A 144,179-nucleotide genomic window follows, 5' to 3' on the forward strand; every position below is an offset into this window, starting at 1 on the left:
ATGTTTATTATTATTATATTTGTATCACATGTTATATCCCCTATATAATTTTTTGAATCTCTATATCACTTATCATATTTTTCTTATATATTAATTGTGCTTTGTACTAACTTCCTGAAATAGACTAAACTTATTGAGAAGAGGGACTGTGTATTCAACACAGCACCATTAGAGAGTAGTTATTCAATACATGTTTACTGAATAAAGGAACAGATAAATAAATGGTATTAATTATAACTTCATGTTCACCAGAATATTAGTAATAGCATTGAGATTTTTTCCTAGTAGAGGATATTCTAGATGTATATCACAAAGAAATGCAGCACACATGCACACACACAAACACAATAAACACAATAAATAACACTATCCATGCCTTAGCCCTAATCACAGTAAAAATTACTCTCTATGATTGTAACTTCTTTGCTAAGCCTATGACATTTCTAAGCTTCTGTAAGATATTTTAAGTTATGTTTATAAGTAATATTATTCTATATTCAATGCCCAAACCTGCCATAAATTTAAGAATAGCAAGGGACTGAAGACTTAAGAAAACCAAGGATCATTCAATGACAGGAATAATTAAAACTTTTTTTTCTATGTTTAAACCCCTGCCTGAACTAAATTCTGTAGATAGTGCATATTCAGGGAGATGCCAGATAATTCAAGTGTAAACTTGTAGAAGCATCCTAAGAGAGGTGGAGTTTTCAAACAATAGTCCAGAAACAAAGTACATTGAGCATAATATGAATTGCTTGCACTCGTATCACTAATACCATTCTGACTCCCAAACTTGTCTGTCTTCAGGCATCTCAGATCAACTTTATGATACAAGGTATACATCTTTGGTTAAAGCTAGATATGTGGATTCATAAACATTTCACTGTCTTTAATATTGCTTTTTCAGCTATGGGGTCAGGTCTCTTGACTCCTTTTTTAATAGATGACACATTCTGTCTGAAGTTAAAACCACAATCTGTGACAGTGGGCAGAAGCTGTTAATATCTTGTATCCACTTCATGGAGACTAAATTTATATGTGATCTCAGCACAGTGTCCTCAACTACTGAGCTATCAAGAAACATGCAATAATGTCTATTCTACTGAGAATCTATTCCTTTTTCTTAATTAGAAATATTTGTCACCAGAGCAGTTCTTTGGTATACTTGGTTTTGCAATAACTCCTTAACTTCCTACCATATAGTTTACTTTCTACTTACAAGTACACTCTTCTTCCAGATATCTCTCCTCTGTCTGCCTTTCTCTCTCTCAATGACATAATCTGTCTTCCACCCAATGACTCAAGAATGTAATATGGTGTTATGTTAGACTAATGAATCTCTTCCTTATTTTTGGCATCTCAACTTTTCTTTGCAGCTTCATCATTCATAATTGTCCTGATATATCATGTCCTCTGTTCACACTAGATTACTTGGCATTTTTATATATTTTTAATGCTTTCCTATTTTTGCCTATGCTGTCTTTCTACTGGAAGCATACTTCAGTCCCCTTTTTTAATTTTGCCAACCTCTTTTATGACTTCTTCTGGGAAGCCTTCCCCAGGCTTTTAGGTAAAAGCAATTACTACTTTTATTCCCCATTATTCTCTTATTTATGTTATTCAAATTTTTAGTGAGATATAATTGAAAATTAAAACTGTATATATTTTAAGTATGCAATTTGATGCATTAATATGTCTATCTATAAAAACTGATAAACTATAAAACTATATAACTATAGTTATATGGTTTATATAACTATAAAAACTATTGATAAAACTCAAGCTAATTAACATATCCATCACCTCATATAGTTACCATTTTCTGTGTATGTGTGTAGAACACTTACGATATAACCTCTTTAGTGAATTTCAAGTATACAATGCAATATTGTTAAAAACAGTCACATTTTATATTAGATAGCCATAGATTTTTCATCTTTCATAACTAAAACTTTATATTCCTTATTTGATGTCTGCTCATTTTCTTCTTCCTCCAGTCCCTGAAAACCACGTCTATCCTCTGCCATTATGACTTCGACTATTTTAGATTCTACATATAAGTGAGATCATGTGGTAATTGTCTCTCTCTCTCTGGCACCCTTGTCAAAGATCAGTTGACTATCAATATGTGGATTGATTTCTGGGCTCTCTATTATGTTCCATTGGCCTGTAGTCTGACTTTTTGCAACTACCATACTCTTTTGGTTACTGTGGCTTTGAAACCAGGCAGTGTAATAACTCCAGCTTTTTCCTTCTTGCTCAATATTCTTTTGGCTATTTGGGGCTTTTGTGGTTTCATCTGAATTTTAAAATTCTCTATTTCTGTAAAGAATGTCATTACAATATTTGTAAGAAATTGCACTGAATCTTTGGATCACTTTGGGTAGTATGGACAGTTTAACAATATGGAGTCTCTCAGTCTTTAAACATGGGATGCCTTTCCATTTATCCGTGTCTTCTTTCTTTCATCAGTATACAGGTCTTCCATCTCTTAAGTTTATTCCTAAGTATTTTACTCCTTTTGTTGCTATTGTAATGAGGTTTTTTTCATTTTGTTTGTGTATAGATACATGACTGATTTTTTATGTTGATTTTGCATCCTGCAACTTTGCTGAATTTATTAGTTCAACAGTTTTTTTGTTGTTGTTGTTAAGTCTTTAAGGTTTTCTACATGTATGAGCCTGTCATCTGCAAACAGATATAAATTTTCTTCCTTTTCAATTTGAATTATTTTTACTTTCTTTTTCTTGTCTAATTGCTCTGGCTAGGACTTCTAGTACTATGTTGAAAAGAAGTTAAGAGTGTGGGCATCTGTCTTAAACGAAAAGTGTTTAGTTTTCCCCCATTCTTTATGATGTTAGTTTGGGCTTTTCATATATGGCCTTTATTGTGTTGAGGTGTTTCCAATATACTTGATACATACTTGAATTATTCAAGATAATCTGTTATGTTGGTCACATTTACAAGATATACACATGAATCTTTGCCTTTCCATTTCATAGTAAGTGATCAATACATTATTATCTCACCACTGTTATCGCCTTTTACAGTTATATGAGAACTATATAATTCTGTGTGTTTCCCTCTTTCATATTATAGGCATACCTCATTTTATTGGGCTTCACATTATTGTGCTTTGCAGATACTTTTTTTTTTTTTTTTTAATAAATTGATGGTTAGCGGCAACCTTGTGCAAGTCGTTGGTACCACTTTTCCAACAGTTTTACTCACTTCATGTTTCTGTATCACATTTTGGTAATTCTCACAATATTTCAAACCCTCCACCAGCTAATAAGCTGATGACTTGCTGAAGGCACAGATTATTACTAGCATTCTTAGCAATAAAGGATATTTAAATTAAGGTATGCACATTGTTTTTTCCAGATATAATGCTATTGCACACCTAATAGACTACAATATAGTACAAACATAACTTTTATATGCACTGAAAAACCAAAACAGAAATGTGTGACTCACTTTATTGCAGTGGTCTGGAACTAAATCTGCAATATCTCTGAGGTATGCCTGTGTATTCCAGGGTTCAAATCTTAATTATTTTTAAATTGACTTTCCAAGCTCATTCTATGTATCTAGTGTATTGTTCTTTTAATTATTTTATTTTCTAGGCTTAAAATGTTATTATAAATGTGTTATGACATAACATACAATTTCAAATACTGTCAGAACTATGCAAGTATAAATTATGAACAACAAAAATGAAAGGTCTATTATACTTGCTAGTTCAAAAAATAATTTCCTGAGCTTCAACCCCTGCCTTTATGTTCATAATTTTCAGATCTAAAATTTTATGACTCCAAAGACAAGTCTATCATTATAGTAGGTGTAAACTGAGATTCTTTTTTTTTTTTGTAGTAGTGTCGAGCATTTTATACTTAAAAAATAACCATTGCAGCACACCTGGTTATTCCTCTCTGTTCAGTTTTTTCATATAATATTTAACTTTATAATATACTATATGCATTATTTAGTATGTCTGTGGTCCACCTCTCATGATACTATCTAAGTTTTACAAGGGCCATGATATTTTTATTTTTTAAAATTATTCACTGATGTATATCAGGGGCCTAGAAAAACACCTGCCACACCATAGGACATCAGTAAAGTTTAGTTGAATGAATAAATGAACTGTCCCTTAACATGGTATCCCACCTCTTGTTAATCAATATTTTCTCATTATTCTTGTTCTTCTCAATTTGTATTCATAACCTAAACAATGACATTTAGGATTCTCACCTAACTATTCTCTTGGGAAATGTCTGTGACATTTCAATGACCTCCTAAATACTAGACAAAATGGGCACATTTCAACCACCATAATCTATTTTAGGCTATATTTGACACTCTTGCTCAGAACCTACTTCTTGAAAATTGCCACTATATTTTATGTCCATTGTTATATACTCTTTGTATTTCTTCTTCTGATTTTTTCTTTTGATTTCTTCCTGGGCTGTTCATATTCCATGGGCCTTATAAATATTGATGTTTATCTCTAGAGATTTACTGTTTTCAATCTTCATACTTTCCATGAGTAATCTAGCCCGTAATTATTTTATCAACCATTGTGCCTAACTCACAGTATCTATAGTTACAAAACAGATCTCTACACCAAGTTTCAGAATTACATAGCTAACTTCCTGCTGAATAACTCCTCCTGGGAAGGCCAATGTTATCTTAGGCTCTACAACACAAATAATTAAACACAGCTTAACAACTAAAACTATGCTTATCCTTCCTTCCCTACTAAATGGTACCACCAGCCATTCAGAAACCCCAACTAGAAATCTGGAAATGATCCTTGAATGTTTCTCCCTCTCAATCAATCAACAAATCTTACTGGTTGACCATATAATTATTTTCCTTTAATGTGACTAATTACCCATTTCTATCCACATCACTCTGGTTAAACCCCCAATCATCTGTTACCTAAGTGATTTTTTGACTATGAGATTTGGAGAAACAAGAAGTATAAAATGGCATACAGATTTTTATGTGCTTATCTTAGGTGACTTGGGTGACTGGAAAGATGGTGGTGTTACGATAGACCTGAACCCATTCTTCCAGTCCTCAAAACCGTTCTCTCTTAAATCCATCCACATCTCTCCCAAAGCAATATTCTGGAGTTGTCAATATAGAGGTGGTAGTTAAAACCATCAAATTATATGAAATCATTCAGAAAAAGAGCAAATAAAAGGGGAAGCAGTGGAAGACTACACATGTTAGCAGAAGGTGGTATTATGTGTTAGGCAGACATGTGATGAAAAGAAGTAGACACCAGATTATTAAGGGCCTTGTAAGGCCCTTATTCTGAAGACTTTGAAATATGCAAGTTCAATGACAGAACACTGAAAGGTTTAATGAATTCAGATAAATGAATGCCACATTAGTTTGGCTTTTCAAGTAGGTTACATTGACTGCAGTATAAACAATTCTTGCAGAAAAGCAAGACTAAAGGTAGAAAAAGCAGTTAGGAACTACAATAATCTTGGTGAGAGATGATGGTAAAATGGACCAAGCTAGCAGAAAGATGTCAACTCCATCACTGTGAGGGATGTATATTGCTTCTGGGGGAGTTCTTGTGAAATCACATGGAAATGATCTGCCAAGTTTCAGGTTCAGATCACATAGGACTGTTAATTCAAACAGTAGGGAAGTTCTCTGAACCCTAGGATAAAATGCTAAAGAGAAGTAGTTAATATCAAAATCAGAGATGTGGAATAAGTCTTCATATTGAAAGAGTGCTGAGGTAAAAAAGTTCTCAGATAATATACATGTTTTGATGCTGTTCTCTTGAAACATCCCACCCTCGCCTTCTCCCACAGAGTCCAAAAGTCTATTCTGTACATCTGTGTCTCTTTTTCTGTTTTGCATATAGGGTTATCGTTACCATCTTTCTAAATTCCATATATATGTGTTAGTATACTGTATTGGTCTTTATCTTTCTGGCTTACTTCACTCTGTGTAATAGGCTCCAGTTTCACCAGCCCAGGTTGGATGCATGAGACAAGTGCTTGGAGCTGGTGCACTGGGAAGACCCAGAGGGATCAGGTGGAGAGGGAGGTGGGAGGGGGGATCGGGATGGGGAATACATGTAAATCCATGGCTGATTCACGTCAATGTACGGCAAAAACCACTACAATATTGTAAAGTAATTAGCCTCCAACTAATAAAAAAAAGCATATCTTAAAAAACAACAACAAACTTCTCAGAGTTCAAGTATCAAATGAATGGGGGAACAAATCAGAAACCACACTTAAAGGCTTTGAGGATGCTGGTGTTTGAGGTTATAAGAGAACTTAATGAAGGACTTAATTTGGATCAGAGAAGGGGTGAAAAATTTAAGGGAAAAGGCATTTAAGGAGAAACTTAAAAATGCAATTGGAATTAGGGGAACAGAATGGGGGAACAGTATTCCAGGTTGATGGAGCAGCATTGCAAAGACCCTGATGTTGGAAGGATTTTGGTATTTTCAAGAAATTGAAAGGAGACCACTATCTTGATTAGAAACCTGGGAAGAGTGATAGAAGATAAAATTGAAAAGCAGAAGCCAGTACACATAACCCTTACTGATAATTATTTAAAAAAATAATTTCCTTAGAGTAATGGAAACTTATGAGTGACTCAATCAGATTTACATTTAAAGATATCACCCTGACTGCAGTTCAGAGAATGAATTGTAGTGGAGCAAAGACAGAAGTCAGAATATTTGTCACAGTGTATCACAGTGGTGCAAAGGAAAGATGTTGTTGTCTTACAGAAGGATCATGGCAGTGTGAATGGAGAAAAACAGTCAAAATTGAAATACACATATTTGAAATAATACCCAAGATGAGTGTTTGGGTCACATGGAATAAAACCATTATGGTTTGGGAAAACAATAGATTAGAGATATCCAAGGCGAAGCCTCTATTATCACTAGAACAGGAAAACGGGAAGATGAATTTTATTTTTTAGAATTTTATCAGCTGAATTTTGAAATATGCAGATACTGAAATATCTGTACGATGTTTAAATAGAGATGTTCACAAATCCTTTAAATACTTTACCCCACACTTAATTCAGAGAACTAAGATAGCAACAAAATTTTGACACAATAGGAGTAGATGAGATCACATACATTTTTGGTAGGGTGAAACAGAAAGTCCAAGACAGAACTCGAGAGTTCAAATACCAGGTGGAGGGAAACAATTCATTAAAAAATTAAAAGGAATGTTGGTGTCACTCACAAAGAAATCATTTTTATTAAATAAATAAAGCCCCATAGAGGAAACAGGCCAAAAATAAATCTCAAGTAGCCGTTGATAAGTATCCTGTGACCCTCACTGCAGTTGAGTTTGTGCTATAGCAATGTATGTGTTTTCTTAAGTACACTTAGGTTCAGAATTCCCGTAGTGAGGAGACAGCTTATATTTTCATCTTTGTCAGTTCTTTTCAGAATGCATTGTAGGTGCTCGCTAAAACTATTATTGACTTAAAATTATTAGCAGAGCTAGAAAATAATAAAGGTGTATGTTACCTTATTTTGTACTTCTCCAACCATTATGAAAGGCAGGATAAAAATGGAAAATAGAATAAAAAGTCAGGTGTTCACAGCAATTATTCAATCCAGCTGGAAAAATCAGTTAAGCTATTTGTTACCATTACTTTAGGGTTTAAATTAATAGTTTTTTTTTTTCCTCTCCCTCCACAGTGACGATTACTCTGTTATCTATTTAAAACAGCCATAGTAGGGAAGAAAGTAAGACAGAAGGAAGAAACAGAGAAAAGATGAAGGGAGGGAGAAAGAAATTTTACAATTTGGAATTGTATTTGGAGATTATCTTATTTATTTTTACTTTAAAACAAAGTTACTTCTGTTGTGGATATTAGCAACTAAAAATATATGAATTATATATTATTAATATAGTTATATAATTATATTTATCTTATAAATCATATATAAACACATCTTATATAAATATATATCAACAGTTTGACAGAAAAGCTGCAGTCTGAAAACTTGAAAAAATATAGCTAGTTCATCTACAATTGACCTTAGGTAATCAATATTCTCAGTAGGTAGACAAATAGAAAGTTTATGTCACTGTGATTTGCCAGCGTGATAAGGAGCAACACCTCCCATATTTTCTAGGACACAAGATATATATTTTGCTTGCTAATATACCAATGTGGATATTAAGTGAAGGTATCAATGTTACAGATTAAACTGGTCCTTAAAATGAGACTAAAATTTGTGCTAGAAGATGGTGAATAAAATATTTGTATACACATACAAGGAGTAATTTAGGCAAACTATAGTATACAATTTACAGTAGAGTTGTCCCCCTTACCCAGAGGGACTCTCATAATCTGCCTGAATATCATCTGACTCATTCCTTTAAACCCCTGAAATTATATGGGGCCTAACAAAGCAAGAGGAAGGCAGATAGTAGTAAAATAATAGTACCATTGGCTCCTTTAGCTAGGGTTATCTCATCAAATTAGCTACTTGAAAACGAGCAGCTTTAAGTAGAGCATCAGTTTGACAGTACTGTCTGTAGGACATATGTCATATGTTCTCAATATCCAGACAATGGAATATTATTCAGCACTTAAATGAGCTATTGCTTCTTAGTTGCTCAGTTATGTCTGATTCTTTGTGACCCCATGGACTATCTGTTGCCTGCCAGGCTCTCCTGTCCATGGGATCTTCCAGGCAAGAATACTAGAGTGGGTAGCCGCTTCCTTCTCCAGGGGATCTTCCCAACCCAGGGACCGAACCTACGTCTCCTGCTTGGCAGGAGGATTCTTTGTCACTAAGCCAACTGGGAAGCCCATAAATTTCTCAGGACCCAGGCAGCTGAGCATATTAGCCTTAGACAAAAGAAAACGACGCCTCCCTTTAAAAATACACAAGCTGACAGCTTGAGGAAAATTTACTCTTAAGGTGAATATGTGTGCTATTAGCAAAATTCTTCCCATTCTGGCATTTTGGAAGAATCCTAGCCTCAAGGCTGGCACCATACTTACTTTAAAATGAAACATGTCAATAGATAAGCCTTGCCCACATACACAGATTTCCAAGTCAGGCTTCATAACTACAGGGAGACCTTACAGGAAATTTATCTATGTGGAAACAGAACTACCTAGAAGAAATAGACAAACTGCCTGTTCCCATATGTAAATAAAAACCCAGAGGTATGAAGAAAATCAATAGCATGAAAGGCAAAGAACAGAAAACAAACACAACTATTAACCCCAGGGGAAAAAAAAAAGTTTTTAAAGACATATTTTAAGAAACAAGAAATTAAACTGACAAACACAACTCTAGAGCCATCTAATTTGCGTTTTCAGAGGGACCTGTGAAGCAATTTCATTGATTAAAAATCAATAAAAAAGGAAATGTCACAGTACAAAAAATTGGAAAAAATCATAAAGTATCATTTCCAAAATTAGAAATATGTAGAAGTTTAGATGATAGAGTTAAATATCTCAAAAAAGAGAGAGGGCAAGCCAATAGACTGAAGAAAGCTACTGAAATAAGAAAAAGTTTTAAGTATGTAATTTAAAGATACCATAGTAATCAAGAACTGTACTTGTCAAGTATATCTCAATTATCCTAGGAAATTTTTTTTTTAATTTTTTTATTAGTTGGAGGCTAATTACTTCACAACATTTCAGTGGGTTTTGTCATACATTGATATGAATCAGCCATAGATTTACACTTATTCCCCATCCCGATCCCCCCTCCCATCTCCCTCTCCACCCGATTCCTCTGGGTCTTCCCAGTGCACCAGGCCGGAGCACTTGTCTCATGCATCCCACCTGGGCTGGTGCACTTGTCTCATGCATCCCACCTGGGCTGGTGATCTGTTTCACCATAGATAGTATACATGCTGTTCTTTTGAAACATCCCACCCTCACATTCTCCCACAGAGTTCAAAAGTCTGTTCTGTATTTCTGTGTCTCTTTTTCTGTTTTGCATATAGGGTTATCGTTACCATCTTTCTAAATTCCATATATATGTGTTAGTATGCTGTAATGTTCTTTATCTTTCTGGCTTACTTCACTCTGTATAAGGGGCTCCAGTTTCATCCATCTCATTAGGACTGGTTCAAATGAATTCTTTTTGACGGCTGAGTAAAATTCCATGGTGTATATGTACCACAGCTTCCTTATCCATTCATCTGCTGATGGGCATCTAGGTTGCTTCCATGTCCTGGCTATTATAAACAGTGCTGCGATGAACATTGGGGTGCACGTGTCTCTTTCAGATCTGGTTTCCTCAGTGTGTATGCCCAGAAGTGGGATTGCTGGGTCATATGGCAGTTCTATTTCCAGTTTTTTAAGGAATCTCCACACTGTTTTCCATAGTGGCTGTACTAGTTTGCATTCCCACCAACAGTGTAAGAGGGTTCCCTTTTCTCCACAGCCTCTCCAGCATTTATTGCTTGTAGACTTTTGGATAGCAGCCATCCAGACTGGTGTGTAATGGTACCTCATTGTGGTTTTGATTTGCATTTCTCTAATAATGAGTGATGTTGAGCACCTTTTCATGTGTTTGTTAGCCATCTGTATGTCTTCTTTGGAGAAATGTCTGTTTAGTTCTCTGGCCCATTTTTTGATTGGGTCATTTATTTTTCTGGAATTGAGCTGCAGGAGTTGCTTGTATATTTTTGAGATTAATCCTTTGTCTGTTTCTTCATTTGCTATTATTTTCTCCCAATCTGACGGCTGTCTTTTCACCTTACTTATAGTTTCTTTTATAGTGCAAAAGCTTTTAAGTTTCATTAGATCCCATTTGTTTAGTTTTGCTTTTATTTCCAATATTCTGGGAGGTGGGTCATAGAGGATCTTGCTGTGATTTATGTCGGAGAGTGTTTTGCCTATGTTCTCCTCTAGGAGTTTTATAGTTTCTGGTCTTACATTTAGATCTTTAATCCATTTTGAGTTTATTTTTGTGTATGGTGTTAGAAAGTGTTCTAGTTTCATTCTTTTGCAAGTGGTTGACCAGTTTTCCCAGCACCACTTGTTAAAGAGGTTGTCTTTTTTCCATTGTATATCCTTGCCTCCTTTGTCAAAGATAAGGTGTCCATAGGTTCGTGGATTTATCTCTGGGCTTTCTATTCTGTTCCATTGGTCTATATTTCTGAAAAATATGGAACGCTTCACGAATTTGCGTGTCATCCTTGCGCAGGGGCCATGCTAATCTTCTCTGTATCGTTCCAATTTTAGTATATGTGCTGCCGAAGCGAGCACCCTAGGAAATTTTTTTAAAAGATTACCATTAGAGAGATTAAGTGGAAGGGTGTAAGAGTGACATAAAATCTTGGTTTTCAATAAGGAAATTTAATGGATAATGTATTTAATCAAGAAGGCAATGAGCAATATGTGTTATTTCAAATTAAGTCTGAAAAACTAATAAAAATGGTAATTGTTAAAAATGGTTACCTTAGAATACTACTCAATAATTTAAAAAAAAAATGCACTGTTGACACCTGAAGCAACACAGGTGAACTTCAATGCATTTAAAAAGCAAGGCTCAAAAGAATATATACTGCCTGGTGTATGTTTCCCATTAATTTCTGGAAAATACAAACCAATAGTGAAAGAAACAGAGCAGTCGTTGCTAGTGTGTACTAGAGTTTCTGGAAATAAAACTGACTGCAAAGGTACAGGAAGGAACTTTTTAATGTAATAGACATCATCTGGGTCTCAGTTTGCTAGTGATTACACAACTGTATAGATTTGTCAAGACTCATCAAATTTCAACTCTAAAAAAGGATAGAATTTACTAGAAAAATTTTATATCATGAGAAAGCTGACTGGAAAACCAATAAATAAAAATTGTCACCTCTGGGAAGTGGAACTGGGGATATGGAGCAGTGGAGAATGGAACAATTGTAATTTGTTAAATGATCTTGTATGTTATTTAATATTTTAATCATGTATAAATAGTGCTTAAAAAATTAAAATAAGAATGCAAACAAAAACGGAAGACAATGGGTAAAATATATGTGGATAGAAAGGAAACATGTATAAACACCACCTGAAAAGACTGTGCTTATGCTGTTACACTTAGTTACTCAAAATATCTTTTTAAAAGTTTAGTCATGGGTAAAGGAATTTATTTTACTAAATATTTCAAAAACTTGTGAATAGTCAAAGCAATACATGATTTTAATTTTGATAACGTGTATTATGAGGTGGTATACTTTTTATTATAAACTATAATGCTTCATTTGATAAAATGTTTCTGTACTTTTGGTTGATCTTTACTGTCTAGTTGTGAAACTACCTGGTCAGTTGGCACCTAATAAAAATCTAGGACCTCTGACAATGGCATTATGAAAGGAAAGAGAGAAATAGAGAAATTCAAAATATATACTCAGAAAACAGCATCCTATTGTTTGTAGTTGTCTTTCCCATACGGACAAGAATGAGGTCTTTCTCATCACCTTATCACCAGTATCCAAGCTGAGTACATGGCACATAATCAGTGTTTCATAAATATATGTGAAATTAATGAACTGTAAGAAAAGAGTACAATTTATTCACTCAATATGAATTTATGTGTCAAGTATTACACTGGGGGAATTGTGACAGAAACTTGTACAGAAGTCCTTGTTCCTACCCACAGGGAACTCACAATCTTAGAAAAGCATCAAACACCAAATATTATGTGATGAGATGTTGCAGTTGAGACATTCACAATGACTTTGGAAGATATGAAGAGTATTTACAAATTTTGCCTGTAAGAATTGGGAAAAGCTTCAAAAAGAGGCCATATTTAGCTGAAGATTTTAATAAGTTACGACTGATAGTAGAAACTAAAGGGGTTCCTTTTAGAGAGACAAACATGTGCAAAGGCTAAGTAATGTGAAACAGCACATTACATGTCAGGAAAAGCAAGTTTTGTGCAAGGGCATATACAGAGAAGAGAAATGGGAATCCACTGCTGGAAAAATAGGTTTGGAGCAATTATGACCAGAAAATTTTATCCTGGAGTTACTGATGAGCCAGAGGAGGACTATATGCGGGGAAGTGTTACTTTGACAGCAGGATAAAAGGAGACACAAGAGGCTCAGAGTCTAGGGAGAGAAATCAGTCAACAGGTGATTGTTAATTGTCCAGGCTGCAAACATGCATAAAGTAAGAGCCATTATAATATTTTGGATTTTATAAAAGGAAAACTTTGATTGACATAAACATAAACATTTTTAGAGGGAAGTTAATGGCTTTTATTTTTATTGAAGTATAGTAGATTTACACTGTTGTGTTAGATTTAGGTGTACAGCAAAGTGACTCTCTTATACATATATTTTTAGGTTCTCTTCCCTTATAGATTATTATAAATACTGAGTATAATTCCCTGTGCTATATAGCAGGTCCTTGTTGTTATCTATTTTATATATAGTAGAGTGCATATGTTAAATGTTAATCCCAAACCTCAAAGGATAAACTTTTAGGTAAAAATGTTCTTATATTTATGAAACAGCATTCATTCTTTCACTGGTTTGACTGATGCAAAATTATTTAGCTTCTCTTTTAAAAAGCTACAGAGAGAAAATAAGCTAAAATGCTTTGTGTATTTGTTTACAGTTAAACATTTGACTATGGTGTAAGAAAAATTATTCAATTCTGAAAAATATTTCTAAACATATTGTAAATTATGTGCAGATAATTCAAACTTCTGCTTTCATTGACATATACATTCATAAAACTTATCTTAGAATTAGAGCAAAACTTTTACAGCTCCCAGGGTATAGCATTTACCTCAGCAGTTGTTTTGATATTGCATTTATCTCATGTTCCATTGGCCTTCCATCTGTTCTGATTTTACAAGAAAGCTGCAAGAGTGTTGGCAACAATTTTTCCCCTATTCTTTGGCAAGAGACTAATTTCCTTAAAGTGGAAGAATGGTTTTAATGTGGCAAAGATTATTTAATTAAAACACAGACTATAAAAATGCTAAGCTTCTATTGCTTCACTTTTTTAAAAAATATTTAATTGGAGGCTAATTACTTTACAATATTATGGTGGTTTTTGCCATACATCGACATTGCCTCACTTCTTAAAATATAATACTTTAAAATCTTCTTGCACCTGCAGTCATTATTTTTAGCTATCTGAAAGCAATGCATGCTAAGTTGTTTCAGTTATGCCTGATTCTTTGCGACCCTAGGGACTGTAGCCCACCAGGCTCCTCCTGTCCATGGGATTCTGCAGGCAAGAACTGGAGTGGGTTGCCATTGCCTCCTCCAGTGGATCTTCCTTACTCAGGGGTCGAACTTGCAGCTCCTGCATTGCAGGCAGATACTTTACTGCTAGAGCCACCAGGGAAGCAAGAACCGTGTCAATGAACATCCATAACCCAGCACCTTTTTACTTCCTAGGCTCTAAATTAAGAAATCTCTAGGGCGTTTCAAGCAACAAGATAATGATTAATGTATAGCAATAGTAATATTCTTGGTTAAAACATTATATAGCCAAGCTCCCTTAAATTATTTCCAAATAATTTAAACAATTATAATGCAGTGAGTGAGTGAAACAGACTTCTCACTTACTGTGAGTCCCCTTATAATCTCAAGTGATTCATAGTCATTTGTCAAAAAAAAAAAAAGTTTTGTCAAGATGTGTTCACATGAAGACAGAAACACCTGTCTCACTGGTTAACACTTGGCACCCATTTATTCATTTAATTGTTTCAACAGACATTTCTTGAATGCTTAATATTTACTAGGATTTGGGATTACACACATGAGAAAGACACACCTCCTCTGGTCTCAGATATGGTGGAAGAGACATGTGAAAACCTTATAGTTTGTATTATATATAGATATGAGTATAATATGTTACAAGAACTCAGAGGAAGGATCAAGGATATTTCACTGAGAAAATCCATTAAACTTTACTGAAGTCACATTTTAGGTGCTTCTTAAAGCATAAAAAGTATTTAATAGGCATATGGAAGGATAAAGGATAACATTTCAGTTATTCAGAATGAATTTTTAAAAGCTTGAAGATGTAAAAGAACATAGTGCATTCTGGGATTTCAAAATAATGGAGTACAATAGCAATGTGCCATGTATGAAGGATAGTGCTGACAGATTGAGCCAAAAAGATGGGAGAGACCAAACTGCCAACACTCCAAGGTACCATACTAAAGGGTTTAAATTTTAATATGTATGTGGCAAGTGTCACTGAAGGTTTCTGCAGGTGACTGATATTAACATACTTGTGTTTTGAAAGGCTATTTAGGATGACCATATACAGGTGGAGAACATGAGGATGTAGGTAAGATTATGAGACACGATTAGAAGGGTTTTGGAGGGAACATGTTGAATAGAGATTGATGAAGATTTATAGTCCTGGAGTTTACAATAAAAGTGAGACCTAAGTAGAATATAGGTGAAAATTGAAATAATGAAAATTGAAGTAATGAGACCCTCTCTGAAGTCAATCAGAGAGGAGCAGGAGAGGACTTTGACGAATAGTATCAGCATGTAAAAAGGCAGGAGATAAAAAAGGATCCAAAGTAGTGAATAATTTTGAGTCAGTGTACTCATAGATACAGAAATAGAACTAAAATAAAATGGTTCTGTAGAAAACCAAGAGAGATGTACATGAAAATGGCAACCATGGCAAATGTTAAATATGTGTCAAGTAAAATAAAGTACAATAAAGAACTGTTGGATTAGACAAGTGGGAAGTCATTGATTGACTTCAGAGTAAGCATTTTCAAGAACTGAAGATCCAAACTAATTTTGAGTGGGATGAAAAATAATCAGTAGGTTAAAAACTAGAGACAAGACTCGAGAAGTTTGTTTTTTTAAGAAGTTTGTATGACTGAAATATATCAGTAAGTTAAAGAGAAACAAAGTTGAAAGGTTTCTTCTCTTTTTCCTCCTCCTGCTTCTCCTCCTCTTTCACCTGCCTATTCTTTTTTTAAAATATATATTTTATTGAAGTCTAGTTGACTTACAATGTCTCAGGTACACAGCAAGGTGATTCAGTTATACAAACACACATGTATTACTTTTGAAATTATTTTCCATCATAGGTTATTACAAGCTATTGACTATAGTTCCCTATGCCATACAGCAAACCTTTGTTGTTTGTTACGTATCTATTTTTAAATTAGAAATCTAGCATTCTAATCATACTAAGTCGAATAAGTGGAATCAAAATGTCATAACTTTGGCAAAAATTCTAGGTTTCCTAAAAATATATATAGATATGTATATATATTTATACAAAACCTTTTCTCCTACACTTGATAAAGGCTTGAGAAAACATAAAAAAAAAAGAGATGGCGAAATCGGAGAACATAAACTAAATAAAATGGGAGCACTGAATATGAAATAGAAAAACGGAAACAAACTAGATAAAAGATCACCATATAGTACAGCTGTTTTTCAACATGACTGCTCATTGGAAACATATTTGGAGCTCTGGAGAAAAAAAGCAATTCTTGAGCATTTGTATTTTTCAAAAAATTCAAGATAATTCTGATATGCATCTGGATTTTAAAAAGTGATTACAGGTGTTTCTATTAGATCCTAGTTTTGGTGATGATAGAGTTCTATCATTTTTCTGTTGACCAATCATAATACAATGATATTAAGTAACAGTTACATAATCACAACAGTAAAAGATATCAGTTTTCACAATCAACAGCCAAACAAAAAATAAAAGTACAATTGCAAGCCATAGTGGGAATATGGTTAACTTAACAATATAAAATAATTACATACAATGTGGGGGGGTTAAGTAGAGTGATGTAGTAAGTGCAAGTGCATACATGCACGTTTTCACCCACCCAGTCTGTCTATGTCTTTTGGTTGGTGTATTTAATCCATTTACATTTAAGGTAATTATCAATATGCATGATCCTATTACCATTATCTTAATTGTTTTGGGTTTATTTTCTGTAGGTCTTTTCCTTCTCTTATGTTTCCTGCCTAGAGAAGATCCTTTAGTATTTGTTATAAAGCTGGTTTGGTGGTGCTGAATTCTCTTAACTTTTGCTTGTCTGGAAAGCTTTTGATTTCTCCATCAAATCTGAAGGAGAATATTGCTGGGTAGAATAATCTTGGTTGTAGATTCTTCCCATTCATCACTTTAAATATATCATGCCATTCCCTTCTGACGTGTAGAGTTTCTGTTGAGAAATCAGCTGATAGCCTGATGGAAGTCCCTTGTATGTTATGTGTCATTTTTCCCTTGTTACTTTTAATATTTTACCTGTCCTTAATTTCTGTCAGTTTGATTACTTTGTGTTTTGGTGTGTTCCTCCTTGGGTTTATCCTTCCTGGGATACTCTGTGTTTCCGGGACTTGGTTGACTATTTCCTTTCCCATGTTCAGAAATTCTTCAGCTATTATCTCTTCGAATATTTTTTCAGGTCCTTTCTCTCTCTCTCCTCCTTCTTAGACCTCTATAATGCAAATGTTGGTACATTTAATGTTGTCCCAGAGGTCTCTTAGGCTGTTTTCATTTCTTTTCATTCTTTTTCTATATTATGTTCTGTGGCAGTGATTTCTACCATTTTGTCCTCTGGGTTATTTACCAATTCTCTGCCTGTTATTCTGCTATTGATTTCTTTTAGTGTATTAGTCATTTGTTTGTTCTTTAGCTCTTCTAGGTGTTTGGTAAACATTTTTTTTTTTTTTTGCATCTTTACAGTCTTTGACTCCATTCTTTTCCCGAGATCCTGGGTCATCTTCACTATCATTATTCTGAAGTCTTTTTCTGGAAGTTTGCCTATCTCCACTTCATTTAGTTGTTTTTCTGGGATTTTATCTTGTCCATTCATCTGGGACATGTGAAAGTTGCTCAGTTCTGTCCAACTCTGTGCAAACCCATGGACTATACCATCCATGGAATTCTCTAGGACAGAATACTTGAGTAGGTAGCCTTTCCCTTCTCCAGGGGATCTTCCCAACCCAGGAATTGAACCCAGGTCTCCCACACTGTGGGCAGGTGCTTTCCCAGCTGAGCCAAAAGGGACATAACTTTCTTTTTCATCATGATCACCTTTCCGTAATATGGTTTTTGTTTTAGCTGCTGTGAGACTGTGCTTCTTCTTGCTTCTTCTATCTTCCCTCTGATGGATGAGGCTAAGAGGCTTGTGTAAGCTTCATGATGGGAGGGACTGGCAATGGGAAAAACTGTGTCTTGCTCTCATGGGCAGGGCCTTGCTCAGTAAAGCTTTAATCCAATTATCTGCTGATGAATGGGGTTGCACTTCTTCCCTGGTAGTTGTTTGGCCTGAGGAGACCCAGCCCTGGGGTCTAAAGGGCTCTATGGTAGGGTTAATGGCAAACTCCAAGAGGGTTTACACCAAACGGGACTTTCCAGTGCCCCCTTCCCTGCCCCCTTCCCTGCCCACACCTGACCCATGCCTCCACAGGAGGTCCTCCAACACTGGCAGACAGTTTTTGTCCAGTCTCCTGTGGGGTCACCGCTCCTCTCCTCTGGGTCTTGGTACATGCAAAATTTTTGGTTGTGCCCTGGAGTCTCTCTTTCCCTCAGTCCTCTGGAAGTCCTATGATCAAATTCCGCTGGCCCTCAAGGCCAGATTGCCAGGGGATTCCCTGACCCTTTTGTCAGATCCCCAGGCTGGGAAGCCTGATATGGGTTTCAGAACCTTCACAATAGTGCCAAGAACTTGTTTTGGTATTGATCTCCAGTCTGTGGGCCACTCACCTGGCAAGTATGGGATTTGATGTGATTGTGCCTCTCCTACTGTCTTACTGTGGCTTCTTCTTTGTCTTTGGACATGTGGTATCTTTTTCTGGTGGGTTTCAGCATCCACCTGTCAATGACTATTCAAGAGGTAGTTGCAATTTTGTTGCTCTCACAGGGGGAGATGAGTGCTTGTCCCTCTACTCGGCCATCTTGAACCCTCTTTTAATATTTTAATGGAAAAAAATAGGCATAGTTATAGACTGAAGGGAAGGTGCAACTTTAGGGATACTGAAGATACGGGTACTGGAGGGAAAACCCATAACTGATGGCTCAAGGTAAGAGAAAAAACAGGATAGACATTGCTATTACTATGACTTAACACATAAGCACCCAGGTTCAGGAAACTAGAATACCGGGGTTTTTATTTTGGTTCACCATTGAATATTTCTGTGAATTCAAAAACCTGTTAAATGTTTTAAGTCTTACAGAATGGGGAACACATGTACACCCATGGTGGATTCATGTCAATGTATGATAAAACTACAACAAAATTGTAAAGTAGTTACTCTCCAATTAAAATAAATGAATTTATTTAAAAAATTAAATAAATAAAATGGAAACAATAACTACACCACAGGACCATTATGAGGAGAAAATGAAAAAAATGGAACCAAAAAATCCCATGAAACACGTCCTGGTGCTCAGTAAACATTTTACTATTAACATTAATATTCAGCTATTAGATATATATTTTTACAAAGGAGACACGTAACCCACTTATGTAAAATAAAAAGAAAGAAAAGAATGATTAAAGGGATAGATAAATTTGTAGGTAGTCAAGGATGATGTAAAAATTATTTTATCTCTAAAGAAGCTCATATGCTGTAGATATACTATGCACATTTCCATAAGAATGAGGAACCTGAAAAAGAAAAACTGTTCAGTCACTCCGTCATGTCTAAATCTTTGCGACCTGAATGACCATAGCCCACTGGGCATCTGTGTTATAGAATTCCAGGCAAGAATACTGGAGTGGGCAGACATTCCCTTCTGCAGGGGATCTTCCCGACCCAGGGAACTTACCTGGGTCTTCCATGTTACAGAAAGATTCTAAATCATCTGAGACATGCAAGGACAAATAAATTATCTCAGTCATCATCTAAATTTTGATCAAATATTTAGGTCCTCAACAAAATATTGTAGGGCTGGGTACTGGGCAGAGTGCAGACATTGGCACATCGGGCCCAGGATGCAGAGTTGGTGATGACTGATGGCAAGTCTGATGCACAGCTGGGTAGGGTAGAGAGTAGGGGGCAGTAGTCAAGGCTGGTGGGAGGAGGAGGCGGCAACAGCAGTGAATCTCTTATCAACGGGGCCAAAGCAGGACCTGAAGCCTCAATTCCAGGAGGGTGAGAGAAGGAAGTGCTTGTGTGAGCTGCTGCTTTATGAAACGAAGTAGCTACAAGTTACCATCAAAGGTAAAGTGCCATACTTCATACATTACAGTGCTTGGAATGGGGTCCAGAAAGCAGACTCCTCAAGCACCTGGATATCAATCTGCAGAAGCAAGGAGAACTTCAAAGAGCCAGTCAGCAGGGGCATGCAGATGCCAAGATGCATACAAGGGGCAGCCCCTGGCAAAAAGCCTAGTGCAATGCAGCAGATAAACAATGAAGTGAAAACAAAAACGAACCAACTTACAAGGCACCTGGAACTGGAGGTGGTGGCAGCCCCCTTGAGACACCTCAGCTTTGTCCCCAGAGAAGGTCTCGAGTAGATCCTGTTGAAATCAAGGAAATGTTCATGAGCACGGTTGCTGTCAAAGTCACGATCCCCAAATGACTCTAACGGTGGCTTGGTGATGACTGGAACTTAATTACCTGGCCCAAACAAGCTCTTTCATCTTCTTAGCAAAAAGAATGTGCATTCCGTTCTAGTGCGTGTGTTCCACGTCACGTCAGTCTCCTGAGACTCTTTGCCTCCCCTCGGACTATAGCCCACCAAGTTCCTCTCTCCGTGGGAATCTCCAGGCAAGATCCTGGAGTGGGTTATCATACCCTTCTCCAGGGGATCTTCCTGACCAGGGATCGAAACCATGTCTCCTGTAGCTCCTGTAGCACTGAGGTCAGATTCTTTACAGTCTGAGAGAAGGCCAAATTAATCATCTAGGTCATCTTCTTGCCTCAGATTAAATATTTAGCTCCTCAAAAAAGACTTGAGGTCCGAGTGCTGGGCAGTCTGGGGATGCCAACACATCAGGCCCAAGATGCAGAGCTGGCGATAAATGATGGGAAGTCTGAAGCACAGCTGGGTGGGGTAGCGACTAGTGGGCAGTATTCAGGGCTGGTGGGGAGAGGAGGCGGCAACGAAAGCGAATCGTTGATCAAGGGTGCTGAAGCAGGACCCAAACCCACAATTCAGGAGGGTGAGAGAGGGCCGTGCTTGTGTGAGCTGCTTCCTTATGAAATGAAGTAGCCACAAGTTGCAACTGAAGATAAACAAGTGCCTTACTTCATACATTACAGTGCTTGGACTGGATTCCAAAAAGCAGAGTCCTCCAGCATGTGGATACCAATCTGCAAACAAGAAGAACTTCAAAGAGGCAGTCAGCAGGAGCATGCAGAGGGGAACATGCATGCGAGGGGCGGCCCCAGGAAAGAAGCCTGGTGCAATGCAACAGAGAAGCACAGAAATGAAAATGAAAAAGAAGAAACTTGGAACTCCCCTGGAACTGGAGATGGCGTCTGCCCCCGTGAGTCACCACAGCCTCCTCCCCAGAGAAGGTCTCGGGTAGATCCTACTGTTGAAAACGAGGAAACAGTCATGAGCAGGATTGCCGTCAAAGTCACGATACCTGACCAACACAAACGGTGGCGAGGTGATGACTAGAACTTAATCACCCGGCCCAAACAAGCTCTCTAATCTTCCTGTGAAGAAGAATGTGGATTCCGTGCTAGTGCGTGTCTTCCAGATAGCGACAGTCTCATGCGACTCTTGCTTCCCCAAGGACTGTAGCCCACCAGCCTGCACTGTCCCTGGAATTATCCAGGCATGAACACGGGGGTGGGTTACCATGCCTTTCTACAGGGGATCTTCCTGACCTAGGGATCGAACCCGTGTCTCCTGTAGCTCCTGTAGCACTGCGGTCAGATTTTTTATGGTCTGAGACATGGAAGGCCAAATTAATCGTCTCGGTCAACTTCTTGCCTGCGGAAAATATTTAGCTCCTCAAAAAAGCAATGAGGTCCAGTTGCTGGGCCGTCTGCGGAGGCAGGTGCATTGGGAACAGGACTTAGAGTTGGCGATGCCTGAGGGCAAGTCTGACGCACAGCTGGGTGGGGTAGAGAGTTCGTGGCAGTAGTCAGGGCTGGCAGGAGGAGGCGGCAGTGGCAGAAGCCAATCTCTCATCCACAGCACCGAAGCAGGACCCGAAGCCTAAATTCCAAGAGGGTGAGACAGTGCCGTGCTTGTGGAGCTCCTACCTTAGGAAACGAAGTAGCTAGAAGTTGCCATCGAAGATAAGCAAGTGCCATGCTTAATACATTACAGTGCTTGGACTGGATTCCAGAAAGAAAAGTCCTGAATCATGTGGATGCCAATCTGTAAAGCAAGCACTTCAAACAGCCAGTCAGCAACGGCATGCAGAGTGAAAGACGCATGCGAGGCGAAGCCCCTGGCAAGAATCCTGGTGCAATGCAACAGAGAAACATTGAAGTGAACACGAAAAAGAGCAAACTTAGAACTCCCCTGGAAGTGGAGATGGTGGCTGCCCCCGTGAGTCACCTCAGCCTCCTCCCAAGAGACGGTCTCGGGTAGATCCAACCATTGAACACGAGGACACAGTCATGAGCAGGATTGCCGTCAAAGTCATGATCCCCGACAACTCAAACGGTGGCTAGGTGATGACTAAAACTTAATTACCCGGCCCAAACAAGCTCTCTCATCTTCCTGTCAAGAAGAATGTGGATTCCGTGCTAGTGCATGTCTTCCAGATCGCGACAGTCTCATGCGACTCTTGCTTCCCAATGGACTTTAGCCCATCAGCCTGCACTATCTCTGGAATTATCCAGGCATGAACCCAGGAGTAGGTTCCCATGTCATTCTCCAGTGGATCTTCCTGACCTAGCGATCAAACCCGTGTGTCCAGTAGCTCCTGAAGCACTGCGGTCAGATTTTTTATGGTCTGAGTCTTGGAAGGCCAAATTAATCGTCTCGGTCACCTTCTTGTCTCCAGTTAAATATTTAGCTCCTCAAAAAAGCACTGAACAGGCATTTCTCCAAAGAAGACATACAGATGGCTAACAAACACATGAAAAGATGCTCAACATCACTCATTATCAGAGAAATGCAAATCAAAACCACAATGAGGTACCATTACACACCAGTCAGCATGGCTGCTATCCAAAAGTGTACAAGCAATAAATGCTGGAGAGGGTGTGGAGGAAAGGGAACCCTCTTACACTGTTAGTGGGAATGCAAACTAGTACAGCCGCTATGGAAAACAGTGTGGAGATTTCTTAAAAAACTTGTAATAGAACTGCCATATGACCCAGCAATCCCACTTCTGGGCATACACACTGAGGAAACCAGATCTGAAAGAGACACGTGCACCCCAATGTTCATCACAGCACAGTTTATAATAGCCAGGACATGGAAGCAACCTAGATGCCCATCAGCAGATGAATGGATAAGGAAGCTGTGGTACATATACACCATGGAATATTACTCAGCCGTTAAAAAGAATTCATTTGAATCAGTCCTAATGAGATGGATGAAACTGGAGCCCATTATACAGAGTGAAGTAAGCCAGAAAGATAAAGAACATTACAGCATACTAACACATATATATGGAATTTAGAAAGATGGTAACGATAACCCTATATGCAAAACGGAAGAAGAGACACTGAAATACAGAACAGACTTTTGAACTCTGTGGGAGAATGTGAGGGTGGTATATTTCAAAAGAACAGCGTGTATACTATCTATGGTGAAACAGATCACCAGCCCAGGTGGGATGCATGAGACAAGTGCTCGGGCCTGGTGCACTGGGAAGACTCAGAGGAATTGCGTGGAGAGGGAGGTGGGAGGGGGGATCCGGATGGGGAATACGTGTAAATCAATGGCTGATTCATATCAATGTATGACAAAAATAAATAAATAAATAAAAATTTAAAAAAAAAAAAAAGCACTGAAGTCCGGTTGCTGGGCCGTCTGCGGACGCAGATACATGGCACCAGGACACAGAATTGGCGATGCCTGAGGGCAAGTCTGACGCACAACTGGGTGGGGTAGAGAGTTGATGGCAGTAGTCAGGGCTGGTGGGAGAAGGCGGCAGTGGAAGTAGCCAATCTCTCAACCACAGCAACAAATCAGGACCCGAAGCCTCAATTCCAGGAGGGTGAGACAGTGCCTTGCTTGTAGAGCTCTTTCTTTAGGAAACAAAGTAGCTAGTAGCTGTCATCAAAGATAAGCAACTGCCATACTTCATTCATTACAGTGCTTGGACTGGATTCCAGAAAGCAGAGTCCTCAAGCATGTAGATACCAATCAGCAAAGCAAGAAGAACTTCAAAGAGCTGGTCAGCAGAGGCATGCACAGGGGAAGACGCATGCGAGGGGCGGACCCTGGCAAGAAGCCTGGTGCAATGCAACAGGGAAACACTGAAGTGAAAACAAAGAAGAGCAAACGTTGAACTCTCCTGGAACTGGGGATGGTGGCTGCCCCCATGAGTCACCTCAGCCTCCTCCGAAGAGATGGTCTCTGGGAGATCCAACAATTGAAAAAGTGGACACAGTCATGAGCAGGATTGCCGTCAAAGTCACGGTCCCCGACAACTCAAACCGTGGCTAGGTGATGATTAAATTTAATTTCCCGGCCCAAACAAGCTCTCTCATCTTCCTGTCAAGTAGAATGTGGATTCCGAGCAAGTGCGTGTCTTCCAGATCGCGACAGTCTCATGCGACTCTTGCTTCCCCGTCGACTGTAGCCCACCAGCCTGCACTGTCCCTGGAATTATCCAGGCATGAACCCGGGAGTGGGTTACCATGTCATTCTCCAGCGGATCTTCCTGACCTAGGGATCAAACCTGTGTGTCCAGTAGCTCCTGAAGCACTGCGGTCAGATTTTTTATGGTCTGAGTCTTGGAAGGCCAAATTAATCATCTCGGTCACCTTCTTGCCTCCAGTTAAATATTTAGCTCCTCAAAAAAGCACTGAAGTCCGGTTGTTGGGCCATCTGCGGACGCTGGTACATGTCAACAGGACATAGAGTTGGCGATGCCTGAGGCAAGTCTGATGCAGAGCTGGGTGGGGTAGAGAGTTGGTGGCAGTAGTCAGGGCTGGAGGGAGGCGGCGGCAGTGGCAGTAGCCAATCTCTCATCCACAGCATCAAAGCAGGACACGAAGGCTCAATTCCAAGAGGGTGAGACTGTGCCGTGCTTGTGGAGCTCCTACTTAGGAAACGAAGTAGCTAGAAGTTGCCATCGAAGATAAGAAAGAGCCTCAATTCGTACATTACAGTGCGTGACTGGATTCCAGAAAGCAGAGTCCTGAATCATGTGGATGCCAATCTGCAAAGCAAGTAATTCAAACACCCAGTCAGTATCGGCATGCAGAGGGGAAGACGCATGCGAGGCGAAGCCCCTGGCAAGAATCCTGGTGCAATGCAACAGAGAAACATTGAAGTGAACACGAAAAAGAGCAAACTTAGAACTCCCCTGGAAGTGGAGATGGTGGCTGGCCCCGTGATTCACCTCAGCCTCCTGCCAAGAGACAGTCTCGGGTAGATACAACTATTGAAAACGACGACACAGTCATGAGCAGGATTTGCAGTCAAAGTCACGATCCCCGAAAACTCAAACGGTGGCTAGGTGATGACTAAAACTTGATTTCCCGGCCCAAACAAGCTCTCTCATCTTCCTGTCAAGAAGAATGTGGATTCCGTGCTAGTGCGTGTCTTCCAAATCGCGACAGTCTCATGCGACTTTTGCTTCCCCATGGACTCTAGCCCATCAGCCTGCACTGTCCCTGGAATTATCCAGGAATGAACCCGGGAGTGGGTTACCATGTCATTCTCCAGCGGATCTTCCTGACCTAGGGATCAAACCCGTGTCTCCAGTAGCTCCTGAAGCAGTGCAGTCAGATTTTTTATGGTCTGAGTCTTGGAAGGCCAAATTAATCGTCTCGGTCACCTTCTTGTCTCCAGTTAAATATTTAGCTCCTCAAAAAAGCACTGAATAGACATTTCTCCAAAGAAGACATACAGATGGCTAACAAACACATGAAAAGATGCTCAACATCTCTCATTATTAGAGAAATGCAAATCAAAACCACAATGAGGTACCATTACACGCCAGTCAGCATGGCTGCTATCCAAAAGTGTACAAGCAATAAATGCTGGAGAGGGTGTGGAGGAAAGGGAACCCTCTTACACTGTTGGTGGGAATGCAAACTAGTACAGCCGCTATGGAAAACAGTGTGGAGATTTCTTAAAAAACTTGTAATAGAACTGCCATATGACCCAGCAATCCCACTTCTGGGTATACACACTGAGGAAACCAGATCTGAAAGAGACACGTGCACCCCAATGTTCATCGCAGCACTGTTTATAATAGCCAGGACATGGAAGCAACCTAGATGCCCATCAGCAGATGAATGGATAAGGAAGCTGTGGTACATATACACCATGGAATATTACTCAGCTGTTAAAAAGAATTCATTTGAATCAGTCCTAATGAGATGGATGAAACTGGAGCCCATTATACAGAGTGAAGTAAGCCAGAAAGATAAAGAACATTACAGCATACTAACACATATATATGGAATTTAGAAAGATGGTAATGATAACCCTATATGCAAAACGGAAGAAGAGACACTGAAATACAGAACAGACTTTTGAACTCTGTGGGAGAATGTGAGGGTGGGATATTTCAAAAGAACATCATGTATACTATCTATGGTGAAACAGATCACCAGCCCAGGTGGGATGCATGAGACAAGTGCTTGGGCCTGGTGCACTGGGAAGACCCAGAGGAATCGGGTGGAGAGGGAGGTGGGAGGGGGGATCCGGATGGGGAATACGTGTAAATCAATGGCTGATTCATATCAATGTATGACAAAAAAAAATAAATAAATAAAAATTAAAAAAAAAAAAAGGCACTGAAGTCCGGTTGCTGGGCCGTCTGCGGACGCAGGTACATGGCACCAGGACACAGAATTGGCTATGCCTGAGGGCAAGTCTGACGCACAGCTGGGTGGGGTAGAGGGTTGGTGGCAGTAGTCAGGGCTGGAGGGAGGAGGCGGCAATGGAAGTAGCCAATCTCTCATCCACAGCAACAAATCAGGACCCGAAGCCTCAATTCCAGGAGGGTGAGGCAGTACCTTGCTTGTAGAGCTCTTTCTTTAGTAAACAAAGTAGCTACTAGCTGTCATCAAAGATAAGCAACTGCCATACTTCATTCATTACAGTGCTTGGACTGGATTCCAGAAAGCAGAGTCCTCAAGCATGTAGATACCAATCAGTAAAGCAAGAAGAACTTCAAAGAGCTAGTCAGCAGAGGCATGCACAGGGGAAGACGCATGGGAGGGGCGGCCCCTGGCAAGAAGCCTGGTGCAATGCAACAGGGAAACACTGAAGTGAAAATGAAAAAGTTCAAACTTAGAACTCCCCTGGAACTGGAGATGGTGGCTGCCCCCATGAGTCACCTCAGCCTCCTCCGAAGAGATCGTCTCCGGGAGATCCAACTATTGAAAAAGTGGACACAGTCATGAGCAGGATTGCCGTCAAAGTCACGGTCCCCAACAACTCAAACCGTGGCTAGGTGATGACTAAAACTTAATTGCCCGGCCCAAACAAGCTCTCTCATCTTCCTGTCAGGAAGAATGTGGATTCCGTGCTACTGCGTGTCTTCCAGATCGCGACAGTCTCATGCGACTCTTGTTTCCCCAAGGACTGTAGCCCACCAGCCTGCACTGTCCCTTGAATTATCCAGGCATGAACCCGGGAGTGGGATACCATGTCATTCTCCAGCGGATCTTCCTGACCTAGGGATCAAACCCGTGTGTCCAGTAGCTCCTGACGCAGTGCGGTCAGATTTTTTATGGTCTGAGTCTTGGAAGGCCAAATTAATCATCTCGTTCACCTTCTTGTCTCCAGTTAAATATTTAGCTCCTCAAAAAAGCTCTGAAGACCGGTTGTTGGGCCATCTGAAGACACAGGTACATGGCAACAGGACATAGAGTTGGCGATGCCTGAGGAAAGTCTGATGCAGAGCTGGGTTGGGTAGAGAGTTGGTGGCAGTAGTCAGGGCTGGAGGGAGGCGGCGGCAGTGGCAGTAGCCAATCTCTCATCCACAGCAACAAAGCAGGACGCGAGGCCTCAATTCCAAGAGGGTGAGACAGTGTCATGCTTATGGAGCTCCTACTTTAGGAAATGAAGTAGCTAACAGTTGCCATCGAAGATAAGCAAGCGCCATACTTCATACATTACAGTGCTTGGACTCGATTCCAGAAAGCAGAGTCCTGAATCATGTCGATGCCAATCTGCAAAGCAAGCACTTCAAATAGCCAGTCAGCAGCGGCAGGCAGAGGGGAAGACGCATGCGAGGGGCGGCCCCTGGCAAGAAGCCTGGTGCAATGCAACAGGGAAACACTGAAGTGAAAACGAAGAAGAGCAAACGTAGAACTCACCTGGAACTGGAGATGGTGGCTGCCCCCATGAGTCACCTCAGCCTCCTCCGAAGAGACGGTCTCCGGGAGATCCAACTATTGAAAAAGTGGACACAGTCATGAGCAACATTGCCGTCAAAGTCACAGTCCCCGACAACTCAAACGGTGGCTAGGTGATGACTAAAACTTAATTACCCGGCCCAAACAAGCTCTCTCATCTTCCTGTCAGGAAGAATGTGGATTCCGTGCTACTGCGTGTCTTCCAGATCGCGACAGTCTCATGCGACTCTTGCTTCCCCAAGGACTGTAGCCCACCAGCCTGCACTGTCCCTGGAATTATCCAGGCATGAACCCGAGCGTGGAATACCATGTCATTCTCCAGCGGATCTTCCTGACCTAGGGATCAAACCTTTGTGTCCAGGCGCTCCTGAAGCACTGCGGTCAGATTTTTTATGGTCTGAGTCTTGGAAGGCCAAATTAATCGTCTCGGTCACCTTCTTGCCTCCAGTTAAATATTTAGCTCCTCAAAAAAGCACTGAAGTCCGGTTCCTGGGCCGTCTTTGACGCAGGTACATGTCACCAGGACATACAGTTGGCGATGCCTGAGGGCAAATCTGACGCACAGCTGGGTGGGGTAGAGAGTTGGTGGCAGTATTCAGGGCTGGAGGGAGGAGGCGGCAGTGGCAGTAGCCAATCTCTCATCCACAGTAACAAAGCAGAACCCGAAGCCTCAATTCCAGGTGGGTGAGACAGTGCCGTGCTCGTGGAGCTCCTACTTAAGGAAATGAAGTAGCTAGAAGTTGCCAGCGAAGATAAGCAAGTGACATGCTTCGTACATTACAGCGCTTGGACAGGATTCCAGAAAGCAGAGTCCTGAATCATGTGGATGCCAATCTGCAAAGCAAGCCCTTCAAACAGCCAGTCAGCAACGGAATGCAGAGGGGAAGACGCATGCGAGGCGAAGCCCCTGGCAGGAATCCTGGTGCAATGCAACAGAGAAACATTGAAGTGAACACGAAAAAGAGCAAACTTAGAACTCCCCTGAAAGTGGAGATGGTGGCCGCCCCCGTGAGTCACCTTAGCCTCCTCCCAAGAGACGGTCTTGGGTAGATCCAACTATTGAAAACGAGGACACAGTCATGAGAAGGATTGCCGTCAAAGTCACAATCACCGACAACTCAAACGGTGACTAGGTGATGACTAAAACTTGATTTCCCGGCCCAAACAAGCTCTCTCATCTTCCTGTCAAGAAGAATGTGGATTCCGAGCAAGTGCGTGTCTTCCAGATCGCGACAGTCTCATGCGACTCTTGCTTCCCCATCGACTGTAGCCCACCAGTCTGCACTGTCCCTGGAATTATCCAGGCATGAACCCAGCAGTGGGTTACCATGTCATTCTCCAGCGGATCTTCCTGACCTAGGGATCAAATCCGTGTGTCCAGTAGCTCCTGAAGCAGTGCGGTCAGATTTTTTATGGTCTGAGTCTTGGAAGGCCAAATTAATCATCTCGGTCACCTTCTTGCCTCCAGTTAAATATTTAGCTCCTCAAAAAAGCACTGAGGTCCGGTTGCTGGGCCGTCTGCGGACGCAGGTACATGGGACCAGGACATAGAGTTGGCGATTCCTGAGGCAAGTCTGATGCAGAGCTGGGTGGGGTAGAGAGTTGGTGGCAGTAGTCAGGGCTGGAGGGAGGAGGCGTCAGTGGCAGTAGCCAATCTCTCATCCATATCATCAAAGCAGGACACGAACGCTCAATTCCAAGAGGGTGAGACTGTGCCGTGCTTGTGGAGCTCCTACTTGAGGAAACGAAGTAGCTAGAAGTTGCCATCGAAGATAAGCAAGTGCCTCGCTTCGTACATTACAGTGCGTTACTGGATTCCAGAAAGCAGAGTCCTGAATCATGTTGATGCCAATCTGCAAAACAAGTAATTCAAACAGCCCGTCCGTATCGGCATGCAGAGGGGAAGACGCATGCGAGGCGAAGCCCCTAGCAAGAATCCTGGTGCAATGCAACAGAGAAACATTGAAGTGAACATGAAAAAGAGCAAACTTAGAACTCCCCTGGAAGTGGAGACGGTGGCTGGCCCCATGCGTCACCTCAGCCTCCTCCCAAGAGACGGTCTCGGGTAGATTCAACTATTGAAAACGAGGACACAGTCATGAGCAGGATTTGCAGTCAAAGTCACGATCCCTGACAACTCAAACGGTGGCTAGGTGATGACTAAAACTTAATTTCCCGGCCCAAACAAGTTCTCTCATCTTCCTGTCAAGAAGAATGTTGATTCCTTGCTAGTGCGTGTCTTCCAGATCGCGACAGTCTCATGCGACTCTTGCTTCCCCATCGACTGTAGCCCACCAGTCTGCACTGTCCCTTGAATTATCCAGGCATGAACCCGGGAGTGGGTTACGATGTCATTCTCCAGCGGATCTTCCTGACCTAGGGATCAAACCCGTGTGTCCAGTAGCTCCTGAAGCAGTGCGGTCAGATTTTTTATGGTCTGAGTCTTGGAAGGCCAAATTAATTGTCTCGGTCACCTTCTTGTCTCCAGTTAAATATTTAGCTCCTCAAAAAAGCATTGAGGTCCGGTTGCTGGGCCGTCTGCGGACGCAGGTCCATGGCACCAGCACATAGAGTTGGCGATGCCTGAGGCAAGTCTGATGCAGAGCTGGGTGGGGTAGAGAGTTGGTGGCAGTATTCAGGGCTGGAGGGAGGAGGCGGCAGTGGCATTAGCCAATCTCTCATCCACAGCATCAAAGCAGGACACGAAGGCTCAATTCCAAGAGGGTGAGACTGTGCCGTGCTTGTGGAGCTCCTACTTTAGGAAACGAAGTAGCTAGAACTTGCCATCGAAGATAAGCAAGTGCCTCGCTTCGTACATTACAGTGCGTTACTGGATTCCAGAAAGCAGAGTCCTGAATCATGTTGATGCCAATCTGCAAAGCAAGTAATTCAAACAGCCAGTCAGTATCGGCATGCAGAGGGGAAGACGCATGCGAGGCGCAGCCCCTGGCAAGAATCCTCCTGCAATGCAACAGAGAAACATTGAAGTGAACACGAAAAAGAGCAAACTTAGAACTCCCCTGGAAGTGGAGATGGTGGCCGCCCCCGTGTCACCTTAGCCTCCTCCCAAGAGATGGTCTTGGGTAGCTCCAACTATTGAAAACGAGGACACAGTCATGAGCAGGATTGCCGTCAAAGTCCCGATCCCCAACAACTCAAACGGTGGCTAGGTGATGACTAAAACTTAATTACCCGGCCCAAACAAGCTCTCTCATCTTCCTGTCAGGAAGAATGTGGATTCCGTGCTACTGCGTGTCTTCTAGATCGCGACAGTCTCATGCGACTCTTGCTTCCACAAGGACTGTAGCCCACCAGCCTGCACTGTCCCTGGAATTATCCAGGCATGAACCCGGGAGTGGGATACCATGTCATTCTCCAGAGGATCTTCCTGACCTAGGGATCAAACCTGTGTGTCCAGTAGCTCCTGAGGCACTGCGGTCAGAATTTTTATGGTCTGAGTCTTGGAAGGCCAAATTAATCGTCTCGTCACCTTCTTGCCTTCAGTTAAATATTTAGCTCCTCAAAAAAGCATTGAAGTCTGGTTGCTGGGCCGTCTGCGGACGCAGGTACATGTCACCAGGACATAGGTTTGGCGATGCCTGAGGGCAAGTCTGACGCACAGCTGGGTGGGGTAGAGAGTTGGTGGCAGTATTCAGGGTTGGAGGGAGGAGGCGGCAGTGGCATTAGCCAATCTCTCATCCACAGCATCAAAGCACGACACGAAGGCTCAATTTCAAGAGGGTGAGACAGTGCGGTGCTTGTAGAGCTCCTACTTTAGGAAACGAAGTAGCTAGAAGTTGCCATCGAAGATAAGCAAGTGCCATGCTTCGTACATTACAGTGCTTGGACTGGATTCCAGAAAGCAGAGTCCTGAATCATGTGGAGGCCAATCTGCAAAGCAAGCACTTCAAACAGCCAGTCAGCAACGGCATGCAGAGGGGAAGACGCATGCGAGGGGAAGCCCCTGGCAAGAATCCTGGTGCAATGCAACAGAGAAACATTGAAGTGAACACGAAAAAGAGCAAACTTAGAACTCCCCTGGAAATGGAGATGGTGGCTGCCCCCGTGAGTCACCTCAGCCTCCTCCCAAGAGACGGTCTCGGGTAGATCCAACCATTGAACACGAGGAAACAGTCATGAGCAGGATTGCCGTCAAAGTCATGATCCCCGACAACTCAAACGGTGGCTAGGTGATGACTAAAACTTAATTTCCCGGCCCAAACAAGCTCTTTCATCTTCCTGTCAAGAAGAATTTGGATTCCGTGCTAGTGCGTGTCTTCCAGATCGCGATAGTTTCATGCGACTCTTGCTTCCCCATCGACTGTAGCCCACCAGTCTGTACTGTCCCTTGAATTATCCAGGCATGAACCCAGGAGTGGGTTACCATGTCATTCTCCAGCGGATCTTCCTAACCTAGGGATCACACCCGTGTGTCCAGTAGCTCCTGAAGCAGTGCGGTCAGATTTTTTATGGTCTGAGTCTTGGAAGGCGAAATTAATCGTCTCGGTCACCTTCTTGTCTCCAGTTAAATATTCAGCTCCTCAAAAAGGCACTGAACAGGCATTTCTCCAAAGAAGACATATAGATGCCTAACAATCACATGAAAAGATGCTCAACATCTCTCATTATTAGAGAAATGCAAATCAAAACCACAATGAGGTACCATTACACGCCAGTCAGGATGGGTGCTATCCAAAAGTCTACAAGCAATAAATGCTGGAGAGGGTGTGGAGAAAAGGGAACCCTCTTACACTGTTGGTGGGAATGCAAACTAGTACAGCCACTATGGAAAACAGTGTGGAGATTTCTTAAAAAACTGGAAATAGAACTGCCATATGACCCAGCAATCCCACTTCTGGGCATACACACTGAGGAAACCAGATCTGAAAGAGACACATGCACCCCAATGTTCATCGCAGCACTGTTTATAATAGCCAGGACATGGAAGCAACCTAGATGCCCATCAGCAGATGAATGGATAAGGAAGCTGTGGTACATATACACCATGGAATATTACTCAGCTGTTAAAAAGAATTCATTTGAATCAGTCCTAATGAGATGGATGAAACTGGAGCCCCTTATACAGACTGAAGTAAGCCAGAAAGATAAAGAACATTACAGCATACTAACACATATATATGGAATTTAGAAAGATGGTAACGATAACCCTATATGCAAAACAGAAAAAGAGACACAGAAATACAGAACAGACTTTTGAACTCTGTGGGAGAATGTGAGGGTGGGATATTTCAAAAGAACAGCATGTATACTATCTATGGTGAAACAGATCACCAGCCCAGGTGGGATGCATGAGACAAGTGCTCGGGCCTGGTGCACTGAGAAGACTCAGAGGAATCAGGTGGAGAGGGAGGTGGGAGGGAGGATCGGGATGGGGAATACGTGTAAATCTATGGCTGATTCATAACAATGTATGACAAAAAAAAATAAATAAATAAATAAAAATTTAAAAAAAAAAGCACTGACGTCCGGTTGCTGGGCCGTCTGCGGACGCAGGTACATGGCACCAGGACACAGAGTTGGCGATGCCTGAGGGCAAGTCTGACGCACAACTGGGTGGGGTAGAGAGTTGATGGCAGTAGTCAGGGCTGGTGGGAGAAGGCGGCAGTGGAAGTAGCCAATCTCTCAACCACAGCATCAAAGCAGGACTCAAAGCCTCAATTCCAGGAGGGTGAGACAGTGCCTTGCTTGTAGAGCTCCTTCTTTAGGAAACAAAGTAGCTAGTAGCTGTCATCAAAGATAAGCAACTGCCATACTTCATTCATTACAGTGCTTGGACTGGATTCCAGAAAGCAGAGTCCTCAAGCATGTAGATACCAATCAGCAAAGCAAGAAGAACTTCAAAGAGCCAGTCAGCAGAGGCATGCACAGGGGAAGACACATGCGAAGGGCGGCCCCTGGCAAGAAGCCTGGTGCAATGCAACAGAGAAACATTGAAGTGAAAATGAAAAAGTTCAAACTTAGAACTCCCCTGGAACTGGAGATGGTGGCTGCCCCCGTGAGTCACCACAGCCTCCTCCCCAGAGAAGGTCTCGGGAAGATCCTATTGTTGAAAATGAGGAAACAGTCATGAGCAGGATTGACATCAAAGTCACGATACCCGAACAACACAAACGGTGGCTAGGTGATGACTAGAACTTTATTACCAGGCACAAACAAGCTCTCTCATCTTCCTGTGAAGAAGAATGTGCATTCCATGCTAGTGCGTGTCTTCCAGATCGCGACAGTCTCATGCGACTCTTGCCTCCCCATGGGCTGTAGCCCACCAGCGTGCACTGTCCATGGAATTATCCATGCATGAATCCAGGAGTGGGTTACCATGCCTTTCTCCAGGGGATCTTCCTGACCTAGAGGTCGAACCCTTGTCTCCTGTACTTCCTGTAGCACTGCAGCCAGATTTTTTATGGTCTGAGTCTTAGAAGGCCTAATTAATCATCTTGGTCATCTTCTTATCTCCGGTTAAATATTGAGCTCCTCAAAAAAGCATTGAGGTTCGGTTGCTGGGCCGTCTACGGATGCAGGTGCATTGGGACCAGGACGGAGAGTTGGCGATGCCTGAGGGCAAGTCTGACGCACAGCTGGGTGGGGTAGAGAGTTGGTGGCAGGATTCAGGGCCGGAGGGAGGATGCGGCAGTGACAGTAGCCAATCTCTCATCCACCGCAACAAAGCAGAACCCGAAGCCTCAATTCCAAGAGGGTGAGACAGTGCCGAGCTTGTGGACCTCCTACTTTAGGAAACGAAGTAGCTAGAAGTTGCCATCGAAGATAAGCAAGCGCCATACCTCATACATTACAGTGCTTGGACTCGATTCCAGAAAACAGAGTCCTGAATCATGTGGATGCAAATCTGCAACGCAAGCACTTCAAACAGCCAGTCAGCAACGGCATGCAGAGGGGAAGACGCATGCGAGGCGAAGCCCCTGGCAAGAATCCTGGTGCAATGCAACAGAGAAACATTGAAGTGAACACGAAAAAGGGCAAACTTAGAACTCCCCTGAAAGTGGAGATGGTGGCTGCCCCCGTGAGTCACCACAGCCTCCTCCCCAGAGAAGGTCTCGGGAAGATCCTATTGTTGAAAACGAGGAAACAGTCATGAGCAGGATTGACCTCAAAGTCAAGATACCCGAACAACACAAACGGTGGCTAGGTGATGACTAGAACATTATTACCCGGCACAAACAAGCTCTTTCATCTTCCTGTCAAGAAGAATGTGGATTCCGTGCTAGTGTGGGTCTTCCAGATCGCGACAGTCTCATGCGACTCTTGCTTCCCCAGCCACTGTAGCCCACCAGCCTGCACTGTCCCTGGAATTATCCAGGCATGAACCCGGGAGTGGGTTACCATGTCATTCTCCAGCGGATCTTCCTGACCTAGGGATCAAACCTGTGTGTCCAGTAGCTCCTGAAGCAGTGCGGTCAGATTTTTTATGGTCTGAGTCTTGGAAGGCCAAATTAATCATCTCGGTCACCTTCTTGACTCCAGTTAAATATTTAGCTCCTCAAAAAAGCTCTGAAGTCCGGTTGTTGGGCCACCTGTGGACGCAGGTACATGGCAACAGGACATAGAGTTGGCGATGCCTGAGGCAAGACTGATGCAGAGCTGGGTGGGGTAGAGAGTTGGTGGCAGTAGTCAGGGCTGGAGGGAGGCGGCGGCAGTGGCAGTAGCCAATCTCTCATCCACAGCAACAAAGCAGGACCCGAGGCCTCAATTCCAAGAGGGTGAGACAGTGCCGTGCTTGTGGAGTTCCTACTTTAGGAAACGAAGTAGCTAGCAGTTGCCATCGAAGATAAGCAAGCGCCATACTTCATACATTACAGTGCTTGGACTCGATTCCAGAAAACAGAGTCCTCAAGCATGTGGATGCCAATCTGCAAAGCAAGCACTTCAAATAGCCAGTCAGCAGCGGCAGGCAGAGGGGAAGACGCATGCGAGGGGCGGCCCCTGGCAAGAAGCCTGGTGCAATGCAACAGGGAAACACTGAAGTGAAAACGAAGAAGAGCAAACGTAGAACTCCCCTGGAACTGGAGATGGTGGCTGCCCCCATGAGTCACCTCAGCCTCCTCCGAAGAGACGGTCTCCGGGAGATCCAACTATTGAAAAAGTGGACATAGTCATGAGCAGGATTGCCGTCAAAGTCCCGGTCCTCGACAACTCAAACCGTGGCTAGGTGATGACTAAAACTTAATTACCCGGCCCAAACAAGCTCTCTCATCTTCCTGTCAGGAAGAATGTGGATTCCGTGCTACTGCGTGTCTTCCAGATCGCGACAGTCTCATGCGACTCTTGCTTCCCCAAGGACTGTAGCCCACCAGCCTGCACTGTCCCTGGAATTATCCAGGCATGAACCCGGGAGTGGGATACCATGTCATTCTCCAGCGGATCTTCCTGACCTAGGGATCAAACCTGTGTGTCCAGTAGCACCTGAAGCACTGCGGTCAGATTTTTTATGGTCTGAGTCTTGGAAGGCCAAATTAATCGTCTCGGTCACCTTCTGGCCTCCAGTTAAATATTTAGCTCCTCAAAAAAGCACTGAAGTCTGGTTGCTGGGCCGTCTGCGGACGCAGGTACATGTCACCAGGACATAGATTTGGCGATGCCTGAGGGGAAGTCTGACGCACAGCTGGGTGGGGTAGAGAGTTGGTGGCAGTAGTCAGGGATGGAGGGAGGAGGCGGCAGTGGCATTAGCCAATCTCTCATCCACAGGATCAAAGCAGGACACGAAGGCTCAATTCCAAGAGGGTGAGACTGTGCCGTGCTTGTGGAGCTCCTACTTTAGGAAACGAAGTAGCTAGAAGTTGCCATCGAAGATAAGCAAGTGCCTCGCTTCGAACATTAAAGTGCGTTATTGGATTCCAGAAAGCAGAGTCCTGAATCATGTGGATGCCAATCTGCAAAGCAAGAAATTCAAACAGCCAGTCAGTATCGGCATGCAGAGGGGAAGACGCATGCGAGGCGAAGCCCCTGGCAAGAATCCTGGTGCAATGCAACAGAGAAACATTGAAGTGAACACGAAAAAGAGCAAAGTTAGAACTCCCCTGCAAGTGGAGATGGTGGCTGCCCCCGTGAGTCACCTCAGCCTCCTCCCAAGAGATGGTCTCGCATAGATCCTACTGTTGAAAACGAGGACACACTCATGAGCAGGATTGCCGTCAAAGTCACGATCCCCAACAACTCAAACCATGGCTAGGTGATGACTAAAACTTAATTGCCCGGCCCAAACAAGCTCTCTCATCTTCCTGTCAAGAAGAATGTGGATTCCGAGCAAGTGCGTGTCTTCCAGATCGCGACAGTCTCATGCGACTCTTGCTTCCCCATGGACTCTAGCCCACCAGCCTGCACTGTCCCTGGAATTGTCCAGGCATGAACCCGGGAGTGGGTTCCCATGTCATTCTCCAGCGGATCTTCCTGACCTAGGGATCAAACCTGTGTGTCCAGTAGCTCCTGAAGCAGTGCGGTCAGAGTTTTTATGGTCTGAGCCTTGGAAGGCCAAATTAATCGCCTCGGTCACCTTCTTGCATCCAGTTAAATATTTCGTTCCTCAAAAAAGCATTGAGTTCCCATTGCTGGGCCGTCTGTAGACGCAGGTACATGGCACCAGGACATAGAGTTGGCGATGCCTGAGGGCAAGTCTGACGCAAGCTGGGTGGGGTAGAGAGTTGGTGGCAGTAGTCAGGGCTGGTGGGAGGAGGCGGCAGTGGCAGTAGCCAATCTCTCATCCACAGCATCGAAGCAGGATACGAAGCCTCAATTCCAGGAGCGTGAGAAAGTGCCGTGCTTGTGGAGCTCCTTCTTTAAGAATCGAAGTAGCCAGAAGTTGCCATCGAAGATAAGCAAGTGCCATACTTCATACATTACAGTGCTTGGACTCGATTCCAGAAAGCAGAGTCATCAAGCATGTGGATACCAATTTGCAGAAGCAGAGAGAACTTCAAAGAGCCAGTCAGCAGAGGCATGCAGAGGGGGAGATGCATGCAAGGGGTGGCCCCTGGCAAGAAGCCTGGTGCAATGCAACAGAGAAACATTGAAGTGAACACGAAAAAGAGCAAACTTAGAACTCCCCTGGAAGTGGAGATGGTGGCTGCCCCCGTGAGTCACCTCAGCCTCCTCCCAAGAGATGGTCTCGCGTAGATCCTACTGTTGAAAACGAGGACACACTCATGAGCAGGATTGCCGTCAAAGTCACGATCCCCGACAACTCAAACCGTGGCTAGGTGATGACTAAAACTAAATTACCCAGCCCAAACAAGCTCTCTCATCTTCCTGTCAAGAAGAATGTGGATTCCGAGGAAGTGCGTGTCTTCCAGATCGCGACAGTCTCATGCGACTCTTGCTTCCCCATGGACTCTAGCCCACCAGCCTGCACTGTTCCTGGAATTGTCCAGGCATGAACCCGGGAGGGGGTTACCATGTCATTCTCCAGCGGATCTTCCTCACCTAGGGATCAAACCTGTGTGTACAGTAGCTCCTGAAGCACTGCGGTCAGATTTTTTATGGTCTGAGTCTTGGAAGGCCAAATTAATCATCTCGGTCACCTTCTTGCCTCCAGTTAAATATTTAGCTCCTCAAAAAAGCACTGAAGTCCGGTTCCCGGGCCATCTTGGACGCAGGTACATGTCACCAGGACATACAGTTGGCGATGCCTGAGGGCAAGTCTGACGCACAGCTGGGTGGGGTAGAGAGTTGGTGGCAGTATTTAGGGCTGGAGGGAGGAGGCGGCAGTGGCAGTAGCCAATCTCTCATCCTCAGCAACAAAGCAGAACCCGAAGCCTCAATTCCAGGTGGGTGAGACAGTGCCGTGCTCGTGGAGCTCCTACATTAGGAATCGAAGTAGCTAAAAGTTGCCATCGAAGATAAGCCAGTGCCATGCTTCGTACATTACAGTGCTTGGACTGGATTCCAGAAAGCAGAGTCCTGAATCATGTGGATGCCAATCTGCAAAGCAAGCACTTCAAACAGCCAGTCAGCAACGGCATGCAGAGGGGAAGACGCATGCGAGGCGAAGACCCTGGCAAGAATCCTGGTGCAATGCAACAGAGAAACATTGAAGTGAACATGAAAAAGAGCAAACTTAGAACTCCCTTGGAAGTGGAGATGGTGGCTGCCCCCGTGAGTCACCTCAGCCTCCTCCCAAGAGATGGTCTCGGGTAGATCCAACTATTGAAAACGAGGACACAGTCATGAGCAGGATTTGCAGTCAAAGTCTCGATCCCCGACAACTCAAACGGTGGCTAGGTGATGACTAAAACTTAATTGCCCGGCCCAAACAAGCTCTCTCATCTTCCTGTCAAGAAGACTGTGGATTCCGTGCTAGTGCGTGTCTTCCAGATCGCGACAGTCTCATGGGACTCTTGCTTCCCCATCGACTGTAGCCCACCAGTCTCCACTGTCCCTTGAATTATCCAGGCATGAACACAGGAGTGGGTTACCATGTCATTCTCCAGCGGATCTTCCTGACCTAGGGATCAAACCTGTGTGTCCAGTAGCTCCTGAAGCAGTGCGGTCAGATTTTTTATGGTCTGAGTCTTGGAAGGCCAAATTAATCGTCTCGGTCACCTTCTGGCCTCCAGTTAAATATTTAGCTCCTCAAAAAAGCATTGAGGTCCGGTTGCTGGGCCGGCTGCAGACGCAGGTACATGGCACCAGGACATAGAGTTGGCGATGCCTGAGGGCAAGTCTGACGCAAGCTGGGTGGGGTAGAGAGTTGGTGGCAGTAGTCAGGGCTCGTGGGAGGAGGCGGCAGTGGCAGTAGCCAATCTCTCATCCACAGCATCGAAGCAGGATACGAAGCCTCAATTCCAGGAGCGTGAGAAAGTGCCGTGCTTGTGGAGCTCCTTCTTTAAGAAACGAAGTAGCCAGAAGTTGCCATCGAAGATAAGCAAGTGCCATACTTCATACATTACAGTGCTTGGACTCGATTCCAGAAAGCAGAGTCCTCAAGCATATGGATACCAATTTGCAGAAGCAGAGAGAACTTCAAAGAGCCAGTCAGCAGAGGCATGCAGAGGGGGAGATGCATGCAAGGGGTGGCCCCTGGCAAGAAGCCTGGTGCAATGCAACAGAGAAACATTGAAGTGAACACAAAAAAGAGCAAAGTTAGAACTCCCCTGGAAGTGGAGATGGTGGCTGCCCCCGTGAGTCACCTCAGCCTCCTCCCAAGAGATGGTCTCGCATAGATCCTACTGTTGAAAACGAGGACACACTCATGAGCAGGATTGCCGTCAAAGTCACGATCCCCGACAACTCAAACGGTGGCTAGGTGATGACTAAAACTTAATTGCCCGGCCCAAACAAGCTCTCTCATCTTCCTGTCAAGAAGAATGTGGATTCCGAGCAAGAGCGTGTCTTCCAGATCGCGACAGTCTCATGCGACTCTTGCTTCCCCAAGGACTGTAGCCCACCAGCCTGCACTGTCCCTGGAATTATCCAGGCATGAACCCGGGAGTGGGATACCATGTCATTCTCCAGCGGATCTTCCTGACCTAGGGATCAAACCTGTGTGTCCAGTAGCTCCTGAAGCACTGCGGTCAGATTTTTCATGGTCTGAGTCTTAGAAGGCCAAATTAATCGTCTCAGTCACCTTCTTGCCTCCAGTTAAATATTGAGCTCCTCAAAAAAGCACTGAAGTCCGGTTCCCGGGCCATCTTGGATGCAGGTACATGTCACCAGGACATACAGTTGGCGATGCCTGAGGGCAAGTCTGACGCACAGCTGGGTGGGGTAGAGAGTTGGTGGCAGTATTCAGGGCTGGAGGGAGGAGGCGGCAGTGGCAGTAGCCAATCTCTCATCCTCAGCAACAAAGCAGAACCCGAAGCCTCAATTCCAGGTGGGTGAGACAGTGCCGTGCTCGTGGAGCTCCTACTTTAGGAAACAAAGTAGCTAGAAGTTGCCATCGAAGATGAGCCAGTGCCATGCTTCGTACATTACAGTGCTTGGACTGGATTCCAGAAAGCAGAGTCCTGAATCATGTGGATGCCAATCTGCAAAGCAAGCACTTCAAACAGCCAGTCAGCAACGGCATGCAGAGGGGAAGACGCATGCGAGGCGAAGACCCTGGCAAGAATCCTGGTGCAATGCAACAGAGAAACATTGAAGTGAACATGAAAAAGAGCAAAGTTAGAACTCCCCTGGAAGTGGAGATGGTGGCTGCCCCCGTGAGTCACCTCAGCCTCCTCCCAAGAGACGGTCTCGGGTAGATCCAACCATTGAACACGAGGACACAGTCATGAGCAGGATTGCCGTCAAAGTCATGATCCCCGACAACTCAAACGGTGGCTAGGTGATGACTAAAACTTAATTACCCGGCCCAAACAAGCTCTCTCATCTTCCTATCAAGAAGAATGTGGATTCCGTGCTAGTGCGTGTCTTCCAGATCGCGACAGTCTCATGCGACTCTTGCTTCCCCATGGACTCTAGCCCACCAGCCTGCACTGTCCCTGGAATTATCCAGGCATGAACCCGGGAGTGGGTTCCCATGTCATTCTCCAGTGGATCTTCCTGACCTAGCGATCAAACCCGTGTGTCCAGTAGCTCCTGAAGCACTGCGGTCAGATTTTTTATGGTCTGAGTCTTGGAAGGCCAAATTAATCGTCTCGGTCACCTTCTTTTCTCCAGTTAAATATTTAGCTCCTCAAAAAGGCACTGAACAGGCATTTCTCCAAAGAAGACATACAGATGCCTAACAATCACATGAAAAGATGCTCAACATCTCTCATTATTAGAGAAATGCAAATCAAAACCACAATGAGGTACCATTACACGCCAGTCAGGATGGCTGCTATCCAAAAGTCTACAAGCAATAAATGCTGGAGAGGGTGTGGAGAAAAGGGAACCCTCTTACACTGTTGGTGGGAATGCAAACTAGTACAGCCGCTATGGAAAACAGTGTGGAGATTTCTTAAAAAACTGGAAATAGAACTGCCATATGATCCAGCAATCCCACTTCTGGGCATACACACTGAGGAAACCAGATCTGAAAGAGACACATGCACCCCAATGTTCATCGCAGCACTGTTTATAATAGCCAGGACATGGAAGCAACCTAGATGCCCATCAGCAGATGAATGGATAAGGAAGCTGTGGTACATATACACCATGGAATATTACTCAGCCGTTAAAAAGAATTCATTTGAATCAGTCCTAATGAGATGGATGAAACTGGAGGCCCTTATACAGACTGAAGTAAGCCAGAAAGATAAAGAACATTACAGCATACTAACACATATATATGGAATTTAGAAAGATCGTAATGATAACCCTATATGCAAAACAGAAAAAGAGACACAGAAATACAGAACAGACTTTTGAACTCTGTGGGAGAATGTGAGGGTGGGATATTTCAAAAGAACAGCATGTATACTATCTATGGTGAAACAGATCACCAGCCCAGGTGGGATGCATGAGACAAGTGCTCGGGCCTGGTGCACTGGGAAGACCCAGAGGAATCAGGTGGAGAGGGAGGTGGGAGGGGGGATCGGGATGGGGAATACATTGAAATCTATGGCTCATTCATATCAATGTATGATAGAAAAAGTTAAATAAATAAAAATTAAAAAAAAAAAAAAAGCACTGAAGTCCGGTTGCTGGGCCGTCTGCGGACGCAGGTACATGGCACCAGGACATAGAGTTGGCGATGCCTGAGGGCAAGTCTGATGCACAGCTGGGTGGGGTAGAGAGTTGGTGGCAGTAGTCAGGGCTGGAGGGAGGAGGCGGCAGTGACAGTAGCCAATCTCTCATCCACAGTAACAAATCAGGACCCGAAGCCTCAATTCCAGGAGGGTGAGACAGTGCCATGCTTGAGGAGCTCCTACTTTAGGAAATGAAGTAGCTAGAAATTGCCATCGAAGATAAGCAAGTGCCATGCTTCATACATTACAGCGCTTTACTGGATTCCAGAAAGCAGAGTCCTGAATCCTGTGGATGCCAATCTACAAAGCAAGCACTTAAAACAGCCAGTCAGCAGAGGCATGCAGAGTGGAAGACGCATGAGAGGGGCGGCCCCTGGCAAGAATCCTGGTGCAATGCAACAGAGAAACATTGAAGTGAACATGAAAAAGAGCAAACTTAGAACTCCCCTGGAAGTGGAGATGGTGGCTCGCCCCGTGAGTCACCTCAGCCTCCTCCCAAGAGATGGTCTCGGGTAGATCCAACTATTGAAAACGAGGACACAGTCATGAGCAGGATTTGCAGTCAAAGTCTCCATCCCCGACAACTCAAACGGTGGCTAGGTGATGACTAAAACTTAATTTCCCGGCCCAAACAAGCTCTCTCATCTTCCTGTCAAGAAGAATTTGGATTCCGTGCTAGTGCGTGTCTTCCAGATCGCGACAGTTTCATGCGACTCTTGCTTCCCCATCGACTGTAGCCCACCAGTCTGTACTGTCCCTTGAATTATCCAGGCATGAACCCAGGAGTGGGTTACCATGTCATTCTCCAGCGGATCTTCCTGACCTAGGTATCAAACCCCTGTGTCCAGTAGCTCCTGAAGCAGTGCGGTCAGATTTTTTATGGTCTGAGTCTTGGAAGGCCAAATTAATCGTCTCGGTCAACTTCTTGCCTCCAGTTAAATATTTAGCTCCTCAAAAAAGCTCTGAAGTCCGGTTGTTGGGCCATCTGCGGAAGCATGTACATGGCAACAGGACATAGATTTGGCGATGCCTGAGGCAAGACTGATGCAGAGCTGGGTGGGGTAGAGAGTTGGTGGCACTAGTCAGGGCTGGAGGGAGGAGGCGGCAGGGGCAGTAGCCAATCTCTCATCCACAGCAACAAAGCAGGACCCGAGGCCTCAATTCCAAGAGGGTGAGACAGTGCCGTGCTTGTGGAGCTCCTACTTTAGGAAACGAAGTAGCTAGCAGTTGCCATCGAAGATAAGCAAGCGCCATACTTCATACATTACAGTGCTTGGACTCGATTCCAGAAAGCAGAGTCCTGAATCATGTCGATGCCAATCTGCAAAGCAAGCACTTCAAATAGCCAGTCAGCAGCGGCAGGCAGAGGGGAAGACGCATGCGAGGGGCGGCCCCTGGCAAGAAGCCTGGTGCAATGCAACAGGGAAACACTGAAGTGAAAACGAAGAAGAGCAAACGTAGAACTCCCCTGGAACTGGAGATGGTGGCTGCCCCCATGAGTCACCTCAGCCTCCTCCGAAGAGACGGTCTCCGGGAGATCCAACTATTGAAAAAGTGGACACAGTCATGAGCAACATTGCCGTCAAAGTCACAGTCCCCGACAACTCAAACCGTGGCTAGGTGATGACTAAAACTTAATTACCCGGCCCAAACAAGCTCTCTCATCTTCCTGTCAGGAAGAATGTGGATTCCGTGCTACTGCGTGTCTTCCAGATCGCGACAGTCTCATGCGACTCTTGCTTCCCCATCGACTGTAGCCCACCAGCCTGCACTGTCCCTGGAATTATCCAGGCATGAACCCGTGAGTGGGATACCATGTCATTCTCCAGCAGATCTTCCTGACCTAGGGATCAAACCTGTGTGTCCAGTAGCACCTGAAGCACTGCGGTCAGATTTTTTATGGTCTGAGTCTTGGAAGGCCAAATTAATCGTCTCGGTCACATTCATGCCTCCAGTTAAATATTTAGCTCCTCAAAAAAGCATTGAAGTCTGGTTGCTGGGTCGTCTGCGGACGCAGGTACATGTCACCAGGACATAGATTTGGCGATGCCTGAGGGCAAGTCTGACGCACAGCTGGGTGGGGTAGAGAGTTGGTGGCAGTAGTCAGGGCTGGAGGGAGGAGGCGGCAGTGGCAGTAGCCAATCTCTCATCCACAGCATCAAAGCAGGACTCGAAGGCTCAATTCCAAGAGGGGGAGACTGTGCCGTGCTTGTGGAGCTCCTACTTTAGGAAACGAAGTAGCTAGCAGTTGCCATCGAAGATAAGCAAGTGCCTCGCTTCGTACATTACAGTGCTTGGACTGGATTCCAGAAAGCAGAGTCCTGAATCATGTGGATGCCAATCTGCAAAGCAAGCACTTCAAACAGCCAGTCAGCAACGGCATGCAGAGGGGAAGACGCATGCGAGGCGAAGCCCCTGGCAAGAATCCTGGTGCAATGCAACAGAGAAACATTGAAGTGAACACGAAAAAGAGCAAACTTAGAACTCCCCTGAAAGTGGAGATGGTGGCTGCCCCCGTGAGTCACCTCAGCCTCCTCCCAAGAGACGGTCTCGGGTACATCCAACCATTGAACACGAGGACACAGTCATGAGCAGGATTGCCGTCAAAGTCATGATCCCCGACAACTCAAACGGTGGCTAGGTGATGACTAAAAATTACCCGGCCCAAACAAGCTCTCTCATCTTCCTATCAAGAAGAATGTGGATTCCGTGCTAGTGCGTGTCTTCCAGATCGGGACAGTCTCATGCGACTCTTGCTTCCCCATGGACTCTAGCCCACCAGCCTGCACTGTCCCTGGAATTATCCAGGCATGAACCCGGGAGTGGGTTACCATGTCATTCTCCAGGGGATCTTCCTGACCTAGCGATCAAACCCGTGTGTCCAGTAGCTCCTGAAGCACTGCGGTCAGATTTTTTATGGTCTGAGTCTTGGAAGGCCAAATTAATCGTCTCGGTCACCTTCTTGTCTCCAGTTAAATATTTAGCTCCTCAAAAAGGCACTGAACAGGCATTTCTCCAAAGAAGACATACAGATGCCTAACAATCACATGAAAAGATGCTCAACATCTCTCATTATTAGAGAAATGCAAATCAAAACCACAATGAGGTACCATTACACGCCAGTCAGGATGGCTGCTATCCAAAAGTCTACAAGCAATAAATGCTGGAGAGGGTGTGGAGAAAAGGGAACCCTCTTACACTGTTGGTGGCAATGCAAACTAGTACAGCCGCTATGGAAAACAGTGTGGAGATTTCTTAAAAAACTGGAAATAGAACTGCCATATGACCCAGCAATCCCACTTCTGGGCATACACACTGAGGAAACCAGATCTGAAAGAGACACATGCACCCCAATGTTCATCGCAGCACTGTTTATAATAGCCAGGACATGGAAGCAACCTAGATGCCCATCAGCAGATGAATGGATAAGGAAGCTGTGGTACATATACACCATGGAATATTACTCAGCCGTTAAAAAGAATTCATTTGAATCAGTCCTAATGAGATGGATGAAACTGCAGGCCCTTATACAGACTGAAGTAAGCCAGAAAGATAAAGAACATTACAGCATACTAACACATATATATGGAATTTAGAAAGATGGTAACGATAACCCTATATGCAAAACAGAAAAAGAGACACAGAAATACAGAACAGACTTTTGAACTCTGTGGGAGAATGTGAGGGTGGGATATTTCAAAAGAACAGCATGTATATTATCTATGGTGAAAGAGATCACCAGCCCAGATGGGATGCATGAGACAAGTGCTCGGGCCTGGTGCACTGGGAAGACCCAGAGGAATCAGGTGGAGAGGGAGGTGGGAGGGGGGATCGGGATGGGGAATACATTGAAATCTATGGCTGATTCATATCAATGTATGATAGAAAAAGTTAAATAAATAAAAATTTAAAAAAAAAAAAAAGCACTGAAGTCCGGTTGCTGGGCCGCCTGCGGACGCAGGTACATGGCACCAGGACATAGAGTTGGCGATGCCTGAGGGCAAGTCTGATGCACAGCTGGGTGGGGTAGAGAGTTGGTGGCAGTAGTCAGGGCTGGAGGGAGGAGGCGGCAGTGGCAGTAGCCAATCTCTCATCCACAGTAACAAATCAGGACCCGAAGCCTCAATTCCAGGAGGGTGAGACAGTGCCATGCTTGAGGAGCTCCTACTTTAGGAAATGAAGTAGCTAGAACTTGCCATCGAAGATAAGCAAGTGCCATGCTTCATACATTACAGCGCTTTACTGGATTCCAGAAAGCAGAGTCCTGAATCCTGTGGATGCCAATCTACAAAGCAAGCACTTAAAACAGCCAGTCAGCAGAGGCATGCAGAGTGGAAGACGCATGAGAGGGGCGGCCCCTGGCAAGAAGCCTGGTGCAATGCAACAGAGAAACATTGAAGTGAACATGAAAAAGAGCAAACTTAGAACTCCCCTGGAAGTGGAGATGGTGGCTCGCCCCGTGAGTCACCTCAGCCTCCTCCCAAGAGATGGTCTCGGGTAGATCCAACTATTGAAAACGAGGACACAGTCATGAGCAGGATTTGCAGTCAAAGTCTCCATCCCCGACAACTCAAACGGTGGCTAGGTGATGACTAAAACTTAATTGCCCGGCCCAAACAAGCTCTCTCATCTTCCTGTCAAGAAGAATTTGGATTCGGTGCTAGTGCGTGTCTTCCAGATCGCGACAGTTTCATGCGACTCTTGCTTCCCCATCGACTGTAGCCCACCAGTCTGTACTGTCCCTTGAATTATCCAGGCATGAACCCAGGAGTGGGTTACCATGTCATTCTCCAGCGGATCTTCCTGACCTAGGTATCAAACCCCTGTGTCCAGTAGCTCCTGAAGCAGTGCGGTCAGATTTTTTATGGTCTGAGTCTTGGAAGGCCAAATTAATCGTCTCGGTCAACTTCTTGCCTCCAGTTAAATATTTAGCTCCTCAAAAAAGCTCTGAAGTCCGGTTGTTGGGCCATCTGCGGAAGCATGTACATGGCAACAGGACATAGAGTTGGCGATGCCTGAGGCAAGACTGATGCAGAGCTGGGTGGGGTAGAGAGTTGGTGGCACTAGTCAGGGCTGGAGGGAGGAGGCGGCAGTGGCAGTAGCCAATTTCTCATCCACAGCAACAAAGCAGGACCCGAGGCCTCAATTCCAAGAGGGTGAGACAGTGCCGTGCTTGTGGAGCTCCTACTTTAGGAAACGAAGTAGCTAGCAGTTGCCATCGAAGATAAGCAAGCGCCATACTTCATACATTACAGTGCTTGGACTCGATTCCAGAAAGCAGAGTCCTGAATCATGTGGATGCCAATCTGCAAAGCAAGCACTTCAAATAGCCAGTCAGCAGCGGCAGGCAGAGGGGAAGACGCATGCGAGGGGCGGCCCCTGGCAAGAAGCCTGGTGCAATGCAACAGGGAAACACTGAAGTGAAAACGAAGAAGAGCAAACGTAGAACTCCCCTGGAACTGGAGATGGTGGCTGCCCCCATGAGTCACCTCAGCCTCCTCCGAAGAGACGGTCTCCGGGAGATCCAACTATTGAAAAAGTGGACACAGTCATGAGCAACATTGCCGTCAAAGTCACAGTCCCCGACAACTCAAACCGTGGCTAGGTGATGACTAAAACTTAATTACCCGGCCCAAACAAGCTCTCTCATCTTCCTGTCAGGAAGAATGTGGATTCCGTGCTACTGCGTGTCTTCCAGATCGCGACAGTCTCATGCGACTCTTGCTTCCCCATGGACTCTAGCCCACCAGCCTGCACTGTCCCTGGAATTATCCAGGCATGAACCCGGGAGTGGGATACCATGTCATTCTCCAGTGGATCTTCCTGACCTAGGGCTCAAACCCGTGTGTCCAGTAGCTCCTGAAGCACTGCGGTCAGATTTTTTATGGTCTGAGTCTTGGAAGGCCAAATTAATCGTCTCGGTCACCTTCTTGTCTCCAGTTAAATATTTAGCTCCTCAAAAAGGCACTGAACAGGCATTTCTCCAAAGAAGACATACAGATGCCTAACAATCACATGAAAAGATGCTCAACATCTCTCATTATTAGAGAAATGCAAATCAAAACCACAATGAGGTACCATTACACGCCAGTCAGGATGGCTGCTATCCAAAAGTCTACAAGCAATAAATGCTGGAGAGGGTGTGGAGAAAAGGGAACCCTCTTACACTGTTGGTGGCAATGCAAACTAGTACAGCCGCTATGGAAAACAGTGTGGAGATTTCTTAAAAAACTGGAAATAGAACTGCCATATGACCCAGCAATCCCACTTCTGGGCATACACACTGAGGAAACCAGATCTGAAAGAGACACGTGCACCCCAATGTTCATCGCAGCACTGTTTATAATAGCCAGGACATGGAAGCAACCTAGATGCCCATCAGCAGATGAATGGATAAGGAAGCTGTGGTACATATACACCATGGAATATTACTCAGCCCTTAAAAAGAATTCATTTGAATCAGTCCTAATGAGATGGATGAAACTGGAGCCCCTTATACAGACTGAAGTAAGCCAGAAAGATAAAGAACATTACAGCATACTAACACATATATATGGAATTTAGAAAGATCGTAATGATAACCCTATATGCAAAACAGAAAAAGAGACACAGAAATACAGAACAGACTTTTGAACTCTGTGGGAGAATGTGAGGGTGGGATATTTCAAAAGAACAGCATGTATACTATCTATGGTGAAACAGATGACCAGCCCAGGTGGGATGCATGAGACAAGTGCTCGGGCCTGGTGCACTGGGAAGACTCAGAGGAATCGGGTGGAGAGGGAGGTGGGAGGGAGGATCGGGATGGGGAATACGTGTAAATCTATGGCTGATTCATAACAATGTATGACCAAAAAAAATAAATAAATAAAAATTAAGAAAAAAAAAGCACTGAAGTCCGGTTGCTGGGCCGTCTGCGGACGCAGGTACATGGCACCAGGACACAGAGTTGTCGATGCCTGAGGGCAAGTCTGACCCACAACTGGGTGGGGTAGAGAGTTGATGGCAGTAGTCAGGGCTGGTGGGAGAAGGCGGCAGTGGAAGTAGCCAATCTCTCAACCACAGCATCAAAGCAGGACTCAAAGCCTCAATTCCAGGAGGGTGAGACAGTGCCTTGCTTGTAGAGCTCCTTCTTTAGGAAACAAACTAGCTAGTAGCTGTCATCAAAGATAAGCAACTGCCATACTTCATTCATTACAGTGCTTGGACTGGATTCCAGAAAGCAGAGTCCTCAAGCATGTAGATACCAATCAGCAAAGCAAGAAGAACTTCAAAGAGCCAGTCAGCAGAGGCATGCACAGGGGAAGACACATGCGAAGGGCGGCCCCTGGCAAGAAGCCTGGTGCAATGCAACAGAGAAACATTGAAGTGAAAATGAAAAAGTTCAAACTTAGAACTCCCCTGGAACTGGAGATGGTGGCTGCCCCCGTGAGTCACCACAGCCTCCTCCCCAGAGAAGGTCTCGGGAAGATCCTATTGTTGAAAACGAGGAAACAGTCATGAGCAGGATTGACATCAAAGTCACGATACCCGAACAACACAAACGGTGGCTAGGTGATGACTAGAACTTTATTACCAGGCACAAACAAGCTCTCTCATCTTCCTGTGAAGAAGAATGTGCATTCCATGCTAGTGCATGTCTTCCAGATCGCGACAGTCTCATGCGACTCTTGCCTCCCCATGGGCTGTAGCCCACCAGCGTGCACTGTCCATGGAATTATCCATGCATGAATCCAGGAGTGGGTTACCATGCCTTTCTCCAGGGGATCTTCCTGACCTAGAGGTCGAACCCTTGTCTCCTGTGCTTCCTGTAGCACTGCGGCCAGATTTTTTATGGTCTGAGTCTTAGAAGGCCTAATTAATCATCTTGGTCATCTTCTTATCTCCGGTTAAATATTGAGCTCCTCAAAAAAGCATTGAGGTTCGGTTGCTGGGCCGTCTACGGATGCAGGTGCATTGGGACCAGGACGGAGAGTTGGCGATGCCTGAGGGCAAGTCTGACGCACAGCTGGGTGGGGTAGAGAGTTGGTGGCAGGATTCAGGGCCGGAGGGAGGATGCGGCAGTGACAGTAGCCAATCTCTCATCCACCGCAACAAAGCAGAACCCGAAGCCTCAATTCCAAGAGGGTGAGACAGTGCCGAGCTTGTGGACCTCCTACTTTAGGAAACGAAGTAGCTAGAAGTTGCCATCGAAGATAAGCAAGCGCCATACCTCATACATTACAGTGCTTGGACTCGATTCCAGAAAACAGAGTCCTGAATCATGTGGATGCAAATCTGCAACGCAAGCACTTCAAACAGCCAGTCAGCAACGGCATGCAGAGGGGAAGACGCATGCGAGGCGAAGCCCCTGGCAAGAATCCTGGAGCAATGCAACAGAGAAACATTGAAGTGAACACGAAAAAGGGCAAACTTAGAACTCCCCTGAAAGTGGAGATGGTGGCTGCCCCCGTGAGTCACCACAGCCTCCTCCCCAGAGAAGGTCTCGGGAAGATCCTATTGTTGAAAACGAGGAAACAGTCATGAGCAGGATTGACCTCAAAGTCAAGATACCCGAACAACACAAACGGTGGCTAGGTGATGACTAGAACTTTATTACCCGGCACAAACAAGCACTTTCATCTTCCTGTCAAGAAGAATGTGGATTCCGTGCTAGTGTGGGTCTTCCAGATCGCGACAGTCTCATGCGACTCTTGCTTCCCCAGCCACTGTAGCCCACCAGCCTGCACTGTCCCTGGAATTATCCAGGCATGAACCCGGGAGTGGGATACCATGTCATTCTCCAGCGGATCTTCCTGACCTAGGGATCAAACCTGTGTGTCCAGTAGCTCCTGAAGCACTGCGGTCAGATTTTTCATGGTCTGAGTCTTGGAAGGCCAAATTAATCGTCTCAGTCACCTTCTTGCCTCCAGTTAAATATTGAGCTCCTCAAAAAAGCACTGAAGTCCGGTTCCCGGGCCATCTTGGATGCAGGTACATGTCACCAGGACATACAGTTGGCGATGCCTGAGGGCAAGTCTGACGCACAGCTGGGTGGGGTAGAGAGTTGGTGGCAGTATTCAGGGCTGGAGGGAGGAGGCGGCAGTGGCAGTAGCCAATCTCTCATCCTCAGCAACAAAGCAGAACCCGAAGCCTCAATTCCAGGTGGGTGAGACAGTGCCGTGCTCGTGGAGCTCCTACATTAGGAATCGAAGTAGCTAGCAGTTGCCATCGAAGATAAGCAAGTGCCTCGCTTCGTACATTACAGTGCTTGGACTGGATTCCAGAAAGCAGAGTCCTGAATCATGTGGATGCCAATCTGCAAAGCAAGCACTTCAAACAGCCAGTCAGCAACGGCATGCAGAGGGGAAGACGCATGCGAGGCGAAGACCCTGGCAAGAATCCTGGTGCAATGCAACAGAGAAACATTGAAGTGAACACGAAAAAGAGCAAACTTAGAACTCCCCTGAAAGTGGAGATGGTGGCTGCCCCCGTGAGTCACCTCAGCCTCCTCCCAAGAGACGGTCTCGGGTAGATCCAACCATTGAACACGAGGACACAGTCATGAGCAGGATTGCCGTCAAAGTCATGATCCCCGACAACTCAAACGGTGGCTAGGTGACGACTAAAACTTAATTACCCGGCCCAAACAAGCTCTCTCATCTTCCTGTCAAGGAGAATGTGGATTCCGTGCTAGTGCATGTCTTCCAGATTGCGACAGTCTCATGCGACTCTTGCTTCCCCATGGACTCTAGCCCATCAGCCTGCACTGTCCCTGGAATTATCCAGGCATGAACCCGGGAGTGGGTTACCATGTCATTCTCCAGTGGATCTTCCTGACCTAGCGATCAAACCCGTGTGTCCAGTAGCTCCTGAAGCACTGCGGTCAGATTTTTTATGGTCTGAGTCTTGGAAGGCCAAATTAATCGTCTCGGTCACCTTCTTGTCTCCAGTTAAATATTTAGCTCCTCAAAAAGGCACTGAACAGGCATTTCTCCAAAGAAGACATACAGATGCCTAACAATCACATGAAAAGATGCTCAACATCTCTCATTATTAGAGAAATGCAAATCAAAACCACAATGAGGTACCATTACACGCCAGTCAGGATGGCTGCTATCCAAAAGTCTACAAGCAATAAATGCTGGAGAGGGTGTGGAGAAAAGGGAACCCTCTTACACTGTTGGTGGCAATGCAAACTAGTACAGCCGCTATGGAAAACAGTGTGGAGATTTCTTAAAAAACTGGAAATAGAACTGCCATATGACCCAGCAATCCCACTTCTGGGCATACACACTGAGGAAACCAGATCTGAAAGAGACACATGCACCCCAATGTTCATCGCAGCACTGTTTATAATAGCCAGGACATGGAAGCAACCTAGATGCCCATCAGCAGATGAATGGATAAGGAAGCTGTGGTACATATACACCATGGAATATTACTCAGCCGTTAAAAAGAATTCATTTGAATCAGTCCTAATGAGATGGATGAAACTGGAGCCCCTTATACAGACTGAAGTAAGCCAGAAAGATAAAGAACATTACAGCATACTAACACATATATATGGAATTTAGAAAGATCGTAATGATAACCCTATATGCAAAACAGAAAAAGAGACACAGAAATACAGAACAGACTTTTGAACTCTGTGGGAGAATGTGAGGGTGGGATATTTCAAAAGAACAGCATGTATATTATCTATGGTGAAACAGATCACCAGCCCAGGTGGGATGCATGAGACAAGTGCTCGGGCCTGGTGCACTGGGAAGACCCAGAGGAATCGGGTGGAGAGGGAGGTGGGAGGGGGGATCGGGATGGGGAATACATTGAAATCTATGGCTGATTCATATCAATGTATGATAGAAAAAGTTAAATAAATAAAAATTAAAAAAAAAAAAAAGCACTGAAGTCCGGTTGCTGGGCCGTCTGCGGACGCAGGTACATGGCACCAGGACATAGAGTTGGCGATGCCTGAGGGCAAGTCTGACGCACAGCTGGGTGGGGTAGAGAGTTGGTGGCAGTAGTCAGGGCTGGAGGGAGGAGGCGGCAGTGGCAGTAGCCAATCTCTCATCCACAGCATCAAAGCAGGACACGAAGGCTCAATTCCAAGAGGGTGAGACTGTGCCGTGCTTGTGGAGCTCCTACTTTAGGAAACGAAGTAGCTAGAAGTTGCCATCGAAGATAAGCAAGTGCCTCGCTTCGTACATTAAAGTGCGTTATTGGATTCCAGAAAGCAGAGTCCTGAATCATGTGGATGCCAATCTGCAAAGCAAGTAATTCAAACAGCCAGTCAGTATCGGCATGCAGAGGGGAAGACGCATGCAAGGCGAAGCCCCTGGCAAGAATCCTGGTGCAATGCAACAGAGAAACATTGAAGTGAACATGAAAAAGAGCAAACTTAGAACTCCCTTGGAAGTGGAGATGGTGGCTGCCCCCGTGAGTCACCTCAGCCTCCTCCCAAGAGATGGTCTCGGGTAGATCCAACTATTGAAAACGAGGACACAGTCATGAGCAGGATTTGCAGTCAAAGTCTCGATCCCCGACAACACAAACGGTGGCTAGGTGATGACTAAAACTTAATTTCCCGGCCCAAACAAGCTCTCTCATCTTCCTGTCAAGAAGACTGTGGATTCCGTGCTAGTGCGTGTCTTCCAGATCGCGACAGTCTCATGGGACTCTTGCTTCCCCATCGACTGTAGCCCACCAGTCTCCACTGTCCCTTGAATTATCCAGGCATGAACACAGGAGTGGGTTACCATGTCATTCTCCAGCGGATCTTCCTGACCTAGGGATCAAACCTGTGTGTCCAGTAGCTCCTGAAGCACTGCGGTCAGATTTTTTATGGTCTGAGTCTTGGAAGGCCAAATTAATCGTCTCGGTCACCTTCTGGCCTCCAGTTAAATATTTAGCTCCTCAAAAAAGCATTGAGGTCCGGTTGCTGGGCCGGCTGCAGACCCAAGTACATGGCACCAGGACATAGAGTTGGCGATGCCTGAGGGCAAGTCTGACGCAAGCTGGGTGGGGTAGAGAGTTGGTGGCAGTAGTCAGGGCTGGTGGGAGGAGGCGGCAGTGGCAGTAGCCAATCTCTCATCCACAGCATCGAAGCAGGATACGAAGCCTCAATTCCAGGAGCGTGAGAAAGTGCCGTGCTTGTGGAGCTCCTTCTTTAAGAAACGAAGTAGCCAGAAGTTGCCATCGAAGATAAGCAAGTGCCATACTTCATACATTACAGTGCTTGGACTCGATTCCAGAAAGCAGAGTCCTCAAGCATATGGATACCAATTTGCAGAAGCAGAGAGAACTTCAAAGAGCCAGTCAGCAGAGGCAAGCAGAGGGGGAGATGCATGCAAGGGGTGGCCCCTGGCAAGAAGCCTGGTGCAATGCAACAGAGAAACATTGAAGTGAACACAAAAAAGAGCAAACTTAGAACTCCCCTGGAAGTGGAGATGGTGGCTGCCCCCGTGAGTCACCTCAGCCTCCTCCCAAGAGATGGTCTCGCATAGATCCTACTGTTGAAAACGAGGACACACTCATGAGCAGGATTGCCGTCAAAGTCACGATCCCCGACAACTCAAACGGTGGCTAGGTGATGACTAAAACTTAATTGCCCGGCCCAAACAAGCTCTCTCATCTTCCTGTCAAGAAGAATGTGGATTCCGAGCAAGAGCGTGTCTTCCAGATCGCGACAGTCTCATGCGACTCTTGCTTCCCCAAGGCCTGTAGCCCACCAGCCTGCACTGTCCCTGGAATTATCCAGGCATGAACCCGGGAGTGGGATACCATGTCATTCTCCAGCGGATCTTCCTGACCTAGGGATCAAACCTGTGTGTCCAGTAGCTCCTGAAGCACTGCGGTCAGATTTTTCATGGTCTGAGTCTTGGAAGGCCAAATTAATCGTCTCGGTCACCTTCTTGCCTCCAGTTAAATATTTAGCTCCTCAAAAAAGCACTGAAGTCCGGTTCCCGGGCCATCTTGGACGCAGGTACATGTCACCAGGACATACAGTTGGCGATGCCTGAGGGCAAGTCTGACGCACAGCTGGGTGGGGTAGAGAGTTGGTGGCAGTATTCAGGGCTGGAGGGAGGAGGCGGCAGTGGCAGTAGCCAATCTCTCATCCTCAGCAACAAAGCAGAACCCGAAGCCTCAATTCCAGGTGGGTGAGACAGTGCCGTGCTCGTGGAGCTCCTACATTAGGAATCGAAGTAGCTAAAAGTTGCCATCGAAGATAAGCCAGTGCCATGCTTCGTACATTACAGTGCTTGGACTGGATTCCAGAAAGCAGAGTCCTGAATCATGTGGATGCCAATCTGCAAAGCAAGCACTTCAAACAGCCAGTCAGCAACGGCATGCAGAGGGGAAGACGCATGCGAGGCGAAGACCCTGGCAAGAATCCTGGTGCAATGCAACAGAGAAACATTGAAGTGAACACGAAAAAGAGCAAACTTAGAACTCCCCTGAAAGTGGAGATGGTGGCTGCCCCCGTGAGTCACCTCAGCCTCCTCCCAAGAGACGGTCTCGGGTAGATCCAACTATTGAAAACGAGGACACAGTCATGAGCAGGATTTGCAGTCAAAGTCTCGATCCCCGACAACTCAAACGGTGGCTAGGTGATGACTAAAACTTAATTGCCCGGCCCAAACAAGCTCTCTCATCTTCCTGTCAAGAAGAATGTGGATTCCGTGCTAGTGCGTGTCTTCCAGATCGCGACAGTCTCATGGGACTCTTGCTTCCCCATCGACTGTAGCCCACCAGTCTCCACTGTCCCTTGAATTATCCAGGCATGAACACAGGAGTGGGTTACCATGTCATTCTCCAGCGGATCTTCCTGACCTAGGGATCAAACCTGTGTGTCCAGTAGCTCCTGAAGCAGTGCGGTCAGATTTTTTATGGTCTGAGTCTTGGAAGGCCAAATTAATCGTCTCGGTCACCTTCTGGCCTCCAGTTAAATATTTAGCTCCTCAAAAAAGCATTGAGGTCCGGTTGCTGGGCCGGCTGCAGACGCAGGTACATGGCACCAGGACATAGAGTTGGCGATGCCTGAGGGCAAGTCTGACGCAAGCTGGGTGGGGTAGAGAGTTGGTGGCAGTAGTCAGGGCTCGTGGGAGGAGGCGGCAGTGGCAGTAGCCAATCTCTCATCCACAGCATCGAAGCAGGATACGAAGCCTCAATTCCAGGAGCGTGAGAAAGTGCCGTGCTTGTGGAGCTCCTTCTTTAAGAAACGAAGTAGCCAGAAGTTGCCATCGAAGATAAGCAAGTGCCATACTTCATACATTACAGTGCTTGGACTCGATTCCAGAAAGCAGAGTCCTCAAGCATATGGATACCAATTTGCAGAAGCAGAGAGAACTTCAAAGAGCCAGTCAGCAGAGGCATGCAGAGGGGGAGATGCATGCAAGGGGTGGCCCCTGGCAAGAAGCCTGGTGCAATGCAACAGAGAAACATTGAAGTGAACACAAAAAAGAGCAAAGTTAGAACTCCCCTGGAAGTGGAGATGGTGGCTGCCCCCGTGAGTCACCTCAGCCTCCTCCCAAGAGATGGTCTCGCATAGATCCTACTGTTGAAAACGAGGACACACTCATGAGCAGGATTGCCGTCAAAGTCACGATCCCCGACAACTCAAACGGTGGCTAGGTGATGACTAAAACTTAATTGCCCGGCCCAAACAAGCTCTCTCATCTTCCTGTCAAGAAGAATGTGGATTCCGAGCAAGTGCGTGTCTTCCAGATCGCGACAGTCTCATGCGACTCTTGCTTCCCCAAGGACTGTAGCCCACCAGCCTGCACTGTCCCTGGAATTATCCAGGCATGAACCCGGGAGTGGGATACCATGTCATTCTCCAGCGGATCTTCCTGACCTAGGGATCAAACCTGTGTGTCCAGTAGCTCCTGAAGCACTGCGGTCAGATTTTTCATGGTCTGAGTCTTGGAAGGCCAAATTAATCGTCTCAGTCACCTTCTTGCCTCCAGTTAAATATTGAGCTCCTCAAAAAAGCACTGAAGTCCGGTTCCCGGGCCATCTTGGATGCAGGTACATGTCACCAGGACATACAGTTGGCGATGCCTGAGGGCAAGTCTGACGCACAGCTGGGTGGGGTAGAGAGTTGGTGGCAGTATTCAGGGCTGGAGGGAGGAGGCGGCAGTGGCAGTAGCCAATCTCTCATCCTCAGCAACAAAGCAGAACCCGAAGCCTCAATTCCAGGTGGGTGAGACAGTGCCGTGCTCGTGGAGCTCCTACATTAGGAATCGAAGTAGCTAAAAGTTGCCATCAAAGATAAGCCAGTGCCATGCTTCGTACATTACAGTGCTTGGACTGGATTCCAGAAAGCAGAGTCCTGAATCATGTGGATGCCAATCTGCAAAGCAAGCACTTCAAACAGCCAGTCAGCAACGGCATGCAGAGGGGAAGACGCATGCGAGGCGAAGACCCTGGCAAGAATCCTGGTGCAATGCAACAGAGAAACATTGAAGTGAACACGAAAAAGAGCAAACTTAGAACTCCCCTGAAAGTGGAGATGGTGGCTGCCCCCGTGAGTCACCTCAGCCTCCTCCCAAGAGACGGTCTCGGGTAGATCCAACCATTGAACACGAGGACACAGTCATGAGCAGGATTGCCGTCAAAGTCATGATCCCCGACAACTCAAACGGTGGCTAGGTGACGACTAAAACTTAATTACCCGGCCCAAACAAGCTCTCTCATCTTCCTGTCAAGGAGAATGTGGATTCCGTGCTAGTGCATGTCTTCCAGATTGCGACAGTCTCATGCGACTCTTGCTTCCCCATGGACTCTAGCCCATCAGCCTGCACTGTCCCTGGAATTATCCAGGCATGAACCCGGGAGTGGGTTACCATGTCATTCTCCAGTGGATCTTCCTGACCTAGCGATCAAACCCGTGTGTCCAGTAGCTCCTGAAGCACTGCGGTCAGATTTTTTATGGTCTGAGTCTTGGAAGGCCAAATTAATCGTCTCGGTCACCTTCTTGTCTCCAGTTAAATATTTAGCTCCTCAAAAAGGCACTGAACAGGCATTTCTCCAAAGAAGACATACAGATGCCTAACAATCACATGAAAAGATGCTCAACATCTCTCATTATTAGAGAAATGCAAATCAAAACCACAATGAGGTACCATTACACGCCAGTCAGGATGGCTGCTATCCAAAAGTCTACAAGCAATAAATGCTGGAGAGGGTGTGGAGAAAAGGGAACCCTCTTACACTGTTGGTGGCAATGCAAACTAGTACAGCCGCTATGGAAAACAGTGTGGAGATTTCTTAAAAAACTGGAAATAGAACTGCCATATGACCCAGCAATCCCACTTCTGGGCATACACACTGAGGAAACCAGATCTGAAAGAGACACATGCACCCCAATGTTCATCGCAGCACTGTTTATAATAGCCAGGACATGGAAGCAACCTAGATGCCCATCAGCAGATGAATGGATAAGGAAGCTGTGGTACATATACACCATGGAATATTACTCAGCCGTTAAAAAGAATTCATTTGAATCAGTCCTAATGAGATGGATGAAACTGGAGCCCCTTATACAGACTGAAGTAAGCCAGAAAGATAAAGAACATTACAGCATACTAACACATATATATGGAATTTAGAAAGATCGTAATGATAACCCTATATGCAAAACAGAAAAAGAGACACAGAAATACAGAACAGACTTTTGAACTCTGTGGGAGAATGTGAGGGTGGGATATTTCAAAAGAACAGCATGTATATTATCTATGGTGAAACAGATCACCAGCCCAGGTGGGATGCATGAGACAAGTGCTCGGGCCTGGTGCACTGGGAAGACCCAGAGGAATCGGGTGGAGAGGGAGGTGGGAGGGGGGATCGGGATGGGGAATACATTGAAATCTATGGCTGATTCATATCAATGTATGATAGAAAAAGTTAAATAAATAAAAATTAAAAAAAAAAAAAAGCACTGAAGTCCGGTTGCTGGGCCGTCTGCGGACGCAGGTACATGGCACCAGGACATAGAGTTGGCGATGCCTGAGGGCAAGTCTGACGCACAGCTGGGTGGGGTAGAGAGTTGGTGGCAGTAGTCAGGGCTGGAGGGAGGAGGCGGCAGTGGCAGTAGCCAATCTCTCATCCACAGCATCAAAGCAGGACACGAAGGCTCAATTCCAAGAGGGTGAGACTGTGCCGTGCTTGTGGAGCTCCTACTTTAGGAAACGAAGTAGCTAGAAGTTGCCATCGAAGATAAGCAAGTGCCTCGCTTCGTACATTAAAGTGCGTTATTGGATTCCAGAAAGCAGAGTCCTGAATCATGTGGATGCCAATCTGCAAAGCAAGTAATTCAAACAGCCAGTCAGTATCGGCATGCAGAGGGGAAGACGCATGCAAGGCGAAGCCCCTGGCAAGAATCCTGGTGCAATGCAACAGAGAAACATTGAAGTGAACATGAAAAAGAGCAAACTTAGAACTCCCCTGGAAGTGGAGATGGTGGCTGCCCCCGTGAGTCACCTCAGCCTCCTCCCAAGAGATGGTCTCGGGTAGATCCAACTATTGAAAACGAGGACACAGTCATGAGCAGGATTTGCAGTCAAAGTCTCGATCCCCGACAACACAAACGGTGGCTAGGTGATGACTAAAACTTAATTGCCCGGCCCAAACAAGCTCTCTCATCTTCCTGTCAAGAAGACTGTGGATTCCGTGCTAGTGCGTGTCTTCCAGATCGCGACAGTCTCATGGGACTCTTGCTTCCCCATCGACTGTAGCCCACCAGTCTCCACTGTCCCTTGAATTATCCAGGCATGAACACAGGAGTGGGTTACCATGTCATTCTCCAGCGGATCTTCCTGACCTAGGGATCAAACCTGTGTGTCCAGTAGCTCCTGAAGCAGTGCGGTCAGATTTTTTATGGTCTGAGTCTTGGAAGGCCAAATTAATTGTCTCGGTCATCTTCTGGCCTCCAGTTAAATATTTAGCTCCTCAAAAAAGCATTGAGGTCCGGTTGCTGGGCCGGCTGCAGACCCAAGTACATGGCACCAGGACATAGAGTTGGCGATGCCTGAGGGCAAGTCTGACGCAAGCTGGGTGGGGTAGAGAGTTGGTGGCAGTAGTCAGGGCTGGTGGGAGGAGGCGGCAGTGGCAGTAGCCAATCTCTCATCCACAGCATCGAAGCAGGATACGAAGCCTCAATTCCAGGAGCGTGAGAAAGTGCCGTGCTTGTGGAGCTCCTTCTTTAAGAAACGAAGTAGCCAGAAGTTGCCATCGAAGATAAGCAAGTGCCATACTTCATACATTACAGTGCTTGGACTCGATTCCAGAAAGCAGAGTCCTCAAGCATATGGATACCAATTTGCAGAAGCAGAGAGAACTTCAAAGAGCCAGTCAGCAGAGGCATGCAGAGGGGGAGATGCATGCAAGGGGTGGCCCCTGGCAAGAAGACTGGTGCAATGCAACAGAGAAACATTGAAGTGAACACAAAAAAGAGCAAACTTAGAACTCCCCTGGAAGTGGAGATGGTGGCTGCCCCCGTGAGTCACCTCAGCCTCCTCCCAAGAGATGGTCTCGCATAGATCCTACTGTTGAAAACGAGGACACACTCATGAGCAGGATTGCCGTCAAAGTCACGATCCCCGACAACTCAAACGGTGGCTAGGTGATGACTAAAACTTAATTGCCCGGCCCAAACAAGCTCTCTCATCTTCCTGTCAAGAAGAATGTGGATTCCGAGCAAGAGCGTGTCTTCCAGATCGCGACAGTCTCATGCGACTCTTGCTTCCCCAAGGCCTGTAGCCCACCAGCCTGCACTGTCCCTGGAATTATCCAGGCATGAACCCGGGAGTGGGATACCATGTCATTCTCCAGCGGATCTTCCTGACCTAGGGATCAAACCTGTGTGTCCAGTAGCTCCTGAAGCACTGCGGTCAGATTTTTCATGGTCTGAGTCTTGGAAGGCCAAATTAATTGTCTCGGTCACCTTCTTGCCTCCAGTTAAATATTTAGCTCCTCAAAAAAGCACTGAAGTCCGGTGCCCGGGCCATCTTGGACGCAGGTACATGTCACCAGGACATACAGTTGGCGATGCCTGAGGGCAAGTCTGACGCACAGCTGGGTGGGGTAGAGAGTTGGTGGCAGTATTCAGGGCTGGAGGGAGGAGGCGGCAGTGGCAGTAGCCAATCTCTCATCCTCAGCAACAAAGCAGAACCCGAAGCCTCAATTCCAGGTGGGTGAGACAGTGCCGTGCTCGTGGAGCTCCTACATTAGGAATCGAAGTAGCTAAAAGTTGCCATCGAAGATAAGCCAGTGCCATGCTTCGTACATTACAGTGCTTGGACTGGATTCCAGAAAGCAGAGTCCTGAATCATGTGGATGCCAATCTGCAAAGCAAGCACTTCAAACAGCCAGTCAGCAACGGCATGCAGAGGGGAAGACGCATGCGAGGCGAAGACCCTGGCAAGAATCCTGGTGCAATGCAACAGAGAAACATTGAAGTGAACACGAAAAAGAGCAAACTTAGAACTCCCCTGAAAGTGGAGATGGTGGCTGCCCCCGTGAGTCACCTCAGCCTCCTCCCAAGAGACGGTCTCGGGTAGATCCAACCATTGAACACGAGGACACAGTCATGAGCAGGATTGCCGTCAAAGTCATGATCCCCGACAACTCAAACGGTGGCTAGGTGATGACTAAAACTTAATTACCCGGCCCAAACAAGCTCTCTCATCTTCCTGTCAAGGAGAATGTGGATTCCGTGCTAGTGCATGTCTTCCAGATCGCGACAGTCTCATGCGACTCTTGCTTCCCCATGGACTCTAGCCCATCAGCCTGCACTGTCCCTGGAATTATCCAGGCATGAACCCGGGAGTGGGTTACCATGTCATTCTCCAGTGGATCTTCCTGACCTAGCGATCAAACCCGTGTGTCCAGTAGCTCCTGAAGCACTGCGGTCAGATTTTTTATGGTCTGAGTCTTGGAAGGCCAAATTAATCGTCTCGGTCACCTTCTTGTCTCCAGTTAAATATTTAGCTCCTCAAAAAGGCACTGAACAGGCATTTCTCCAAAGAAGACATACAGATGCCTAACAATCACATGAAAAGATGCTCAACATCTCTCATTATTAGAGAAATGCAAATCAAAACCACAATGAGGTACCATTACACGCCAGTCAGGATGGCTGCTATCCAAAAGTCTACAAGCAATAAATGCTGGAGAGGGTGTGGAGAAAAGGGAACCCTCTTACACTGTTGGTGGCAATGCAAACTAGTACAGCCGCTATGGAAAACAGTGTGGAGATTTCTTAAAAAACTGGAAATAGAACTGCCATATGACCCAGCAATCCCACTTCTGGGCATACACACTGAGGAAACCAGATCTGAAAGAGACACATGCACCCCAATGTTCATCGCAGCACTGTTTATAATAGCCAGGACATGGAAGCAACCTAGATGCCCATCAGCAGATGAATGGATAAGGAAGCTGTGGTACATATACACCATGGAATATTACTCAGCCGTTAAAAAGAATTCATTTGAATCAGTCCTAATGAGATGGATGAAACTGGAGCCCCTTATACAGACTGAAGTAAGCCAGAAAGATAAAGAACATTACAGCATACTAACACATATATATGGAATTTAGAAAGATCGTAATGATAACCCTATATGCAAAACAGAAAAAGAGACACAGAAATACAGAACAGACTTTTGAACTCTGTGGGAGAATGTGAGGGTGGGATATTTCAAAAGAACAGCATGTATATTATCTATGGTGAAACAGATCACCAGCCCAGGTGGGATGCATGAGACAAGTGCTCGGGCCTGGTGCACTGGGAAGACCCAGAGGAATCGGGTGGAGAGGGAGGTGGGAGGGGGGATCGGGATGGGGAATACATTGAAATCTATGGCTGATTCATATCAATGTATGATAGAAAAAGTTAAATAAATAAAAATTTAAAAAAAAAAAAGCACTGAAGTCCGGTTGCTGGGCCGTCTGCGGACGCAGGTACATGGCACCAGGACATAGAGTTGGCGATGCCTGAGGGCAAGTCTGACGCACAGCTGGGTGGGGTAGAGAGTTGGTGGCAGTAGTCAGGGCTGGAGGGAGGAGGCGGCAGTGGCAGTAGCCAATCTCTCATCCACAGCATCAAAGCAGGACACGAAGGCTCAATTCCAAGAGGGTGAGACTGTGCCGTGCTTGTGGAGCTCCTACTTTAGGAAACGAAGTAGCTAGAAGTTGCCATCGAAGATAAGCAAGTGCCTCGCTTCGTACATTAAAGTGCGTTATTGGATTCCAGAAAGCAGAGTCCTGAATCATGTGGATGCCAATCTGCAAAGCAAGTAATTCAAACAGCCAGTCAGTATCGGCATGCAGAGGGGAAGACGCATGCAAGGCGAAGCCCCTGGCAAGAATCCTGGTGCAATGCAACAGAGAAACATTGAAGTGAACATGAAAAAGAGCAAACTTAGAACTCCCTTGGAAGTGGAGATGGTGGCTGCCCCCGTGAGTCACCTCAGCCTCCTCCCAAGAGATGGTCTCGGGTAGATCCAACTATTGAAAACGAGGACACAGTCATGAGCAGGATTTGCAGTCAAAGTCTCGATCCCCGACAACACAAACGGTGGCTAGGTGATGACTAAAACTTAATTGCCCGGCCCAAACAAGCTCTCTCATCTTCCTGTCAAGAAGACTGTGGATTCCGCGCTAGTGCGTGTCTTCCAGATCGCGACAGTCTCATGGGACTCTTGCTTCCCCATCGACTGTAGCCCACCAGTCTCCACTGTCCCTTGAATTATCCAGGCATGAACACAGGAGTGGGTTACCATGTCATTCTCCAGCGGATCTTCCTGACCTAGGGATCAAACCTGTGTGTCCAGTAGCTCCTGAAGCACTGCGGTCAGATTTTTTATGGTCTGAGTCTTGGAAGGCCAAATTAATCGTCTCGGTCACCTTCTGGCCTCCAGTTAAATATTTAGCTCCTCAAAAAAGCATTGAGGTCCGGTTGCTGGGCTGGCTGCAGACGCAGGTACATGGCACCAGGACATAGAGTTGCCGATGCCTGAGGGCAAGTCTGACGCAAGCTGGGTGGGGTAGAGAGTTGGTGGCAGTAGTCAGGGCTGGTGGGAGGAGGCGGCAGTGGCAGTAGCCAGTCTCTCATCCACAGCATCAAAGCAGGATACGAAGCCTCAATTCCAGGAGCGTGAGAAAGTGCCGTGCTTGTGGAGCTCCTTCTTTAAGAAACGAAGTAGCCAGAAGTTGCCATCGAAGATAAGCAAGTGCCATACTTCATACATTACAGTGCTTGGACTCGATTCCAGAAAGCAGAGTCCTCAAGCATATGGATACCAATTTGCAGAAGCAGAGAGAACTTCAAAGAGCCAGTCAGCAGAGGCATGCAGAGGGGGAGATGCATGCAAGGGGTGGCCCCTGGCAAGAAGCCTGGTGCAATGCAACAGAGAAACATTGAAGTGAACACAAAAAAGAGCAAACTTAGAACTCCCCTGGAAGTGGAGATGGTGGCTGCCCCCGTGAGTCACCTCAGCCTCCTCCCAAGAGATGGTCTCGCATAGATCCTACTGTTGAAAACGAGGACACACTCATGAGCAGGATTGCCGTCAAAGTCACGATCCCCGACAACTCAAACGGTGGCTAGGTGATGACTAAAACTTAATTGCCCGGCCCAAACAAGCTCTCTCATCTTCCTGTCAAGAAGAATGTGGATTCCGAGCAAGAGCGTGTCTTCCAGATCGCGACAGTCTCATGCGACTCTTGCTTCCCCAAGGACTGTAGCCCACCAGCCTGCACTGTCCCTGGAATTATCCAGGCATGAACCCGGGAGTGGGTTACCATGTCATTCTCCAGCGGATCTTCCTGACCTAGGGATCAAACCTGTGTGTCCAGTAGCTCCTGAAGCACTGCGGTCAGATTTTTCATGGTCTGAGTCTTGGAAGGCCAAATTAATCGTCTCGGTCACCTTCTTGCCTCCAGTTAAATATTTAGCTCCTCAAAAAAGCACTGAAGTCCGGTTCCCGGGCCATCTTGGACGCAGGTACATGTCACCAGGACATAGAGTTGGCGATGCCTGAGGGCAAGTCTGACGCACAGCTGGGTGGGGTAGAGAGTTGGTGGCAGTATTCAGGGCTGGAGGGAGGAAGCGGCAGTGGCAGTAGCCAATCTCTCATCCTCAGCAACAAAGCAGAACCCGAAGCCTCAATTCCAGGTGGGTGAGACAGTGCCTTGCTCGTGGAGCTCCTACATTAGGAATTGAAGCAGCTAAAAGTTGCCATCGAAGATAAGCCAGTGCCATGCTTCGTACATTACAGTGCTTGGACTGGATTCCAGAAAGCAGAGTCCTGAATCATGTGGATGCCAATCTGCAAAGCAAGCACTTCAAACAGCCAGTCAGCAACGGCATGCAGAGGGGAAGACGCATGCGAGGCGAAGACCCTGGCAAGAATCCTGGTGCAATGCAACAGAGAAACATTGAAGTGAACACGAAAAAGAGCAAACTTAGAACTCCCCTGAAAGTGGAGATGGTGGCTGCCCCCGTGAGTCACCTCAGCCTCCTCCCAAGAGACGGTCTCGCGTAGATCCAACCATTGAACACGAGGACACAGTCATGAGCAGGATTGCCGTCAAAGTCATGATCCCCGACAACTCAAACGGTGGCTAGGTGATGACTAAAACTTAATTACCCGGCCCAAACAAGCTCTCTCATCTTCCTGTCAAGGAGAATGTGGATTCCGTGCTAGTGCATGTCTTCCAGATCGCGACAGTCTCATGCGACTCTTGCTTCCCCATGGACTCTAGCCCATCAGCCTGCACTGTCCCTGGAATTATCCAGGCATGAACCTGGGAGTGGGTTACCATGTCATTCTCCAGTGGATCTTCCTGACCTAGCGATCAAACCCGTGTGTCCAGTAGCTCCTGAAGCACTGCGGTCAGATTTTTTATGGTCTGAGTCTTGGAAGGCCAAATTAATCGTCTCGGTCACCTTCTTGTCTCCAGTTAAATATTTAGCTCCTCAAAAAGGCACTGAACAGGCATTTCTCCAAAGAAGACATACAGATGCCTAACAATCACATGAAAAGATGCTCAACATCTCTCATTATTAGAGAAATGCAAATCAAAACCACAATGAGGTACCATTACACGCCAGTCAGGATGGCTGCTATCCAAAAGTCTACAAGCAATAAATGCTGGAGAGGGTGTGGAGAAAAGGGAACCCTCTTACACTGTTGGTGGCAATGCAAACTAGTACAGCCGCTATGGAAAACAGTGTGGAGATTTCTTAAAAAACTGGAAATAGAACTGCCATATGACCCAGCAATCCCACTTCTGGGCATACACACTGAGGAAACCAGATCTGAAAGAGACACATGCACCCCAATGTTCATCGCAGCACTGTTTATAATAGCCAGGACATGGAAGCAACCTAGATGCCCATCAGCAGATGAATGGATAAGGAAGCTGTGGTACATATACACCATGGAATATTACTCAGCCGTTAAAAAGAATTCATTTGAATCAGTCCTAATGAGATGGATGAAACTGGAGCCCCTTATACAGACTGAAGTAAGCCAGAAAGATAAAGAACATTACAGCATACTAACACATATATATGGAATTTAGAAAGATCGTAATGATAACCCTATATGCAAAACAGAAAAAGAGACACAGAAATACAGAACAGACTTTTGAACTCTGTGGGAGAATGTGAGGGTGGGATATTTCAAAAGAACAGCATGTATATTATCTATGGTGAAACAGATCACCAGCCCAGGTGGGATGCATGAGACAAGTGCTCGGGCCTGGTGCACTGGGAAGACCCAGAGGAATCGGGTGGAGAGGGAGGTGGGAGGGGGGATCGGGATGGGGAATACATTGAAATCTATGGCTGATTCATATCAATGTATGATAGAAAAAGTTAAATAAATAAAAATTAAAAAAAAAAAAAGCACTGAAGTCCGGTTGCTGGGCCGTCTGCGGACGCAGGTACATGGCACCAGGACATAGAGTTGGCGATGCCTGAGGGCAAGTCTGACGCACAGCTGGGTGGGGTAGAGAGTTGGTGGCAGTAGTCAGGGCTGGAGGGAGGAGGCGGCAGTGGCAGTAGCCAATCTCTCATCCACAGCATCAAAGCAGGACACGAAGGCTCAATTCCAAGAGGGTGAGACTGTGCCGTGCTTGTGGAGCTCCTACTTTAGGAAACGAAGTAGCTAGAAGTTGCCATCGAAGATAAGCAAGTGCCTCGCTTCGTACATTAAAGTGCGTTATTGGATTCCAGAAAGCAGAGTCCTGAATCATGTGGATGCCAATCTGCAAAGCAAGTAATTCAAACAGCCAGTCAGTATCGGCATGCAGAGGGGAAGACGCATGCAAGGCGAAGCCCCTGGCAAGAATCCTGGTGCAATGCAACAGAGAAACATTGAAGTGAACATGAAAAAGAGCAAACTTAGAACTCCCTTGGAAGTGGAGATGGTGGCTGCCCCCGTGAGTCACCTCAGCCTCCTCCCAAGAGATGGTCTCGGGTAGATCCAACTACTGAAAACGAGGACACAGTCATGAGCAGGATTTGCAGTCAAAGTCTCGATCCCCGACAACACAAACGGTGGCTAGGTGATGACTAAAACTTAATTGCCCGGCCCAAACAAGCTCTCTCATCTTCCTGTCAAGAAGACTGTGGATTCCGCGCTAGTGCGTGTCTTCCAGATCGCGACAGTCTCATGGGACTCTTGCTTCCCCATCGACTGTAGCCCACCAGTCTCCACTGTCCCTTGAATTATCCAGGCATGAACACAGGAGTGGGTTACCATGTCATTCTCCAGCGGATCTTCCTGACCTAGGGATCAAACCTGTGTGTCCAGTAGCTCCTGAAGCAGTGCGGTCAGATTTTTTATGGTCTGAGTCTTGGAAGGCCAAATTAATCGTCTCGGTCACCTTCTGGCCTCCAGTTAAATATTTAGCTCCTCAAAAAAGCATTGAGGTCCGGTTGCTGGGCTGGCTGCAGACGCAGGTACATGGCACCAGGACATAGAGTTGGCGATGCCTGAGGGCAAGTCTGACGCAAGCTGGGTGGGGTAGAGAGTTGGTGGCAGTAGTCAGGGCTGGTGGGAGGAGGCGGCAGTGGCAGTAGCCAGTCTCTCATCCACAGCATCAAAGCAGGATACGAAGCCTCAATTCCAGGAGCGTGAGAAAGTGCCGTGCTTGTGGAGCTCCTTCTTTAAGAAACGAAGTAGCCAGAAGTTGCCATCGAAGATAAGCAAGTGCCATACTTCATACATTACAGTGCTTGGACTCGATTCCAGAAAGCAGAGTCCTCAAGCATATGGATACCAATTTGCAGAAGCAGAGAGAACTTCAAAGAGCCAGTCAGCAGAGGCATGCAGAGGGGGAGATGCATGCAAGGGGTGGCCCCTGGCAAGAAGCCTGGTGCAATGCAACAGAGAAACATTGAAGTGAACACAAAAAAGAGCAAACTTAGAACTCCCCTGGAAGTGGAGATGGTGGCTGCCCCCGTGAGTCACCTCAGCCTCCTCCCAAGAGATGGTCTCGCATAGATCCTACTGTTGAAAACGAGGACACACTCATGAGCAGGATTGCCGTCAAAGTCACGATCCCCGACAACTCAAACGGTGGCTAGGTGATGACTAAAACTTAATTGCCCGGCCCAAACAAGCTCTCTCATCTTCCTGTCAAGAAGAATGTGGATTCCGAGCAAGAGCGTGTCTTCCAGATCGCGACAGTCTCATGCGACTCTTGCTTCCCCAAGGACTGTAGCCCACCAGCCTGCACTGTCCCTGGAATTATCCAGGCATGAACCCGGGAGTGGGTTACCATGTCATTCTCCAGCGGATCTTCCTGACCTAGGGATCAAACCTGTGTGTCCAGTAGCTCCTGAAGCACTGCGGTCAGATTTTTCATGGTCTGAGTCTTGGAAGGCCAAATTAATCGTCTCGGTCACCTTCTTGCCTCCAGTTAAATATTTAGCTCCTCAAAAAAGCACTGAAGTCCGGTTCCCGGGCCATCTTGGACGCAGGTACATGTCACCAGGACATACAGTTGGCGATGCCTGAGGGCAAGTCTGACGCACAGCTGGATGGGGTAGAGAGTTGGTGGCAGTATTCAGGGCTGGAGGGAGGAGGCGGCAGTGGCAGTAGCCAATCTCTCATCCTCAGCAACAAAGCAGAACCCGAAGCCTCAATTCCAGGTGGGTGAGACAGTGCCGTGCTCGTGGAGCTCCTACATTAGGAATTGAAGCAGCTAAAAGTTGCCATCGAAGATAAGCCAGTGCCATGCTTCGTACATTACAGTGCTTGGACTGGATTCCAGAAAGCAGAGTCCTGAATCATGTGGATGCCAATCTGCAAAGCAAGCACTTCAAACAGCCAGTCAGCAACGGCATGCAGAGGGGAAGACGCATGCGAGGCGAAGACCCTGGCAAGAATCCTGGTGCAATGCAACAGAGAAACATTGAAGTGAACACGAAAAAGAGCAAACTTAGAACTCCCCTGAAAGTGGAGATGGTGGCTGCCCCCGTGAGTCACCTCAGCCTCCTCCCAAGAGACGGTCTCGGGTAGATCCAACCATTGAACACGAGGACACAGTCATGAGCAGGATTGCCGTCAAAGTCATGATCCCCGACAACTCAAACGGTGGCTAGGTGATGACTAAAACTTAATTACCCGGCCCAAACAAGCTCTCTCATCTTCCTGTCAAGGAGAATGTGGATTCCGTGCTAGTGCATGTCTTCCAGATCGCGACAGTCTCATGCGACTCTTGCTTCCCCATGGACTCTAGCCCATCAGCCTGCACTGTCCCTGGAATTATCCAGGCATGAACCCGGGAGTGGGTTACCATGTCATTCTCCAGTGGATCTTCCTGACCTAGCGATCAAACCCGTGTGTCCAGTAGCTCCTGAAGCACTGCGGTCAGATTTTTTATGGTCTGAGTCTTGGAAGGCCAAATTAATCGTCTCGGTCACCTTCTTGTCTCCAGTTAAATATTTAGCTCCTCAAAAAGGCACTGAACAGGCATTTCTCCAAAGAAGACATATAGATGCCTAACAATCACATGAAAAGATGCTCAACATCTCTCATTATTAGAGAAATGCAAATCAAAACCACAATGAGGTACCATTACACGCCAGTCAGGATGGCTGCTATCCAAAAGTCTACAAGCAATAAATGCTGGAGAGGGTGTGGAGAAAAGGGAACCCTCTTACACTGTTGGTGGCAATGCAAACTAGTACAGCCGCTATGGAAAACAGTGTGGAGATTTCTTAAAAAACTGGAAATAGAACTGCCATATGACCCAGCAATCCCACTTCTGGGCATACACACTGAGGAAACCAGATCTGAAAGAGACACATGCACCCCAATGTTCATCGCAGCACTGTTTATAATAGCCAGGACATGGACGCAACCTAGATGCCCATCAGCAGATGAATGGATAAGGAAGCTGTGGTACATATACACCATGGAATATTACTCAGCCGTTAAAAAGAATTCATTTGAATCAGTCCTAATGAGATGGATGAAACTGGAGCCCCTTATACAGACTGAAGTAAGCCAGAAAGATAAAGAACATTACAGCATACTAACACATATATATGGAATTTAGAAAGATCGTAATGATAACCCTATATGCAAAACAGAAAAAGAGACACAGAAATACAGAACAGACTTTTGAACTCTGTGGGAGAATGTGAGGGTGGGATATTTCAAAAGAACAGCATGTATATTATCTATGGTGAAACAGATCACCAGCCCAGGTGGGATGCATGAGACAAGTGCTCGGGCCTGGTGCACTGGGAAGACCCAGAGGAATCGGGTGGAGAGGGAGGTGGGAGGGGGGATCGGGATGGGGAATACATTGAAATCTATGGCTGATTCATATCAATGTATGATAGAAAAAGTTAAATAAATAAAAATTAAAAAAAAAAAAAAAGCACTGAAGTCCGGTTGCTGGGCCGTCTGCGGACGCAGGTACATGGCACCAGGACATAGAGTTGGCGATGCCTGAGGGCAAGTCTGACGCACAGCTGGGTGGGGTAGAGAGTTGGTGGCAGTAGTCAGGGCTGGAGGGAGGAGGCGGCAGTGGCAGTAGCCAATCTCTCATCCACAGCATCAAAGCAGGACACGAAGGCTCAATTCCAAGAGGGTGAGACTGTGCCGTGCTTGTGGAGCTCCTACTTTAGGAAACGAAGTAGCTAGAAGTTGCCATCGAAGATAAGCAAGTGCCTCGCTTCGTACATTAAAGTGCGTTATTGGATTCCAGAAAGCAGAGTCCTGAATCATGTGGATGCCAATCTGCAAAGCAAGTAATTCAAACAGCCAGTCAGTATCGGCATGCAGAGGGGAAGACGCATGCAAGGCGAAGCCCCTGGCAAGAATCCTGGTGCAATGCAACAGAGAAACATTGAAGTGAACATGAAAAAGAGCAAACTTAGAACTCCCTTGGAAGTGGAGATGGTGGCTGCCCCCGTGAGTCACCTCAGCCTCCTCCCAAGAGATGGTCTCGGGTAGATCCAACTACTGAAAACGAGGACACAGTCATGAGCAGGATTTGCAGTCAAAGTCTCGATCCCCGACAACACAAACGGTGGCTAGGTGATGACTAAAACTTAATTGCCCGGCCCAAACAAGCTCTCTCATCTTCCTGTCAAGAAGACTGTGGATTCCGCGCTAGTGCGTGTCTTCCAGATCGCGACAGTCTCATGGGACTCTTGCTTCCCCATCGACTGTAGCCCACCAGTCTCCACTGTCCCTTGAATTATCCAGGCATGAACACAGGAGTGGGTTACCATGTCATTCTCCAGCGGATCTTCCTGACCTAGGGATCAAACCTGTGTGTCCAGTAGCTCCTGAAGCAGTGCGGTCAGATTTTTTATGGTCTGAGTCTTGGAAGGCCAAATTAATCGTCTCGGTCACCTTCTGGCCTCCAGTTAAATATTTAGCTCCTCAAAAAAGCATTGAGGTCCGGTTGCTGGGCTGGCTGCAGACGCAGGTACATGGCACCAGGACATAGAGTTGGCGATGCCTGAGGGCAAGTCTGACGCAAGCTGGGTGGGGTAGAGAGTTGGTGGCAGTAGTCAGGGCTGGTGGGAGGAGGCGGCAGTGGCAGTAGCCAGTCTCTCATCCACAGCATCAAAGCAGGATACGAAGCCTCAATTCCAGGAGCGTGAGAAAGTGCCGTGCTTGTGGAGCTCCTTCTTTAAGAAACGAAGTAGCCAGAAGTTGCCATCGAAGATAAGCAAGTGCCATACTTCATACATTACAGTGCTTGGACTCGATTCCAGAAAGCAGAGTCCTCAAGCATATGGATACCAATTTGCAGAAGCAGAGAGAACTTCAAAGAGCCAGTCAGCAGAGGCATGCAGAGGGGGAGATGCATGCAAGGGGTGGCCCCTGGCAAGAAGCCTGGTGCAATGCAACAGAGAAACATTGAAGTGAACACAAAAAAGAGCAAACTTAGAACTCCCCTGGAAGTGGAGATGGTGGCTGCCCCCGTGAGTCACCTCAGCCTCCTCCCAAGAGATGGTCTCGCATAGATCCTACTGTTGAAAACGAGGACACACTCATGAGCAGGATTGCCGTCAAAGTCACGATCCCCGACAACTCAAACGGTGGCTAGGTGATGACTAAAACTTAATTGCCCGGCCCAAACAAGCTCTCTCATCTTCCTGTCAAGAAGAATGTGGATTCCGAGCAAGAGCGTGTCTTCCAGATCGCGACAGTCTCATGCGACTCTTGCTTCCCCAAGGACTGTAGCCCACCAGCCTGCACTGTCCCTGGAATTATCCAGGCATGAACCCGGGAGTGGGTTACCATGTCATTCTCCAGCGGATCTTCCTGACCTAGGGATCAAACCTGTGTGTCCAGTAGCTCCTGAAGCACTGCGGTCAGATTTTTCATGGTCTGAGTCTTGGAAGGCCAAATTAATCGTCTCGGTCACCTTCTTGCCTCCAGTTAAATATTTAGCTCCTCAAAAAAGCACTGAAGTCCGGTTCCCGGGCCATCTTGGACGCAGGTACATGTCACCAGGACATACAGTTGGCGATGCCTGAGGGCAAGTCTGACGCACAGCTGGATGGGGTAGAGAGTTGGTGGCAGTATTCAGGGCTGGAGGGAGGAGGCGGCAGTGGCAGTAGCCAATCTCTCATCCTCAGCAACAAAGCAGAACCCGAAGCCTCAATTCCAGGTGGGTGAGACAGTGCCGTGCTCGTGGAGCTCCTACATTAGGAATTGAAGCAGCTAAAAGTTGCCATCGAAGATAAGCCAGTGCCATGCTTCGTACATTACAGTGCTTGGACTGGATTCCAGAAAGCAGAGTCCTGAATCATGTGGATGCCAATCTGCAAAGCAAGCACTTCAAACAGCCAGTCAGCAACGGCATGCAGAGGGGAAGACGCATGCGAGGCGAAGACCCTGGCAAGAATCCTGGTGCAATGCAACAGAGAAACATTGAAGTGAACACGAAAAAGAGCAAACTTAGAACTCCCCTGAAAGTGGAGATGGTGGCTGCCCCCGTGAGTCACCTCAGCCTCCTCCCAAGAGACGGTCTCGGGTAGATCCAACCATTGAACACGAGGACACAGTCATGAGCAGGATTGCCGTCAAAGTCATGATCCCCGACAACTCAAACGGTGGCTAGGTGATGACTAAAACTTAATTACCCGGCCCAAACAAGCTCTCTCATCTTCCTGTCAAGGAGAATGTGGATTCCGTGCTAGTGCATGTCTTCCAGATCGCGACAGTCTCATGCGACTCTTGCTTCCCCATGGACTCTAGCCCATCAGCCTGCACTGTCCCTGGAATTATCCAGGCATGAACCCGGGAGTGGGTTACCATGTCATTCTCCAGTGGATCTTCCTGACCTAGCGATCAAACCCGTGTGTCCAGTAGCTCCTGAAGCACTGCGGTCAGATTTTTTATGGTCTGAGTCTTGGAAGGCCAAATTAATCGTCTCGGTCACCTTCTTGTCTCCAGTTAAATATTTAGCTCCTCAAAAAGGCACTGAACAGGCATTTCTCCAAAGAAGACATATAGATGCCTAACAATCACATGAAAAGATGCTCAACATCTCTCATTATTAGAGAAATGCAAATCAAAACCACAATGAGGTACCATTACACGCCAGTCAGGATGGCTGCTATCCAAAAGTCTACAAGCAATAAATGCTGGAGAGGGTGTGGAGAAAAGGGAACCCTCTTACACTGTTGGTGGCAATGCAAACTAGTACAGCCGCTATGGAAAACAGTGTGGAGATTTCTTAAAAAACTGGAAATAGAACTGCCATATGACCCAGCAATCCCACTTCTGGGCATACACACTGAGGAAACCAGATCTGAAAGAGACACATGCACCCCAATGTTCATCGCAGCACTGTTTATAATAGCCAGGACATGGACGCAACCTAGATGCCCATCAGCAGATGAATGGATAAGGAAGCTGTGGTACATATACACCATGGAATATTACTCAGCCGTTAAAAAGAATTCATTTGAATCAGTCCTAATGAGATGGATGAAACTGGAGCCCCTTATACAGACTGAAGTAAGCCAGAAAGATAAAGAACATTACAGCATACTAACACATATATATGGAATTTAGAAAGATCGTAATGATAACCCTATATGCAAAACAGAAAAAGAGACACAGAAATACAGAACAGACTTTTGAACTCTGTGGGAGAATGTGAGGGTGGGATATTTCAAAAGAACAGCATGTATATTATCTATGGTGAAACAGATCACCAGCCCAGGTGGGATGCATGAGACAAGTGCTCGGGCCTGGTGCACTGGGAAGACCCAGAGGAATCGGGTGGAGAGGGAGGTGGGAGGGGGGATCGGGATGGGGAATACATTGAAATCTATGGCTGATTCATATCAATGTATGATAGAAAAAGTTAAATAAATAAAAATTAAAAAAAAAAAAAAAGCACTGAAGTCCGGTTGCTGGGCCGTCTGCGGACGCAGGTACATGGCACCAGGACATAGAGTTGGCGATGCCTGAGGGCAAGTCTGACGCACAGCTGGGTGGGGTAGAGAGTTGGTGGCAGTAGTCAGGGCTGGAGGGAGGAGGCGGCAGTGGCAGTAGCCAATCTCTCATCCACAGCATCAAAGCAGGACACGAAGGCTCAATTCCAAGAGGGTGAGACTGTGCCGTGCTTGTGGAGCTCCTACTTTAGGAAACGAAGTAGCTAGAAGTTGCCATCGAAGATAAGCAAGTGCCTCGCTTCGTACATTAAAGTGCGTTATTGGATTCCAGAAAGCAGAGTCCTGAATCATGTGGATGCCAATCTGCAAAGCAAGTAATTCAAACAGCCAGTCAGTATCGGCATGCAGAGGGGAAGACGCATGCAAGGCGAAGCCCCTGGCAAGAATCCTGGTGCAATGCAACAGAGAAACATTGAAGTGAACATGAAAAAGAGCAAACTTAGAACTCCCTTGGAAGTGGAGATGGTGGCTGCCCCCGTGAGTCACCTCAGCCTCCTCCCAAGAGATGGTCTCGGGTAGATCCAACTACTGAAAACGAGGACACAGTCATGAGCAGGATTTGCAGTCAAAGTCTCGATCCCCGACAACACAAACGGTGGCTAGGTGATGACTAAAACTTAATTGCCCGGCCCAAACAAGCTCTCTCATCTTCCTGTCAAGAAGACTGTGGATTCCGCGCTAGAGCGTGTCTTCCAGATCGCGACAGTCTCATGGGACTCTTGCTTCCCCATCGACTGTAGCCCACCAGTCTCCACTGTCCCTTGAATTATCCAGGCATGAACACAGGAGTGGGTTACCATGTCATTCTCCAGCGGATCTTCCTGACCTAGGGATCAAACCTGTGTGTCCAGTAGCTCCTGAAGCAGTGCGGTCAGATTTTTTATGGTCTGAGTCTTGGAAGGCCAAATTAATCGTCTCGGTCACCTTCTGGCCTCCAGTTAAATATTTAGCTCCTCAAAAAAGCATTGAGGTCCGGTTGCTGGGCTGGCTGCAGACGCAGGTACATGGCACCAGGACATAGAGTTGGCGATGCCTGAGGGCAAGTCTGACGCAAGCTGGGTGGGGTAGAGAGTTGGTGGCAGTAGTCAGGGCTGGTGGGAGGAGGCGGCAGTGGCAGTAGCCAGTCTCTCATCCACAGCATCAAAGCAGGATACGAAGCCTCAATTCCAGGAGCGTGAGAAAGTGCCGTGCTTGTGGAGCTCCTTCTTTAAGAAACGAAGTAGCCAGAAGTTGCCATCGAAGATAAGCAAGTGCCATACTTCATACATTACAGTGCTTGGACTCGATTCCAGAAAGCAGAGTCCTCAAGCATATGGATACCAATTTGCAGAAGCAGAGAGAACTTCAAAGAGCCAGTCAGCAGAGGCATGCAGAGGGGGAGATGCATGCAAGGGGTGGCCCCTGGCAAGAAGCCTGGTGCAATGCAACAGAGAAACATTGAAGTGAACACAAAAAAGAGCAAACTTAGAACTCCCCTGGAAGTGGAGATGGTGGCTGCCCCCGTGAGTCACCTCAGCCTCCTCCCAAGAGATGGTCTCGCATAGATCCTACTGTTGAAAACGAGGACACACTCATGAGCAGGATTGCCGTCAAAGTCACGATCCCCGACAACTCAAACGGTGGCTAGGTGATGACTAAAACTTAATTGCCCGGCCCAAACAAGCTCTCTCATCTTCCTGTCAAGAAGAATGTGGATTCCGAGCAAGAGCGTGTCTTCCAGATCGCGACAGTCTCATGCGACTCTTGCTTCCCCAAGGACTGTAGCCCACCAGCCTGCACTGTCCCTGGAATTATCCAGGCATGAACCCGGGAGTGGGTTACCATGTCATTCTCCAGCGGATCTTCCTGACCTAGGGATCAAACCTGTGTGTCCAGTAGCTCCTGAAGCACTGCGGTCAGATTTTTCATGGTCTGAGTCTTGGAAGGCCAAATTAATCGTCTCGGTCACCTTCTTGCCTCCAGTTAAATATTTATCTCCTCAAAAAAGCACTGAAGTCCGGTTCCCGGGCCATCTTCGACGCAGGTACATGTCACCAGGACATACAGTTGGCGATGCCTGAGGGCAAGTCTGACGCACAGCTGGATGGGGTAGAGAGTTGGTGGCAGTATTCAGGGCTGGAGGGAGGAGGCGGCAGTGGCAGTAGCCAATCTCTCATCCTCAGCAACAAAGCAGAACCCGAAGCCTCAATTCCAGGTGGGTGAGACAGTGCCGTGCTCGTGGAGCTCCTACATTAGGAAACAAAGTAGCTAGAAGTTGCCATCGAAGATAAGCCAGTGCCATGCTTCGTACATTACAGTGCTTGGACTGGATTCCAGAAAGCAGAGTCCTGAATCATGTGGATGCCAATCTGCAAAGCAAGCACTTCAAACAGCCAGTCAGCAACGGCATGCAGAGGGGAAGACGCATGCGAGGCGAAGACCCTGGCAAGAATCCTGGTGCAATGCAACAGAGAAACATTGAAGTGAACACGAAAAAGAGCAAACTTAGAACTCCCCTGAAAGTGGAGATGGTGGCTGCCCCCGTGAGTCACCTCAGCCTCCTCCCAAGAGACGGTCTCGGGTAGATCCAACCATTGAACACGAGGACACAGTCATGAGTAGGATTGCCGTCAAAGTCATGATCCCCGACAACTCAAACGGTGGCTAGGTGATGACTAAAACTTAATTACCCGGCCCAAACAAGCTCTCTCATCTTCCTGTCAAGGAGAATGTGGATTCCGTGCTAGTGCATGTCTTCCAGATTGCGACAGTCTCATGCGACTCTTGCTTCCCCATGGACTCTAGCCCATCAGCCTGCACTGTCCCTGGAATTATCCAGGCATGAACCCGGGAGTGGGTTACCATGTCATTCTCCAGTGGATCTTCCTGACCTAGCGATCAAACCCGTGTGTCCAGTAGCTCCTGAAGCACTGCGGTCAGATTTTTTATGGTCTGAGTCTTGGAAGGCCAAATTAATCGTCTCGGTCACCTTCTTGTCTCCAGTTAAATATTTAGCTCCTCAAAAAGGCACTGAACAGGCATTTCTCCAAAGAAGACATATAGATGCCTAACAATCACATGAAAAGATGCTCAACATCTCTCATTATTAGAGAAATGCAAATCAAAACCACAATGAGGTACCATTACACGCCAGTCAGGATGGCTGCTATCCAAAAGTCTACAAGCAATAAATGCTGGAGAGGGTGTGGAGAAAAGGGAACCCTCTTACACTGTTGGTGGCAATGCAAACTAGTACAGCCGCTATGGAAAACAGTGTGGAGATTTCTTAAAAAACTGGAAATAGAACTGCCATATGACCCAGCAATCCCACTTCTGGGCATACACACTGAGGAAACCAGATCTGAAAGAGACACATGCACCCCAATGTTCATCGCAGCACTGTTTATAATAGCCAGGACATGGACGCAACCTAGATGCCCATCAGCAGATGAATGGATAAGGAAGCTGTGGTACATATACACCATGGAATATTACTCAGCCGTTAAAAAGAATTCATTTGAATCAGTCCTAATGAGATGGATGAAACTGGAGCCCCTTATACAGACTGAAGTAAGCCAGAAAGATAAAGAACATTACAGCATACTAACACATATATATGGAATTTAGAAAGATCGTAATGATAACCCTATATGCAAAACAGAAAAAGAGACACAGAAATACAGAACAGACTTTTGAACTCTGTGGGAGAATGTGAGGGTGGGATATTTCAAAAGAACAGCATGTATATTATCTATGGTGAAACAGATCACCAGCCCAGGTGGGATGCATGAGACAAGTGCTCGGGCCTGGTGCACTGGGAAGACCCAGAGGAATCGGGTGGAGAGGGAGGTGGGAGGGGGGATCGGGATGGGGAATACATTGAAATCTATGGCTGATTCATATCAATGTATGATAGAAAAAGTTAAATAAATAAAAATTAAAAAAAAAAAAAAAAGCACTGAAGTCCGGTTGCTGGGCCGTCTGCGGACGCAGGTACATGGCACCAGGACATAGAGTTGGCGATGCCTGAGGGCAAGTCTGACGCACAGCTGGGTGGGGTAGAGAGTTGGTGGCAGTAGTCAGGGCTGGAGGGAGGAGGCGGCAGTGGCAGTAGCCAATCTCTCATCCACAGCATCAAAGCAGGACACGAAGGCTCAATTCCAAGAGGGTGAGACTGTGCCGTGCTTGTGGAGCTCCTACTTTAGGAAACGAAGTAGCTAGAAGTTGCCATCGAAGATAAGCAAGTGCCTCGCTTCGTACATTAAAGTGCGTTATTGGATTCCAGAAAGCAGAGTCCTGAATCATGTGGATGCCAATCTGCAAAGCAAGTAATTCAAACAGCCAGTCAGTATCGGCATGCAGAGGGGAAGACGCATGCAAGGCGAAGCCCCTGGCAAGAATCCTGGTGCAATGCAACAGAGAAACATTGAAGTGAACATGAAAAAGAGCAAACTTAGAACTCCCTTGGAAGTGGAGATGGTGGCTGCCCCCGTGAGTCACCTCAGCCTCCTCCCAAGAGATGGTCTCGGGTAGATCCAACTACTGAAAACGAGGACACAGTCATGAGCAGGATTTGCAGTCAAAGTCTCGATCCCCGACAACACAAACGGTGGCTAGGTGATGACTAAAACTTAATTGCCCGGCCCAAACAAGCTCTCTCATCTTCCTGTCAAGAAGACTGTGGATTCCGCGCTAGTGCGTGTCTTCCAGATCGCGACAGTCTCATGGGACTCTTGCTTCCCCATCGACTGTAGCCCACCAGTCTCCACTGTCCCTTGAATTATCCAGGCATGAACACAGGAGTGGGTTACCATGTCATTCTCCAGCGGATCTTCCTGACCTAGGGATCAAACCTGTGTGTCCAGTAGCTCCTGAAGCAGTGCGGTCAGATTTTTTATGGTCTGAGTCTTGGAAGGCCAAATTAATCGTCACGGTCACCTTCTGGCCTCCAGTTAAATATTTAGCTCCTCAAAAAAGCATTGAGGTCCGGTTGCTGGGCCGGCTGCAGACGCAGGTACATGGCACCAGGACATAGAGTTGGCGATGCCTGAGGGCAAGTCTGACGCAAGCTGGGTGGGGTAGAGAGTTGGTGGCAGTAGTCAGGGCTGGTGGGAGGAGGCGGCAGTGGCAGTAGCCAGTCTCTCATCCACAGCATCAAAGCAGGATACGAAGCCTCAATTCCAGGAGCGTGAGAAAGTGCCGTGCTTGTGGAGCTCCTTCTTTAAGAAACGAAGTAGCCAGAAGTTGCCATCGAAGATAAGCAAGTGCCATACTTCATACATTACAGTGCTTGGACTCGATTCCAGAAAGCAGAGTCCTCAAGCATATGGATACCAATTTGCAGAAGCAGAGAGAACTTCAAAGAGCCAGTCAGCAGAGCCATGCAGAGGGGGAGATGCATGCAAGGGGTGGCCCCTGGCAAGAAGCCTGGTGCAATGCAACAGAGAAACATTGAAGTGAACACAAAAAAGAGCAAACTTAGAACTCCCCTGGAAGTGGAGATGGTGGCTGCCCCCGTGAGTCACCTCAGCCTCCTCCCAAGAGATGGTCTCGCATAGATCCTACTGTTGAAAACGAGGACACACTCATGAGCAGGATTGCCGTCAAAGTCACGATCCCCGACAACTCAAACGGTGGCTAGGTGATGACTAAAACTTAATTGCCCGGCCCAAACAAGCTCTCTCATCTTCCTGTCAAGAAGAATGTGGATTCCGAGCAAGAGCATGTCTTCCAGATCGCGACAGTCTCATGCGACTCTTGCTTCCCCAAGGACTGTAGCCCACCAGCCTGCACTGTCCCTGGAATTATCCAGGCATGAACCCGGGAGTGGGTTCCCATGTCATTCTCCAGCGGATCTTCCTGACCTAGGGATCAAACCTGTGTGTCCAGTAGCTCCTGAAGCACTGCGGTCAGATTTTTCATGGTCTGAGTCTTGGAAGGCCAAATTAATCGTCTCGGTCACCTTCTTGCCTCCAGTTAAATATTTAGCTCCTCAAAAAAGCACTGAAGTCCGGTTCCCGGGCCATCTTGGACGCAGGTACATGTCACCAGGACATACAGTTGGCGATGCCTGAGGGCAAGTCTGACGCACAGCTGGGTGGGGTAGAGAGTTGGTGGCAGTATTCAGGGCTGGAGGGAGGAGGCGGCAGTGGCAGTAGCCAATCTCTCATCCTCAGCAACAAAGCAGAACCCGAAGCCTCAATTCCAGGTGGGTGAGACAGTGCCGTGCTCGTGGAGCTGCTACGTTAGGAATCGAAGTAGCTAAAAGTTGCCATCGAAGATAAGCCAGTGCCATGCTTCGTACATTACAGTGCTTGGACTGGATTCCAGAAAGCAGAGTCCTGAATCATGTGGATGCCAATCTGCAAAGCAAGCACTTCAAACAGCCAGTCAGCAACGGCATGCAGAGGGGAAGACGCATGCGAGGCGAAGACCCTGGCAAGAATCCTGGTGCAATGCAACAGAGAAACATTGAAGTGAACACGAAAAAGGGCAAACTTAGAACTCCCCTGAAAGTGGAGATGGTGGCTGCCCCCGTGAGTCACCTCAGCCTCCTCCCAAGAGACGGTCTCGCGTAGATCCAACCATTGAACACGAGGACACAGTCATGAGCAGGATTGCCGTCAAAGTCATGATCCCCGACAACTCAAACGGTGGCTAGGTGATGACTAAAACTTAATTACCCGGCCCAAACAAGCTCTCTCATCTTCCTGTCAAGGAGAATGTGGATTCCGTGCTAGTGCATGTCTTCCAGATCGCGACAGTCTCATGCGACTCTTGCTTCCCCATGGACTCTAGCCCATCAGCCTGCACTGTCCCTGGAATTATCCAGGCATGAACCCGGGAGTGGGTTACCATGTCATTCTCCAGTGGATCGTCCTGACCTAGCGATCAAACCCGTGTGTCCAGTAGCTCCTGAAGCACTGCGGTCAGATTTTTTATGGTCTGAGTCTTGGAAGGCCAAATTAATCGTCTCGGTCACCTTCTTGTCTCCAGTTAAATATTTAGCTCCTCAAAAAGGCACTGAACAGGCATTTCTCCAAAGAAGACATACAGATGCCTAACAATCACATGAAAAGATGCTCAACATCTCTCATTATTAGAGAAATGCAAATCAAAACCACAATGAGGTACCATTACACGCCAGTCAGGATGGCTGCTATCCAAAAGTCTACAAGCAATAAATGCTGGAGAGGGTGTGGAGAAAAGGGAACCCTCTTACACTGTTGGTGGCAATGCAAACTAGTACAGCCGCTATGGAAAACAGTGTGGAGATTTCTTAAAAAACTGGAAATAGAACTGCCATATGACCCAGCAATCCCACTTCTGGGCATACACACTGAGGAAACCAGATCTGAAAGAGACACATGCACCCCAATGTTCATCGCAGCACTGTTTATAATAGCCAGGACATGGAAGCAACCTAGATGCCCATCAGCAGATGAATGGATAAGGAAGCTGTGGTACATATACACCATGGAATATTACTCAGCCGTTAAAAAGAATTCATTTGAATCAGTCCTAATGAGATGGATGAAACTGGAGCCCCTTATACAGACTGAAGTAAGCCAGAAAGATAAAGAACATTACAGCATACTAACACATATATATGGAATTTAGAAAGATCGTAATGATAACCCTATATGCAAAACAGAAAAAGAGACACAGAAATACAGAACAGACTTTTGAACTCTGTGGGAGAATGTGAGGGTGGGATATTTCAAAAGAACAGCATGTATATTATCTATGGTGAAACAGATCACCAGCCCAGGTGGGATGCATGAGACAAGTGCTCGGGCCTGGTGCACTGGGAAGACCCAGAGGAATCGGGTGGAGAGGGAGGTGGGAGGGGGGATCGGGATGGGGAATACATTGAAATCTATGGCTGATTCATATCAATGTATGATAGAAAAAGTTAAATAAATAAAAATTAAAAAAAAAAAAAAGCACTGAAGTCCGGTTGCTGGGCCGTCTGCGGACGCAGGTACATGGCACCAGGACATAGAGTTGGCGATGCCTGAGGGCAAGTCTGACGCACAGCTGGGTGGGGTAGAGAGTTGGTGGCAGTAGTCAGGGCTGGAGGGAGGAGGCGGCAGTGGCAGTAGCCAATCTCTCATCCACAGCATCAAAGCAGGACACGAAGGCTCAATTCCAAGAGGGTGAGACTGTGCCGTGCTTGTGGAGCTCCTACTTTAGGAAACGAAGTAGCTAGAAGTTGCCATCGAAGATAAGCAAGTGCCTCGCTTCGTACATTAAAGTGCGTTATTGGATTCCAGAAAGCAGAGTCCTGAATCATGTGGATGCCAATCTGCAAAGCAAGTAATTCAAACAGCCAGTCAGTATCGGCATGCAGAGGGGAAGACGCATGCAAGGCGAAGCCCCTGGCAAGAATCCTGGTGCAATGCAACAGAGAAACATTGAAGTGAACATGAAAAAGAGCAAACTTAGAACTCCCTTGGAAGTGGAGATGGTGGCTGCCCCCGTGAGTCACCTCAGCCTCCTCCCAAGAGATGGTCTCGGGTAGATCCAACTATTGAAAACGAGGACACAGTCATGAGCAGGATTTGCAGTCAAAGTCTCGATCCCCGACAACTCAAACGGTGGCTAGGTGATGACTAAAACTTAATTTCCCGGCCCAAACAAGCTCTCTCATCTTCCTGTCAAGAAGACTGTGGATTCCGTGCTAGTGCGTGTCTTCCAGATCGCGACAGTCTCATGGGACTCTTGCTTCCCCATCGACTGTAGCCCACCAGTCTCCACTGTCCCTTGAATTATCCAGGCATGAACACAGGAGTGGGTTACCATGTCATTCTCCAGCGGATCTTCCTGACCTAGGGATCAAACCTGTGTGTCCAGTAGCTCCTGAAGCAGTGCGGTCAGATTTTTTATGGTCTGAGTCTTGGAAGGCCAAATTAATCGTCTCGGTCACCTTCTGGCCTCCAGTTAAATATTTAGCTCCTCAAAAAAGCATTGAGGTCCGGTTGCTGGGCCGGCTGCAGACGCAGGTACATGGCACCAGGACATAGAGTTGGCGATGCCTGAGGGCAAGTCTGACGCAAGCTGGGTGGGGTAGAGAGTTGGTGGCAGTAGTCAGGGCTGGTGGGAGGAGGCGGCAGTGGCAGTAGCCAATCTCTCATCCACAGCATCGAAGCAGGATACGAAGCCTCAATTCCAGGAGCGTGAGAAAGTGCCGTGCTTGTGGAGCTCCTTCTTTAAGAAACGAAGTAGCCAGAAGTTGCCATCGAAGATAAGCAAGTGCCATACTTCATACATTACAGTGCTTGGACTCGATTCCAGAAAGCAGAGTCCTCAAGCATATGGATACCAATTTGCAGAAGCAGAGAGAACTTCAAAGAGCCAGTCAGCAGAGGCAAGCAGAGGGGGAGATGCATGCAAGGGGTGGCCCCTGGCAAGAAGCCTGGTGCAATGCAACAGAGAAACATTGAAGTGAACACAAAAAAGAGCAAACTTAGAACTCCCCTGGAAATGGAGATGGTGGCTGCCCCCGTGAGTCACCTCAGCCTCCTCCCAAGAGATGGTCTCGCATAGATCCTACTGTTGAAAACGAGGACACACTCATGAGCAGGATTGCCGTCAAAGTCACGATCCCCGACAACTCAAACGGTGGCTAGGTGATGACTAAAACTTAATTGCCCGGCCCAAACAAGCTCTCTCATCTTCCTGTCAAGAAGAATGTGGATTCCGAGCAAGAGCGTGTCTTCCAGATCGCGACAGTCTCATGCGACTCTTGCTTCCCCAAGGACTGTAGCCCACCAGCCTGCACTGTCCCTGGAATTATCCAGGCATGAACCCGGGAGTGGGATACCATGTCATTCTCCAGCGGATCTTCCTGACCTAGGGATCAAACCTGTGTGTCCAGTAGCTCCTGAAGCACTGCGGTCAGATTTTTCATGGTCTGAGTCGTGGAAGGCCAAATTAATCGTCTCGGTCACCTTCTTGCCTCCAGTTAAATATTTAGCTCCTCAAAAAAGCACTGAAGTCCGGTTCCCGGGCCATCTTGGACGCAGGTACATGTCACCAGGACATACAGTTGGCGATGCCTGAAGGCAAGTCTGAGGCACAGCTGGGTGGGGTAGAGAGTTGGTGGCAGTATTCAGGGCTGGAGGGAGGAGGCGGCAGTGGCAGTAGCCAATCTCTCATCCTCAGCAACAAAGCAGAACCCGAAGCCTCAATTCCAGGTGGGTGAGACAGTGCCGTGCTCGTGGAGCTGCTACGTTAGGAATCGAAGTAGCTAAAAGTTGCCATCGAAGATAAGCCAGTGCCATGCTTCGTACATTACAGTGCTTGGACTGGATTCCAGAAAGCAGAGTCCTGAATCATGTGGATGCCAATCTGCAAAGCAAGCACTTCAAACAGCCAGTCAGCAACGGCATGCAGAGGGGAAGACGCATGCGAGGCGAAGACCCTGGCAAGAATCCTGGTGCAATGCAACAGAGAAACATTGAAGTGAACACGAAAAAGAGCAAACTTAGAACTCCCCTGAAAGTGGAGATGGTGGCTGCCCCCGTGAGTCACCTCAGCCTCCTCCGAAGAGACGGTCTCGCGTAGATCCAACCATTGAACACGAGGACACAGTCATGAGCAGGATTGCCGTCAAAGTCATGATCCCCGACAACTCAAACGGTGGCTAGGTGATGACTAAAACTTAATTACCCGGCCCAAACAAGCTCTCTCATCTTCCTGTCAAGGAGAATGTGGATTCCGTGCTAGTGCATGTCTTCCAGATCGCGACAGTCTCATGCGACTCTTGCTTCCCCATGGACTCTAGCCCATCAGCCTGCACTGCCCCTGGAATTATCCAGGCATGAACCCGGGAGTGGGTTACCATGTCATTCTCCAGTGGATCTTCCTGACCTAGCGATCAAACCCGTGTGTCCAGTAGCTCCTGAAGCACTGCGGTCAGATTTTTCATGGTCTGAGTCTTGGAAGGCCAAATTAATCGTCTCGGTCACCTTCTTGCCTCCAGTTAAATATTTAGCTCCTCAAAAATGCACTGAAGTCCGGTTCCCGGGCCATCTTGGACGCAGGTACATGTCACCAGGACATACAGTTGGCGATGCCTGAGGGCAAGTCTGTCGCAAGCTGGGTGGAGTAGAGAGTTGGTGGCAGTATTCAGGGCTGGAGGGAGGAGGCGGCAGTGGCAGTAGCCAATCTCTCATCCTCAGCAACAAAGCAGAACCCGAAGCCTCAATTCCAGGTGGGTGAGACAGTGCCGTGCTCGTGGAGCTCCTACATTAGGAATCGAAGTAGCTAAAAGTTGCCATCGAAGATAAGCCAGTGCCATGCTTCGTACATTACAGTGCTTGGACTGGATTCCAGAAAGCAGAGTCCTGAATCATGTGGATGCCAATCTGCAAAGCAAGTAATTCAAACAGCCAGTCAGTATCGGCATGCAGAGGGGAAGACGCATGCAAGGCGAAGCCCCTGGCAAGAATCCTGGTGCAATGCAACAGAGAAACATTGAAGTGAACATGATAAAGAGCAAACTTAGAACTCCCTTGGAAGTGGAGATGGTGGCTGCCCCCGTGAGTCACCTCAGCCTCCTCCCAAGAGATGGTCTCGGGTAGATCCAACTATTGAAAACGAGGACACAGTCATGAGCAGGATTTGCAGTCAAAGTCTCGATCCCCGACAACTCAAACGGTGGCTAGGTGATGACTAAAACTTAATTTCCCGGCCCAAACAAGCTCTCTCATCTTCCTGTCAAGAAGACTGTGGATTCCGTGCTAGTGCGTGTCTTCCAGATCGCGACAGTCTCATGGGACTCTTGCTTCCCCATCGACTGTAGCCCACCAGTCTCCACTGTCCCTTGAATTATCCAGGCATGAACACAGGAGTGGGTTACCATGTCATTCTCCAGCGGATCTTCCTGACCTAGGGATCAAACCTGTGTGTCCAGTAGCTCCTGAAGCAGTGCGGTCAGATTTTTTATGGTCTGAGTCTTGGAAGGCCAAATTAATCGTCTCGGTCACCTTCTGGCCTCCAGTTAAATATTTAGCTCCTCAAAAAAGCATTGAGGTCCGATTGCTGGGCCGGCTGCAGACGCAAGTACATGGCACCAGGACATAGAGTTGGCGATGCCTGAGGGCAAGTCTGACGCAAGCTGGGTGGGGTAGAGAGTTGGTGGCAGTATTCAGGGCTGGAGGGAGGAGGCGGCAGTGGCAGTAGCCAATCTCTCATCCACAGCATCGAAGCAGGATACGAAGCCTCAATTCCAGGAGCATGAGAAAGTGCCGTGCTTGTGGAGCTCCTCCTTTAAGAAACGAAGTAGCCAGAAGTTGCCATCGAAGATAAGCAAGTGCCATACTTCATACATTACAGTGCTTGGACTCGATTCCAGAAAGCAGAGTCCTCAAGCATATGGATACCAATTTGCAGAAGCAGAGAGAACTTCAAAGAGCCAGTCAGCAGAGGCATGCAGAGGGGGAGATGCATGCAAGGGGTGGCCCCTGGCAAGAAGCCTGGTGCAATGCAACAGAGAAACATTGAAGTGAACACAAAAAAGAGCAAACTTAGAACTCCCCTGGAAGTGGAGATGGTGGCTGCCCCCGTGAGTCACCTCAGCCTCCTCCCAAGAGATGGTCTCGCATAGATCCTACTGTTGAAAACGAGGACACACTCATGAGCAGGATTGCCGTCAAAGTCACGATCCCCGACAACTCAAACGGTGGCTAGGTGATGACTAAAACTTAATTGCCCGGCCCAAACAAGCTCTCTCATCTTCCTGTCAAGAAGAATGTGGATTCCGAGCAAGAGCGTGTCTTCCAGATCGCGACAGTCTCATGCGACTCTTGCTTCCCCAAGGACTGTAGCCCACCAGCCTGCACTGTCCCTGGAATTATCCAGGCATGAACCCGGGAGTGGGATACCATGTCATTCTCCAGCGGATCTTCCTGACCTAGGGATCAAACCTGTGTGTCCAGTAGCTCCTGAAGCACTGCGGTCAGATTTTTCATGGTCTGAGTCTTGGAAGGCCAAATTAATCGTCTTGGTCACCTTCTTGCCTCCAGTTAAATATTTAGCTCCTCAAAAAAGCACTGAAGTCCGGTTCCCGGGCCATCTTGGACGCAGGTACATGTCACCAGGACATACAGTTGGCGATGCCTGAGGGCAAGTCTGACGCACAGCTGGGTGGGGTAGAGAGTTGGTGGCAGTATTCAGGGCTGGAGGGAGGAGGCGGCAGTGGCAGTAGCCAATCTCTCATCCTCAGCAACAAAGCAGAACCCGAAGCCTCAATTCCAGGTGGGTGAGACAGTGCCGTGCTCGTGGAGCTGCTACGTTAGGAATCGAAGTAGCTAAAAGTTGCCATCGAAGATAAGCCAGTGCCATGCTTCGTACATTACAGTGCTTGGACTGGATTCCAGAAAGCAGAGTCCTGAATCATGTGGATGCTAATCTGCAAAGCAAGCACTTCAAACAGCCAGTCAGCAACGGCATGCAGAGGGGAAGACGCATGCGAGGCGAAGACCCTGGCAAGAATCCTGGTGCAATGCAACAGAGAAACATTGAAGTGAACACGAAAAAGGGCAAACTTAGAACTCCCCTGAAAGTGGAGATGGTGGCTGCCCCCGTGAGTCACCTCAGCCTCCTCCCAAGAGACGGTCTCGAGTAGATCCAACCATTGAACACGAGGACACAGTCATGAGCAGGATTGCCGTCAAAGTCATGATCCCCGACAACTCAAACGGTGGCTAGGTGATGACTAAAACTTAATTACCCGGCCCAAACAAGCTCTCTCATCTTCCTGTCAAGGAGAATGTGGATTCCGTGCTAGTGCATGTCTTCCAGATCGCGACAGTCTCATGCGACTCTTGCTTCCCCATGGACTCTAGCCCATCAGCCTGCACTGTCCCTGGAATTATCCAGGCATGAACCCGGGAGTGGGTTACCATGTCATTCTCCAGTGGATCGTCCTGACCTAGCGATCAAACCCGTGTGTCCAGTAGCTCCTGAAGCACTGCGGTCAGATTTTTTATGGTCTGAGTCTTGGAAGGCCAAATTAATCGTCTCGGTCACCTTCTTGTCTCCAGTTAAATATTTAGCTCCTCAAAAAGGCACTGAACAGGCATTTCTCCAAAGAAGACATACAGATGCCTAACAATCACATGAAAAGATGCTCAACATCTCTCATTATTAGAGAAATGCAAATCAAAACCACAATGAGGTACCATTACACGCCAGTCAGGATGGCTGCTATCCAAAAGTCTACAAGCAATAAATGCTGGAGAGGGTGTGGAGAAAAGGGAACCCTCTTACACTGTTGGTGGCAATGCAAACTAGTACAGCCGCTATGGAAAACAGTGTGGAGATTTCTTAAAAAACTGGAAATAGAACTGCCATATGACCCAGCAATCCCACTTCTGGGCATACACACTGAGGAAACCAGATCTGAAAGAGACACATGCACCCCAATGTTCATCGCAGCACTGTTTATAATAGCCAGGACATGGAAGCAACCTAGATGCCCATCAGCAGATGAATGGATAAGGAAGCTGTGGTACATATACACCATGGAATATTACTCAGCCGTTAAAAAGAATTCATTTGAACCAGTCCTAATGAGATGGATGAAACTGGAGCCCCTTATACAGAGTGAAGTAAGCCAGAAAGATAAAGACCATTACAGCATACTAACACATATATATGGAATTTAGAAAGATCGTAATGATAACCCTATATGCAAAACAGAAAAAGAGACACAGAAATACAGAACAGACTTTTGAACTCTGTGGGAGAATGTGAGGGTGGGATATTTCAAAAGAACAGCATGTATATTATCTATGGTGAAACAGATCACCAGCCCAGGTGGGATGCATGAGACAAGTGCTCGGGCCTGGTGCACTGGGAAGACCCAGAGGAATCGGGTGGAGAGGGAGGTGGGAGGGGGGATCGGGATGGGGAATACATTGAAATCTATGGCTGATTCATATCAATGTATGATAGAAAAAGTTAAATAAATAAAAATTAAAAAAAAAAAAAAGCACTGAAGTCCGGTTGCTGGGCCGTCTGCGGACGCAGGTACATGGCACCAGGACATAGAGTTGGGGATGCCTGAGGGCAAGTCTGACGCACAGCTGGGTGGGGTAGAGAGTTGGTGGCAGTAGTCAGGGCTGGAGGGAGGAGGCGGCAGTGGCAGTAGCCAATCTCTCATCCACAGCATCAAAGCAGGACACGAAGGCTCAATTCCAAGAGGGTGAGACTGTGCCGTGCTTGTGGAGCTCCTACTTTAGGAAACGAAGTAGCTAGAAGTTGCCTTCGAAGATAAGCAAGTGTCTCACTTCGTACATTATAGTGCGTTACTGGATTCCAGAAAGCAGAGTCCTGAATCCTGTGGATGCCAATCTGCAAAGCAAGTAATTCAAACAGCCAGTCAGTATCGGCATGCAGAGGGGAAGACGCATGCAAGGCGAAGCCCCTGGCAAGAATCCTGGTGCAATGCAACAGAGAAACATTGAAGTGAACACGAAAAAGAGCAAACTTAGAACTCCCTTGGAAGTGGAGATTGTGGCTGCCCCCGTGAGTCACCTCAGCCTCCTCCCAAGAGATGGTCTCGGGTAGATCCAACTATTGAAAACGAGGACACAGTCATGAGCAGGATTTGCAGTCAAAGTCTCGATCCCCGACAACTCAAACGGTGGCTAGGTGATGACTAAAACTTAATTGCCCGGCCCAAACAAGCTCTCTCATCTTCCTGTCAAGAAGACTGTGGATTCCGTGCTAGTGCGTGTCTTCCAGATCGCGACAGTCTCATGGGACTCTTGCTTCCCCATCGACTGTAGCCCACCAGTCTCCACTGTCCCTTGAATTATCCAGGCATGAACACAGGAGTGGGTTACCATGTCATTCTCCAGCGGATCTTCCTGACCTAGGGATCAAACCTGTGTGTCCAGTAGCTCCTGAAGCAGTGCGGTCAGATTTTTTATGGTCTGAGTCTTGGAAGGCCAAATTAATCGTCTCGGTCACCTTCTGGCCTCCAGTTAAATATTTAGCTCCTCAAAAAAGCATTGAGGTCCGGTTGCTGGGCCGGCTGCAGACGCAGGTACATGGCACCAGGACATAGAGTTGGCGATGCCTGAGGGCAAGTCTGACGCAAGCTGGGTGGGGTAGAGAGTTGGTGGCAGTAGTCAGGGCTCGTGGGAGGAGGCGGCAGTGGCAGTAGCCAATCTCTCATCCACAGCATCGAAGCAGGATACGAAGCCTCAATTCCAGGAGCGTGAGAAAGTGCCGTGCTTGTGGAGCTCCTTCTTTAAGAAACGAAGTAGCCAGAAGTTGCCATCGAAGATAAGCAAGTACCATACTTCATACATTACAGTGCTTGGACTCGATTCCAGAAAGCAGAGTCCTCAAGCATATGGATACCAATTTGCAGAAGCAGAGAGAACTTCAAAGAGCCAGTCAGCAGAGGCATGCAGAGGGGGAGATGCATGCAAGGGGTGGCCCCTGGCAAGAAGCCTGGTGCAATGCAACAGAGAAACATTGAAGTGAACACAAAAAAGAGCAAACTTAGAACTCCCCTGGAAGTGGAGATGGTGGCTGCCCCCGTGAGTCACCTCAGCCTCCTCCCAAGAGATGGTCTCGCATAGATCCTACTGTTGAAAACGAGGACACACTCATGAGCAGGATTGCCGTCAAAGTCACGATCCCCGACAACTCAAACGGTGGCTAGGTGATGACTAAAACTTAATTGCCCAGCCCAAACAAGCTCTCTCATCTTCCTGTCAAGAAGAATGTGGATTCCGAGCAAGAGCGTGTCTTCCAGATCGCGACAGTCTCATGCGACTCTTGCTTCCCCAAGGACTGTAGCCCACCAGCCTGCACTGTCCCTGGAATTATCCAGGCATGAACCCGGGAGTGGGATACCATGTCATTCTCCAGCGGATCTTCCTGACCTAGGGATCAAACCTGTGTGTCCAGTAGCTCCTGAAGCACTGCGGTCAGATTTTTCATGGTCTGAGTCTTGGAAGGCCAAATTAATCGTCTCGGTCACCTTCTTGCCTCCAGTTAAATATTTAGCTCCTCAAAAAAGCACTGAAGTCCGGTTCCCGGGCCATCTTGGACGCAGGTACATGTCACCAGGACATACAGTTGGCGATGCCTGAGGGCAAGTCTGACGCACAGCTGGGTGGGGTAGAGAGTTGGTGGCAGTATTCAGGGCTGGAGGGAGGAGGCGGCAGTGGCAGTAGCCAATCTCTCATCCTCAGCAACAAAGCAGAACCCGAAGCCTCAATTCCAGGTGGGTGAGACAGTGCCGTGCTCGTGGAGCTCCTACATTAGGAATCGAAGTAGCTAAAAGTTGCCATCGAAGATAAGCCAGTGCCATGCTTCGTACATTACAGTGCTTGGACTGGATTCCAGAAAGCAGAGTCCTGAATCATGTGGATGCCAATCTGCAAAGCAAGCACTTCAAACAGCCAGTCAGCAACGGCATGCAGAGGGGAAGACGCATGCGAGGCGAAGACCCTGGCAAGAATCCTGGTGCAATGCAACAGAGAAACATTGAAGTGAACACGAAAAAGAGCAAACTTAGAACTCCCCTGAAAGTGGAGATGGTGGCTGCCCCCGTGAGTCACCTCAGCCTCCTCCCAAGAGACGGTCTCGGGTAGATCCAACCATTGAACACGAGGACACAGTCATGAGCAGGATTGCCGTCAAAGTCATGATCCCCGACAACTCAAACGGTGGCTAGGTGATGACTAAAACTTAATTACCCGGCCCAAACAAGCTCTCTCATCTTCCTGTCAAGGAGAATGTGGATTCCGTGCTAGTGCATGTCTTCCAGATCGCGACAGTCTCATGCGACTCTTGCTTCCCCATGGACTCTAGCCCATCAGCCTGCACTGTCCCTGGAATTATCCAGGCATGAACCCGGGAGTGGGTTACCATGTCATTCTCCAGTGGATCTTCCTGACCTAGCGATCAAACCCGTGTGTCCAGTAGCTCCTGAAGCACTGCGGTCAGATTTTTTATGGTCTGAGTCTTGGAAGGCCAAATTAATCGTCTCGGTCACCTTCTTGTCTCCAGTTAAATATTTAGCTCCTCAAAAAGGCACTGAACAGGCATTTCTCCAAAGAAGACATACAGATGCCTAACAATCACATGAAAAGATGCTCAACATCTCTCATTATTAGAGAAATGCAAATCAAAACCACAATGAGGTACCATTACACGCCAGTCAGGATGGCTGCTATCCAAAAGTCTACAAGCAATAAATGCTGGAGAGGGTGTGGAGAAAAGGGAACCCTCTTACACTGTTGGTGGCAATGCAAACTAGTACAGCCGCTATGGAAAACAGTGTGGAGATTTCTTAAAAAACTGGAAATAGAACTGCCATATGACCCAGCAATCCCACTTCTGGGCATACACACTGAGGAAACCAGATCTGAAAGAGACACATGCACCCCAATGTTCATCGCAGCACTGTTTATAATAGCCAGGACATGGAAGCAACCTAGGTGCCCATCAGCAGATGAATGGATAAGGAAGCTGTGGTACATATACACCATGGAATATTACTCAGCCGTTAAAAAGAATTCATTTGAATCAGTCCTAATGAGATGGATGAAACTGGAGCCCCTTATACAGACTGAAGTAAGCCAGAAAGATAAAGAACATTACAGCATACTAACACATATATATGGAATTTAGAAAGATCGTAATGATAACCCTATATGCAAAACAGAAAAAGAGACACAGAAATACAGAACAGACTTTTGAACTCTGTGGGAGAATGTGAGGGTGGGATATTTCAAAAGAACAGCATGTATATTATCTATGGTGAAACAGATCACCAGCCCAGGTGGGATGCATGAGACAAGTGCTCGGGCCTGGTGCACTGGGAAGACCCAGAGGAATCGGGTGGAGAGGGAGGTGGGAGGGGGGGATCGGGATGGGGAATACATTGAAATCTATGGCTGATTCATATCAATGTATGATAGAAAAAGTTAAATAAATAAAAATTAAAAAAAAAAAAAAAAGCACTGAAGTCCGGTTGCTGGGCCGTCTGCGGACGCAGGTACATGGCACCAGGACATAGAGTTGGCGATGCCTGAGGGCAAGTCTGACGCACAGCTGGGTGGGGTAGAGAGTTGGTGGCAGTAGTCAGGGCTGGAGGGAGGAGGCGGCAGTGGCAGTAGCCAATCTCTCATCCACAGCATCAAAGCAGGACACGAAGGCTCAATTCCAAGAGGGTGAGACTGTGCCGTGCTTGTGGAGCTCCTACTTTAGGAAACGAAGTAGCTAGAAGTTGCCATCGAAGATAAGCAAGTGCCTCGCTTCGTACATTAAAGTGCGTTATTGGATTCCAGAAAGCAGAGTCCTGAATCATGTGGATGCCAATCTGCAAAGCAAGTAATTCAAACAGCCAGTCAGTATCGGCATGCAGAGGGGAAGACGCATGCAAGGCGAAGCCCCTGGCAAGAATCCTGGTGCAATGCAACAGAGAAACATTGAAGTGAACATGAAAAAGAGCAAACTCAGAACTCCCCTGGAAGTGGAGATTGTGGCTGCCCCCGTGAGTCACCTCAGCCTCCTCCCAAGAGATGGTCTCGGGTAGATCCAAATATTGAAAACGAAGACACAGTCATGAGCAGGATTTGCAGTCAAAGTCTCGATCCCCGACAACTCAAACGGTGGCTAGGTGATGACTAATACTTAATTTCCCGGCCCAAATAAGCTCTCTCATCTTCCTGTCAAGAAGACTGTGGATTCCGTGCTAGTGCGTGTCTTCCAGATCGCGACAGTCTCATGCGACTCTTGCTTCCCCATCGACTGTAGCCCACCAGTCTCCACTGTCCCTTGAATTTTCCAGGCATGAACCCGGGAGTGGGTTACCATGTCATTTTCCAGCGATCTTCCTGACCTAGGGATCAAACCTGTGTTTCCAGTAGCTCCTGAAGCAGTGCGGTCAGATTTTTTATGGTCTGAGTCTTGGAAGGCCAAATTAATCGTCTCAGTCACCTTCTTGTCTCCAGTTAAATATTTAGCTCCTCAAAAAGGCACTGAACAGACATTTCTCCAAAGAACACATACAGATGGCTAACAAACACATGAAAAGATGCTCAACATCTCTCATTATTAGAGAAATGCAAATCAAAACCACAATGAGGTACCATTACACGCCAGTCAGGATGGCTGCTATCCAAAAGTCTACAAGCAATAAATGCTGGCGAGGGTGTGGAGAAAAGGGAACCCTCTTACACTGTTGGTGGGAATTCAAACTAGTACAGCCGCTATGGAAAACAGTGTGGAGATTTCTTAAAAAACTGGAAATAGAACTGCCATATGACCCAGCAATCCCACTTTTGGGCATACACACTGAGGAACCAGATCTGAAAGAGACATATGCACCCCAATGTTCATCGCAGCACTGTTTATAATAGCCAGGACATGGAAGCAACCTAGATGCCCATCAGCAGATGAATGGATAAGGAAGCTGTGGTACATATACACCATGGAATATTACTCAGCCGTTAAAAAGAATTCATTTGAATCAGTCCTAATGAGATGGATGAAACTGGAGCCCCTTATACAGACTGAAGTAAGCCAGAAAGATAAAGAACATTACAGCATACTAACACATATATATGGAATTTAGAAAGATGGTAACGATAACCCTATATCCAAAACAGAAATAGAGACACAGAAATACAGAACAGACTTTTGAACTCTGTGGGAGAATGTGAGGGTGGGATATTTCAAAAGAACAGCATGTATACTATCTATGGTGAAACAGATCACCAGCCCAGGTGGGATGCATGAGACAAGAGCTCGGGCCTGTTGCACTGGGAAGACCCAGAGGAATCGGGTGGAGAGGGAGGTTGGAGGGGGGATCGGGATTTGGAATACACTGAAATCTATGGCTGATTCATATCAATGTATGACAGAAAAAAATAAAAAAAAAAAAAGCACTGAAGTCCGGTTGCTGGGCCGTCTGCGGACGCAGGTACATGGCACCAGGACATAGTTGGCGATGCCTGAGGGCACGTCTGACGCATAGCTGGATGGGGTAGAGAGTTGGTGGCAGTAGTCAGGGCTGGAGGGAGGACGCGGCAGTGGCAGTAGCTAATCTCTCATCCACAGCAACTAATCAGGACCCGAAGCCTCAATTCGAAGAGGGTGAGACAGTGCCATGCTTGTGGAGCTCCTACTTTAGGAAATGAAGTAGCTAGAACTTGCCATCAAAGATAAGCAAGTGCCATGCTTCATACATTACAGTGCTTTACTGGATTCCAGAAAGCAGAGTCCTGAATCCTGTGGATGCCAATCTGCAAAGCAAGCACTTCAAACAGCCAGTCACCAGAGGCATGCAGCGTGGAAGACGCATGAGAGGGGTGGCCCCTGGCAAGAAGCCTGGTGCAATGCAACAGAGAAACATTGAAGTGAAAATGAAAAAGTTCAAACTTAGAACTCCCCTGGAACTGGACATGGTGGCTGCCCCCGTGAGTCAGCACAGCCTTCTGCCCAGAGAAGGTCTCTGGAAGATCCTATTGTTGAAAAGGAGGAAACAGTCATGAGCAGGATTGACGTCAAAGTCACGATACCCGACCAACACAAACGGTGGCTAGGTGATGACTAAAACTTTATTACCCGGCACAAACAAGCTCTCTCATCTTCCTGTCAAGAAGAATGTGGATTCCATGCTAGTGCGTGTCTTCCAGATCGCGACAGTCTCATGCGACTCTTGCTTCCCCAGCCACTGTAGCCCACTAGCCTGCACTGTCCCTGGAATTATCCAGGCATGAACCCGGGAGTGGGTTACCATGTCATTCTCCAGCGGATCTTCCTGACCTAGGGTTCAAACCTGTGTGTCCTGTAGCTCCTGAAGCACTGCGGTCAGATTTTTTATGGTTTGAATCTTGGAAGGCCAAATTAATCATCTCGGTCACCTTCTTGCCTCCAGTTAAATATTTAGCTCCTCAAAAAAGCACTGAAGTCCGGTTGTTCGGCCATCTGCTGACGCACGTACATGGCAACAGGACATAGAGTTGGCGATGCCTGAGGCAAGTCTGATGCAGAGCTGGGTGGGGTAGAGAGTTGGTGGCACTAGTCAGGGCTGGAGGGAGGAGGCGGCAGTGGCAGTAGCCAATCTCTCATCCACAGCAACAAAGAAGGACCCGAGGCCTCAATTCCAAGAGGGTGAGACAATTCCGTGCTTTTGGAGCTCCTACTTTAGGAAAAGACGTAGCTAGCAGTTGCCATCGAAGATAAGCAAGCGCCAAACTTCATACATTACAGTGCTTGGCCTCGATTCCAGAAAACAGAGTCCTCAAGCATGTGGATGCCAATCTGCAAAGCAAGCACTTCAAATAGCCAGTCAGCAGCGGCAGGCAGAGGGGAAGACGCATGGGAGGGGCGGCCCCTGGCAAGAAGCCTGGTGCAATGCAACAGGGAAACACTGAAGTAAAAACGAAGAAGAGCAAACGTAGAACTCCCCTGGAACTGGCGATGGTGGCTGCCCCCATGAGTCACCTCAGCCTCCTCCGAAGAGACGGTCTCCGGGAGATCCAACTATTGAAAAAGTGAACACAGTCATGAGCAGGATTGCCGTCAAAGTCCCGGTCCCCGACAACTCAAACCGTGGCTAGGTGATGAATAAAACTTAATTACCCGGCCCAAACAAGCTCTCTCATCTTCCTGTCAGGAAGAATGTGGATTCCGTGCTAGTGCGTGTCTTCCAGATCGCGACAGTCTCATGCGACTCTTGCCCCCCCTTGGACTGTAGCCCACCAGCCTGCACTGTCCCTGGAATTATCCAGGCATGAACCCGGGAGTGGGTTACCATGTCATTCTCCACCGGATCTTCCGGAACGAGGGATCAAACCCGTGTGTCCCGTAGCTGCTGTAGCACTGCAGTCAGATTTTTTATGGTCTGAGTCTTGGACTGCCAAATTAATCGTTTCGGTCACCTTCTTGCCTCCAGTTAAACATTTAGCTCCTCAAAAAAGCAATGAAATCCGGTCGCTGGGCCGTCTGCGGACGCAGGTACATGGCACCAGGACATAGATTTGGCGATGCCTGAGGGCAAGTCTGACGCACAGCTGGGTGGGGTAGAGAGTTGGTGGCAGTATTCAGGGCTGGAGGGAGGAGGCGGCAGTGGCGTTAGAACATCTCTCATCCACAGCATCAAAGCAGGACACGAAGGCTCAATTCCAAGAGGGTGAGACTGTGCCGTGCTTGTGGAGCTCCTACTTTAGGAAACGAAGTAGCTAGAAGTTGCCTTCGAAGATAAGCAAGTGTCTCACTTCGTACATTATAGTGCGTTACTGGATTCCAGAAAGCAGAGTCCTGAATCCTGTGGATGCCAATCTGCAAAGCAAGTAATTCAAACAGCCAGTCAGTATCGTCATGCAGAGGGGAAGACGCATGCGAGGCGAAGCCCCTGGCAAGAATCCTGGTGCAATGCAACAGAGAAACATTGAAGTGAACATGAAAAAGAGCAAACTTAGAACTCCCCTGGAAGTGGAGATGGTGGCTGGCCCCGTGAGTCACCTCAGCCTCCTCCCAAGAGATGGTCTCGGGTAGATCTAACTATTGAAAACGAGGACACAGTCATGAGCAGGATTTGCAGTCAAAGTCTCGATCCCCGACAACTCAAACGGTGGCTAGGTGATGACTAAAACTTAATTTCCCGGCCCAAACAAGCTCTCTCATCTTCCTGTCAAGAAGAGTGTGGATTCCGAGCAAGCGCGTGTCTTCCAGATCGCGACAGTCTCATGCGACTCTTGCTTCCCCATGGACCGTAGCGATCCAGCCTGCACTATCCGTGGAATTATCCAGGGATGAATCCAGGAGTGGGTTACCATGCCTTTCTTCAGGGGATCTTCCTGACCTAGGGTTCGAACCTGTGTCTCCTATAGCTCCTGTAGACTGCGGCTAGATTTTTTATGGTCTGAGTCATAGAAGGCCTAATTAATCGTCTTGATCATCTTCTTACCTCTGGTTAAATATTGAGCTGCTCAAAAAAGCATTGAGGTCCGGTTGCTGGGCCGTTTGCGGCCGCAGGTGCATTGGGACCAGGACGTAGAGTTGGCGATGCCTGAGGGCAAGTCTGACCCACAGCTGGGTGGGGTAGAGCGTTGGTGGCAGTAGTCAGGGCTGGAGGGAGGAGGCAGTAGTGGCAGTAGCCAATCTCTCATCGACAGCAAGAAAGCAGGACCCGAAGCCTCAATTCCAAGAGGGTGAGGCAGTGCCGTTATTGTGGAGCTCCTACTTTAGGAAACGAAGTAGCTAGACGTTGCCATCGAAAATAAGCAAGTGCCATACGTGCTATATTACAGTGCTTGGACTGGATTCCAGAAAGCAGAGTCCTCAAGCAGGTGGATACCAATTTGCAGAAGCAGAGAGAACTTCAAAGAGCAGGTCAGCAGAGGCATGCAGAGGGGAAGACGCATGCAAGGGGTGGCCCCTGGCAAGAAGCCTGGTGCAATGCAGCAGAGAAATGTTGAAGTGAACACAAAAAAGAACAAACTTAGAACTCCCCTGGAAGTGGAGATGGTGGATGCCCTCATGAGTCACCTCAGTCTCCTCCCAAGAGACGGTCTCGGGAAGATCCAACTATTGAAAAAGTGGACACAGTCATGGACAGGATTGCCGTCAAAGTCACTGTCCCCGACAACTCAAACCGTGGCTAGATGATGACTAGAATTTAATTACCCAGCCCAAACAAGCTCTCTCATCTTCCTGTCAAGAAGAATGTGGATTCTGTGCTAGTGCATGTCTTCCAGATCGCGACAGTCTCATGCGACTCTTGCTTCCCCATCGACTGTAGCCCACCAGCCTGCACTGTCCCTTGAATTATCCAGGCATGAACCAGGGAGTGGGTTACCATGTCATTCTCCAGCGGATCTTGCTGACCTAGGGATCAAACCTGTGTGTCCCGTAGCTCCTGTAGCACTGTAGTCAGATTTTTTATGGTCTGAGTCTTGGAAGGCCAAATTAATCGTCTCGGTCACCTTCCTGCCTCCAGTTAAATATTTAGCTCCTAAAAAAAGGATTGAAGTCCGGTTGCTGGGCCGTCTGCGGACGCAGGTACATGTCACCAGGACATAGAGTTGGCGATGCCTGAGGACAAGTCTGATGCACAGCTGGGTGGGATAGAGAGTTGGTGGCAGTATTCAGGGCTGGAGGGAGGAGGCGGCAGTGGCATTAGCCAATCTCTCATCCACAGCATCAAGGCAGGACACGAAGGCTCAATTCCAAGAGGGTGAGACTGTGCCGTGTCCGTGTAGCTCCTCATTTAGGAAACGAAGTTGCTAGAAGTTGACATCGAAGGTAAGCAAGTGCCATGCTTCATACTTTACAGTGCTTTACTGGATTCCAGAAAGCAGAGTCCTGAATCATGTGGATGCCAATCTGCAAAGCAAGCACTTCAAACAGCCAGTCAGCAACGGCATGCAGAGGGGAAGACGCATGCGAGGCGAAGCCCCTGGCAAGAATCCTGGTGCAATGCAACAGAGAAACATTGAAGTGAACACGAAAAAGAGCAAACTTAGAACTCCCCTGAAAGTGGAGATGGTGGCTGCCCCCGTGAGTCACCTCAGCCTCCTCCCAAGAGACGGTCTCGGGTAGATCCAACCATTGAAAATGAGGACACAGTCATGAGCAGGATTGAAGTCAAAGTCACAATCCCCGACAACTCAAACGGTGGCTAGGTGATGACTAAAACTTAATTACCTGGCCAAACAATCTCTCTCATCTTCCTGTCAAGAATAATGTGGATTCCGTGCTAGTGCGTGTCTTCCAGATCGTGACAGTCTCATGCGACTCTTGCTTCCCCATGGACTCTAGCCCATCAGCCTGCACTGTCCCTTGAATTATCCAGGCATGAACCCGGGAGTGGGTTATCATGTCATTCTCCAGTGGATCTTACTGACCGAGCTATCAAACCCGTGTGTCCAGTAGCTCCTGAAGTACTGCGGTCAGATTTTTTATCGTCTGAGTCTTGGAAGGCCAAATTAATCGTCTTGGTCACCTTCTGGCCTCCAGTTAAATATTTAGCTCCTCAAAAAAGCATTGAGGTCTGGTTGCTGGGCATCTGCGGACACAGGTACATGGCACCAGGACATAGAGTTGTCGATGCCTAAGGGCAAGTCTGATGCAATCTGGGTAGGGTAGAGATTTGGTGGCAGTAGTCAGGGCTGGTGGGAGGAGGCGGCAGTCGCAGTCGCCAATCTCTCAACCACAGCATCGAAGCAGGACTCGAAGCCTCAATTCCAGGAGGGTGAGACAGTGCTGTGCTTGTGGAGCTCCTTCTTTAGGAAACGAAGTAGCTAGGAGTTGTCATCGAAGATAAGCAACTGCCATACTTCATACATTACAGTGCTTGGCTGGATTCCAGAAAGCAGAGTCCTCAAGCATGTGCATACCAATCAGCAAAGCAAGAAGAACTACAAAGAGTCGTTCAGCAGCGGCATGCAGAGGGGAAGATGCAAGCGAGGGGTGGCCCCTGGCAAGAAGGCTGGTGCAATGCAACAGAGAAACATTGAAGTGAACACAAAAGAGTACAAACCTAGAACTCCCCTCAAGTGGAGTTGGTGGCTGCCCCCGTGAGTCACGACAGCCTCCTCCCCAGAGAAGGTCTCTGGAAGATACTACTGTTGACAACGAGGAAACACTCATGAGCCGAATTGCCGTCAACGTCACAATATCCGAACAACACAAACGGTGGCTAGGTGATGACTAAAACTTAATTAGCTGTCCCAAATAAGCTCTCTCATCTTCCTGTCAAGAAGAATGTGGATTCCGTGCTACTGCGTGTCTTCCAGATCGCGACAGTCTCATGCGACTCTTGCCCCCCCTTGGACTGTAGCCCACCAGATTTCACTGTCCGTGGAATTATCCAGGCATAAATCCGGGAGTGGCTCACCATGCCTTTCTCCAGGGGATCTTCCTGACCTAGGGATCGAACCCGTGTCTCCTGTAGCTCCTGTAGCACTGCGGTCAGACTTTTTATGCTCTGAGTCTTGGAAAGCCAAATTAACCGTCTTGGTCATCTTCTTACCTCCGGTTAAATATTTAGCTCCTCAAAAAAGCATTTAGGTCCCGTTGCTGGGCCGTCTGCGGGGGCAGGTGCATTGGGACCATGATGGAGAGTTGGCGATGCCTGAGGGCAAGTCTGACGCACAGCTGGGTGGGGTAGAGAGTTGGTGGCAGTACACAGGGCTGGAGGGAGGAGGCGGCAGTGGCAGTAGCCAATCTCTCATACACAGCATCAAAGCAGGAACCGAAGCCTCAATACCAAGAGGGTGAGACAGTGTCGTGCTTGTTGAGCTCCTACTTTAGGAAACGAAGTGGCTAGAAGTTGCCATCAACGATAAACAAGTGCCATACTTCATACATTAGAGTGCTCTGACTGGATTCCAGAAAGCAGAGTCCTGAAGCAAGTGGATGCCAGTCTGCAAAGCAAGAACTTCAAACAGCCAGTCAGCAGAGGCAGGCAGAGGGGAAGACGCATGTGAGGGGAGGCGCCTGTCCAGAAGCCTGGAGCAATGCAACAGAGAAACTTTGAAGTGAAAACGAAAAAGAACAAACTTAGAACTCCCCTGGAACTGGAGATGGTGGCTGCCCCCGTGAGTCACCTTAGCCTCCTCCCCAGAGAAGGTCTCGGGTATATTCTACTGTTGAAAACAAGGACAGAGTCATGAGCAGGATTGCCGTCAAAGTCACGATCCCGGAACAACTCAAACGGTGGCTAGGTGATGACTACAACTTAATTACCCGGCCCAAACAAGTTCTCTCATCTTCCTGTCAAGAAAAATGTGGATTCCGTGCTAGTGCATGTCTTCCAGATCGCGACAGTCTCATGCGACTCTTGCTTCCCCATGGACTGTAGCCCACCAGCGTGCACTGTCCGTGGAATTATCCAGGCATGAATCCGGGAGTGGGTTACCATGCCTTTCTCCAGGGGATCTTCCTGACCTAGGGATCGAACCCGTGTCTCCTGTAGCTCCTGTAGCACTGCGGCCAGATTTTTTATGGTCTGAGTCATGGAAGGCCAAATTAATCGTCTGGGTCATCTTCTTACTTCTGGATAAATATTTAGCTCCTCAAAAAAGCATTGAGGTCCGGTTGCTGGGCCGTCTGCGGATGCAGGTGCATTGGGACCAGGACGGAGAGTTGGCGATGCCTGAGGGCAAGTCTGACGCACAGCTGGGTGGGGTAGAGCGTTGGTGGCAGTAGTCAGGCCTGGTAGGAGGAGGCGGCAGTGGCAGTAGGCAATCTCTCATCCACAGCACCGAAGCAGGACCCGAAGCCTAAATTCCAAGTGGTTGAGACAGTGCCGTGCTTGTGGAGGTGCTTCTTTATGAAATGACGTAGCTAGACGTTGCCATCGAAGATAAGCAAGTGCCATACTTCATACATTACAGTGTTGACCTGGATTCCAGAAAGCAGAGTCCTCAAGCATCTGGATACCAATTTGCAGAAACAAAGAGAACTTCAAAGAGCCAGTCAACAGGGGCATGCAGAGGGGAAGATGCAGGCGAGGGGCGGCCCCTGGCAAGAAGCCTGGTGCAATGCAGCAGAGAAACATTGAAGTGAAGTGCAAAGGAAAATGAACAAACTTAGAATGTGAAGCTCTCACGGCTAACGCCATGGTAGGCAGCCTAGATTAGGAGTAGGCCTGGTTTCCCAGGGTAACATAATTATCAGGCCTCCTGGAGCCAGCCAATCAACATATGCCTAGCCAGAAAAAAGGGTACCTATCAGGGGAAAGCTGAAAGCCCCACATTGGGCCAACACAAATTACCTTGCAACTGTGTAACCAATCAGCTTGCGCCAACTACCCACTGTGTAACCAATCCGATTGCACCAACTACCTGCTGCTTATTTTGACCCAATAAATACCTGAGAGAACTGCGGCTCGGGGCCTTTCGTCCTCACACACCTGGTGAGTGCGGGAGGCCCTGGCTCGAGTCAGTAATAAATTCCCCTATTGCGAGTTGCATAGTTTCGAGGAGTCTTCTTTCCCGACCGGGGACTCGGACTACGGGCAGAACATTTGGGGGCTCGTCTGGGATCCCTTCACTGGGGAAGAATGCTCTTTGGAACAATGGGGAATAAAGACAGGTAATAGCACCCGTGCTCAAGCAGGTTTAGAAAAGACCAGAGTAAAGCCGAGGCCCTGCTGTGAAGTGGGAAGGTGTCTGGCGCAGAAAAAGACCAGAGTAAAGCCGAGGCCCTGCTGTGAAGCAGGAAGGTGTCTGGCGCAGAAAAAGACCAGAGTAAAGCCGAGGCCCTTCTGTGAAGCAGGAAGGTGTCTGGCGTTAGGGAAAGCTTTCCATGAGGGAACGGACTGGCCATTCTGGCTGGTGTGAGGCCGCGGCCAGCGAGCGCGCTGGGAGGCAGCCAGCTCTGCGGGAAGGAGACCTCCTCTCCTAAGCCTGAATCTGGGGAACAGTGGACGCCATACGGTAAGGTGACCCTTGTTCCAGTGGATCTGTGTTGTCCGCCGATGTGTGTCTGTCTGTGTGTTTTTCTGTATATCTGCCGGCATTGTCTCCTGTCTCGTTGTTCTCTGGTGTGTCGTTGTCTACTTCTTCCTATAAAGCCTTGGAGCCTCATTCCTGTTTCTGAGAGTTTCAGTGAACGGGCAGACAGTTGTTGGGGCAACTGACGAGTCCCGGCCAGGGCTACTCCCTGGTGGATTCTGAAGGCCTCCCAACAAGTCAGCCCCAGTAACGGGAGCCCAAAAGGGTGAAACTCCTTTCTTTTTTTCTCATATTCTAAACCGAGAATCTGGCCAAATAAAAACCCGTCTGTGGGCACGGGACAGGCACTTAAGAGCCGATAGGGCGCCTGCCACTGGAAGACTCCCGTGAAAGGATAAGGGGGTCATGGAACGGGCTAGAAACCCTTAGGGTGCCCGCCCCCAGCAAGAAAACTTCCGTGCAATGACTAAGGCACTCAAATAGTTCCACGAAGCATACCACAAGCCCAACCTCCTGGCCGCCACCACTCCCGATAGGATTTATTGGTGGTAATTCTCGGTGACTTTCTTCTGACTCTCGCTATGGGGCAAAGAAAATCTACCTCACTCTCTCTCATGATTGATCATTTCTCGGATGTCAGGGCTAGAGCGTATGATCTGTCGCTACTGGTTACAAAGAGTAAATTAATAACCTTTTGCTCTGCAGAGTGGCCCGCCTTCCAGGTTGGATGGCCTCCAGAAGAAACTTTTCAACCTTCTATTATTCCGGCGGTGAAAAAGAAAAAGTTATGGCTCCTGATCCCTGGGGCCACCCGAGCCAAGTCCCATATGTTATGGTCTGGCAAGATCTAGTAAAAGATCTGCCCGAATGGTTAAAACCTTTTGTTCACAAACTCCCTGATTCTCCTAATGTACAAGCCCTGGTTATGGAAACTCCCACTCCCCCAGAGGAAGCCAAGAAGAATAAGGGCCCAAAACCGGTCTTGCAGGAATCCTCGGACCGGAACCTGATTGACTTGGAGACGGAAATTAGGCCCGCGCCATATGCCCCTCCTCCGTTGCAGGTTCCCCCGGGGGGAGGAGCCCCCCTGATGAATCAGAAGGGACAAGGGAACCCCGACCCCAGAGAAGGAATAGAGGAAATAGGGGTGAGCAGGATCATGGGGACCCAGAGTTACCTTCATCTACTGTACAGGCACTCCCCATCCGGGTGGGACCAGCTAACCCGGACGGAGAGCGAACCTATCAGTACTGGCCCTTTTCCCATTTTGTTCACTCATAACCCCACCTGGGATGATTGCCAGCAGCTGTTGCAGGTGCTCTTCACCACGGAAGAACGGGAGCGAATCCTGGCAGAGGCACGGAAACGGGTCCTGGGGGTCGATGGGAGACCAACCGCCCAGCCTCATCTCGTGGACGAGGGGTTTCCTCTGTTGCGGCCTAACTGGGATTTTGAGCGAATGGAAGGTAGGGAGCGTCTCCGAGTGTACCACCAGACTCTAATGGCTGGCCTGCAGGCCGCAGCTAAAAAGCCAACAAATTTGGCAAAGGTAAATTTAGTAAGGCAAGAGCCCACTGAGAGCCCGTCAGCCTTCCTAGAGAGGCTAATGGAAGCCTTTAGGCAATATACACCCATGGACCCTCAGGCTAAGGAATCACGCGCTGCAGTTCTACTAATGTTTGTGAATCAGGCAGCCCCAGATATTAGGAGGAAATTACAAAAGATGGAGGGGTTAAGAGAACAGACAATACAAGACTTACTGAAGGCAGCTGAAAAGGTATTTAATAATAGGGAGACCCCAGAAGAAAGGGAGGAACGACTTCGTCGGGAGGAAAGGGAACTAGCTGAGAAGATCAGGAAAGAAGATAGGGAACATAGGACAAAGGTAAACCGGAAGAGCCAGAGAGAGCTAGCCAAGATTCTTTTTGCAGGGATGAAGGCCGGAACAGAATTGAGGGAGGCTCGAGGCCCCCAGATGGGAGAAACAGAGAGACCAAAAAGGCAGACCCTAAAGAAAGATCAGTGCTCTTACTGCAAAGAACAGGGGCACTGGAAAAAAGGAGTACCCTAAGAGGGACCTGAAGAGAGGAACAACCCAGAGAGAGACAATTTCCCCTGGAACTCGAGTTCTATATGTGGGGGAAGACAGTGACTAGGGGAGTCAAGACTCAACACCCCTCCCCGAGTCCTGGGTAACCATACATGTGGAGGGGAAACCCGTTGGCTTCATGGTGGACACTGGCGCCCAACACTCTGCTTTAAATAAAAAACTGGGACCAATGTCTAAAAAAAAAAAAAAAAAAAAAAAAAAAACCAGCTTTGTGCAGGGAGCCACGGGGACAAAAAAATATTGTTGGACCATGGAACAGAAAGTAAATCTGGGGACCCATCAGATGTCCCACTCGTTGTTGGTGATACCAGAATGCCCAGTCCCTCTACTTGGACGGGACTTGTTGACTAAAGTTAATGCTCAGATCCATTTTGACCCTGGGGGAATGTCAGTCACGGATGGACTTGGACAGCCGATACATGTCTTGTCTCTAGCTTTAAGAGATGAATACAGACTTTTTGTGCCTAAGCCCTCAGAGGTTATAGCACCAGATATACAACGGTGGGTCCACAAATACCCGTTGGCATGGGCAGAAACAGCAGGAATGGGACTGGCTAAACAGAGACATCCGGTCGTCACCGAACTAAAAGCCGAGGCAACTCCTGTGAGGGTGAGGCAATATCCTATGAGCCAGGAGGCTCGGCGGGGGATCACTCCCCACATTCGACGGCTCATGGATGCCAGAATTCTCAAGCGGTGCCAATCCCCTTGGAACACCCCCTTACTACCGGTGAAGCAGCCAGGGAGTATGGATTACAGACCTGTCCAGGACCTACGAGAAGTCAACAAGCGGTGAGTGACATACACCCTACTGTCCCCAACCCGTATACCCTCCTGAGCAGTCTGCTGCCTGAGTACACTTGGTACACTGTGTTGGACTTGAAAGATGCTTTTTTCAGCCTACCCCTGGCGGCCCAGAGCCAGGAAATATTTGCCTTTGAGTGGACTGAGGGGGAAGGCCAACCGGTAGTACAACTAACTTGGACCCGCCTCCCATAAGGGTTCAAAAACTCCCCTACCTTGTTTAATGAGGCTTTGAGTGAGGACCTCTATGAATATCGGACTCGCCACCCAGAGGTCATCCTGCTGCAATATGTGGATGACCTTATGTTGGCTGGAACCACAGAGGAGGCATGCAGCCGTGCCACCAGTGACCTCTTACAGACTCTAGGCACCTTGGGATATCGTGCTAGCACAAAAGAGGCGCAAATATCTCGGCAAGAGGTCACCTATTTGGGGTATAAGATCAGGCAGGGGCAAAGGTGGCTAACTCAGGCCATGAAGGAAACAATATTGCAGATACCAGAGCCCAAGACCCCCCGCGAGGTGAGAGAGTTTTTGGGGACTGTTGGATATTGTAGACTGTGGATCATGGGGTTTGCTGAGAAGGCCCGGCCCTTGTATGAGGGAAGTAAAGAGACCCCAAACTGGACTTGGACTGAGCCAATGAAACAGGCTTTCCAGACACTCAGACGGGCCCTACTAAAAGCGGCCAGCTGGGACTACGCCGCCCCCATATTAGCCATGGGACTTCCACCTCCTGGTATGGGGACTCTACCGCCAGTCCCCGACTATTCCCTCCCTGACCTCATTTGGATCAACGAGGATACCACCCTCCAGAAGGATGACAAAGATAGATGGTACCAAGATCAAAACAACCACCTGATATTGCCTGCCATCCTGGGTCGTCACCTATGTGAACACCTGCATAAAACTACACACTTGGGAGAAAAAAAGACCTTGACACTTCTCCAGACAGCCTGCCTGAGGTTCCCTCGACAAAATGCAACTGTATGAGAGATAATCCAGGCTTGCAAAGCGTGCTAGCTGATGAAGACAGGGAAAAGGCAGCACACTGGAACCGAGGGGAAGAGCCAGGGCAACACTGGGGGATAGATTTCACTGAGGTAAGACCAGGCAAGTACGGGTATCACTATCTGTTGGTTCTGGTAGATACCTTCTCGGGATGGGTAGAAGCCTTCCCCACTAAGGGAGAGACAGCAACAGTGGTTGCTAAAAAGATCTTAGAGGAGATAGTGCCTAGGTACGGGCTGCTAGTGACTATGGGCTCAGATAACGGACCTGCCTTTGTGAGCCAGATTGTACAAGAGCTGGCCCAAGCTCTGGGGACAAAATGGAAGTGACATTGTGAATATAATCCCCAGAGCTCAGGACAGGTTGAGAGAATGAATCGGACCCTAAAAGAAACTTTGACAAAGTTGGCAATAGAGACTAGCGGGGACTGGGTGACCCTCCTTCCCTTCGCGCTCTTTCAAGTGTGTAACACCCCTTATAAGCTGAATCTTACCCCTTCTGAGATTCTGTATAGAAGACCCCCTCCTGTGTGTCCTATATTCGAGGGAAAATGCCTACCACCCCCTACCTTGGGACAATTTCAGCAAACACTGATGGCATTAAGTAAGGTACATAGCCATGTTTAAAAATTAATTCGAGAGATACACGAGGGTCCAAGCAAGGGGACCATCCCCTCACATAATATTGGCCCGGGTGATTGGGTTTGGGTAAAACGACACCAATCTAAAGCATTAGAACCTAGATGAAAAGGCCCTTATGTTGTTCTCCTTACCACTCCTACTGCTGTTAAGGTCGACGAGATCGGGCCCTAGGTTCACTGCAATCACGTGTGGCAAGCCACCCCGGAAGAACAGGAGAAGGCACAAACAGAATGGGAGGCAAGACCTCACCCATCAAATCCTTTAAAACTGAAACTCGTACGACGAGAGCCCTCTTAACTCTCCTGCTGATAACAGCTTTCATCGGCCCAGGAACAACCAGCCACAACCCCCATCAGCCGGCTAACCTGACTTGGGTGATCTACAATCCTGAGACTGGAGAAGTGCTTAATTCGAGCTCCAATGTGGCCCCCAAAGGGACATGGTGGCCAGTACTGACCTTTGATTTGTGCGTGCTGGCGGCTGACGGTAATGGGTTTGGTCCCCACCAACTGACCAAGTTCTTTGCCCACGGCTCTTTTGGTCTGTTCACCCGTAACTGTGAGCGAAAAGGCCCACAGTACTAGGAACAGGTGCCTGTCTATGTCTGCCCGGGGGGAAGAAGGGATCGAAACCAAATTGAAAAATGTGGGGGAGTTGACTCTTTTTATTGTGCCCCTTGGGGTTGCGAAACCACGGGAACAGTCCATTTCACACCTCCAAGAATCCTTGAGCTCCTTGGCTGAAGTAGTGTTACAGAATAAGAGAGGTTTAGATTTGTTGTTTCTGCAACAAGGAAGATTATGTGCAGCACTGAGAAAAGAATGCTGTTTCTATATCGACCATTCAGGGGTGGTAGAAAAATCTCTCCAGAAAGTAAGAGAGGGACTAGCCCAGCGAAAGAGAGAACAAAAAGCCCAAAAAGGCTGGTTTAAATCTTGGTTTCAGCGCTCCCGCTGGTTGACCACTTTGATTTCCACCCTCCTGGGTCCACTCATAATATTAAAATTGTTACTGACCTTTGGTCCATGCATTTTAAACCGTCTGGTCTCATTTATTAGGGAGCGCCTAAATCATCCAAATTATGGTATTGAGACAACAATATCAGTCAATTTCACAGGGTAAAGAGGAAGATTCCTCTACTTGAACAACAGACAGGGGGGAAATGTGAGGCTGTCACGGCTAACGCCATGGCAGGCAGCCTAGATTAGGAGTAGGCCTGGTTTCCCAGGGTAACATAATTATCAGGCCTCCTGGAGCCAGCCAATCAACATATGCCTAGCCAGAAAAAAGGGAACCTATCAGGGGAAAGCTGAAAGCCCCACGTTGGGCCAACAAAAATTACCTTGCAACTGTGTAACCAATCAGCTTGCGCCAACTACCCACTGTGTAACCAATCTGATTGCTCCAACTACCTGCTGCTTATTTTGACCTAATGAATACCTGAGAGAACTGGGGCTCGGGGCCTTTCATCCTCACACACCTGGTGAGGGCGGGAGGCCCTGGTTCAAGTCAGTAATAAATTCCCCTATTGCGAGTTGCATTGTTTCGAGGAGTCTTCTTTCCCGACCGGGGACTTGGACTACGGGCAGAACAAGAACTCCCCTGGAACTGGAGATGGTGGCAGACCCGGTGAGTCACCTCAGCCTCCTCCCCAGAGAAGGTCTTGAGTAGATCCTACTGTTGAAATCAAGGAAACGTTCATGAGCACGGTTGCCGTCAAAGTCATGATCCCCGAAGAACTCAAATGGTGGCTAGGTGATGACTGGAACTTAATTACCCAGCCCAAACAAGCTCTCTCATCTTCCTGTCAAGAAGAATGTGGATTCTGTGCTAGTGCGTGTGTTCCAGATCGTGACAGACTTATGCGACTCTTTTCGTCCCCATGGACTTTAGCCCACCAGGCTCCTCTGTCCATGGGATTCTCCAAGCAAGAATCCTGGAGTAAGTTACCATGCCCTTCTGCAGGGGATCTTCCTGACCCAGGGATCTCACCGGTGTCTCTTGTTCCTCCTGTAACACGTGGTCATATTCTTTACCGCTGAGCCACCATTGAAGCCCTCCATTTAGAGGGTTATGCAATGTACCGGACATCTTGAAGCAACACAAATAATAAGGAGTATGCAATCAATGAAATTTGGCCATTGTAAAGGAGTAGTTCAGCACGATGCTGGGCACTCAACAGCTGTATAAGTTTGAGAGGCCTCATACGCTGAGATCCTTGTGGACCACCCTGGTGCACCCATGTCCCAGGTGTACTGGTCCTCACATCTCTTGAGAGTGTTTTTAGAATTGGAGCAATGTTGGTCTATACACCTCTGGATCAGAATGGCCTTGTTTTATTTTTAAATGAATTATCTTCATCATTTCCTAAAATACCCGGCAAGGAACTCTACAACTTTGTTTAGTGCCAGCGATTATGAAGTTGTTCCTGTGAGTCCCACTGGAAATCTGTGTGATATGCTTGCACTCACCCATTTTTGATCTCTGTAAACACATTTTGTTTCTTAGTCCTTCTCCTGTAGAAACAATGTACTTTGTAAACATTCATGTTAACAGAATTAATGTTTGTGTTCTGTTTTATTTTAAATAGGTAAAATAAAAGGAGTTACAGCTCCTTTTTTCTTTTCAAAGTTGCTACCAGTTTATTCGGTGATGGACAACAGACATGCTGTCGATTGTTTTATTGCTTAGTGGGCAAAGCTGCTTTTGAACGCTGGTAGTTTCTATTTCTTTAGCACTACGCACTTTTACAATATGTGCTAATGCTACATGACATGATACTCTGATTCCTAGTGCCAAAGGTTCAATTCAGTGTATATAACTGAACACACTCATCCATTTGTGCTCCCGCCATCTTTTATGGTGCTTAAAGTAAAAGGAGCCCATCCTTTGAGAGTCATCCATCTATGTTGTTCATTAGGCATTTTATCTTTGCTCAGATTGTTGAAGAACGGTGGCTTGTTTCATGGTTTATGTATTTGTGCCTAATGCATGTTTTAACTTGATAGACGCAATACATTATGCAGCTACAGTTTTCTGGAAAAAAAGTTAATCGTTTAGAAATTGTTTTTCAGATCTTCAATAAATTTTTTCTTTAAATTTCAAAACATATATAGTCATCTAAACTCAGACATAAAGTTTAGGGGTGATAAAGAGTAACACAATCCATCCCATATTCAGTTCTCATCTGACCCTCTCTGCATGATTAGTAAACTAATGTATTCTTCACAAATAACCATAGCTTTGTTAATATAAAGTTATCTTACTACAAATATTTCTAAAAATTATGCTTTAATGTTAGTCATATGATGTTTTGGGTTTCCCTCTAATTATGGTTTGTTCACCAATTAATTCTTTGTACAAGTATTCTAATATTTGACTACTTTCCCCAATATTGGTAAACTGAAGCTGGTGGCCAGTATCTCAGGACTAAGGCTACATCTACTGGAAGCTATTACTGGCAGAGTGATTTTCTGGGTGACCATACTGCATCAACAAGCATGAATATTAAACAACTTTAGTTCAGAAGTCACTTGCGGATGTATCACTATTTTACACTGTCTTAACATCCTGCTTATGAGGCAGAATTAGCTAGAAGTTAAAGCTATTAATGTATAATTTTAAGAAGTAATTCTTCAGCATCCTACTTTCTTTGTGTTCATTCTGAAGCAACTGTGACAAAAATTATTTTTATTTTTTCATTGGGAGATCCTGCTTTGTTGTATTATACCTAATCCTGAAACTCAAGGACCCTTGGTGGCAGCCGAGGCAGATAAACCTTTCAGGGAGATATGCTCCAGGTTCCAGGGACCCAAATGATCTCTGTCTCCTCTGCCAGTGTCATTGCAGTATTGTTAAGTTCAAGTTATCAAGAACTTATTGGTAAGTTCTGCCTGCTCACACCTCTCCATATGAACTGTTCAGAATTGAATATATGATAAAATTTTCTACAACAATGAAAGTTATTACTCTGCCAGCTTGATAAATTGTAGTCCCAACTGGCAGAGCCATTTGCCTTGCAGTAAGCACAAAATGACAGAGTTCTTTTCTCCACACCTCTCCAACACTTGTTATTTCCTACCTCTTTCATAATAGCATTCCAACAGTTGTGAGGCAATAGCCCATTGTGGTTTTGATTTGCATTTCTCTAATAATTAAGGATGTTGAACATCCTTTCATTTGCCTACTGAACTATCATATGTCGTCTCTGGAAAAATGTTTATTCAGCTCCTCTGTTCATTTTTAAAAACTGGGATTCTTTTTGTTATTAACTTGTATGTGTTCTTTATATATTTTGGCCATTAACTCTTATAAAATTTATGATTTGCAAATACTTTCTTTTAGTAGGTTGTCTTTTGATTATGTTTTGGTTTCCTGAGCTGTGCAGAAATCATTTAATTTGCTGTAGTCCCACTTATTTTTGGTTTTGATTCCCTTGCATGAGACATCCAGAAAGGTACTGCTAAACTGATGTTAAAGAACATACTCTTTATGCTTTCTACTAGGAGTTTATGGTTTCATAGGCCATATTCAAGTCTTTAGTCCACTTTGAGTTTATTTTGTGTATGGCATGAGGTAGCAGTTTTACTTTTTGTTTTCTGATTGTTCTGTAACTCGTTTATTTTTGTGTTTTCTACCATTTTATGTTAGTAGTTTTCTACGTTTTTCTCAGTTTCCTCTTTTTTGTGTGTCTGCGCTATAGATGTATGTTTTGTGGTCACCAGGAGTTATTTTTAAGATGTCTCATAGACAAAATAGCCCTTTTGCTGCTGATAGCACCTTATCTTTATTTGCCTGATGTTCATCCTTTTTCTCTTCCCCCTTTTATGCTCTTGTTATCTCACATTATCTATCCCTTTTTATGTTTTGATTTTCTTACCAAATTGCAGTAGGTGTAATCATTTTTTACTGTCTTTTCTATTTAACCTTTATGCTATAATTAACTGTTTAACAGCCCATTCTAATATGGAATTGAAAATATCTGATTCTATCACCTTACTCAAAGCTTTATGTGCCTTTGCCTTTTTGTTTCAGATAGAAGAACTGCTTTCAACATGTCTTGTAAAGCAGGTCTAGGGTTGACAAACTCCCTCAGCTTTTCTTTTTCTGGGAAAGGCTTTTGTTTCTCCTTCATAGCTGAATGGCATCTTGCTAAATAGTATATTATTGGTTGACAGCAGTTTTTATCTTTTAGTATTTTGAGTACGTCATTCCACCCTCTCCTTGACTATAGAGAAATCTGCTGATAACCTAATAGGAGTTTCTTTGTAGGTTACCAATTTTTCTTCCCTGGCTGACTTTAAAATTCTGCCTTTGTCACTGAATTGTGATAGTTTTAATATAATACATCTTAAGGAAGGTCTTTTTGCATTGAGGTAATTAGGTATTCTCTTGGTTTCATGAAATTCTATATCCTGTTCCTTCCCCATATTTGGGAAGTTCTCACCTATTATTTCTTTAAATGAATGCTGTTATACTACCTTCTACCCTTCTCCTTCTGGGATACCCATTATCTTAATTTTTCCCTTTGTAATAGAGTTGGGTAGTTCTCATAGAATTTCTTCATTTTTTTTAGATTTTATTTCTTTCTCCTACGTGTGTCATTGCTAGGGTTCTACCTTTGAACTCACTGATTCTGCTTTTCACATGGTATTTTCTATTTACAATGCTTTCTATGCATTATTCATCTAATTTTGGGGGGTTCTTCAACTTAATAATTTGGTACTTTGTTTTTTAGGGATTCATTAGGTAGCTCAGTGGTAAAGAATCCACCTGCCAGTGCAGGAGACACAAGAGATGCATGTTTGATCCTTGGGTCGGGAACATCCCCTAGAGTAGGGAATAGAAACCCACTCCAGTACTCTTGCCTGGGAAATCCTATGGACAGAGAAGCCTCGTGGGATGCAGTCTATGGGGTCGCAGAGTTGGACATAACTGAGCACACATACTGTTTTTTTTAAGAGTTTCAATTTCTCCTTCTGTTAATTTTATTCATGAGCTTACTGAACTGCCTTTCTAGGTTTTCTTATATATCACTGAGTTTCTTCATGACAGTTACTTTGAATTCTGTATCAGTTACCTGGCAAAGTTCCATGACTAAGTTTGGCTTCTTAGGAACGGTCATTTTCTTCTTATGATACTATGTTAGTGTGGTTCTTCATGTTACTTGATGTTGTTCCTCTGCTGATGCATTTGAAGTAACGGACACCTTTCTTCCTTCTCTTCCTCGCCTCTTTATTCTTCTCTCTTCCTTGATTCTAAGAATTCAACAGGTTAGTAATTAGGGGCCTTTCTTTTCTTTTCCAGTAGGTGGCACTATATCACAAGGTTTTCATTTCTCCTCTCAGAGCTACCTCTGGGTATACCTGAGAATTGAAGCTTTCCACCCTACAAGGACTCTTTGAGAGGTATCTCCCCTCAATGTTGCTGATTGTGCCTCTGGAGTCACGGATGCCTTGCTGCTACTGGTGTAACTGGCAATGCTGCCTGTGGCACCAGGATGGTGGGCACCTGTCCTGGATCCAGTATCCTGAGTTGTATACTCTCCCATCATGAGGAGGGGTGGGGACCCAGGGTCAAAGGTGTCTCTGCCTTGACTAGGGTTGTTGGGTTCATGGGTGCCACCACTGTAGGTGGTATTGCAGGGCCAGAGTCATAGGTGCCTCTGTGCCTGATGGGACAGGGTCACAGGTTTTACTGCCCCTGTGTTCAGTTAGCTCCCTGTGACTGTGGACACCACTGCAGCTGAAAGGCTGGTTATGTGCATTGCCTTCCCTGATGCTACTGGGTTCTCTGGGGCTGCAGGCTCAGCCACTGCAACCAGGGGTCCAGGATCACAGGCACTGTCTCAAGTGCTCCCCTTGTTCTACCTCTTCTATGTGTCCACTCCACCTTCCTTTAGATGTACAGATGTGTGGAACTGTCCAGAGTCCTGGGCAGAAGCATCTTTGTTGAGTTATAGCTGTTTTAATGGTTATAGACTGAAGAGGAGAGAAAAAGGGAGCATTTCATGATGCCATGATGTTAACATTACTCAATAATTCTTTATTAATATTGGGTTAGCTGAAAAGTTCACTTGGGTTTTTTCCATAAGATGTTAAATTTAAGCTTTTTCAACAATCATCTTAAAATTGTAGCTTAAACCAAATACAACAAAAGTGAGAAACTTCCAAGTTACATTGATACTTTAGTCACCTGCTTTCAATCACTCTCATTCCTAGTTCCTTCTAACTGTAGACATAACTTCTTCATATTTACCTGAGGCCTCTCCAATGTGATCTGGACACCAACAATTCTCAGTCTTCTATTTTTCATAATTTGCAAATCTCAGCTACTACAGGGAAGAAAATTATATTGTAAGAAAATAAGACTGTGTTTCTTTCTCAAGGCCCTGTTTGTACTATTTCCAACAACCAAAACAACATCTGAGGGTTCCAGTTGTTTTACATCTTAACCAAGTTTGGAATTGTCAGCTTTCTTAATTTTAGCTATTTTGGTATGACTATAAAGATACCTCATTTTGTTTTTATTTGTTTTCCCCTAATGAAGAACAATGCTGATCACCATTTGGGAAAAATAGAACCAAACGCAATTAGTTATCACTGCACACCTATTAAAATGGATAAAACTATAAACAAGAACTTAAAATACAAAGTTCTGGAGAGAATGCAGAACAACTGAAATGTCACACACTGCTGGTAAGAATGTAAAATGTTATAATCATTTTAGAAAACAGTTTGGCAGATTCTTATGAAGTTAAATAACCATACAACATATGTCTAGCAATCCAAATCCTAAGGATTTATCCAAGAGAAATGTAAATTATGTTCATACAAAAGCTTGGACATATATATAGAAGTTTTGTTCAAAATTTTCCCCAAACTGAAAGAACTTAGATGCCTTTCAAAAGGTGAATGGATAGATAAACCTTGGAACACATATGGAATGGAGTGTTCCTTAGCAATAAAAATAAGGAACTAGTAATTCATTCAACTGAGGTAAATCTTAAATGTACTTTGATAAAAGAAGCCAGATCCGAAAGACTATATGTGATATGATTCCATTTATATGACATCATACATGGCCATAAGACAAGTTAGAAATTTATTATAAGTATACAGTCTGATTGCAATGGAATTTAATCTCCTTACTAGGGGAAAAAATCCAGAAAATTAACAAAGCTAAAAGCTGGTTTTTTGAAAAAATAAACAAAATTGACAAACCATTAGCAAGACTCATTAAGAAACAAAGAGAGAAGAACCAAATTAACAAAATTAGAAATGAAAATGGAGAGATCACAACAGACAACACTGAAATACAAAGGATCATAAGAGACTACTACCAGCAGCTCTATGCCAATAAAATGGACAACTTGGATGAAATGGACAAATTCTTGGAAAAGTATAACTTTCCAAAACTGAACCAGGAAGAAATAGAAGATCTTAACAGACCCATCACAGGCAAGGAAATCGAAACTGTAATCAAAAATCTTCCAGCAAACAAAAGCCCAGGACCAGATGGCTTCACAGCTGAATTCTACCAAAAATTTAGAGAAGAGCTAACACCTACCTTACTCAAACTCTTCCAGAAAATTGCAGAAGAAGGTAAACTTCCAAACTCATTCTATGAGGCCACCATCACCCTAATTCCAAAACCTGACAAAGATGCCACAAAAAAAGAAAACTACAGGCCAATATCACTGATGAACATAGATGCAAAAATCCTTAACAAAATTCTAGCAAACAGAATCCAACAACATATTAAAAAAATCATACACCACGATCAAGTGGGCTTTATCCCAGGAATGCAAGGATTCTTCAATATCCGCAAATCAATCAATGTAATACACCACATTAACAAATTGAAAGATAAAAATCATATGATTATCTCAATAGATGCAGAGAAAGCCTTTGACAAAATTCAACACTCATTTATGATTAAAACTCTCCAAAAAGCAGGAATAGAAGGAACATACCTCAACATAATAAAAGCTATATATGACAAACCCACAGCAAGCATCACCCTCAATGGTGAAAAATTGAAAGCATTTCCCCTGAAATCAGGAACAAGACAAGGGTGCCCACTCTCACCACTACTGTTCAACATAGTGTTGGAAGTTTTGGCCACAGCAATCAGAGCAGAAAAAGAAGTAAAAGGAATCCAGATAGGAAAAGAAGAAGTGAAACTCTCACTGTTTGCAGATGACATGATCCTCTACATAGAAAACCCTAAAGACTCTACGAGAAAATTACTAGAACTAATCAATGAATATAGTAAAGTTGCAGGATATAAAATTAACACACAGAAATCCCTTGCATTCCTATATACTAACAATGAAAAAACAGAAAGAGAAATTAAGGAAACAATACCATTCACCATTGCAACAAAAAGAATAAAATACTCAGAAAACAGACAAACTTTAAAAACTAAGGAACATACTTCTAAATAACCCATAGATGAAGTCAGTAATCACAGCAAAATTAGATAAGTTTTTTAAGTGAGTAATAACAAAAGAAATGAACATACAGGAAAGTAAATATCTAGAATAAATGATCTAAGTCTCCAACTTAAGAAGCTATAAAAATAACTGTGCAGAAGTCTAAAGTAAGGAGATGGAAGGGGATAACAAACTACAATCAGACATCAAAGAGAGACTTCCCTGTCAGTCCAGTGGTTAAGACTGTGCTAAATGTAGGGGGCATGGTTCCATCTCTGGTCAGGGAACTAAGATCCCACGTGCTATCTGTAGAGCACAGCCAAAAAAAGAAATAGGAAACAATATAAAAAAAGTTTTAAATTGAAAAAAAATGTTTTTGAAACGTTTAATAAGTTGTAAAGAATCCACATGCAATGTGGAAGACCTGTTCGATCCCTGGGTTAGAAAGATTCCCTGGAGAAGGGAAAGTCTACCCACTCCAGTATACTGGACTGGAGAATTCCATGGACTGTATAGTCCATTGGATCCCAAAGAGTCAGACATGACTGAGTGACTTTCACTTTCACTTCACAAATCCTTAAAAGAAAGACCAACACTTGAGTGAATGTGGATTTTCACTACAGATCTGGGATATATTAAAAGTATGGGTAGTCAGAAAAATGGGGTACTACAAATTTCCAAGGCCTTATTCTCCCTCAGAAAAAATACAAAACTAGCAGGGCTCTCTGAACCATCTTTGTCAGATTTCTGGAGAACAGTCAAAGGTTTATACAAACCAAGTGAACACTCAATCAGAAAAAAACATCCTCCAAAATGATAGAAAAATTTATTTGTATGTTTACTTTTCCCCACATTCTTCTGGTGTGGAGCCAGTCTTGGTCTTGCAGTGGGAGCACTCTAGTTCCCAGTTCCCTCTCTTAAACCAGAGAGAACTGGCTAATCTTATTTGCAGATTATCATATACATCTGTTCTAACATGTTTAGGGGATACCTGAAGCAAAGCACTCATTTCTACTTCTCCCAACTCCGGACACAGGTGGGATAAGTAGCTGGCCCTTCTCATAAAAGCTGCAAGAGGACAAGAAATCCACAGACACCTGAGGCAAGAGATTATGGGCAGAGACATACAACGGACCACATAAGGAACTAGAGTGAGGCTTTTTGTGGAATTAAGATGTTCAACACCAGCCACATATATGGGAAAACTCGGAAAGCTGAGATACATGCTCAAAAAGGACTTGAGTAGACATCAAGCTTTCATGTTGGGCTACAGAAAAGAGGCAATTTGCAGACTAGGAAAGGTAACTGAGTCTTTTTGTTTGTTTGTTTTGCCTTTTTTTTTTTTTGGTTTGTTTGTTCTGTTATACCTGTGGCATTAAAGGAAATTTCTACTAAAATATTGCCTAAATATAAGTTATGAAAATAGAGACTTCAGTGATTACATACAGTAAGAAATAGCCTTTGTAAAAATGGTCTAGCAAAATCTCAAAACAAATGTTAATACCATACTTTAAGTGATTTCAAAAAAATACCACAGAAAATCCTGGAGAATTGGATATGAATTCCAGTGTTACCACAATGTAAGTGTCAAATTCCCAATCTGAAATAACACTTAATGCTGAGCAAAATATGTAGAAATCATTCCTGAGAAAATCCATACTTCAACCCAGACTTCAGCTGCACCCAACATCTGCTAGCCACAGATTTGACAAACCCTGAGTCTATAAAAGACGCCAAACTATTGTTGCCTTCAGAGTTCTGACCCTAGAGATTCCCTGCCATGATGCTAAGTGACATCACTTATACATGTAAGCTCTCTTTCTGTTTCCCTCCGCTCTGTGAGTCCGCTATCCCTCTTCTCCTTCTGAGCAATGATCCAAAAGTATCTGGAAGGTTCCCGACTGTGAGAGACTTTCTCTCATAAGGAATCCTATCGAACCGCCACCCAAATAAATCTCTGCTACAGCTACCTCTTGTCTTTTCCAAGAAATCATCAAATAATTGAAATGACTACACGTGTATATTGAACTGACTAGATTACATTTCATCAAATTTAAGACAATGTCTGCCACTATTTCTTCAATAAGTTTTTTTTTCACATTTATCTCTGTTTTATCTTTGAGGATGTTAATTACACATGTAATTGACTTTTTGACATTGCCCACAGCTCACTGATTTTCTCTTCATTTTATGGTTTTATTACCTTCTCTGTTTTATAATTTGCATTGAATAACTCCACATTCACAAATATTTCTTTCTGTAGTATCTAATATGCCCTTAATCTCATTCAGCATATTTTGGAGTTTTTATCTGTGTAGATTTGTGCCATACTTCCCTTGTGGCTCAGCTGGTAAAGAATCCACCTGCAATGCATGAGACCTGGGTTCAATCCCTGGGCTGGGAAGATCCCCTGGAGAAGGGAAAGGCTACGCACTCCAGTATTCTGGCCTGGAGAATTCCAGAGACTGTATAGTCCATGGGGTCACAAAGAGTTGTAAAGAACTAAGTGACTTTCACATATCTTTCATGTCTCTAACTTCTTTAAGACTGAAATTATAATAACTGATATGTCCTTTGCTAATTCTAAGCACTGTGTCATTGTGTAATTTCTAGATTGGTTTCTGTTTATTAATTTCTGTTCTCATTTGGGTTCTCATCTGCATCTTTTCATGTTTTTTTTTTTTAATGGCATGCCAGCCATTGTGGATTTAACCTTGTTGAGTTCTGGAAACTTTTCTTGAATTCCAAAAAAATCTCCATCTTCCTTCTGGTACACAGCTAAGTTACCTGAAAACAATTTAATCTTCCAGGACTTGCTTTTAAGATTTATTAGGTACCCCAAGACACATATTAATCAAATTAACAAAGATCAAACACAAAGAACAAATATTGAAAGCAGCAAGGGAGAAACAACAAATAACACACAAAGGGATTCCCATAAGGATAACAGCTGATCTATCAATAGAAACCCTCCAGGCCAGAAGGGAATGGCAGGACATACTGAAAGTAATGAAACAGAATAACCTACAACCTAGATTACTGTACCCAGCAAGGATCTCATTCAGATATGAAGGAGAATTCAAAAGCTTTACAGACAAGCAAAAGCTGAGAGAATTCAGCACCACCAAACCAGCTCTTCAACAAATGCTAAAGGATCTTCTCTAGACAGGAAACACAGAAAGGTCATATAAACGTGAACCCAAAACAACAAAGTAAATGGCAACGGGACCACACCTATCAATAATTACCTTAAATGTAAATGGGTTGAATGCCCCAACCAAAAGACAAAGATTGGCTGAATGGATACAAAAACATGACCCCTATATATGCTGTCTACAAGAGACCCACCTCACAACAAGAGACACATACAGACTAAAAGTGAAGGGCTGGAAAAAAATATTTCACGCAAACGGAGACCAAAAGAAAGCAGGAGTCGCAATACTCATATCAGATAAAATAGACTTTCAAATAAAGGCTGTGAAAAGAGACAAAGAAGGACACTACATAATGATCAAAGGATCAATCCAAGAAGAAGATATAACAATTATAAATATATATGCACCCAACATACAAGCACCGCAGTATGTATGGCAAACACTAATGAGTATGAAAGAGGAAATTAATAGTAACACAATAATAGTGGGAGACTTTAATACCCCACTCACAACTATGGATAGATCAACTAAACAGAAAATTAACAAGGAAACACAAACCTTAAATGACACAATGGAACAGCTAGACCTAATTGATATCTATAGGACATTTCACCCCAAAACAATCAACTTCACCTTTTTCTCAAGTGCACACGGAACCTTCTCCAGAATAGATCACATCCTGGGCCATAAATCTGGTCTTGGAAAATTCAAAAAAATTGAAATCATTCCAGTCATCTTTTCTGACCACAGTGCAGTAAGATTAGATCTCAATTACAGGAAAAAAATTGTTAAAAATTCAAACACATGGAGGCTAAATAACACGCTTCTGAATAACCAACAAATCATAGAAGAAATCAAAAAAGAAATCAAAATATGTATAGAAATGAATGAAAATGAAAACACAACAACCCAAAACCTATGGGACACTGTAAAAGCAGTGCTAAGGGGAAGGTTCATAGCATTACAGGCTTACATCAAGAAACAAGAAAAAAGCCAAATAAATAACCTAACTCTACACCTAAAGCAATTAGAGAAGGAAGAAATGAAGAACCCCAGGGTTAGCAGAAGGAAAGAAATCTTAAAAATTAGGGCAGAAATAAATGCAATAGAAACTAAAGAGACCATAGCAAAAATCAACAAAGCTAAAAGCTGGTTTTTTGAAAAAATAAACAAAATTGACAAACCATTAGCAAGACTCATTAAGAAACAAAGAGAGAAGAACCAAATTAACAAAATTAGAAATGTAAATGGAGAGATCACAACAGACAACACTGAAATACAAAGGATCATAAGAGACTACTACCAGCAGCTCTATGCCAATAAAATGGACAACTTGGATGAAATGGACAAATTCTTAGAAAAGTATAACTTTCTAAAACTGAACCAGGAAGAAATAGAAGATCTTAACAGACCCATCACAAGCAAGGAAATTGAAACTGTAATCAAAAATCTTCCAGCAAACAAAAGCCCAGGACCAGATGGCTTCACAGCCGAATTCTACCAAAAATTTAGAGAAGAGCTAACACCTATCTTACTCAAACTCTTCAGGAAAATTGCAGAAGAAGGTAAACTTCCAAACTCATTCTATGAAGCCACCATCACCCTAATTCCAAAACCTGACAAAGATGCCACAAATAAAGAAAACTATAGGCCAATATCACTGATGAACATAGATGCAAAAATCCTTAACAAAATTCTAGCAAACAGAATCCAACAACATATTAAAAAAATCATACACCATGACCAAGTGGGCTTTATCCCAGGAATGCAAGGATTCTTTAATATCCGCAAATCAATCAATGTAATACACATTAACAAATTGAAAGATAAAAACCATATGATTATCTCAATAGATGCAGAGAAAGCCTTTGACAAAATTCAACACTCATTTATGATTAAAACTCTCCAGAAAGCAGGAATAGAAGGAACATACCTCAACATAATAAAAGCTATATGTGACAAACCCACAGCAAGCATCACCCTCAATGATGAAAAATTGAAAGCATTTCCCCTGAAATCAGGAACAAGACAAGGGTGCCCACTCTCACCACTACTATTCAACATAGTGTTGGAAGTTTTGGCCACAGCAATCAGAGCAGAAAAAGAAGTAAAAGGAATCCAGATAGGAAAAGAAGAAGTGAAACTTTCACTGTCTGCAGATGACATGATCCTCTACATAGAAAACCCTAAAGACTCTACCAGAAAATTACTAGAGCTAATCAACGAATATAGTAAAGTTGCAGGATATAAAATTAACACACAGAAATCCCTTGCATTCCTATATACTAACAATGAAAACACAGAAAGAGAAATTAAGGAAACAATACCATTCACCATTGCAACAAAAAGAATAAAATACTTAGGAGTACATCTACCTAAAGAAACAAAAGACCTATACATAGAAAACTATAAAACACTGATGAAAGAAATCAAAGAGGACACAAACAGATGGAGAAACATACCGTGTTCATGGATTGGAAGAATCAATATTGTCAAAATGGCTATTCTACCCAAAGCAATCTATAGATTCAATGCAATCCCTATCAAGCTACCAACGGTATTTTTCACAGAACTAGAACAAATAATTTCACAATTTGTATGGAAATACAAAAAACCTTGAATAGCCAAAGTAATCTTGAGAAAGAAGAATGGAACTGGAGGAATCAACCTGCCTGACTTCAGACTCTACCACAAAGCCACAGTCGTCAAGACAGTATGGTACTGGCACAAAGACAGAAATATAGATCAATGGAACAGAATAGAAAGCCCAGAGATAAATCCACGAGCTTATGGACACCTTATCTTTGACAAAGGAGGCAAGGACATACAATGGAAAAAAGACAACCTCTTTAACAAGTGGTGCTGGGAAAACTGGTCAACCACTTGTAAAAGAATGAAACTAGAACACTTTCTAACACCATACACAAAAATAAACTCAAAATGGATTAAAGATCTAAATGTAAGACCAGAAACTATAAAACTCCTAGAGGAGAACATAGGCAAAACACTCTCCGACATGAATCACAGCAGGATCTTCTATGACCCACCTCCCAGAATATTGGAAATAAAAGCAAAAATAAACAAATGGGACCTAATGAAACTTAAAAGCTTTTGCACAACAAAGGAAACTATAAGCAAGGTGAAAAGACAGCCCTCAGATTGGGAGAAAATAATAGCAAATGAAGAAACAGACAAAGGATTAATCTCAAAAATATACAAGCAACTCCTGAAGCTCAATTCCAGAAAAATAAATGACCCAATCAAAAAATGGGCCAAAGAACTAAACAGACATTCCTCCAAAGAAGACATACAGATGGCTAACAAACACATGAAAAGATGCTCAACATCTCTCATTATTAGAGAAATGCAAATCAAAACCACAATGAGGTACCATTACACGCCAGTCAGGATGGCTGCTATCCAAAAGTCTACAAGCAATAAATGCTGGAGAGGGTGTGGAGAAAAGGGAACCCTCTTACACTGTTCGTGGGAATGCAAACTAGTATAGCCACTATGGAGAACAGTGTGGAGATTTCTTAAAAAACTGGAAATAGAACTGCCATATGACCCAGCAATCCCACTTCTGGGCATACACACTGAGGAAACCAGATCTGAAAGAGACACATGCACCCCAATGTTCATTGCAGCACTGTTTATAATAGCCAGGACATGGAAGCAACCTAGATGCCCATCAGCAGACGAATGGATAAGAAAGCTGTGGTACATATACACCATGGAATATTACTCAGCCGTTAAAAAGAATTCATTTGAATCAGTTCTAATGAGATGGATGAAACTGGAGCCCGTTATACAGAGTGAAGTAAGCCAGAAAAATAAAGAACATTACAGCATACTAATACATATATATGGAATTTACAAAGATGGTAATGATAACCCTATATGCAAAACAGAAAAAGACACACAGATGTACAGAACAGACTTTTGGACTCTGTGGGAGAAGGCGAGGGTGGGATGTTTTGAGAGAACAGCATCAAAACATGTATATTATCTATAGTGAAACAGATCACCAGCCCAGGTTGGATGCATGAGATAAGTGCTTGGACCTGGTGCACTGGGAAGACCCAGAGGAATCGGGTATAGAGGGAGGTGGGAGGGGGGATCAGGATGGGGATTACATGTAACTCCATGGCTGATCCATGACAATGTATGACAAAACCCACTACAATACTGTAAAGTAATTAGCCTCCAACTAATAAAAATAAATGAAAAAATAAATAAATGGCTAACAAATAAAAATAAATATGAACATTAAAAAAAGAAAAGACTGTTTTTCCATCACTGTATAGTCATGCTCCCTTTGTCATTGATTAATCGATCATAGGTGCCTGGGTTTATTTCTGAGCTTTCTATCCTGTTGCACTGATCTATATTTCTGTTTTTGTGCTGGTACCGTACTACTTTGATGGCTATAGCTTTGTAGTCTAGTCTGAAGTCAGGGAGCCTGAGTCTTCCAACTCCATTTTTTTCCCCTCAATATTACTTTGGCTATTTGCTGTCTCTGTGCCTCCATATAGATTTTAAGATATTTTTTGTTCTAGTTCTGTGAAAAAAGCCCTTGGTAATTTGATAGGTAATTTTCTTCTAGTTCAGATTTTATATACAGTGTTTTAATTATAATTTCATTTAGATACTCAAATTTTCCGTATTATTTTTCATTCCATGAGTCATTTATATGAGTGTTTTACATTTTTTGATTTAGGAAAATATGGCTACATTTTGTTATCAGCTTCTAATTTAATGCATTGTTGTCCATATGGTAACAAATCTGGTTTGAGTTTGCTCTGGTCTGTGGCTACTAATGGAAGTGTTCTATGAATTCTAAATTTTGTAAATGGCAATTGCAGTTTCTATATTAACTAGATTAAAAATTTTATTTGTGTTTTCCATAAACCTTGCTATTTTAAACTGTACAATGAATAAATCATTTGGAAATTCACATTAAATCTTCATATAATATTTGCAGATTTATAACTTCCTGTTCATAATCAATTTTATCTTTATATATTTTAAACTTATATATATCACTGAATATAAACAAGTTCATAGTTTTAATAGCTTGTTAGCACTAATTAATAATCACATTCTGAATAATGCTTTTCATTCATGTTTATTTTTTCTGATATTAACATCAGGACCCTGTTTCTTGTTATTTGTAATTATTTGTTATGTGTTTTTATATAATTTCTTTCACATTTCTATGGTCTCATAGTTTAAGTATGAGTATTTTAATAATATGTGTGCTCAGACACTTCACTTGTGTCTGACTCTTTGTGACCCCATGGACTGTAGCCCACCAGGTTCCTCTTTCCATCGGATTATCCCAGCAAGAATACTGGAGCAGGTTGCCACTTCCTCCTCCAGGGATTTTAAAACTCAGTTTGATATTTGTTGAGTCTGAGATACTGATTTGTTACCATATAATTTATCCTCTCCCCTTATCTAATTTTTAACCTAAGTTCTTTTTGAAAATTTTTTTATTGAAGTGTCAACTATTTATAATGTCATGTATGCTTCAGGTATACAGCACAGTATTTCAGTTGTATATATTTCTTTCTCAGATTCTTTTCCCTTATAGATTATTACATAATATGCAGTCTAGTTCCCCTATGGTATACATTAAGTCCTTGGTGGGCATCTATTTTATACAAAGTAGTGTTTATATGTTAACCTCAGCCAAATTACTTCATCTATTTAAGTATTCTACATTATATTTTAATTTTTTATCATTATTTTCAATGTTTTAACAAGGATACTTTAATTCTTTTGACTGTATCTACCATCCCTTTTACAATAGAAATACAATAGGATTTATTTCCAGGAATGTTCTACCTCCATCTTGTTGGTTATACTTGTCTAGATCAGAGATTCCCAAATGTTGTGCTTGGGAAAATGGTATGGTTAAGAAATCTATATAAATGTGTTGAGAGATCAATACCATAGGTACTCAGGGAAGCCAGAAACATTAAGAGTCCCCGAGCCAATCACCTCAGTTTATGAGAAACTTTGATGATTTACTACAGCATGACATATAGAAATCACCACTATTTACTGTTCAGGTGTGTGAAAAAATAATGTACATTATAGCATTGAATTTTACTTTTTCCATTAACCACTTATACTTAAATCTTATCATTACTTACTTTTTATAGGCAAGGCATGTAACAAATCTACTCAATATATTTATTATTTGTACACCACTGTTTCTTGCATCCTAATAGATTTGGTTCCATTTTTATCCACCTGAAATACATCTAATAGTTCTTTTAATGATAGCTTATGAATAATAATTTTATATTGTTTATAAAATGTTTTTATTTACCCTAATTATTGTTTAGTTGCATACAAAATTGTTGTTGAGTAGGTCTTTTTCCTCAAAACCTTAAAACTAAGATTTCCTTCTGTCATTTATTTCAAGTTTTCTGTAGTAAGGAATTTGGAAATTAGAAGGAGCTAGTTTTTCAAAATTTAGCTCTTAGTATGTTGCTTCTACACAGTTCTCTCCATCTGCATCTTCTTTCAGTATATATTGACCTTTTTATTCATTTATCTATATCTCCCAAATATTCCTTCATGTTATTTTTAAGCTCATTGATTCTGTGTTTTTCATTTTAAGTAATTCTATTTTTCATTTTGTGATTATAATTTCAGGTATGTCTAACCCAATATTTGACCAGCTTCTGTTGTTTTGTTTCCACAATTAACTGTTTCAGTTCTACGATTTTTTTCTTATTCTTTTAAAAAAAATTACAGTATCTAAGACCTTCTCTGAAAAATTGGTAAAAGTGTTATTCTGATTTTTTCTAATTAATCTAATTCTTAGGGCTTGTTTCAAGATTTTCTGTTTTATCTATAAGCTCATGTTTCTTATATCTTCATGTGTAAGTCTTTTTGAGCCCTGTGTTGAAAGCTGTGTTCCTCTAGATGAAATCTGCCTTTGTTTTTATCAGTTCCATGGAGGCAGTATCAAACTTGGACTTCTTTAAAGAATAAATTCTCTATTTAAGTTTTCTCAGACAAAACAATGTTAATTCAAGACTGCATACTGACATATGGCCTTGAATTAATTATCTCTTGCTGCAAAACAAATCTCCCTAAAACTTAGTGGCTTAAAAAAACATGCATTCTTTATCTCAGAGTATTCATGGTTTAGGAATCCAGGCACCCTGCAGGTGAGTACTCTGTTTCAGAATGTTGCAAGGCTGCAATCAAGGTGTCAGCAGGGGCTGAATTCTTATTTGAAGATGTGATTGAGCAAAGATCCACTGACAAGTCCACTTACATAGTTCTTGGCAGGATTCAATTCCTCAAGAGTTGTTAAACTGAGAGCTGCTCACATCTTCCCAGGCTGTTAGTCTGAGGCCTCCCTCAGTCCTTCCCAAGTCTTAGTATATTGGTTATATCTTAGTATATTGCTTAGTATATTGTCTGTGTGTCGTTCTCTCTCTCTCTCTCTCTCTCTCTCTCTCTCTCTCTCTCTCTCTCTCTCTCTCTCTCTCTCTCTCAAGGCAGTGTTTTTATGGAGAACTCTGACTGGTACCATTTTTGGTACTGAGTTGTTCAAGAATGGAATTTGAGTTCTTTGACTTGCGAGTTTCTGGAATTGGATTTCTAACCTCAGTAGATTTATAGATGCTAATGACTATTTCTAGTAGTAAATAGAGCACTGACAGTCTACGATCTAGCAATGCAGAACATTAGAACTGGTTAATCCTAATCAACCACTTAAAAGCAAGGAACTAGGTCAGTGTGTATATGATATTTGAACAGTTATGATAAACTAATATAGGGAGACTGGCTGCTTACTCCTAATGTCTCTGAACAAATTGAGAAAAAAAAGAATGAGCTCAAGGATTTGAATTCTGAGTTCAAATGCCATATAATTCTATTGCTTGTATCTCAGAATCTTAAATCTTGTATCTCTGAAGGAGATACCTCCTGTAATTGCTGAAAACCATCCCCAGAATCTCATCTGCATCTGGCTGCATTATAACACAATTTAAACTCCCAGCCTCACAGGATGACTATGGTTAAAGTGAGAGAATTGATGGGGAAGGACTAGGGCCTTGAAAGTTGGAATGCAGACATACAGGAGAACACTGATGGAGCTGGGGACATGGAGTCCTAAATCCTAATGAATCTTCTTTGCCAATGGGAGCATATCTAGTGTAGTCACTTATTCTATAAAACAATGCTGATTCTTCTCAAGACACCCCCAGTACTCCTCTCTGCATCTAGATCTGTAACTAGACTCAAGTTCCAGCAAGCTCCTGAAGGTAAGGTATCAATACATAGTATGACCCATAAGAATTTGTGCTATACTCCAACAGAACTGCTTGAATTTTCAAATTTGTGTAGTAATGGATACTACGGAAGTGGAATAATGGTGGGAAGAACATGAAGTTGTACAGACTAAATTTATATATGTAAGCAGAATCACAAAGCAGAGATTCTGCATTTAATGGTGCAGTATCAGGAATTAGAGAGGGCTCTGTTTGGCTGATTCATGGATCAAAAGATGCCCCACCATGTTTGAGTTTGAAATGCTAGACATGACTTACTTTAATGTAGAGGAAGCACTTCAAAGGCATAGGGATATTGAAACGTTACAACAGATTTGTCATATAAGAACTACTCATCCACACTGGGAGGGTCTAAAAGGTCTTTCACCATGACTAAGAAAGAAACTTGTGAGGGGAGCCCAGTATCCTTGAAAAGTCCTGTGGTCTTCTCTGTATGCCAGACCTTTCAGTGGGAAATGCAATCACTGAATTGGGAAACCTAAGTGCAATGGGAGTAATAAGATCCCAGGGTGACAGTGACATGTGGTGACACTTAACCACTAAAGGCAAGATGGTGTGGTTACCATACTGGACAGTTGAGTCAAAGCAGCAAGCAATCATCTGATTTTCACAGACCTATCGCACTGGCTAGTTGATCATGACTTTTGTAGACATGTTAGGAAGGCTACTAAATTATTACTTGATCTTATAGTCATAAAAGTTCTAGATCAAGTAAGCAAAAGTCTAACTTAAATCATAAAACAGAGTCCTAACTTCAGGAGACCTGAAATATCACTGTGGTCCACCAAAGAGTAGGGGTTTATGAAGGTAAAATAATTTTACCTCATTTCCTATCTCATGGCGGGTTCAGTGATCCCTGAACTCATCCTGTTCTGGAATGCAGAATTGGAATAGAAAACTTCAGTAGCTGGCATAATTCCCACATTGGTTCCCTGACTTGTACAGTGAGGGATGTTATAGTGGGAAAGGCCCAATGGAAGCCATTAGAACTGTCTCTATGCAGCAAAATAATAATGAAAAGCAATGCTGCATTCCTGAAGGGACTGAAGAAGTTGGTGCTACAATCAAGGACTTGAAAGATAAGAAGTGATTATTCCTACCACATCCCCATTTTACTTGCTTATTTATCCTGTGCAGAAGACAGTGGATCTTAGAAAATGACAACAGATTATTGTAAGCTTAACTGGGTGGTGACTCCAACTGCAGCCTCTGTACCAGATGTGGTTTCATTGTTTGAGCAATTTATCATATCCCCTGGTACCTTGTATGCAGCTATTGATCTGGCAAATGCACTTTTCTCCATCCCTGTCAAGATCAGCACAAGTAGTTTGCATACAACTGGCAAGGCCAGAGATATATCTTCTCTGTTCTAATGCAGGGGTATATCAACTATCCAGCCATATGTCATAATTTAGTTCGCAGGGATCTTGATTGCCTTTCCTTTCCACAAGATGTAACACTGGTCCATTACATCAATGACATTATGCTGATGGGACCCAATGAGCAAGCAAGAAGGACTATTCTAGTCTTTTTGTTGAAACATTTGTGTGTCAGAAGCTAAGGTTTAATCCCACAAAATTCAGTCTTTCTACCTCAGTAAGATTTCTAGGTATGCAGTGATGTGGAGTATGTCAAGAAGGATAAGTTGTTTTATCTGACTCTCCTACAACCAAAAATGAGGTGCAATGCCTAATGGACCTCTTTGGATTTTGGAGGAGAAAGTCCTTATTTGAGTGTGTTTCTAACTTATTTATTAAGTGATCCTAAAAGCTACTATATTTTTGTGGGGCCCTGAATAAGAGAAGGTTCTACAACAGGTCCAGGCTGCTGTGCAAGCTGTTTTGCACTTTTGCAATATGATCCCTCAGGTCCAATGGTGCTTGAAGTGTCCGTGGAAGACAGGGAGGCTGTTAGGAGCCTCTAGTAGGCTACTATAGGTGAACTGAAGAGAAGATTCTTTGAATTTTGGAGCAAATGCCACCATTCTCTGTGGATAATTACTTCCTTTTGAGGAGAAAGTTATGGGCCTGCTACTGGGCTTTAGTAGAAAATGAATACTTGGTCATGGGCCACTAAGTTCCTGGGTAACCTGAGCTGCCCATCTGAACTGGGTGTTATTTGACTCACCACACTGTAAATTTGGGCATGCACAGGAGCACTCCTTCATCAAGTGGAAATCCTATATACAAGTCAAGCTAGGCAGGCCATCAAGGCACAAGTAAGTTACACGAAGAAGTGTTCCAAATGCTTCTGGGTCCCCATTTCTGCTATACTACCTTCTCTCTCTCTGCCTGCTTCTTGGCCTCATGGAGGTGCTCCCAATGGTCAGTGGACTAAGGAAGAGAAGACTTGGGCCTGTTTTATAGATGTTTCTGCATGATATGTAGGCATCACCTGTAAGAGGGCAGCTATAGTGATTTCCTGAAGGATAGTAGTGAAAGGAAATTTTCTGATTGGGCAGAACTTCAAGCATTTATTTCACCTAGTAACTTGCTTTTCTCAATAACAAAGTGAGCCCCAGTATCACATCAAAATATTTGCTTCCTGTGACCTTATGCTCTGCTGGCCTAGAGTTCTTAGCTCCCAAGGGAGGAATGCTTCCACCAGGAGACACAACAGTGACTCCATTGAAATGAAAGTTAAGAATACCACCTGGCCATTTTGGTCTCCTCATGTGCCTGGATGAACAGGAAAAGGAGGGAGTAACTGCCAGCTGGGGTGACAGTTCCTGACTACAAAGGGGAGAATGGACTACTACTCCACAACGAAGGCAAGGAAGAACGTCTGAATATGGGAGATCTGTTAGAGTATTTCTTAGTGTCACCATACCCTGTGATTAATGTCAATTAAAAAATTGTAATAACCCAATACAGGCAGAACTACTAATGCCCAGAATCTCTTGGAGTGATGGTTTGGGTCCCTCCCCTAAGTAAAGAACCATGGCTAGGTGAAAATTGAAAGTGTTAGTTGCTCAGTTGTGTCTGACTTACCCCATAGACTGTAGCCTGCCAGGTTCCTCTGTCCTTGGGATTCTCCAGGCAAGAATACTGAAGTGAGTCGCCATTTTCTTCTCCAGGAGATCTTCCCAAACCCAGGGATCAAACCCAGTTCTTCTGCATGGCAGGCAGATTCTTTACAGTCTTAGCCACCAGGGAAGCCTCTGACCAGGTGAAGGGCTTGCTAAAAGCAGACACTGGAAAAACAAGGAGAAAATAGCCATGACAGTTAAAATCTTCATTTCTCCTTACTTTGTTAGGACATTTGTGTGTGTATTCTTCTCTATCTAGCAATTGTTTTCTCTCTTTTATCTTCTTATATCATACATAATATATAGAATTTTTATCATAATATTTATAGCTATTTAAGTAAAAGAATATCAAGGACATGAGTAACCATCACCCAAAAACTTTACCTCCCCTTTTTGTGAAAGATTTTGTATGCTTTCAGTTATACTCAGGATAAGTTATATTAGGTGAAAGTATTACCTTGTATTTGTCTTTGTATAGAGATTAAGTATGGTTTAAGGCTCTAAATAGGTGCCATATTGACAAGGGTTAAATTTGCAATGGTTAATTTTGTGTGTCACCTTGATTAGGCAACAGGGTACCCATACATTTGCTCAAATAATAATATTCTGTGTTTGCCTCTGAGGATATATATATATTTGGCCATGTCACGGGGCTTGCAGGATCTTAGTTCCCCAACCAGGGATCAAATCTGGGCTACAATAGTCAACGTGTTGATTCTTAACCACTGGAGCAGCAGGAAAATCCCTCTGAGGTTATTTCTGAATGAGATTAACACTGAATCAGTGGAGTTAGTAAAGCACATTGCCCTCCCTAATGTGTGTGAGCCTTATCCAACCAACTAACGATCTCGATAGGACACAAAGGCTGAGTAAGAGTGATCCCATCGTGCCTATGCTGAGACATGGATCTTTTGTGCCTTCAGTCTACAACTGAAAAATCCTGCTGACTTTCAAACTAGAATTTAGAGCATCAGCTCTCCTATTTAAATTTGTACTAGAATTACACAATCAGCTCTACTGGGTCTCCAGCATGCCAAATAAATAATCTGAGTATCTATATTTCTTATGCATGCATGCTCAGATGCCCAGTCGTGTCTGACTCTTTGTGACCCCATAACTGTAGCCTGCCAGGCTCTTCTGTCTATGGAATGTTCCAGGCAAGAATACTGGAAAGTTGGGTTGCTAATACTTGGTGTGGGTTGCCATTCCCTTCTCCAGCGGATCTTCCTGACCCAGGGATCGAACCCAAGGCTCCTGCTTGGCAGGTGGATTCTTTACACCTATGACACATTGTAAGCCATACATATCTCATAGATATCTAGACATATAGATATCTATAATATATATTACACTATAATTATATATTTATACTTGAATATGTGTGTGTATATAAACTTATTTTGACTTTGTTGAGTCTATTGATTCTAGTGTACACAGCGTGCTCAAAAAAAGGCACTTGTTTCAGAAATCTGCAAAAGATAAAATTTAGGCAAATGGGATTGATGAAATATTTTATGTGCTTGATTGTAATTATGGTGGGAGAGATACAAGCATGCTTAATTGTTATGGCTGAGATAGTACATAGAGAGTGATAAAAGAGAAAGGAAATGCATAGGACAATTAAATGTGTCAGATACCTAGAAGGAAGGATATCATGTCTCAACAGATATTGAGGGACACTATTTCCACCTTTAACAACTGGAAAACTGGAAATTTGCATCAAATTATAAGAAGCATTTACATATATATATGTGTGTGTGTGTGTGTGTGTATATATATATATGTATAGAGAGAGAGAGAGAGAGAGGAAGCCTGCTGCTGCTAATTCACATCAGTCGTGTCCAACTCTGTGCGACCCCATAGACAGCAGCCCAACAGGCTCCTCCGTCCGTGGGATTCTCCAGGCAAGAGTACTGGAGTGGGTTGCCATTGCCTTCTCCAAAGGGGAAGCCTAGGTATCGATAAAATGGATGGATTAGGTTGGGAATTATTTGTAGTTATTTGCTTGCAGAACTGCACAATAATAAGTAAGCAGTGCATGGTGGAATTCCGTGATGGCTCAAATGATAAAGAATCTGCCCACAATGCAGGAGACCCAGGTTCAATCCCTGGGTCAGGAAGTTCCCCTGGAGAAGGGAATGGATACCCAATCCAGTACTCTTCCTGAAGAATCCCACGGACAGAGGAGCCTGGTGGGCTACAGTCCATGGGGTTGCAAAGAGTCAGATACACCTGTGCAATGAACATTCACTTCAAGCAGTGCATGGTATGTAGTATTTCATAGATTCATCCATATTACTATTTCTATTAGTAGTTGGTTCCCTTTTATTGCTAAGGAGTATTCTATTGTATTCCATGGAGATAACACAATTGGCTTAACCATCTGTTGATAGATATTCAGATATAGAGTATTAGAAATAAAACTGATATTAACATTCCTGTTGAGTCTTTATTAAATGCCCAAGAGCACTATAAAAAACTTCCAAACTGCACCATCAGTGGCAGCAACTGTGTTATCATTTGTGGAAGATTCATTTAATGCTATAATGTTATACATTTTAAAGAAATATTTGGATTCAATTCTTGAGAAAATTATTTGATTGATATTATCCTATTTTTCCAATAAGGAAACTCAGAGAAACAAGGTTATTGCCTAAGGTTGCATAGCTAATAGTTGTGAAGCTGGGATGTAATTCTAAGGTGCTTGGATTCTAGAATCTGTATTGTAACAAGAATATTCAACTAGTGGTGTTCCTGGCTTTAGCTTTTGATGTTTCCAAGATTTATTAGTAAATCTAGATATTAAATTTTTCTGGAGGCTGCTGGTGGGAACCAGTTACTTGGCAAATTACTGAGTCTAGGAAATTGCAATGACTGATTTTCTTTAGAAATAGAGTTGCTGGTATAGAAAATTATTGTGTATGCTCAGTCACCTCAATCGTGTCCGACTCTGTGCGACCCTATGGACTGTGGCCCACCAGGCTCTTCTGTCCATGGGATTCTCCAGGCAAGAATACTGGAGTGGGTTGCTATGTCCTTCTCTAGGGGATCTTCCTGACCCAGGGATTGAACCTGAGTCTCCTGCATTGCAGGCAGAATCTTTACCACTGAGCCAATAATTATTATTAACTCTCTTCTATGTAGAGTTCAAGGAGTGACCTGGTATATTGCCTTAGAAATAACTACATAATACTTTATCTTCTTTTGAGAGCCAATAACTCATTTAACTAGAATAAGAATAGCCGTGAGATCCACTAAATAATGAGGTCTACTTGGTGGTTTTCCACAATGATATACATGCACTGATTCAAACAGAAGAGAAGGGGGTTACCTTGTTCAAAAGTCATCCATATACTTTGTCTTTGATCAAGAGCACAGTGGTCACATGGGAATTTCTTGGTAAATCAAAGAGAAAATTTGTCTGCACAGTTAAGGAACAGAACCTCTTAAGTAAAAATCATTTATTTGGGTGATATTTATCACTTGTTTACTGTGCTAGAAGTTTTTCAACTACATTTTGAAAATATTAAGATGAAGTAAAAATTTTGAGTACTAAATGAAATATTGTAAGTGAGGTTCCTTAAATTGCTCATTGTATTAGCATTATTACATTTTAATGAGAAAGAAATCAGTCACAAAGGAAAATGGCATATCAAAGCAATCTGCATTATTTGTGAATTCCCAAGCCAAATAATCATGAGTCCTTTTCCACATTCTTTACAAAGTAATTAGAGTGAGAAACTGCCTGTGTTTCTTAGCCTAGTTCACAATCTTAAAGCAATCCAGATAGGATGATGATAATTATTTAATATGAATTAGAACCATTAGAGTGCTCAGATTTTTTAAACACTGTTGTTACCCGAAATAGCCAGGAATAATGCTGTAATGCATCACTCCTCAAGAAAATGACCCAGCTCTTCTAAAGAAACCATCTCTACATATGGCACTACTAAGTAGCTGGCAATCTAATATCTGCCCCATGTGGTTAGGTTACAGAGAGAAAATTTTTTTAAATATTTACTTATTTAGCTATGTAGGATCTTAGTAGCAGCACATGGGGCCTTCATTGCATCATGCAAGATCTTTCACTGTGGTGCATGAATTCTCTAGTTGTGGCGTGGGGGCCTGTAGTTGCAGTGTGCAAGCTTAGTCGCTCTGTGGCACGTGGTATCTTAGTTCCCAGACCAGGGACCAATCGTCGTCCCTTGCAACACAGGGCAGATTCTTAACCACTGGACCATCAGGGAAGTCCCTAATCTTTTTTTGTTTTTAATTTAAAAATTTGTACTGGAGTATAGCTGATTAACAATGGTATGCTGTGTTACTTTCTGCTATAAAGTGAATCAGTTATACATATATTCACTCTTTTTAAGATTTCTCATATAGGACGTTACAGAGTATTGAGTACAGATTACTATGCTATACAGTAGGTTCTTATTAGTTATATATAGTAGTGTACATATGTCAATCCCAATTTATCTCTACCCCTCCTTTTCCCCCTGGTAACCATAGGTTTGGTGTCTACATCTATGACTACATTTTTGTTTTGTACATAAGTTCAATTCTACCATTTTTTAAAGGATTCCATATATGAGAAATACGTGATATGTGTCCTTCTCTGTCTGACTTCACTCAGCGTAAGTACCAAGGTGTGGGGTGGGGGACACATGGTTTGGGAGTTTGGGTTTAGTGAATGAAAACTACTATATATAGAATGGATAAACAAGGTCCTACCATATAGCACAGAGAACTATATTCAATATTCTGCAATAAACTATAATGGAAAAGAATATAAAAAGTTGTGATTTGCATTTTTCTAATAAGTAGTGATCCCCTGGAGAAGGAATAAATGGCAACCCACTCCAGTATTCTTGCTTGGGAAATCGCACAGACAGAGGAGCCTGACGGGCTACAGTCCATAGACTCACAAGAGTCGGACACAACTTAGCAACTAAACAATGTGTATATATATATACATGCAACATATAAAAAGTTGAATCATGTTGCTGTATAGTAGAAGTTAATAACATTGAAAGTCGACTATACGTTAAAAAATAACTTGAGAATTCCCTGAAGGGCCCAGTGGTTAAGGCACCATGCTTCCACACTGCAGTGGGCATGGGTTTAATCCCTGGTCACAAAACTAAGATCCCACAGATTCACTACGATAAACAACAATATTTTATATACCATCTGCGTTGTGAGATCATTTTTTTTAACTTTTCAAAGAAAACTTTGCTTATTTTGGGAACAATCCGCTTTTTTGGAATCTACCCTATTCCCCATTGCAACACTTAAATAGCATATTAAAAATTAAGGGATAATTTTTTTTTTCTTTTCAAAACAATAAAATTGAAACAAAATCCTAACATCAGTGGACCTTGAGTATATGATGCTAAGTAAAATAAGTGAGACAGAGAAAGACAAATACAATATGGTTTCACTCGTAAGTGGAATATAAAACCAAACAAAAAATAAATGAAAAAAACAAACAAAAATAAACATATAGATATAGAGAACAGAGTAATGGGTACCAGAAGGAAAGGGGTAGGATGAGGGCTGGCTAAATGGATAAAGGGCATCAATTGTAGGGTGAAGGATGGAAATGTTTTTGGTGGTGAGCACACTGTAGGGTATATATAAGTAGTAATACATATGTTGTATACATGAAATATACATAATGTTATACACAAATGTTATTTCAATTAAAAAAATCTTTTGAAAGGTAGAGAAAATCTAAATATTATACAAAATGACTATGAAATCAAGCAAAACAGAAATGGCACTTTTTAAAAGAATATGTTAATAAGATGTGTAAATATATGCTAAACTATGTTGAACATTTCCCATGAAAATGCAAATAGACAAAAATTAGAAAACCTGAATAAATGAATAACCTAGAACACTTTTTAAAAATGATGAGATTAGGCTCAATACATTTGACAAACTTTTTATTTTATTTTATTTTTTTATTTTATTTTTTTCATTTATTTTTATTACTTGGAAGCTAATTACTTCACAACATTGCAGTGGGTTTTGTCATACATTGACATGATTCAGCCATGGAGTTACGTGTGTTCCCCATCCCGATCCCCCCTCCCACCTCCCTCTATACCCGATTCCTCTGGGTCTTCCCAGTGCACCAGGCCCGAGCACTTGTCTCATGCATCCCACCTGGGCTGGTGATCTGTTTCCCTATAGATAATATACATGCCGTTCTCCAGAAACATCCCACCCTCGCCTTCTCCCACAGAGTCCAAAAGTCTGTTCTGTACATCTGTGTGTCTTTTTCTGTTTTGCATATAGGGTTATCATTACCATCTTTCTAAATTCCATATATATGTGTTAGTATGCTGTAATGATCTTTATCTTTCTGGCTTACTTCACTCTGTATAATGGGCTCCAGTTTCATCCATCTCATTAGAACTGATTCAAATGAATTCTTTTTAACGGCTGAGTAATATTCCATGGTGTGTATGTACCACAGCTTCCTTATCCATTCATCTGCTGATGGGCATCTAGGTTGCTTCCATGTCCTGGCTATTATAAACAGTGCTGCGATGAACACTGGGGTACACGTGTCTCTTTCAGATCTGGTTTCCTTGGTGTGCATGCCCAGAAGTGGGATTGCTGGGTCATATGGCAGTTCTATTTCCAGTTTTTTAAGAAATCTCCACACTGTTTTCCATAGTGGCTGTACTAGTTTGCATTGCCACCAACAGTGTAAGAGGGTTCCCTTTTCTCCACACCCTCTCCAGCATTTATTGCTTGTAGACTTTTGGATAGCAGCCATCCTGACTGGCGTGTAATGGTACCTCATTGTGGTTTTGACTTGCATTTCTCTGATAATGAGTGATGTTGAGCATCTTTTCATGTCTCAACATAATAAAAGCTACATATGACAAACCCACAGCAAGCATCACCCTCAGTGGTGAAAAATTGAAAGCATTTCCCCTGAAATCAGGAACAAGACAAGGGTGCCCACTCTCACCACTACTATTCAACATAGTGTTGGAAGTTTTGGCCACAGCAATCAGAGCAGAAAAAGATGTAAAAGGAATCCAGATAGGAAAAGAAGAAGTGAAACTTTCACTGTTTGCAGATGACATGATCCTCTACATAGAAAACCCTAAAGACTCTTCCAGAAAATTACTAGAGCTAATCAACGAATATAGTAAAGTTGCAGGATATAAAAGTAACACACAGAAATCCCTTGCATTCCTATATACTAACAATGAAAACACAGAAAGAGAAATTAAGGAAACAATACCATTCACCATTGCAACAAAAAGAATAAAATACTTAGGAGTACATCTACCTAAAGAAACAAAAGACCTATACATAGAAAACTATAAAACACTGATGAAAGAAATCAAAGAGGACACAAACAGATGGAGAAACATACCGTGTTCATGGATTGGAAGAATCAATATTGTCAAAATGGCTATTCTACCCAAAGCAATCTATAGATTCAATGCAATCCCTATCAAGCTACCAACGGTATTTTTCACAGAACTAGAACAAATAATTTCACAATTTGTATGGAAATACAAAAAACCTCGAATAGCCAAAGTAATCTTGAGAAAGAAGAATGGAACTGGAGGAATCAACCTGCCTGACTTCAGACTCTACCACAAAGCCACAGTCGTCAAGACAGTATGGTACTGGCACAAAGACAGAAATATAGATCAATGGAACAGAATAGAAAGCCCAGAGATAAATCCACGAACCTATGGACACCTTATCTTTGACAAAGGAGGCAAGGACATACAATGGAAAAAAGACAACCTCTTTAACAAGTGGTGCTGGGAAAACTGGTCAATCACTTGTAAAACAATGAAACTAGAACACTTTCTAACACCATACACAAAAATAAACTCAAAATGGATTAGAGATCTAAATGTAAGACCAGAAGCTATAAAACTCCTAGAGGAGAACATAGGCAAAACACTCTCCGACATAAATCACAGCAAGATCCTCTATGACCCACCTCCCAGAATACTGGAAATAAAAGCAAAAATAAACAAATGGGACCTAATGAAATTTAAAAGCTTCTGCACTACAAAGGAAACTATAAGTAAGGTGAAAAGACAGCCCTCAGATTGGGAGAAAATAATAGCAAATGAAGAAACAGACAAAGGATTAATCTCAAAAATATACAAGCAACTCCTGAAGCTCAATTCCAGAAAAATAAATGACCCAATTCAAAAATGGGCCAAAGAACTAAACAGACATTTCTCCAAAGAAGACATACAGATGGCTAACAAACACATGAAAAGATGCTCAACATCTCTCATTATTAGAGAAATGCAAATCAAAACCACAATGAGGTACCATTACACGCCAGTCAGGATGGCTGCTATCCAAAAGTCTACAAGCAATAAATGCTGGAGAGGGTGTGGAGAAAAGGGAACCCTCTTACACTGTTGGTGGGAATGCAAGCTAGTACAGCCACTATGGAAAACAGTGTGGAGATTTCTTAAAACCTGGAAATAGAACTGCCATATGACTCAGCAATCCCACTTCTGGGCATACACACTGAGGAAACCAGATCTGAAAGAGACACGTGCACCCCAATGTTCATTGCAGCACTGTTTATAATAGCCAGGACATGGAAGCAACCTAGATGCCCATTAGCAGATGAATGGATAAGGAAGTTGTGGTACATATACACCATGGAATATTACTCAGCTGTTAAAAAGAATTCATTTGAACCAGTCCTAATGAGATGGATGAAACTGGAGCCCCTTATACAGAGTGAAGTAAGCCAGAAAGATAAAGAACATTACAGCATACTAAGGCATATATATGGAATTTAGAAAGATGGTAACGATAACCCTATATGCAAAACAGAAAAAGAGACACAGAAATACAGAACAGACTTTTGAACTCTGTGGGAGAATGTGAGGGTGGGATATTTCAAAAGAACAGCATGTATACTATCTATGGTGAAACAGATCCCCAGCCCAGGTGGGATGCATGAGACAAGTGCTCGGGCCTGGTGCACTGGGAAGACCCAGAGGAATCGGGTGGAGAGGGAGGTGGGAGGGGGGATCGGGATGGGGAATACGTGTAAATCTATAGCTGATTCATATCAATGTATGACAAAACCCACTGAAATGTTGTGAAGTAATTAGCCTCCAACTAATAAAAAATTTAAAAAAAAAATAAAAAAAACTCAAAATGGATTAAAGATCTAAATGTAAGACCAGAAACTATAAAACTCCTAGAGGAGAACATAGGCAAAACACTCTCCGACATGAATCACAGCAGGATCTTCTATGACCCACCTCCCAGAATATTGGAAATAAAAGCAAAAATAAACAAATGGGACCTAATGAAACTTAAAAGCTTTTGCACAACAAAGGAAACTATAAGCAAGGTGAAAAGACAGCCCTCAGATTGGGAGAAAATAATAGCAAATGAAGAAACAGACAAAGGATTAATCTCAAAAATATACAAGCAACTCCTGAAGCTTAATTCCAGAAAAATAAATGACCCAATCAAAAAATGGGCCAAAGTACTAAACAGACATTTCTCCAAAGAAGACATACAGTTGACAAACTTTTTAAAGCATGGGTGCTTCCAAAGTTTCAAAAGAGCAGATTATTTCAATTCATGTTATTTATTTTTCAAAGTTTCATTTTTAAACATATTTTAAAAAAGCAAATTTTGAGGTAGTAAAAACATGGCATATGAGCTCCACCCTTAGTCTTCAAGGCCCCCTGACCATCACAGTAATGCCACTGATCTCTTTTATTCTACTTAATAGATTTCCAAAGTGTTGTATAAACCTATCCTAACACAATATAATTTTTTAGTTATCACTTTTTCAAAAAGTTAATTTCAGAACAATCTCAACTTATAAATGCCAATATCTCAAAGTAAGCCCCAGGAAAATAAATATTGAAAAAAATTGAAAGAAATACTACAACAAACTGAGGTGTTAAAAATAGTATTATATAATCCTTCACTTTATTAGATCAAGGAAGAAAATAGACAAAAATATGGCCAGGATATTAAATACTGAATAGGTATTTGATTAAAAACAGCACATTTCCCTCATTTAAAAAAATGTCTGGGAATAATGACTAGTAACCAAATAATAAAAGGGCTTTTACTATACTAAAACAGTATTTAATCTAGTGATAATAAAAGGTTATCTCTAATTTCTTCTATCATTTGTTATGTTCTGTATATCATCACCATGTTCAATAACATCAGGTGTGCAGTTCAAGATAGAGGACTG

At 44.7% G+C, this 144,179-nt stretch overlaps 1 non-coding gene and 14 pseudogenes across 1 annotated transcript; 14 read left to right on the plus strand and 1 right to left on the minus strand.

Moving 5' to 3' along the window:
- Positions 1–11,149: 11,149 nt before the first annotated feature.
- Positions 11,150–11,256, minus strand: LOC122690927. The gene has a single exon (XR_006340181.1). It is a non-coding gene; the product is annotated as a U6 spliceosomal RNA (small nuclear RNA).
- A 7,461-nt stretch (positions 11,257–18,717) lies between these two features.
- Positions 18,718–20,726, plus strand: LOC122690289 (annotated as a pseudogene).
- A 526-nt stretch (positions 20,727–21,252) lies between these two features.
- LOC122690290 lies at positions 21,253–22,766 on the plus strand (annotated as a pseudogene).
- Positions 22,767–57,072: 34,306 nt separating this feature from the next.
- On the plus strand, positions 57,073–61,055 carry LOC122690291 (annotated as a pseudogene).
- An 8-nt stretch (positions 61,056–61,063) lies between these two features.
- On the plus strand, positions 61,064–62,681 carry LOC122690292 (annotated as a pseudogene).
- A 1,685-nt stretch (positions 62,682–64,366) lies between these two features.
- LOC122690293 lies at positions 64,367–66,671 on the plus strand (annotated as a pseudogene).
- Positions 66,672–68,356: 1,685 nt separating this feature from the next.
- On the plus strand, positions 68,357–70,216 carry LOC122690294 (annotated as a pseudogene).
- A 2,132-nt stretch (positions 70,217–72,348) lies between these two features.
- LOC122690297 lies at positions 72,349–74,208 on the plus strand (annotated as a pseudogene).
- A 2,132-nt stretch (positions 74,209–76,340) lies between these two features.
- LOC122690298 lies at positions 76,341–78,200 on the plus strand (annotated as a pseudogene).
- Positions 78,201–80,333: 2,133 nt separating this feature from the next.
- LOC122690299 lies at positions 80,334–82,555 on the plus strand (annotated as a pseudogene).
- Positions 82,556–84,324: 1,769 nt separating this feature from the next.
- On the plus strand, positions 84,325–86,629 carry LOC122690300 (annotated as a pseudogene).
- A 759-nt stretch (positions 86,630–87,388) lies between these two features.
- On the plus strand, positions 87,389–89,610 carry LOC122690301 (annotated as a pseudogene).
- Positions 89,611–91,379: 1,769 nt separating this feature from the next.
- LOC122690302 lies at positions 91,380–93,097 on the plus strand (annotated as a pseudogene).
- Positions 93,098–100,028: 6,931 nt separating this feature from the next.
- LOC122690303 lies at positions 100,029–102,545 on the plus strand (annotated as a pseudogene).
- A 67-nt stretch (positions 102,546–102,612) lies between these two features.
- On the plus strand, positions 102,613–112,471 carry LOC122690304 (annotated as a pseudogene).
- The last annotated feature ends 31,708 nt before the right edge of the window (positions 112,472–144,179 follow it).

Source organism: Cervus elaphus, chromosome X (genome assembly GCF_910594005.1).
Source record: "Cervus elaphus chromosome X, mCerEla1.1, whole genome shotgun sequence".
Taxonomy (NCBI): Eukaryota; Metazoa; Chordata; class Mammalia; order Artiodactyla; family Cervidae; genus Cervus; species Cervus elaphus.